The sequence below is a fragment of the Ovis aries genome, chromosome 21 (genome assembly GCF_016772045.2).
Source record: "Ovis aries strain OAR_USU_Benz2616 breed Rambouillet chromosome 21, ARS-UI_Ramb_v3.0, whole genome shotgun sequence".
Taxonomy (NCBI): domain Eukaryota; kingdom Metazoa; phylum Chordata; class Mammalia; order Artiodactyla; family Bovidae; genus Ovis; species Ovis aries.
The window spans coordinates 23,864,263-24,006,610 of NC_056074.1; the positions used below are offsets into that span (position 1 = coordinate 23,864,263).

At 42.1% G+C, this 142,348-nt stretch overlaps 6 protein-coding genes across 22 annotated transcripts in view; 3 read left to right on the plus strand and 3 right to left on the minus strand.

Moving 5' to 3' along the window:
• Positions 1-7,235: 7,235 nt before the first annotated feature.
• GTF2H1 (general transcription factor IIH subunit 1) lies at positions 7,236-36,901 on the minus strand. Of its 2 annotated transcripts, XM_042238001.1 has the most exons (16): positions 36,730-36,901; positions 31,966-32,011; positions 29,389-29,557; positions 26,094-26,286; positions 24,714-24,879; positions 23,668-23,761; positions 22,174-22,323; positions 21,966-22,045; positions 19,300-19,427; positions 19,103-19,190; positions 16,765-16,853; positions 16,279-16,396; positions 12,187-12,277; positions 11,623-11,738; positions 10,525-10,617; positions 7,236-8,247 (listed from the first exon to the last, which is right to left on the minus strand). In XM_042238001.1, exons 3-16 carry the CDS (start codon positions 29,540-29,542, stop codon positions 8,161-8,163), a joined length of 1,647 nt encoding a protein of 548 aa, XP_042093935.1. In that variant the 5' UTR covers positions 29,543-29,557; positions 31,966-32,011; positions 36,730-36,901; the 3' UTR covers positions 7,236-8,160. The 2 variants fall into 2 exon arrangements, with proteins under 2 accessions (XP_042093935.1, XP_004019520.1); XM_004019471.4 differs by lacking the exon at positions 31,966-32,011.
• A 34-nt stretch (positions 36,902-36,935) lies between these two features.
• HPS5 (HPS5 biogenesis of lysosomal organelles complex 2 subunit 2) lies at positions 36,936-82,705 on the plus strand. Of its 15 annotated transcripts, none has more exons than XM_060403992.1 (24): positions 36,936-37,264; positions 45,160-45,291; positions 46,128-46,291; positions 47,967-48,077; positions 48,246-48,310; positions 48,765-48,957; positions 50,068-50,201; positions 54,713-54,925; positions 55,236-55,307; positions 58,977-59,065; positions 60,165-60,343; positions 61,215-61,373; positions 61,957-62,143; positions 62,810-62,933; positions 63,760-63,909; positions 65,770-65,847; positions 66,160-66,740; positions 67,740-67,860; positions 68,063-68,218; positions 69,175-69,294; positions 70,860-70,973; positions 72,725-72,831; positions 79,384-79,654; positions 81,191-82,705. In XM_060403992.1, the coding sequence occupies exons 3-24, from the start codon at positions 46,184-46,186 to the stop codon at positions 81,249-81,251; spliced, it is 3,393 nt and encodes a 1,130-aa protein (XP_060259975.1). In that variant the 5' UTR covers positions 36,936-37,264; positions 45,160-45,291; positions 46,128-46,183; the 3' UTR covers positions 81,252-82,705. The 15 variants fall into 15 exon arrangements, with proteins under 15 accessions (XP_060259975.1, XP_042093932.1, XP_042093933.1 ...); XM_042237998.2 differs by having other exon boundaries at positions 45,160-45,252; XM_042237993.2 differs by having other exon boundaries at positions 37,257-37,308; positions 45,160-45,764.
• Positions 82,706-95,772: 13,067 nt separating this feature from the next.
• LOC105604171 (serum amyloid A-3 protein-like) lies at positions 95,773-97,749 on the minus strand. Its single transcript, XM_027959596.2, has 4 exons — positions 97,688-97,749; positions 97,035-97,126; positions 96,443-96,581; positions 95,773-96,056 (listed from the first exon to the last, which is right to left on the minus strand). Exons 2-4 carry the CDS (start codon positions 97,123-97,125, stop codon positions 95,891-95,893), a joined length of 396 nt encoding a protein of 131 aa, XP_027815397.1. The 5' UTR covers position 97,126; positions 97,688-97,749; the 3' UTR covers positions 95,773-95,890.
• Positions 97,750-111,905: 14,156 nt separating this feature from the next.
• On the minus strand, positions 111,906-115,067 carry LOC101120204 (serum amyloid A protein). Of its 2 annotated transcripts, XM_004019473.5 has the most exons (4): positions 115,035-115,067; positions 114,538-114,629; positions 112,579-112,717; positions 111,906-112,188 (listed from the first exon to the last, which is right to left on the minus strand). In XM_004019473.5, exons 2-4 carry the CDS (start codon positions 114,623-114,625, stop codon positions 112,023-112,025), a joined length of 393 nt encoding a protein of 130 aa, XP_004019522.1. In that variant the 5' UTR covers positions 114,626-114,629; positions 115,035-115,067; the 3' UTR covers positions 111,906-112,022. The 2 variants fall into 2 exon arrangements, with proteins under 2 accessions (XP_004019522.1, XP_060259978.1); XM_060403995.1 differs by having other exon boundaries at positions 114,538-115,067.
• Positions 115,068-124,082: 9,015 nt separating this feature from the next.
• Positions 124,083-128,847, plus strand: LOC105601867 (serum amyloid A protein). The gene is made up of 4 exons (XM_004019477.5): positions 124,083-124,147; positions 124,554-124,645; positions 128,038-128,176; positions 128,565-128,847. Exons 2-4 carry the CDS (start codon positions 124,558-124,560, stop codon positions 128,728-128,730), a joined length of 393 nt encoding a protein of 130 aa, XP_004019526.2. The 5' UTR covers positions 124,083-124,147; positions 124,554-124,557; the 3' UTR covers positions 128,731-128,847.
• A 12,145-nt stretch (positions 128,848-140,992) lies between these two features.
• Positions 140,993-142,348, plus strand: part of LOC101120613 (serum amyloid A-4 protein) — a 9,402-nt gene continuing 8,046 nt past the window's right edge. Inside the window, exons 1-2 of the mRNA XM_027959611.3 lie at positions 140,993-141,043; positions 141,460-141,554. Coding sequence (XP_027815412.2) covers positions 141,464-141,554 — 91 coding nt within the window. The 5' untranslated portion in view covers positions 140,993-141,043; positions 141,460-141,463. The remainder of the gene's footprint in view (positions 141,044-141,459; positions 141,555-142,348) is intronic.

Consider the following 142,348-nt stretch of genomic DNA (forward strand, 5'->3'; position numbering starts at 1 on the left):
TAGGAAGATGTTGCCTTTTACTGTATGGCTCAGTGAAAACCTGTGTCAGCAGACACTCACCTGACACATATCAAGTGTTGGACTCTGTCCCAAGTGCCCTGTATACTCTGTTATCCTTGCGGTAACCCTACCAGCTAAGTGCTACTATCAGTTTAGATCAGCTGCCCAGTCGTGTCCGACTCCTTGTGATCCCATAAATCGCAGTATGCCAGGCCTCCCTGTCCATCACCAACTCCCAGAGTCCACCCAAACTCATGTGCATCGAGTCGGCGATGCCATCCAGCCATCTTATCCTCTGTCGTCCCCTTCTCCTCCTGCCCTCAATCCCTCCCAGCATCAGGGTCTTTTCCAATGAGTCAACTCTTCACATGACGTGGCCAAAGTATTGGAGTTTCAACCTCAGCATCAGTCCTTCCAACGAACACCCAGGACTGATCTCCTTTAGGATGGACTGGTTGGATCTCCTTACAGTCCAAGGGACTCGCAAGAGTCTTCTCCAATACCACAGTTCAAAAGCATCAATTCTTCAGCGCTCAGCTTTCTTCACAGTCCAACTCTCACATCCATACATGACTACTGGGAAAACCATAGCCTTGATTAGATGGACCTCAGTCGGCAAAGGAATGTCTCTGCTTTTGAATATGCTATCTAGGTTGGTCATAACTTTCCTTCCAAGGAGTAAGCATGTTTTAATTTCAAGGCTGCAATCACCATCTGCAGTGATTTTGGAGCCCCCCAAAATAAAGTCTGACACTGTTTCCACTGTTTCCCCATCTATTTCCCATGAAGTGATGGGACCAGATGCCATGATCTTAGTTTTCTGAATGTTGAGCTTTAAGCCACCTTTTTCACTCTCCTCTTTCACTTTCATCAAGAGGCTTTTTAGTTCTTCTTCACTTTCTGAAGAACTATGATGAAATATGATGAACCTGATGAACTATGGATGGAGGTTCGTGACATTGTACAGGAGACAGGGATCAAGATTATTTCCAAGGAAAAGAAATGCAAAAATGCATTGTACAGGCTTTTTAGTTCCTCTTTACTTTCTGATGAACTATGATGAAATATGATGAACTTGATGAACTATGGAGGGAGGTTCGTGACATTGTGCAGGAGACAGGGATCAAGATCGTTTCCATGGAAAAGAAATGCAAAAAAGCAAAATGGCTGTTTAAGGAGGCCTTACAAATAGCTGTAAAAAGAAGAGAAGCAAAAAGCAAAGGAGAAAAGGAAAGATATTCCCATTTGAATGCAGAGTTCCAAAGAATAGCAAGAAGAGATAAGAAAGCCTTCTTCAGCGATCAGTGCAAAGAAATAGAGGAAAAGAACAGAATGGGAAAGACTAGAGATCTCTGCAAGAAAATTAGAGATACCAAGGAAACATTTCATGCCAAGATGGGCTTGATAAAGGACAGAAATGGTATGGACCTAACAGAAGCAGAAGATATTAAGAAGAGGTGGCAAGAATATACAGAAGAGCTGTACAAAAAAAATCTTCACGACCCAGATAATCACAATGATGTGATCACTCACCTAGAGCCAGATATCCTGGAATGTGAAGTCAAGTGGGCCTTAGAAAGCATCACTATGTGGTACGAGTAGGGAGGAAGGAGGAGGGTTCAGGATGGGGAACACATGTATACCTGTGGCGGATTCATGTTGATGTATGGCAAAACCAATACAATATTGTAAAGTAATTAACCTCCAATTAAAATAAATAAATTTATATTAAAAAAAAGCATCACTATGAACAAAGCTAGTGGAGGTGATGGAATTCCAGTTGAGCTGTTTCAAATCCTGAAAGATGATGCTGTGAAAGTGCTGCACTCAATATGCCAGCAAATTTGGAAAACTCAGCAGGGGCCACAGGACTGGAAAACGTCAGTTTTCATTCCAATTCCAAAGAAAGGCAATGCAAAAGAATGCTCAAACTATTGCACAATTACATTCATCTCACATGCTAGTAAAGTAATGTTCAAAATTCTTCAAACCAGGCTTCAGCAATATGTGAACTGTGAACTTCCAGATGTTCTAGCTGGCTTTAGAAAAGGCAGAGGAACCAGAGATCAAATTGCCAACATCCACTGGATTATCAGAAAAGCAAGAAAGTTCCAGAGAAACATCTATTTCTGCTTTATTGACTATGCCAAAGCCTTTGACTGCGTGGATCACAATAAACTGTGGAAAATTCTGAGAGAGATGGGAATACCAGACCACCTGACATGCCTCTTGAGAAACCTATATGCAGGTCAGGAAGCAACAGTTAGAACTGGACATGGAACAACAGACTGGTTCTAAATAGGAAAAGAGGTACGTCAAGGCTGTATATTGTTACCCTGCTTATTTAACTTCTATGCAGAGTACATCATGAGAAATGCTGGGCTGGAAGAAACACAAGCTGGAATCAAGATTGCTGGGAGAAATATCAATAACCTCAGATATGCAGATGATACCATCCTTATGGCAGAAAGTGCTGCTATAACACTCATTCAACAGATGAAGAAGAAACTGGCGCACAGATCAAGTCACATAGCTAGTGAGCTTCGCAGCTGGGACTTGAGTCCAGCAGCGTAGGTTCAAAGCCTGGGCTGCAACGGCTGCTATGCCATGTGTCTGCCACTGCTGAGGCGGCAGTCCATCCTGGAAGGGCCTGATAGAGCACTCCTTTTTTTTTCTGCTTCTTACATCTGCGGGTCTTGGGTGACAATCTGATTGTACAAGTAAAATTCCAAGGAATTTTGGTATTCAGGCCAGACATAGCCTGTTCTTATGGATAACTGGGTACCAGAAGTAGCACACTAATGAGGAAGACCAAGATTCACAAAATTTTGCTTACATGAAGGGGACCATGAGTGGATTGTCTAAGGAGATAAGCCCCCCGGTCAGGGTTTATCTTAAAGGGTATAAATGTGTTCACAGGTGTTTCTTTGCTAGAAAAATCTCTGTAGGCTAGAAAAATAATTTTAAGTGCATGGAAAAAAATATCTTGGAGAAAATGCACTAAGCACTACCTCAAGAGAATGAGACTTGGGGTAAGGATACAGAAACATTTTCTATTTTATATATATCAGTACTATTCAAACCTTAAACCTTAAAAAAATAATACTTTTGTAATCAAAAAATGGACATTAATGGTCAGTGATCTTGTCATTTCCTTTTCACTATTCAGTTCACCACTCAGATACTTGAACCAGAAAGATATACATTTGCGTAAAGGAGGTCTGTGAATTCTAACACCTAGTGAAACTGAATTTGACATGCTGGTGCTGCTGCTGCTGCTAAGTTGCTTCAGTCGTGTCCAACTCTGTGTGACCCTATAGACAGCAGCCCACCAGGCTCCCCCGTCCCTGGGATTCTCCAGGCAAGCACACTGGAGTGGATTGCCATTTCCTTCTCCAATCCATGAAAGTGAAAAGTGAAAGTGAAGTTGCTCAGTCATGTCTAACTCTTTGTGACCCCATGGACTGCAGCCTAGCAGACTCCTCAGTCTATGGAGATTTTCCAGGCAAGAGTACTGGAGTGGGTTGCCATTGCCTTCTCCAGTATTTGACATGAGGGAAGGGCAAATCCAGTGAGGTATAGACATTTCTGTAATTGCAACTAGTGTATAGTTGAGTCTTGTTTTTCAATCCAATCTGACAGTCTTTATCTTTTAGAGTGTTCAGTCTGTTTTAATTGCTAAGGTGCGTGCTGGGCTTTTCAGGTGGCTCAGATGGTAAAAATCTGCCTGCAATTCAGGAGACCTGGGTTCTATCCCTCGGTAGGGAAGATCCACTGCAGAAGGGAATGGCAACCCACTCCAGTATTCTTGCCTGGAGAATTCCATGGACAGAGGATCCGGGCGGGCTACCATCCATGGGGTCACAGAGTCAGACAACATTAGCGACTGAACAAGAGGGTGGGTTTGAGTCTTGCTAAATACCATCTTGCTATTTATTTCTATGACTACAGATGAGTAAAATTTAAAGATTAAGCCAGTTTTACCTCATGCTTCAGCCTACTTTTAAAGATAATTTTTATTTTTTGGTCACACATAGGGCTTATGGGATCTCAGTTCCCTGACCAGCGATCACAACTGGGCCCACAGCAGTGAGTGCCAAGATTTAACCACTAGGCCGCCAGGGAATTCCCTTCAGCCTACTTCTGTTATCCATCCCAAAAAACACAGCAGGTTACTAGGTGGCCAGAGAGGGTATAGGTTTTTCAAGCTGTATTGTTAGGGGAAATGGGAACACCCGGACCTCTGGCTCCACCTCAAGAGGTATAATTAATTCCATGTTTGTCATATTAGGGGTTCTGGGAAAGACTTATGAAAACCGGACTCTGCGGTTAGTTTCCAAAGTCTTCTCTGTGACTTAAATACATACCCAATCGAGGATATGGCCTACAAACCAAGTCTGATCATCTCTGAACCAAGTTCTAGGAACTGCTCCAGCTCTGGATAATTAAAGAGCTGAAAATAACTAAGACTCCCCTGGCCTCAGGAACTGGGAGAACAGCTGAGTCTTGAAGAAGCTAAACTGGGAAAGGGCAGAGGTAATGCGCTGAGGAATCCCATGCAAGTTCTGACACTAGAAACAGCAAACCTAAGTTTAAAACGGGCAGCTTTCCATCCAAGGGCCACTGTGGCTCCAGATGACATATGCACCAATAGGAAATCACTTTCTGGATTAAACCCTCAGCCTGGATGAGTGGGTTACCTTTCTGTTATGGATGTTTAAGCAATCTTGTTTTTTCAGATTGAAGCAGGCAACACAAGGTATCCTACTCATTTTGTAGCTTAAGTCCAAAGTAAACTAGACTATTGATTTTTATGCTTTTTTCCAGGAGAAACTCATTCTTCTGGGGCACGGCATGCTTTCCCTATGCTATGACATTCTGTAGCCTTCCAGGCTAATGGGCCCTGCTAAGCAGACTAATCCCATAATGTGATTTGCCTTAAAAGTAGCACACAGTGGAAAACTGGAGGCAGGAATGACTTACAGGGTAAAGGAAAAACTGGGCAAGAAAAGCCTGGGCTGGGGAATAAAAGCTTTCAATTTCACCAGTATCCTACCTAAGTGGCTACTGGAGTTTAGCAGTCTAGGGTAAGCCTTGCCACTTACTGGAGTAATTTACTTGACATCAAAGCCTTTTCTAAAGGTGCTTGGCACAGTGCTGGTTTATCACGGCTCTCAATTACGAGTAGCTGCTATCATTTTCCACAATGGGAAGGTGGGGACATGGTAGGCCTGAACAGCTGCCAAAGTTCAATTTGAAAGGACTCCAAGGATCAAGTATATCAGATGTTAGCTGGACTTGAAACTGAGAGCTACCTTTGGTGAAATCTCCTGTTAAGTCCTTCATTCCTTGTAAGACTTCATCTCTTATCTTCCTACTTATCAGAATTCCACTTAATTTGGACCTAGTTTTCCAGTCTGGATTGTTCCAAAGTCTTATGAAGGTTTTGGCATTTCTAATTGGCTGGACTTTTTATCTACAAGCCAACCAACTGTAATTCCCTCACAAAAACAATTTATGCTTAAAATTTTCTCCAAGATTCACCCACACCTAATGGTTAAGGTCTGAATTTTAAACAATAGCTCTTCCCCGTGCACCAGCCCCAAGCATGCTGTATCCTGCATCGGACATAGACTGACCCAGAGAGATGTTATGGGGACGGAGGTGGGAGGGGGGTTCATGTTTGGGAACGCAGGTACACCCGTGGTGGATACATGTCAATGTACGGCAAAACCAATACAGTATTGTAAAGTAAAATAAAGTAAAAATAAAAATTAGAAAAAAAATAGCTCTTACTAAAAAAAATCCTTATTTACTTGACTGCACTCGGTCTTTGTTGAAACATTCGGGACTTTTTGTGTGTGTGGCATGCAGGATCTTTAGGTGTGGCCTGGGAACTCTTAGTTGCAGCATGTGGAATCAAGTTCCCTGATCAAGGATGGAACCAGAGTTCCCTGCACTAGGCTTACAGTTTTAGCCACTGGACCACCAGGGAAGTCCCAAGACCTGAATTCCTTACCTTGGCATACAAAGCCATTTGCAACTTGAATTAAACGGATTTTCTTCAGCCTCTTATCACTTTCAACTCTCCAACACTATTGCCCTCAAAAGCCTTTCCTTTCCTTCACACCTTCCCCACACCCTTCCATCTTCAAGGCTGAGCTAAAATGTCACCTCTTCAGTGAAGCCTACCCAATTCCCCCAATGGTTTCTTCCTTCACGTTCCATTATACTTACCACTTAATCTTTAACAGAGAACTTACCCGAGATATACTTTCTTCTATTTCAAACATTTTTTGATCTGCTCCATTGCTATTGCTTAGAGAGTAGTTGTGACAATAATACATTTGAAATGTGCTTTGTAAAACTGTAAGTTATAACACACCATCACTACACTTGTCTGGAAGAGAAACGGCAGGACTGAAGCCGAAGAGTGATGTTGCTTTCCTTTTACTGGCTCGAAGTCTGAACCGGTTTTTGACCTACTGTAGCCACTTTATACCCACTTGTGTTCTTGCCTGGAGAATCCCAGGGACAGGGGAGCCTGGTGGGTTGCTGTCTATGGGGTCAGAGAGTCAGACACGACTGAAGTGACTTAGTAGTAGCAGTAGCAGCAGCAGCAGCCACTTTCTATCGGAGAAGGCAATGGCACCCCACTCCAGTACTCTTGCCTGGAAAATCCCATGGATGGAGAGGCCTGGAAGGCTGCAGTCCATGGGGTCGCTGAGGGACGGACACGACTGAGTGACTTCACTTTCACTTTCACGCATTGAAGAAGGAAATGGCAACCCACTCCACTGTTCTTGCCTGGAGAATCCCAGGGATGGGGTAGCCTGGTGGGCTGCCATCTATGGGGTTGCACAGAGTCGGACACGACTGAAGCAACTTAGCAGCAGCAGCCACTTTATATGGAAAATAACCACTTGTATAATGGCTTAAAAAAGTAATGAGTAGCTCTCGAGCAACCCAACCAAGTAAGCATCACACATAAGGAGAATCCACAAGATGTGTTGCAGTTGAAAGAGTATCTATATAAAGTTTTACTTTGTCCTGTAATTTTAATACAAGGTATCTAAAGTCTTAGATGAACACTGAGTTGATCCTATTAGGAACAAAATATGGCACGGATTCTAAAAACATGAACATTATCTTTTTTTTTTCTTTCCATTTAGGCTTTGTAGTTACTATGTAATGATTATCACTTTGCCAACAGTCAGATATTAGAGAAAGAGAGATATGAGAAACATCTTTTATTTTTTTTCTAAAGAGGTGAAAATAAGTAAGATTTCTTATATTTCTCACTCATAAGATTTTTAAACTCTTAAAAATGCAATTTCCTCTTTTCAAAGCACATGCCATCTTAAAAAAAATCTTAGCAATGTACATTTGCACTCAAAGAAAAACATGCAGCGCCATTGTCCTCTGACAAAATTCTGCATAAAAACCTCACACGACTTTCTGCAAACATGTCCCCTCTTTATCATTTAGGGACTCCAAACCATAAACATTCAGTGCAATATTTATTGTTTCTTATTTCCGTAGGAAACACAGGACCAATGATGTCTTCTGACTACAACTGTTTCTGGATGGCTGAGCAACAGTCTCCCTCTGCTTTGTTTTAAAGTACTCTCTTTAACTTGCTGATGTAAGGTACAACTAGAATTCAGCAAAACTTGAGGATCCAAGTGGAAGATGGAGGAGAAATACTTAAGGTGTACCCTGTGCCATAAACTTAGGAAAAAAATTTACACAGAAAAACAAAACAAAACAAAAACCTCAGATTTATCAATGCACCCTTTTAAAAAGTGTTTGTTTTTTTTTTTAATTTCTGAAAGCAGCTTAATGTGAATCAAAAGCAGTTCCTGAGTAACTGCAGTAAACAGTGTCTTTTTAAAATATATATATATATATATATATTTGCAACTTAGCTCATTTTGGTTCTGCCTTAATTTACTTCCCCAGCTTTTAGTTTAATCACAGTTCCTTTCCTTTCAGTTCTCAATGTGCAAGTACAACAGCATCAGCTCCAAGAGTCGGCGTGCTGCAGATGTTTCTTGTCACTCCTGTGTGATCACCTGCATGTCGTCAGGCCAGGTTTCCAGAGTGACTGCAGGCCACAGTTCTCTCAGTCTCACAAAACCTGTGAGACCTGCAGACACTTCACGTTTTCTTCATCAGACGCCGTGACTGCCACGTGTGGAGCTTGTTGTAGGCTGTCTGCAGCATCTCCTCTATGTGACTTACCAGCTGAAAAACAAACACCACTCTTAAGCAACAAGGGCTAATGGCTGGTGAGGTTAATGCTTCTGACTCAGATCTGGTCCATATTTCAGAGCACAGTTGCAAAGCTCTTTTTTATTTCCCCAATGAGGCAACATGCAGGCCCTCTGTGAAGGTTCTCAGATACATTTCGCCTAGAAAGGTAAGAGGGATGGGGCGGTGTACAGCAGAGGCTGAAGTTCACCTGCTCTGCCTACACTGTATGTCTGCCCTGTCATTAACCAGCCACAGAACAACAGGAAAATCTGTGTTACAGGCCTCAGTTTCTTCTGTCAAATCAGAGAGGTTTCGAGATTTAAACATTAGACTTCTAAGTAAGATCCAGTGGGCATCAACACTATCTGAGAGAAAATATAAAAAATGCCCTACTCCCCTGAAGATTCTGAGGCAGCAGGTCTGAGATGATATCCAGGCATCTTTTCATTCTTACAAGCTTCTGAGCCTGATTCTGCTGAACAAGCTTGAGAAGCACTTTTCTGTGCTCTCTAGGTCTTTTCCAGCTCTCAACACTTCAGGATTTCCACATAATTCAGTAGATTATAGAAAAATGTAATTGGTCTTAAAGCTCCACACAAGTACTATGAAACCCCTTAGGTCAGGACTATGTACTTTGAGTAGAAAAAATTTTTGCCCTCATCATAGACGTAACTAGAAGTCAACAGGACCACACTGATCTAAGCTGATAAAGACTCCTGAAGTAGAATGTCCTTGGATTATCTGTTTCCTTGGAAGTGGACAGTGTAATTTACATGGTTGGAAGTACAATTTTTGTAAAGTCTCCAAGTCAATTTTGGCAGTATGGAGACAGAGAACAGGAAGGCTTAAATCCTTACAGCATGCCAACAATTTGGATTCAATCTGAGGTAGAGTTAGAAACAAACAAAACAAACCTTTATTACCATATCTGTTATCACTAAGTGTGTTTGTGTAGGGGTGTGTTATTTACTTCTGTCTGTAAACTACATAAAAATCATTTATTCTGCTTGACAGGCCACGTTTCCACAGTACCAGTTAGAAGAGATAAACACCACAGCCTCGGGTAAGGCTGCTCAGGGGCTCAGCATTCTTTTTACCAGAGTCCTTTTTACAGTGCTCCAGGCAGTTACAATCAAATGAGAAGGCACAAGAACTGAAATCTGAGATCCTTGCTCTGCTGTGGGAAGACACTTCAAGCTTCTTTTCTGATTATAAATAATATTATTACGTTTTGAGGGAAAAAACCAATGTTTAGGGAATAAAAACTTACTAAAAATATTACTAATGAAGATTTTTCAGCTTTCAACTGTGAAATTTCCTGTTTTGCTTATCCTACTTACACACTGAACATAAATAGTTTTATATGTTATTTTTTTCCTAGTCATCTCTGAGAAGACTTGCATTACCCACAGAGAAACAATCTTGTGTGGCTGCTCTGCGTGTGTGTGGTTTTGTGTGGGGCTGCTCTGCGTGTGTGTGGTTTTGTGTGTGGCTGCTCTGCGTGTGTGTGGTTTTGTGTGGGGCTGCTCTGCGTGTGTGTGGTTTTGTGTGGGGCTGCTCTGCGTGTGTGTGGTTTTGTGTGGGGCTGCTCTGCGTGTGTGTGGTTTTGTGTGGGGCTGCTCTGTGTGTGTGGTTTTGTGTGGGGCTGCTCTGCGTTGTGTGTGGTTTTGTGTGGGGCTGCTCTGTGTGTGTGGTTTTGTGTGCGGCTGCTCTAGCCCTGCATTAAAAACATTAGAAATCCTGGGTGCAGGCGACACTTCTCATGCATCGCCTCACTGCTGCCCTGCTGTCAACAGGGGAGCTGAGGCCATCGCCCAGGAACTTTCCAGCTCACTCTACAGAATGGCAACTCTGCCTTTCTTTGCACTGCTAGAATGTAACTTGTTACTCAGGTTTTCAAAATAAACATTTTTAGGAACATATACATAGGTTGTAAATCTATAAAGAAAATCATGAAGATGATTATTACAGATGCTGGGTTAGTCGTGGCCTTGAGAGAGTGTGAAGGAGGTGTGGGCAACTGGCCAGGGGCACTCAGGCGCTGGTTCTATTTCTTACCACGCGTGGTGAGCACACACTGGCTTTACTGCTTAAAAAAGCAACTGTGTTTTATACACTTATGAATGTATGATACATTTTACAATTAAAAAACAGGATTCCCAGGGACATAAAAACCAACATATATACTCAACTACAGGAAAACGAAGTTAATTTCATCATTTTACTACAGAGAAAAAAAATCAGGCCAAAATTAGACTTTTGCCTTACATTTGTGCTTAAATACTGTCTCCGAATTTTTTCTTGGAATGGGCAGAGCTTTGTAACTTGGAATCGTTCCAAATTACTTTTCATTTTCACTACCTAAAAAAGATGAGAGAAATAATGAATTAGACTCTCAAGAACCTACAGAGATCAAGGGAAAAATACACATAAGGTTACTTTCTTTCTTTAAGATTTACTGGCTCCACCAGGCAGAGAAGCAGTTATCTAATATATTTAGATTTTTTTGGTTCATAATTCCTATCCTTCCAGATATTTTTTTTGTGCATGTGTATAAATGTGTATGTGGAAAACATACGGTATATACTGTTACAAAATTCCACTTGGTTATTGTGAACATCTTTAAGTCATTAAATATTAGGTCATCATTTAAAATGGATATATCTTTAACCAATCCTCTTCTGATAGGTATCAGACCATTTCTAACACAGACAGTGGTAGAGAAACATCTCTATGGCTCAATATTTGCACATACTCATTCTTAATTATTATTTTCTTATATTTCTAAATGTTGAATTTCTGGGTCAAAGCATTTTTTAAAAAGGTAGTACTGGCAGCAGCAGAAAGGACTCTTATCAAACTGGCCAATACCGATTATTTCAAATTTTTTATTCTTTTGCAAATTATACATAAAAAATGCACCTTTTCTGTAGCTTTAAAGATAATCCAGGAAATGAACCCACACTCCCTGCACTGGAAATGTGAACTCTTAACCTCTGGACCACTAGGGAAGACCCTAAAAATTGTCTGTAAGATAGTTTATATAGTAAGACTATTACTATTTTTTTAAAATTGAAGTATAGTTGACTTAACAATGTGGTGTTCGTTTCTGGTGTACAGCAAAATGATAGTTAAGTTTTAAGATGTACAATTAATAGTTATGGAACTGATCTGGATCTCAAGTTTCTTTACAAAATGGGTATCAATACCTACTCCATGAGGATGCTGTGAGGCTTAAATGAAACAATATAGACAAAGTAGTGTTTGGCACATGGTAAATATTCAATACAGTTTTCCAACGTCAGGATAACACCTCACTAATTCACATTATCAACACAGCTGGCTGTGTTTGGGATCAGTTCTAACCTTTTCTTCTAGGAATGGTGTATTAACAGGAAAACAGGACCAGAAGTGCCGTAGAAGTTCCCCAACAGCCACATACAGGTGTTTCAATTCAGACTGAATATCATTTGGCACCATCTCTGCAAAAGAAAAAGAGGTTCACAGAATAAAAGCTATTTTCCCATGTGTGTGCAGTCTCTGAGAGAATGAGAATTTATGCTCACAGTATAAATGTGAATGTGCACTCTGCCAATGTTAAACCTGGATGTGCTATTCTAAGTTAGTGATTTTGTGGCTGACACTGAATTCCCTTGCGGTTTCAGAGGACTTTTCAGGTTTTGCTTTAAGAGGCAGGAGAGGGAAAAAAACTTTTAGTGACATAGCAATGTGCCACTGTTTGTAATATAAAAACAGTACTGAAACATTAAGCTCTTTTCTAGGTATGCTTCAGGATCTAGATGCATAAAAACAAAACACAGATCCTGGAAATGTTCCAAAGGAAAACCAATACAACTTTAGCACTCTTCTCAAATTGCTCTTTAGAGCTGATTTAGGTAAAGGGGTAGCAACAGGAGGCCCAGAGCGTACGGTTTATGGCTTGCTGTGTCCCTCCCTGCATCAGCGCTCCTCCAGGCGACAGGGCTGTGATGGTGCTACTGGCAGCACTACTTGAGAGAACCTGAAAGGAATGAAGGGAACATTTCAGTTTAACAGCGAGTGTCCAGGAACACTCAGTCTATGGCAGCCAGAGTGAGCTACTTCCCATAAGGCTACTAGAATACCTACGGATCTTCCAGAACACCAGGCAAATTCATAGGCACCTCAAAATACACACCCTTTTGTCTAGTCAAGCTTCCCCACCTTCAAGAGTATAGCTGATGGGTAATGCTGTGCTAGTTCCAGGTATACAGCAAACTGATTCAGTTAAACATATATACGTATATAACCATATTCTTTTTTTATTCTTTTATAATTTATCACAAAGTACTGAATACAGTTCTTTGTGCAGTAAATTCTTATTGTTTATTTTCTATGCGGTAGTGTGCATCTGTTGGTCCCATACTCCCAATTTATTCCTGCCTCCCCCACTCCTGCCCCCACTTTCCCCTTTGGTAACCAGAAGTTTGTTTTCTATGTCTGAGTCTGTTTCTGTTTTGTAAATAAGTTCATTTGTACTGTTTTTTAGAGTCCACATATAAGTGATACAGCCAAGCTCTTTCTTAGGTACCAACTTCTTAGCATTGAAGGTAAAACTGAGTTTAAGGAAAGAAAAAATGTCAAAAAAAAAAAAAAAAAAAAGATAAACCCTGGCTGGCAGTTGACAGAAGAAAATCCAGCAAAATAGAAACGTATCACTTGGCATTTTTCAAGGAAGTGGATACACACTGCCAAAAGGGGGAAAAAACCTACATTCCCCACTCTATCCACATGAACATTCAGGGACATAACTGATGTATCTCTTCAATGCGTGCCTAATAAGTGCTAAGGACCAGCCATAGCAAGGAACAAATCATTTGCTGAACAGCTCAAGCACAGGGTTAGTGTGTTTCACAAGTAGAAATCCAGGTATGTACGGGTGGGATGAAAAACAGAACACTTAACTTGGTGTGAAGAGCACATTACAGGTCAACTAAGAGTCAAGGAGACATGAAGGTTCACTTGATTCCTATTTCCCTCTGTGTGTACATACAGAAAGTGTTATAATGCACTGTAAGCAGAAGTTTCACTGATTGCTACACCTGCTGACTAGTCACTGGCTACACTCACGGATACACACCCGATGGCAGATCATCTCTTCACGTGTCTCAGATAATCAAATCACTTTTTGGAGGGAAAAATCTAAACTAACCACAGCTTAAAAAGCTTAGTGTTGACCTATATACAATAAAAAGAACTTGCAAAAAATAAGTGCTCTTTCAACCTTGAACTAACTAACTGAATACATGTACACAAGAAAGTCAGGTGGGACTACTCTGGCCCAAGGGCCAGATCTAGAAGGGAAGATGTATGTAGTCAGACAATCCCATATTTGCTATGTGAGCATAAGTATGTACACACATATTTCTTTGCTTTGTCCACTAACAGGACAAAGAGACCAGTAGCAAATGACATCCCACCTAGTCTTCAGATCTTGGTTTCTAAACCTACTCAACACTTGCCAAGCAGGGAAAGAGTTAGATGAATTTGGAGTATCTATCTCATTGTGCCATAAACTAAAGAGCTGCTCAAAACTGATGAAGATACTGTCAGAAAGATACAGGCGCCAATATAAAGGGCGTGGAAAGGGTATAACTACAAAGGTGCAAGGGCACCTTTTCAGGGGTGACAAAACTTGCCTTTTATTTGTGTTGGTAATTACATGACTATATACACACTGAATTCAAAAGAATATACTGAAAAGGTAAATTTTACTGTAAGATATCTCAGTTAAAAAAAAAAAGGATAGCAACAATTTATAACCCACAGAATATAAGAATCCATGCTTATAAAGTAAATAAATATGAATGAGCCAGGGAGGTTCAGAAGGTCAACTGATGGGAGGACAGAATTAGAAAATCACCATTTAACTACCACTATGGTAATAACTGTTTTCAGCAAGAATCATCAACATATTCTAAAACATTAGTCAGTAAAAGTTTGAGGGTAAACAAAATAGTTACACAGTATCTCCCCACAAGATACTTACTAATTATGAAGGGAAAAACTGGTAAGTTTTCCTCAGAGAAATCAGATAGACAGAGCCTTAACCAAGTGATCAAAGTTAGCACTGCAAGGCAGGACAATAAACATGTGTTTCCTCGTAAGATGCACAAAGGATGACGTATTACTTACACAGCAACCTGGTGGAAATTCTTGCTAAAAATGAAATCCAATCATGAGAAAGTGTTAAGAGAAACTGAAGTTGACGGCATTCTACAAAAAAACTGACCTACTTTTCGAACATCAAGGTCATGAAAGATAAAGACTGAAAGACTACTCCACCATAAAGGAAACTAAAGAGACGTAAGAACCGAATGCAATTCATGAACCTGATTTGGATGCTGGACCAAAAAAAAATTTTTTTTTTTTGCTCCAGGGACATTAATGGTACAATTGGTGAAAATTTTCCAAGAATATAGGTTAGGGACGTCCCTGGTGGTCTAATGGGTAAGACTCCATGCTCCCAATACAGGGGGCCTGGGCGTGATCTAGATCCCATATGCCACAACTAAGATCCTGAGTGCCTCAACTAAGACCATGTGTGTTAGTTGCTCAGTCATGTCTGATTCTTTTCAATTCCATGGACTGTAGCCCGCCAGGATCCTGTCCACGGAATTCTACTGGCAAGAATACTGGAGTGGGTTGCCATTTCCTTATCCAAAGACCATGTACAGCCAAATAAAGAAAAAAAATTTTTTTGAAAAGAATACAGGTTAGATAATAAGACTTAAACAATGTTAGCTTATTGTTTCTGTAACTGTACTGTGTTATTTAGATGTATAGGGATCTGGGGTTTCCTAGGTGGCGCTAGTGGTAAAGAACTCATCTGCCAATGTAGGAGACTAAGAACTACGGTTCAATCCCTGGATCAGGAACATGTCCTGGAGAGCATGGCAAGACACTCCAGTATCCTTGCCTGGAGAATCCCATGGACAGAGGAGCCTACTGGGGTACAGTCCATAGGGTTTCAAAGAGTTGGACAGGACTGAAGCAACTTAGCATGCTCACCAAGGGATCTACCTTCAAAATGGGTCAGAAAACTTTTGCAACTTTTTGTAAATCTAAGATTATTTCAAGATTAAAAGTTAAAAAGTAAGTCCCCATATGTGATAAGCACTACAATTCAGGTTTCAATTCAGTGTCTGAGTGTTTATGAAACTAGAGAAAAGGGAAAAAATAACTCATTCCTGGGCATGCTGAGGACTGCTTTACAAAGGCAATGGAATTTGAACTATTTTGAATTATTACTATTTGTTCCTTGACACAGAAACAGGCAAAGGACACTCTTAAGAGAGAAAGCATGAGAAAAAGCACAGGAAGCACGTAGATGATACGATTAAAAACCTCTGGGTAGTTTACAGTGTGTTACGCTGGAGTACAGGACTCTTTTTAAGTTATGTGGGGAAGGAAATGGTGGACATGGCTGGAGTTGGGACTAGAGATGTGGGTTAGGGTCAGATTGTAGGGTTTGGCGAGTCAGAGAAAGAACATCCAGTTACTACGAGAAGAAAGGGAAGCACTAAAGGTTTTTAAGTTGCAGTGTGATGTGGTTGGAATCATGCTTTTATTAAAATAACTTGCAGTGGCTGTGCTGAAAACCTGACCTGTTTACCTAAGTCAAGGTGACGGAGTGAAGAATTTCTGAACTGACAGAACTTGCTGATCAACTGAAGTATGTCTAAGGGCAGGCAAAAACAAAGAATATCTACAGAATGATGTCCAGAAATTTTTTGGAAGTCTGGGAGATTTTTCCAACAAAACTGTATATATGGAAGAAAAAAAATCACCAACCACAAAACTCATTATTTTATTTTCATTATCATCTGAACTTCAGGTATGCCAAAGATTTTTCTTTACCTTTTTCAATTTATTAAGCAGAAATATGTCTTTACCCCAAGTAAAGTATGAGTTTTATAAATATGAATGTGCTCATAAAAAGTAACTGGGAATTCTGTTTTTCAAACTGTATAAGTCACCTACCTGAGTTAATCTGGGTGTATAAGCTTCCATTTCTTGTCTAATACTTTGAAAAGAATTAATAATGTCCTGACTTGTTGCATACTGCAGCGACTGGATTGGAGTTGGACCATGATAATACCTGAAGATTAGCCAAGAAATTACTAATCACATATAATAAGGGTGCTCAATATTTGTCTGTCAAATATTTTAGCAGTCTCCATACAACATTCCCCCCAAGTAAAGAGTTAAAGATATTTCAATTAAATAACTTAATTCCAATAAGGGTAATAAGAGAACAGTACAGATAGCTAAGTTATTTTCTTCGCTTCAATCATTTAGGATCCTTTCCTGAGATTTACAAAGTAACTTTTTAAGGAAATATAATACTATATTTTATGGCAACAAACTGATAAAAACTTGAATACTACACTTGCAGAATAAATTCTGTACCAACTTGTGTTATAAAACTATTTTGCTTCAAATTAATTTAATAGTCACCAAACTTACCTATCTGACTTCTTGAGGTTTAGTGCAATTGTTTTTATGGAATTATTTTTTCCCAAGTCTTCATATTCAATGGATTCTTGTAACTTCGCCTATAATTATCAACACAACACTTTTTATTGCTGCACTTCCTACATGTGTCCCCTCTATACATAGCTACCACTTAACAAGAGTAACTGTTTTCCTATACTCTGACCATACTATGCATCATCAAACCTTTAATACTTGAAAATCTGATAGATGAAAATGTGTATTTTACTCAAAATAAATTAAAAAAAGTAATTTTATTATCTGTTGCAAATACTTTTTGCCCCCACTTTGGTGTTTTTCAGTTTTAATTATTCCCTTTATACTTATTCTTCTGTGGATTTTTTTTTTTGCTTAAACTTTGATCCAACAGAATTTATTGTAAAATAAAGAATAAGATAGGGAATCAGTTTTTTAAAAAAATATTATTAATTAGTCCCCCAACATCATCTGTAGAATAACATCTTTCCCCACTGATTCTGAAATGCCATGTTTATCATATATGTATTTAATCCCTCCATGTATTTGGGTTTACGTCTGCATTCTTTATCTTGGTTTTACTAATGTGCTTTCTCCTGGACTGTATACGAACAAATCTGACCTTAGCATGCTATTCAGAGTAATGTATCAATCAGTCCCACCTCACATAGACTCAGTGTGTTTTTACTACTTTCTCATTTCTATACCCTTGAGCCAACTGTCATCAGGCATACTGATGTCTTTCACTACCGTTCCCGTATGTCAAGCTCATTTCTACCCCTCCTGCTGCCTGATTTAAGTCATGTCCTGACCCAACCGTTTATATGAATCCAAATCCTAAATCTCTGCCAAGGCCTGGTCATCCACCTAACTTTCACACTTAACTGAAAGCTCCATGAATATGAGGACTCTTATTATTATTCCAGGCTCTCTCATTTTATAAATCCCTTGTAGAACACACAGCAGACAACTACTGATGTGAAAGAACATCTTGAGTCAGTTTATCACTGAATATTGTGAAAATTCACACAGTGATTTTTGACAATTTCATCACTACCAAGAATCAAGGGTACTCAGTGCAATATTGCAAAGCAAAAAATCACTTCCAAGATTTCTTTTTAGCATCTCTAACTTATATTTTAGCTTCACTTTGCTTATTTCAGAAAAGAAATATCTTACTTTGTTAATTTTAAAGGTGTATATCCTGTAGAAATATATTCGGTGACTGAAATACATAAAGGACCCATAATCTCTTAAAGTTCATAAAGTTCACAAACTTAACTATCATATTAGTTTGTTCTACAAACTTTATCTACTTACTCTCTGGTTCCTACTGTAAATAAACAATTACTATACTTTAAATTCTGTTTTACAATTATTCTTTTCATTTTGTCTTACCTATATTCTTACTAAATTCTTTGAGGACAAAAACCCAGTCTTACTCATTTTTGTTTCCTGCCACCTAATATGGCATGTAAGGCAACGAAAAAATGGTTTCTTTTAATTTTAATGAAGTGAACTATTGTCACGGTATATGCGAACTCACTTTAATTCAACGTTATCAATAATCCTTTAAAGCAGTCATTGTTCGCTGCATGCATCACTCTCCACTGTAGGGATGTATCACGACTATCATGTTTGCTATTTTCTCAATTATAATACTGTCAGTGTATCTGTATCTAAATCTTTGCATATATCTTAAAAAACAAAAGTTCCAAGTGGAATACTGTCCAGAAGTGAAATTAAGGGTATAAACCTTTAAAAATTTAATACACTATATTGCCTGATTGCCCTCTAAGAAACCCTTATCAGAATTTTTATAACGAGGGAAGAACTTAAAATTGAGGGTTACAGAAGCTTGGCAAAGTTGCAAAGAGAGAAGCAATAGACAAGTAGGTAACTGTTCATACTCCCTCACAATCCATCTTCAGTATTTAATGGAAGACATTTCTAGTTCTAAAATGCTAGGTTTTACATGAGGGCCAAATCTTATCTTTTAAAGTCAAATACACAAACCTTTAGTTTTTTCTTTCTGTCATATTGCCTTTGTTGGGTACTCTCTTTCAGAAAATGAAACTATGCGTTAACATTTATGTGTGTTTACAGGGGAAGGAGAAAAATAAAACAATAAAACCAGTTAACAGACTAGACTCTATGGAAAGTAGGCTGGTAAGCCAAAACTGAGGAAGTGTTCTTTAAGCCAAATACTTAACAGCTTGGTCAGAAGAATTAAAGCCATCTGAACTTATCAAGGGTCAACATAAGGTACTGGCAGTTACATAACATATATCTGGAGAAATCTGAGCCATAAGCATTCCAGACTTTTTACTCATACCCTTTTGATTGCTGGCTGAAAGCAATCTGTATCTCCGGAATTGCCATCAGTGCTGCTGGGCTCACCATTTTGTTCCTTCTGTGCTTCTCTGAAAACAAAGGGAAAAAAATTAATGTTAAGTACCACAGGAAGAACAACAACAACTATCTGGCCATCACAGAAAGCCCAGTTAGTGCACCTCTGCATGTGTACTTAACTGTTTCCTGAGACCTGCTGCCAGGACCATGGCACTGTGATGGTTAAATCTCTTGATGATGGCAGCGTTGCTGTTCTCTCTGATGGATTTAGAATTAGAAGTAGATGGCACGGAGGAAATGCCATAGCCCTGCAAGGAACAATTTAGTACAGATATGTTGAGTTAAAAAGTTTTCTGGATATAGGACTCAAAATATTTACAGATAAAAATTTAAAAATAAGTAACATTATACACACACACAAAAATGAAAAAATGCTACTAACTGCTTTTAGTATCACAAAAATATCTTAACTGCTAAGTGCTGCATTTTTTTCCCTAAGGAGCAATTTTGGGCTAGTTAGCAAAACATTAAAATATTGGTTAGTTGGGATGCTGGGCTGTAAGCCATTACACTTAAGTTAAAACTTACAGGTGCTACGAAAGAAGTGGTCAATCCCATTAGAGGTGGGGGGCGGGGAGGGTAGGTTCAAAAGAGCTTCGTGGAGCACCGTAAGATGAATAGGTAGGTGCTTGCAAGGCAAACACTGAGACAACATTTCAGGAAGAAGAAACTGCTTAAACAAAAGGTATAGGAGTAATGTAAAACATACTGGGTCATGGGTTTGTGTGCAGTTCAGTATACCTCGAATGAAGGGTGGGACAGGAAACAGCCCCAACTGAGTATGCAGAGGCCAAATTAAGAAGAGACTGGCAGTAGTTCCGATTTTATTCTAAGTTCAATAAGAAATCCCTGAAAAAGTTTTTACATAGGGGAACATTATGATCTGATTTATAACTCTTACTGCTAGGGAAGAATAAACTATAGGGAACAAAAAGAAACAAGAAGATCAATTAGGAGGCTAATGTGTCTGTGCAGACAGTTTTGAGATGTAGCGCACTTGCTGAGCAACTGAATGTTGGAGGTCTACAAAGGGATGGGATCAAGGAGACTACTAGGTTTTGGCTTGAACAAACGAGTCCATGGTAATGTTTTTTTTTTTTTAACTGACACAGGGAAGGGCCAGGAAGAAATAGGTTTTTGACGATGGGAATCGAAAGACTCCATTCTGGACATGTTATGCTGAGGGGTAACAACCTAGATGAAGATGCCAAGTCGGGAGTTGGACATATGATTCTGGACTCTTGGGTTAGCCAGACCAGGACTAACTGGGAGTCATCATCACACAGTTAGTATTGGTACTTTTAGCAATGGAATGGAAAGAATGTAATTACAAGGAGCCCCAAGCCCATATCCTGGGACAGAATTACTAGAGGATGATAGGGAAAGAGGAGGGAAAAATTGAATCAACCAACACTTTTATTAAAAGGCTTGGTTTTATCAATTTTTATATATCCATGCAAGGGAATACAACATGGATAGTTTTAAAAATGTAAATAATAATAAAAATAATAGATCATTGTGTAACTTTAAGGTTTACAATGTGTTGATTTCAGATTGCAAAATGATCACCAGTGTAGCTAATACCCCATCATGTCACATAATTATCATTTCTCTTGCTGAGAACTAAGACCCAGTTTCTGAGCAACCTGAGGCTTCTACTGTCAGCCATGCTGTGCATTAGGTCTACAAAAATGATCTACTAGCTGTAAGTTCGTATACTTAAACAACAACTCTCCAAATTTCCTACCCCTCCTCAAGGTCAGAACTATTAACCTCAGTTTACAAGAAAAGTGATATTAGAAACATTAAAAAAACTACAATTTAAAACCAAGTAGTTTGGTTTTAAAGTCAACGTACTTAACAGCTGTGTGGTTTATTTAGCTTCATTTTCTCAGGGTGATTAAAGAGGTCATGTTTATAATGTGTTGAGATTCACCAAGGAAGTGACTGAGTGCTGGGAATTTTCAAGAAAACAACTGAATTTCATTCGGGAAACAACTAACTGGGGCACCAAGATTATTTTCTGTTAATTTAATAATTTAGACTATAGATGAAATTTTAGCATTGGTTTTCTCACCTGGAGCATGCATACACTAAGAGCAGACAGACAAGAACACGTCAATAAAAAAGGAGCCGAAGGAAAGCAAGAAAATTAACAAGTGAAACGAAGGGCACTAAAAGGTAACAGTGTCCAGAGAGTAACTGAGGAAGGCAAGTTCCTTTCTAGACTAGAAGACAGAGGCAGGGACAGAATTAGCCTTGATCAGAAGGGATCACCTATTTCTCTAGCATTGGATGAATTTCTAAGTCTGGAGTCATGACGTTGAGGTAGGTAGCTCATACTTGATGGTCCAGCTATTGAAACATAATGGGGCTAATGTGGAGTAATGGTCATGACTGTGCTTAACATTTGGTAAACAGTGGGCAACCAATGATGTTTATCATCTTTTCCCTATCTACGAATATTTTTTCACACTTACTTAATGTCAGATATAGCATAAACATTTGTTAAACCTTTATTAATACCTAGACAACTGTTGATAAGGCAGTTAAAAAATTCTTGTAAAAAAGGTTCTACCAACTCACAGAGGAATTTCAGTTCTCCCATGCAATCTTAATAATGAACAGTACTATCAAAAAAGCACTTTTGATAAACCACTCCAAATAACGTTATTCTGTTTTACCTTCTCACAAGTAGAACATCTATACTTCAGGCAATTTTAAAATACAAATGTTGAAGACTAGGAAAAGACTTTTCTCTTGTAAATCCTTTTACTACTACTTACCTCATCTAATGGTTTATCTTCCAAAGCTGTTAAGTCAAGTAGCGGGTTTTTCACTCCTAATGAAACCATTGTTTTTAATCCTAGAGAATCAATGAAATAAAAAATTGATTAAGTTTTACGTTTCCCAGAAAGCAAAAAATGAGTAATGGCACTGATGACTAGAGAGCAGCAGATGAAATGCTAGAGTGTGTCAGGGATAAGCAATTACCTTTTTCATCTATTTTGGCACATTCTGCAAAGAGGTCCTTTGACCCTGTATTCAGCCGGTCCCTGTGAAAATAATGGGACTGAAAGAAACGTGTCCAGAATTCCTTTTCTGTCATGTTGTGGGGAACATTTTCTGCATATTTCATTTTTACTGTGAATAAAAACCACAACAGTTACATACTGAATTTCCAATTCTTAAAACCTCTCAAAATTAGTTTAAAAGTAGTCCAAGAGCAAAACCAAATTATGAAAGATTTCAACTTTACAAACAATACGTAATAATTTAACTGTATCACTTGAGAGATTACGTTAGACATTACCTTTATGAATCTTAAATTACAAACAAAACCTTATTTTGCACCAAGAAAATTATTAAGCTTCAAGTTTCAAAGTTTTATTGGGAACATCAAGATTAAGAGGAAGACCTGAGTTTGCCTGTTTGATCATTTATATATGGACACTTTTAGTCCAAGGCACCATATTGGGTGCTGGGGAAATAAAGATCTCCATAACCCACTGGACTATCAGTTCAGCACTCCAGAAGCCTGTGTTGTCTAATAAGCAAAGAGATTAAGTTAAGAGGTTAAGGTCTCTTAAGCTGGAAAGCCTGAGTTTAAAATTCGAGGTCTACTACTTATTACCCAATGTGATGCTGGACAAATTACTTAATCTTTCTTTATCTTGGTTTCCTCATCTGTAACATGGGGTAATAACAACCTAATTCATAGGTACTATTTGTGACAATTAATGTTAACACACATAAAGGCCTCAGAATGGTGTCTCACAAAGATTAAACACTACATAATTATTATCAGAAAAATAGAAAATAATTACATTACAATGTGGTAAGACACACAGCCCTGTAGATGGAATGGAGAGGGGGATTACATCTGCCTACGGAAGTCAGATTTTACAGAAGTGGCAATGAAGTGATGCTTGAGGTGAATCCTACAGGAGACTGTCTCCTAAGGAGTCAAGGGGCAGAAGCTGAGGAAGCAGGGATAGAGAACAAAACGGCTTGAGAGCTTTATGTGGTTAGAACAATAACTGAAGTAACTGTTCTCAACCTTGGCTGTACATCAACATTACTAGAGCTAGGATCAAACCATTTATACTTTAGGTGATTTCTCTAAGGGAAATGATTTGTGGGTTAGAAGTCATTCTGCAGGCAGCATGAAGGATGATCTGAGTTAGTGCTGTGGACACTCATTTACTGATGCCTCTGGAGTATATCAGCCTACTCAGGTTATGTTAAAAGGTAAATAAAGTTTAAGAACCACCAGTGAAAGAATGAGAAGTCATCATACCCATGGATTGATGTCAGTACATTACACACTAACGTCTTAATATCTACCACGTCAAGCACTGGATACAGTACTTTACATGTTTTATTGCACTTCATCAGGAATAAAAGTAAGCTTTTTGTTTTTCAGATATTTCACTGAATTCATTCAAACAAATATTTTAACTATCTGAAAGAACTGATTCTTCTTACCTGCTGGATAGGTCCTAAAAATGGACTCAATGATATCAGATGTTAAATTATATCTCAAACCATTACATCCATCTGTCTGGGGTCGGACATCAGCCTAAAATAAAGACATTTGTTAAGAGTATTGGGCCAAGATGTCTAAGAACCCAACGGACACTGGAGAAAGGAGGAAAAACAGAGTCTCTGAATGAAATAGAGAGACAGACAAATCCTTTGCCTTTATTTGGCACAGAGACGGGTCAAATCAATCTGACCTGCTTCACATAACTTTAGTGACCAGTAAAATCTATGTTTCTGAAAACACAACATGGTCAAACAGACACATTTAAATGTGGCCAAAGGCAGATACTTAGTGGAAATTTAACATAAAGCTTACAGTTACCAAATATTTAACTATTTGGTTACAACATATTATCTGATTGTTTTAAGACAGGCCTTATTAATTCAATTCATTGCTAAGCACTCAGAAAGATGCCAAACATGTAACTGGTACTGAAATTTTAATGCTTTGGTTTTACCACAGTATAGACTGAAACTCACTTTCTAATTCCATACATATGGTATCCTCAACTTTCCTTTCAAGATACATGTTACAAATCTTCTTTAATTAAAATTTTTTTTTTTTTTTACCTTTTGTTCATGTGACATAGCATGTGTGGTCTTACTTCCCTGACCAGGAACTGAACCAGTGCCCCCTGCATTGTAAGTGCAGAGTCTTAACCACTGGGCTGCCAGAGGAGTTCCCAAATTTTACTTTTTTGTAACATGATGGTCATTTTACATTTAACCTTGCATTATAAGTAAAATATTGAAGTCATTAAAAAAGGAAAAAAAGATATCTGAAAGCCCTTACTTTAAAAGTATTAGGAGAAATAAGCATCAGTCCAACTGCTAGAAGATTCATTTTCAAAAGTCCATTTTAGAAGAGTATCATGGCTACTGAAGTATCTTGTTAATTTAAGGAAATACTAAATTTTCCAGAAAAATGGCATCATTAGCACATATACCAGGGTTTTTTTCCTCTTTAGAAATCTAGAAGGGTCACATACCAGAAATGCTGCAGAAATGCCAACATCCTGCTTATGATTAGACGTGGAAGAACTCTCTGCTGCGTTCACATTTAAACGATTGGCCCAGAATTCCTCAGCACTGATGACCTGACTCACAACAAGGTCTTTATAAAGCTGAAACAAAACAGGATCTTCTTGCAGCATTCTGGTGATAGAATATATCAACATATTGAACTTTTAGAATAAAACACCATTTAGGTAGCATTCTAAAAAGACCTTAGTTACACAAAACACCCAATTTTCATTTTGTGATGACTGAGCGGCAAAGGTCATTTACTTCATTTGTTAGTAACTAAAAGCAAAAACACATTTTTGGAGGAAGAAATCCAGTGCAAATAACTGGAAGGCAGTTGAAGCAGCAAAGGCTCAAGTCTTTGAGGGCCTGGATTTGGTCCTATTCATCCCTATGTTCCAGTGACACAAAGGCTGCATTTGTACAGTACTGTGGTTTCTTTCACGAAAAGCTGAATGGGAAGAGGGATTTTCTATCAACTAAGTTTTTCATGGTGATATACACTTGGAGCTATAAGCATAGAAAGATAATTCATCTTGTCAGAAATTCTCATTATTTTAAATTTATTTATTTGACCATGCCACACTACATGCAGGATCTTAGTTCCTGAGCAGGTATTGCATCTATGCCCCAGCAGTGGAAGCGTAGATTCTTAACCACTGGACTGCCAGGAAGGCCCAGAAATTCTTGTTATTTTAGATGTTTTCTAAACTTATACAGTATGACTTTCAGGTTTCTCATTCACAAACATACTTCTTAGTATCATCTCTGTGACAGAGAATTAAGGGATCTTGGCATCTTTGAATTACACTTTTGTTCCTAATCTGGTATTAGGCTTGAGGCAGTTAGTTTAACTTCTAATTCACTGCATTTGCTGAAAGCCACAGTTAGTTAAGATGCCGAAGTTAAGAACCAAGCATACTGAGCATCAAACTGAGCTTCCTATGTTATACAGCTGCTTCCCACTAGCTGTTTCACACAAGATGCTGTATACATGTTGTCGCTACTTTCTACACTCGTCCTACTCTCTCCTTCCCCTACTGTGTCCACAAGTTCACTCTCTACATCTGCGTCTCCATTCCTTCCCTGCAGATGGATTTAAAAGGGAGGGGATACATGTACTATTATGGCTGATTTGCGTTGCTGTACAGCAAAAAGCAACACAACATTGTAAAGCAGTTTTCCTCCAATTAAAAAAAAAAACCAAACCAAACACAGAGGAAAAGATAACAAAGCCTATATTTTCCAAGACTACACTATCAAAGCACAAAGGGTGAGAAATAAACTATTACTTGACTGGTAAGAACCTAGCATCTCTTTAAAAGGCTGTTCTTTTCCTCCTTCACCTGTTCTTCTCTTCCAGCTCTTTATTTGCTTTCCTCTTGAATTTGGGAAGCAGTTGCTGAAGAAGGTCTTTCACTGCATCTCGCTCTTTGACTGCTGTGCTTTCATTGGAAAAATGGAAGTTAGTTGTGTCCCCTGCATGCAGGACCAGTTGAAGCTGAATTTTCGCTTTTCCTTCTGGACTGATTTTCTGGCCTAAAAAGAAGCACGAGGCTAGTTAGATGAGGACACTCGCACTGTGCACACAGTCACACAGTAAGTTACTTCTCATCCCAAGAAGACTCAGGCTTTCTTTGGGCTTTAGTTGCCCTATTCCAATCTTGATGCTTAAGAAGAAATCCACTCTTTCCAAATAGTTGCATACTACCAGAGCACGGTTCAACAAATTAACTGGTAACACTCAGGTTCCTCTATAGTATTCTTTTTGTGTGGCATGTCTTACCCACTATTCCACCTCTGGATGCTAAAGGGCTTTTGTTTCCACTCAAGTGAGCAGATTTCTTTAAAGCTTTCTGAACAGCCAACTCGGGAGTCCTGAATCCACCAACAGCTGCTTCCACCTGACATTTTCATTAATAAAAGTGATCTGTCACAATTCAAAAAACTCCAAAACATAGCTCATGGCTTATTTACTAGCTGCGAAAGGAAATATGTAATTTTACATTTGGAGATCAGGTGTCAACACTTTAACCAAGTGATCAAACTTAGCCACATTAAAAATGAGCAACCTGACACTGTGGGCTTTCTGAGGTGACAGAACAGGAAGCCAGCACCACCACTTAGGTGCTCTTCTTGCTCAAATGTTTAACTTCAGTATAATCAAGGCTGCAGACCTGACTTTTAGTTTATAAGAAATACAGGAAGTAATTAAATAAAACCTTGATATGACATAATCAGGATGTATGATATTCTACAAATCCATACTCCTAAAGAAGAGACTACAGAGACCACAACTACATACATGAACCTAGACCAGATATTGATTAAAAAAAAAAAACCAAAAAACCCACAGCTATAGAAAACAATGTTTGGACAACTGGAGAAAAAAAAAAAAATCCAACAGTGGTATGGATATTTATTAAAACTTCCTTGGTGTCATAATGTTATGAGCAAAGTGTATGCACATATAATAAAATATGGCAAAATTTAAAGAGAAATGTTTTCAATGAAGATGTTGCTTCCAAACCAACAGTTTAGATAAAATACCTTACAGCTAAAACTAGCAATATGAAGTCATTTACATTGTCAGCCAGCCTCTTCTATTATTCTATTCCTCCAAACAAACTCACTTCTTTCTAGGTATCTTTTCTTAGTCATTGCTTTATTCTTCCTCTATCTTAGCTCGTGCCTCTGAGAGGCCTACTTCTGAAGTTTTTAAACTAATAAAATTGCTGATTTTTACCTTAGAGTTGGACCGTGAAGAAAGTTGAACACCGAAAAACTGATGCTTTTGAACTGTGGTGTTGGAGAAGACTCTTGAGAGTCCCTTGGACTACAAGGAGATCCAACCAGTCCATTCTAAAGGAGATCAGCCCTGGGTGTTCTTTGGAACGAATGATGATAGAGCTGAAACTCCAGTACTCTGGCCACCTCATGCGAAGAGCTGATTCATCGGAAAAGCCTCTAATGCTGGGAGGGATTGGGGGCAGGAGGAGAAGGGGACAACCGAGGATGAGATGGCTGGATGGCATCATGGACTCGATGGACATGAGTCTGAATGAACTCCGGGAGTTGGTGATGGACAGGGAGGCCTGGTGTGCTGCAATTCATAGGGTCGCAGAGTTGCACACGACTGAGTGACTGAACTCAACTGAATGTTATTACTGAAAACTTCCAATGGCTTCTTTCAGAAATGAGCATTCTTTCAAATATTCAACTTAAAATGAAAACTGATTTTGTGCACGTCTAGAGTTTGGTATGTGCTCTCCTTCCGACAGGATAGGCATGTTCTCTACTGCATGCTGTAAGAGTCCCAGACAGTCTATGTTTTGCAAGGTATAGAGCAGGCTTCCCACTTAAGAGAAGTGCTAATACAGACAGTTCCTATTTCGTGAGGCTACAGAAGAACCAATGCTAATTTGCAAGATTATTATTGGTGGGGCATTTCTCCACAGAAAGTTAGTTTTAAAAGGAAGCAGTGTTGGCAGGAGAGTGGACAAAGACCAGAGAGCTCAAGCAGTACTGAATTATTAATATAATGAATTTTAAACAGTATTTCCTTTTGGAAATTAAGACACTAAGTTATTCCAGGGGAGAAAGATGAAGATCTTGGTCATTTTCAGCAGCAAATTAGAGGTAAGCCCTTTGGGGAACTGTTCATATACAAAGGACCTTGTATACTGACCTCTCGCAAGTTTTAAGGTGTCATATTTCTTGAAATCTGCAAAGGATTTTATCTAGAAGAATCTCATATCCAGGAAGATAAATGAATTCATATTAACGGTTACAGTTAAGATACCACAATTTGTCAAGGGCTTTGTTGCCCAGACTCCCCTGGGGTCCCTCCTATTCAAGATCTTTTAGTTAGGTAAACTGCAGAAATCCCTTTCAGAGTAAAGGTTCTAAATCTCAGGATTCACTTAGTGCCTTTAAACTTAATTATTGAGCCACAAAGTGCCACTGGGTAATAAATTCAAAGTTAATGTAGTTGGAAAAGAAAAGGGGTTTTGATGTTAGCTTTCATACTTGAAAATCATAAAAAGGATATAAATATATTATGCTCTGTATTTCTCCCATCTACATTTTATATAAAACTGAGCTTATTTTCTCAATAGATGATGGACACATTACCAAAGATTAGACCACTTTACTTAAATGATACAATTTTATTAAGGGCAACCTGGCATCATCTATCAAGATTTTAAATACATGAGCCATTTGAACCAGTAAGTCCACTGAAGAGGTATATCCCATACACATGACCTACTCAAAAAGATGTTAGTGCACAGGTCAATACTACAACACTGCTTTCAATAACAGAATTCTGGAAACTTCCTAAATGTCCTTCAATAGGTTAAGTAAATGACTAACTCCATTCAGTGGACTATTAGGTAACTCTTAAAAAGAAAGTATGTGTGGAAATCTTTACATGAGATTGATTTACACATGTGAATTGTACATACTCTATTGCTGTAGAAAGGCAGGTGATAGAATATACATTCAGTGACCCCACTTTGTAATTATGTCAATACAATTGATTCTTTGACAATAGAAAATCCACAAAGATTGTATAAGCTGTCTCCTTATAAAATTACTAACAAAAACAATATACATCAGACCTTAGTATAGCTGACTTACATTTGATATCTGCATACATATGGCTGATGGTAAATCTATCTTTGCCTTCAGGTGCCCAAGCAATTCTTTCTGCCATGAGGTACAGAGCTCCATCCTGCTTCTTCTGTCGCACCTTCTTTACAATCAACAAAACTTCTTCAGATGAAGTTGCCATGATGGCTAGAAGGTGCTAAAAAAAAAAAAAAAGATTTCACATCTCAATTAGGGTTGGATTTGTTGGTTTTGAGTCCCTTCTAAAACTAAAATGAGTAATAAAGGGAAAAAAAGTCGTTTCCCTCAAAGTTGAAGTATTGTGCTATTCCTTTAACATTAAATTTCATTTTGTTCATATCACAGGTGTGAATTTATACAATTAAAACTGACGCACCTGCCAGTTTTCAAACCGTGTCTACATACACTGATCCTAGTATTTTTATTTTTTTCAGTTATATTCTTAAATCTTAAATGTATGATTTGACTACAAATATGTGGTTTATAAGGAAAAGGCAATGTCAACTCACTCCAGTACTCTTGCCTGGAAAATCCCATGGGTGGAGGAGCCTGGTAGGCTGCCGTCCATGGGGTCACTAACAGTCGGATATGACTGAGTGACTTCACTTTCACTTTTCCCTTTCATGCATTGGAGAAGGAAATGGCAACCCACTCCAGTGTTCTTGCCTGGAGGATCCCAGGGACAGCGGAGCCTGGTGGGCTGCCGTCTATGGGGTTGCACAGAGTCAGACACGACTGGGGCGACTTAGCAGCAGCAGCATGTGGTTTATAACCTATTCTTGGAACTGTAGAACTTTAGAATTATACTGCTGGATAATTCAGTTCAAATTGTTCCAACTGAAAAAACCAAGAGCTACAGGGTTTGTGCAGCCTTCCTAAAACCACTCCCAGATCTAAAAACTTGGTCTAAGTTTCCTTCTGTGTGCTTAAAAATAAAACTGAAATAATTTAACACTTAATACTTCAGATGCTATTTCCCACACCTTTTAACAATCAAATGTCTTCAACTGTTAGTTTCATTTGTATATGGCTAATCTGTTACCTAGGAAACGTTTGCCTGGAGAGTCCCTCAACTTCTCCCCAATTCTGGGATTCTGAACCACCCAACCCAAAGCCTAGCGCCTTGAGTGTGGCTATCTAGAATGAGTCTGGGTTCAGCAGGAAGGATGCCACAACTGATGAAGTCTGCCATGGGCTGGGATGGGGAAACTGGTAGCACAAAGGGCATATATGCCATTTCTGGTGAAGTTATGACTTTAGTTTTCATTCTCAAAGCAATGACTTAAAATATAGCTTAAAAAGATTTACTGGTTCAGGTATGAGTTATAATTTCAGACAAATTAACATACACAGGTGTCATAAGAATTAAATGTGAGCAAACAAGTGAAGCTTTATTGTAATATTTCTTACTCACTGAGGCAGTGATTTAAATATAAAAAACACAAGTTAAAAAAAGACTAAACTTTTAATTTCTCTGAAGTTTACTACCTGAATTTTGATTAGCCAGATCTTCCCTTTCGTAAGTTTCCTTACAGGTTACTCCATCCCCAAGTGGAAAAGAATCAGTGTGAACACATTTATTCAATAGTTCTGTACTGAGCCAAGGAGTCTAAGGATTATGACAAATGTCTGCCGGTGGCAATTTCTGCTTTCAGAAAGCTTCCAGTCTAGCGAGCAAGATAGGTGTGTGAATCCATGTAAATTAGGATGTGTAAAGTTCAGGGAGATTAAAAAAACATTCTGATTTATGACTCAGGCACTTAACTTCTTCACACAAGAGGCTTTGTCATAGATACCTTAGGGCAACTAAGAAATATGCAGTTATAATTAAGAAAACAACAAAATGCATAGTTCTTAGGTGTTCTGTTTGACGCATTTTGACAACTGTTTATGCCCCTGTACCATTACCCAAAACTAGAGAGAGAACATTTCCATTGCCCTACCAAGTTTTCTCGCATCCCTTTCTAGTCTACTCTCTTCCTCCCACCCTCCAGCAACTGTTCTGATTCCTATCACCACAGGCTAGTTTTTGTCTGTTCCAGGATTTCATTGGAAATGGAATCATGCAGCACGTATGCTTTCATTTTTGGCTTTTTGAAATCCACCATGTTACATGAATCAGTAGTTTTTTTTTTTTTAATGTATGTTATTCATGAATTGGGTCTTAAATGAGGGTTTTGACAGAGAAAAGAGAATAAGCATTGTTATCAAAAGCAATGGCTTGGGGCAAAGGTTTGGAACTCAAGGATTGGGGCTAGGGATGGTTACTAGTTTGCTCTGGATGTAGCACAAAATTCATAATAGGGATCAGTGGGATATGAAATTGAAGAGTTAAGATGGAGGCAGACAATGGAAAATACCCCACTGTGTGGTTGACAATAGAAAACTTCTAAAAGATTAAAATAGGGGACCAATTTGTATTTTAGGAAATTAATCTAAGACAATATGAGAGAGACTGAAGAGAGGGACCAGAAGGGTCTGAAGCAGGCGGCGGGCGGTGAGAACGGAGAGGAAGAGACAAGGAGGAGTACTGAGGAAGCAGAATTAATAGATGTTGTGCTGAAGATGTCAGAGCTGCTTACTCACACCCCACTTCTAAGTGTTGCTGACAGGAGTACAGTGATGCCATTTACTGAAACAGAAGAAAAAACAAGTTTGTAAGTGAAGACAAACAATTCAGCTCTGAAAATGAGTCTGAGGTGCTGCTAAGTCATGCAGGTAAAGAGTCTGTATTATGCAGGCATTTATAAATGCTGGGACTGAGTTTCATTAAGTCCAGTAACAAGGATTTTAAAAAATGCCCCAAGTTAATCATCTTGTTTACTTGTGATTGAAAACATTTTCCCATGTTATTTACAACCTCCAGCTTTAATATACATCATATATGATAAAGGATCAAAATTCTTAATGCCATGTTTTAACTGATTTACTTGATGTCCTCCTGAAATTTTGATTACCGTTGCTTAAAAAGTTTGAAAAACCATGGTTTTAAATAAGTGTTTTTTTATTTTCCCCCTTTTTTGGTTGTGCTGCGGTGTGTGGGATGTAAGTTCCCTGACCAGGGGTCCAACCTCGGCCATCGGCAGTGAAAGCACGCTGTCTTAACCACTGGACTGCCAGGGTAGTCCCTAAAGGACTATTTAAAAAAAAAAATTCCGTTAGGTGCTCAAAACGAGCAAAAAACCCTAGTTTGATTATATACATTTAAATTTTAAAAAAAACCTATCTAAAACTTATTGAATGCTTGTAATACATGCCAGCAATTGGGCTAAATTCTTTATTATCTCATTGAGTCCCCAGTTAACAATCCTGAGGTAGGTTCTATTATTAGTTCCATCCTGCAGATAAAGGAAACTGGGTCTAAGAAATCCAGAGGCTTTCCCAAAGCATCAAGAAGTAGAACTGGGTTTGAATCTGGGTCAGTCTGACCTTGGAGTTCCATTATGCTACTCTGCAAATATATGTGACAGGAGAGACATATACCCAACTGAATAGTGGTTACCTATGGTGACAGGACTACAGATGATTTCAATGTTCTTTTTGTTTTCTTGACTATCTACAACAAACACTGTATTTTGTAATGAGAAAAAGTTATTAAAAAACGTCTTTCCAGGGACTTCCCTGGTGGTCCAGTGGTTAAGACCCTGGGTTCCCAAGGCAGGGGGCCGGGATTTGATCCCTGTTCAGGGAACTAGATCCCACAAGCTGCAACTAAGACCCAGTGCAGTCAAATAACTAAATACCTAAAAAAAAAAAAAAAAAAACAACTTTCCAAGAGTTGATGATCTATCAAACTATATTTATAAGCAACATGGGAAAATGTTACAGGTGGTTACTGTGGGTAAGAATTAAAACAACTGTTATCTTCAAGTTTTGTAATATGCATATTATTTTTATTTAGTATTAAAATTTTAACTTATAGTAATTTTATAACATCTATGGAAACATTAAATATTTTTACATTAATATTGTAGCATAAATTATTACAAAATTTTTAAAAACTTATCTATACTTTGTAAAATTAAACTGCATACCACAGGAACCATGTTTTAGGAAACATGAATTAAAATCTGAGAAAGACAGATGGGGAGGGTGTGTGGAGGGGGATAAGCAAATAATGACAGGATAATTTCAAGTATGTCCATGTATGGAGGAAAAGCAAGGACAGCTGGTAGAGAAAGTCCCCAATTAACTGGGCTTACAGGCACAAATAAAAGTATTAGCTTTGGAAAAGAACAGGAAAACTTTTCTGAGATGGGACGGTAAGGAAGAAAGATGAATGAAGACAGAGGAACCGTAGAGCAGAGGATAAATTAGATTAATAGAACTATTAGTTGGCTACTTTAAATCAATTTGGAAAAACAAAAGGTAAAGCCATTCATATTAAAATCCATTTAGAGAGAACTTTAAAAATGAAGACAAGTTACTGAACACTGGGAATAACTAGCTGACTGTCTTACAGATAACTTGCTTGGCAAATTTCCCTGCTCAACTGCAGCACCTCTGTTAACTACAGAAGGACCAGTTTTAGGAAGTTTAACAGAATCAGTGGTACCATCCTGCAATGGCATCTAAGATTTCTAGATTTTTCTTGAAGGGGGCTCCTTGGGGAAGCAAAAAATTCTTTCTAGCAGAACTCTGTAAGAGCCACAGAATATTTTGTTTAGGAAAAATACTGATGCGGTTACATTTAAATAAAGCGGCTTGATGAAGATCTAGCTTTACTTAAAAGATTACTTTATGAAATAATCTGCCACAAGACTTACTTTAAATAGCAAAATCCTCCAGCAAAGGCATTAATTCACTTGCAGTTAAATATTTACTTGCACTGAGCCTTGACACAGTCTCCTCCCTTTCCATCAACTTGCTTGTACTCATTTTTTGGTCTCCTCCAAGTTTCAAAGTCACCAGGCAAGGTTTCCTGTTCTTCTCTTTACAGCACTTCTCACTACTGTAATTAATTTTTAAAGTAACTCTTTAACGTATGTCTCCTGGCAAGACTGCAAGCTTCACAAAGTAGGGCAGAGGCTGCATATGTTGTTCATGGCAATACAGAGCCCAGCAGCATATTTAAGCCCGAGGGAACAGTCCAATAAGCACCTGTGACATCTATGCAAGATCTCTGCTGTTCAAAGAATACAACCTCGGTTAAGAAACAAGAAACCTTTGTACATACATTCTGGACTAAACTTCAGGAACTCAATTCACAGATCACAGTACCATTCCTCACAGATTCCAATAACTGGCTTATAAGTAAACAGGGCTAAGAATAATTTGAAACTATTTGGCAGAAATCTTTAACTTTCCATTTCCTACATCCTGTATCTCTGCATTTCCATTCCCTTTCCAACGTGAGAGATAAATGGTGCAGGAAAACAAAACAGAAGACACATGAAATAAATTCCGTATCACTCTCTAAAACGAGGATTATTATTAGAGAAAGCGCTTCTGTGTCTGCCAGCATACAAAATGGAGATCTGGAATGCTGCTTGCTGTCAGGCAATCCTAAAAAATGTTAACAATTCAGCACTACAGGGAATAAATCTTGGAAGTATGTACAGAGTGACCAAAATGTACTGTTATAAGGATCGTCACATATGTAAGGAGGGCATTAAATGGATAAACTGAGGTAGCAATTTTAAGACCAAGCACTTTTTCATTTTACAGCAGTGCAGGGAAAGGGAGGAGGAGGAAATGCCACAGATATGCAAGACAGAAGGAAGTGAAGGCTTGTATTCACTGATAAAATTCTGCATGCCAAAAGCAGGATACCAACAGCGAGAGGACAGCAATCAGCTGGTAATCAAAGTGCAGAAAGGAGGAAAGAACTAAAGACACTTCCAGTAGCAGTATCCATGAAGTAGACACAGTGGGCAAAATGCTTGGAAAGCTCAAGGTACACCTGACAACTTCTGACGGTGAGGGGAAAACCAGCAGCACAGAAAAGCAGGGCTAAAAGATGTACAGACAGACCATCAGGAAGAAGATGTAAGCCTTTAGAGCAGGAGGTATAGGAAGCAGCCACAACTGACTGAAGCTGATCGTCTGGTGCACTGTTTTTAACCGATTCCTCTCTTTGCATCAACCTTCCTGGTATTTTTAAGCAGCTCTCTCTGCATTTGTGTGATTTTTTTTTTTTTTCCCACATGAGCACTGCCATATCTATTTATTATTAGTACCACCCAGAAGAGACTCAAATCTTTCAATCTGCTGCACTGCTAAGTGTTGGCTGAGTGAGAGTAGCAGAACAGGTTTAATGGCTCCAAATTACCTCTCCCTTTTTTCCAAACCAGGGATTTTGGTCAGCTAAAAGGCACAAAGTTCCTTCTAGAGCCTAGTCCTTTTGTATGCCAAAACCCTGATACTAGAGGTTACCCTCCCCTCTGCTGTGACCTCTTCATTTCATTTTTCTACCTTTGATTTTTCAAAATCTACCTTAGGGTTGGCAACCTTGCTTTAGTTACCAAAGTCGAGTTCAGTGATTTTCAAACTGTGTTCCAAGAGGGGAGGCTGAGGGCTCCCAAATGCAATTCCACCATGGCATGCTGCTTTATATGTCTGGGGTTTCTGGTAAGAATTCACTAGGAAAAATTGTTCCACTTCCTTATGGAGTCAGTACTTACGGCAAAGTATACTTTAAACCACACAGTTTCGGTATGTTTTTAAAACTGGGTCTGCTAATGGGCAAAAGGTTAAGTTTTTATCTCTTTCCTCCCGTCACACCTCCCCCTCCTGCCGCCTTTTTATAGACCCTAAAACAGGCGTTTAAGAGTCAACCGAAAACACTTCCTTACATAATTTAGCCTTTGAGAATTTCTAAAATAATTATATATTTCCATGTGTTGGTGCTTAAACATGATCAAGTCGGGCAAAGATCAAAACTTGGTGTGTGAGTGGCGGGGGTGGGGTGAACTGGCACACGTGTTAAGTTCGTTTTAAGAGGGACAGGATTGACAAGCGAAGCAAAAGGTGTGTGGAACTAAGATGAAAGCTTTTCCCTTACAGAAACCGAAAGACTCAATAGCACGTTTTCTAACGGGAAGAGCTCCTCAGAGAGAGAGAGGCTTCCACGTCCTTCACCCTCATGAGCCAAGTCTCATCCCAGCTTCGGGTACATCTTTGAGTCCCTGCTTTCAGTGGAGGAGTTGGCTTCCTATAGACAAGCAGATTAGGGGTCGCCTCTTCCTCTCTTCAGAAAAATAAACGGCCAACCGAGACAGCAGAATTGGGAACTGCAGCAACGGCGACAGGGATACAGGAAAAAGGGGCAGATTCCGTGCCGTCCTGCGGCCCCCAGGCCTGTCAGCTCATCACCCACCAGTCCACCCCCATTTTTCGGTCTAAACTTACCAGGTGGGAGACGGCCCTGGGCAGGGACTAAGTTACTGCGCTGTGTCGAGTCGAGTTCCGCTGGGCTTCTCAGAGACGCTGCGGGAAAGAGGCTGAAACCCAGTAGCCGCCGCCACCGCCACCGCCTCTGTTACTAGGGGGTCTCGCCTCCATCGCTGGCTGCGAGAACTCTGAGGGCACGTGACCGGAAGTACGAAGGCGGGCCTGAGGGGCACGTGACCCCAGAGCACGGCCGCCATGACACCTTCCGCTAGTTCCCTCCCTCCTCCGCCGGTGCCCGCCTGTTTCATTTCCTCTCGCCGGCTTTAAGCGGTGAAAGGTCCCAGGAACTTGGCTGTCTCACCCCTTTGGCCTAGAGCTCCTCCGGTCCCGTTCGGCGCTGCGTCTTCGGCCGGCAGCGGGCAGGCCGCAGAGAGCGTAATCGCGACCGCGGCCGAAGGGGGAGGGACCACGCGCAAGCAGGGCGTAACCCGTCACGTGACGAGGAAGTACCGTTAACAGCTTTGTCCCGGCGTCCCCGGCGCTCCGGGATGACGTAAGCCTGGGCGGGGAGGAGTAGGAGGGAAGACTGAAGCTCAGGTGCGGCTCTTAGCGCGCGGTGAGTGTGCGGGCGCCTAGCCGGGAGAGAGGCTGTGACCCACAGAAAGTTGGGGGCTGCCTGCCTAGAGGTGGTAGAGAGGGGCTGAGACTTACAGGCTGTGAGCCTGGCTTTGAAAACTTGATTACCGCCTCTTCTTTCAAGAGATCTGAATGTAGTATTAAAGTTAACTGCTAAGTTAGGAGTTCGCTAGGCAGGGAGCTTGTGGTCAGATGTCTGCAAAGATGCGTGCAAGACGTTGAGTGCATGAGTGAGTGAGTCGCCATTTCTTGGTCTAAGGTAGAGAGGAGTTCTCTATTACTTGAGTAGTAGTTGTTGAGTCACTCAGTCGTGTCCGACTTTGCGACCCCATGGGCTGCAACATGCCAGGCTTCGCTGTCCTCCACTTTGTCCCAGAGTTAGCTCAAATTCATGTCCATGGAGTCGGTGATGCTATCCAACCTTCTCATCCTCTGTCTCCCCCCTTCTCCTGCCCTCAGTCTTTCCCAGTATCAGAGTCCTTTCCAAAGAGTTGGCTCTTTGCATCTTGTGGCCAAAGTATTGGAGCTTCAGCTTCAGCATCACTCCTTCTAATGAATATTCAGGGTTGATTTCCTTTAGGATTGACTGGTTTGATCTGGCTGTCCAGTGGACTCTCAAAGAGTGTTTTCCAGCACCGCAGTTCGAAAGGCATCGATTCTTTGGCGTTCAGCCTTCTTTATAGAAAGATCCCATTATGAGGAAATCCCCAACCTCCCTTTGGCATAATATCTTTAATTTTTCTTCCTTTTCCTTCTCTCTTGCCTTTTCTTCCTTCCTCGCATCTAGTGGGGAAAAGAGAACGCTGTGATTTGCGTTGGGTGTTTGCGCAGCAAACACTGGTTCAGTAAAATGAGTACTAGGCCAAGAGAAAAACCTTTTTTTGATCCTACTGCTTTTTATGTTGCCATCAAGGAATATGGGAAATGGAAAGGTAATTAGATTTGGACTCAAGATTAGTGGATTTTAGTTTCACCTCGGCTTATGAGCTCTGTGACCTTTAGTAAACCAGCTCTTCAAAAGGTTTTTTCATTGACTTTGGTAAGCATTTATGGCCACCCTCTGTTTGCTTAGTGTTTTGCTAGGCTAACTGTGACAGAAGTAATAGTTAAACTCAGTTTTGTGGAGAGACCGGTTTTTCTTATCTGGAGGAAGATTCCAGAAACAGCATATATTAAACCATGGATGCATAGAAGGTTTATATAGAATGAAAGATTTGTACAGAGATTCTTGTTAAATATTTACTTAAAAGTCTTGAATGCATATATGTGTATGACTAAGTCATTTTGCTGTACACTTGAAACTAACACAGCATTGTAATTTAACTATATGTACCTCAATAAAAAATCTTGTTCAGTAAAATTTCAAACACAGACAGACAGAATAGTACAATGAACCCTCATGTATACCTAACCAAACTTTAACAAGTATCAACATTCTACTGTTCTAGTTTGAACAGCTTAAAAATTTCAGGGTACTTTTTATATCCATTGTTGAATTTGATTAATAGCAGCTTTCAATTTGAGCTCATTTCTACTGTATCTAGGTACTAAGTTGTCTCCAACTCTTTCGTGACTCCATGGATTACAGCTCCCCAAGCGCTTCTATTTGTGGGATTTCGCAGGCAAGAATATTGGAGTGGGTTGCCATTTCCTTCTCCAGGAGATCTTCCCAACCCAAGGATCGAATCTGTGTCTCCTGCATTGGCAGGCGTATTCTTTACCACTAAGTCACCAGGGAAGCCCAGGTACTAGCTAGGAAGATTATATTAATTTTTTTTGAAAATTTCTTTGGGTGTTAGTTAGCTTCTTTCTCTGTTGAATCAGAAGTGTGACATGGCTACTTTAAAAACATACCTGGAAAAAAACACACAAAAACTGCCTCTGATACTGATTTAGGACGTAATATAGAAACTTAGTGTCCAGGTCAAGGAAGTTAGTGTTTCTACTCTGTTCTGGTTATTAAGCTACTGAAGAGTTTTATGTTCAGTTCTGGATAGGACATGTTCAGGCAAACTAAAGGCCCTGTGTGGAAGGCTTATCAGAACTGAGAGGAATTTGGAAATTGTCAGGTCAGAATGAGTGAAGAACTGGTGTTGTTAAATTTTTAGAAGACCTCATGACATTTTTCAAATACTGAAGGACTGTTTTGTAAGGCGTAAACATTTCCTTGAGCTTCCCAGGTGGCACTCTTGGTAAAGAACCTGCCTATCAAAATGCAGGAGACACAGGTTTGATCCCTGGGTAAGGAAGATCCCCTGGAGGAGGGCATGCAACACACTCCAGTACTCTTGCCTGGAGAATCCCATGCACAGGAGAGCCTGGCCGGCTACAGTACATAGGGTTGCAATAAGTCAGACACGACTGAAGTGACTTAGCATGCATGCAGACATTTTCTTAAACTGTAGAAGCCACAGTTGGGAATAAAAGTTCAGGTTTCAGGTTTCAGCCCAGTAGTAAGGAAGTACCTTATAATGGTGTGAGCTGTGGAGGAGTGGACTGTGCAGCTTCATGAGAGGGAGCACTTCCTTTCCCTTCCTGAAAATGTTCAGGGATCCAGAACCTTAATTCAGATTAATTTTTGAATTATGTGGATGTGTGCAACGAGTTATCTATGAGTCTTCCACTTTGAGAATTATGAGAAGTGGGACTTATTCTGGACCTGAAAGCCTGGGAAGATTTTGGTAAGTAGGTCTGGGAGGTAAGGAGTCTTCAGAGATAGTAAGCGCAGTTCAGTTCAGTTCAGTCGCTCAGTCGTGTCTGACTCTCTGCGATCCCATGAATCACAGCACGCCAGGCCTCCCTGTCCATCACCAACTCCCGGAGTTCACTCAGACTCATGTCAATTGAGTCAGTGATGCCATCCAGCCATCTCATCCTCTGTCTTCCCCTTCTCCTCCTGCCCCCAATCCCTCCCAGCATCAGAGTCTTTTCCAGTGAGTCAACTCTTCACATGAGGTGGCCAAAGTACTGGAGTTTCAGCTTCAGCATCGTTCCCTCCAAAGAAATCCCAGGGCTAATCTCCTTCAGAATGGACTGGTTGAATCTCCTTGCAGTCCAAGGGACTCTCGAGAGTTCAAAAGCATCAATTCTTTGGTGCTCAGCTTTCTACACAGTCCAACTCTCATATCCATACATGACTACTGGAAAAACCATAGCCTTGACTTAGATGGACCTTTGTTGGCAAAGTAATGTCTCTGCTTTTCAATATGCTATCTAGGTTGCTCATAACTTTTCTTCCAAGGAGTAAGCACCTTTTAATTTCATGGCTGCACTCACCATCTGAAGTGATTTTGGAGCCCCTCAAAATAAAGTCTGATACTGTTTCCACTGTTTCCCCATCTGTTTCCCATGAAGTGATGGGACCAGATGCCATGATCTTCATTTTCTGAATGTTGAGCTTTAAGCCAACTTTTTCACTCTCCACTTTCACTTTCATCAAGAGGCTTTTTAGTTCCTCTTCACTTTGTGCCATAAGGGCGTGTCATCTGCATATCTGAGGTTATTGATATTTCTCCCAGCAATCTTGATTCCAGCTTGTGCTTCTTCCAGCCCAGCGTTTTTCATGATGTACTCTGCATATAAGTTAAATAAAGCAGGGTGACAATATACAGCCTTGACATACTCCTTTTCCTATTTGGAACCAGTCTGTTGTTCCATGTCCAGTTCTAACTGTTGCTTCCTGACCTGCATATAGGTTTCTCAAGAGGCAGGTCAGGTGGTCTGTGATTCCTATCTCTTGAAGAATTTTCCACAGTTTATTGTGATCCACACAGTCAAAGGCTTTGGCATAGTCAATAAAGCAGAAATAGATGTTTTTCTGGAACTCTCTTGCTTCTTCGATGATCCAGCAGATGTTGGCAATTTGATCTCTGGTTCCTCTGCCTTTTCTAAAACCAGCCTGGACATCTGGAATTTCACGGTTCACATACTGCTGAAACCTGGCTTGGAGAATTTTGAGCATCACTTTACTAGCGTGTTGGAGAAGCTGTATACTGTCAACAAAAACAAGACCAGGAACTGACTGTGGCTCATATCATGAACTCCTTATTGCCAAATTCAGACTTAAATTGAAGAAAGTAGGGAAAACCACTAGACCATTCAGGTATGACCTAAGTCAAATCCCTTGTGATTATACAGTGGAAATGAGAAATAGATTTAAGGGACTAGATCTGATAGATAGAGTGCCTGATGAACTATGTAATGAGGTTTGTGACATTGTACAGGAGACAGGGTCAATACCATCCCCATGGAAAAGAAATGCAAAAAAGCAAAATGGCTTTCTGAGGAGGCCTTACAAATAGCTGTGAAAAAAGAAGCAAAAAGCAAAGGAGAAAAGGAAAGATATAAGCATCTGAATGCAGAGTTCAAAGAATAGCAAGCAGAGATAAGAAAGCCTTTCTCAGCTATCAGTGCAAAGAAATAGAGGAAAACAACAGAATGGGAAAGACTAGAGATCTCTTCAAGAAAATCAGAGATACCAAGGGAACATTTCATGCAAAGATGGGCTCGATAAAGGACAGAAATGGTATGGACCTAACAGAAGCAGAAGATATTAAGAAGAGGTGGCAAGAATACACAGAAGAACTATACAAAAAGATCTTCATGACCAAGATAATCACGATGGTGTGATCACTCATCTAGAGCCAGACATCCTGGAATGTGAAGTCAAGTGGGCCTTAGAAAGCATCACTACAAACAAAGCTAGTGGAGATGATGGAATTCCAGTTGAACTGTTTCAAATCCTGAAAGATGATGCTGTGAAAGTGCTGCACTCACTATGCCAGCAAATTTGGAAAACTCAGCAGTGGCCACAGGACTGGAAAAGGTCAGTTTTCATTCCAATCCCAAAGAAAGGCAGTGCCAAAGTAAGCGCAAGGGAAGATATAAATTTGGAATGGTGTAACACTGTCACCCGGAGAAGGCAATGGCACCCCACTCCAGTACTCTTGCCTGGAAAATCCATGGACAGAGGAGCCTGGTAGGCTGCAGTCCATGGGGTCGCTAAGAGTCGGACACAACTGAGCGACTTTACTTTCACTTTTCACTTTCATGCGTTGGAGAAGGAAATGGCAACCCACTCCAGTGTTCTTGCCTGGAGAATCCCAGGGACGGGGGAGCCTGGTGGGCTGCCGTCTATGGGGTCGCACAGAGTCGGACATGACTGAAGTGACTTAGCAGCAACAGCAGCAACACTATCACTGGGCTTCCCTGATAGCTCAAGATGGCAAAGAATCCGTGTGCAATGCAGGAGACTGAGTTTGATCCCTGGGTTGGGAAGATCCTAAAAAGAAGGGAACGGCTACTCACTCCAGTATTCTGGTTTGGAAAATTCCATGGACAGAGGAGCCTGGTGGGCTACAGTCCACAGGGTCTCAAACAGTCAGACACGACTGAGCAACTTTCACTTTCACTAACACTCAGCAACTTCTCTTGCGAACTGAGATTGTATATGCTGTTCCCTTTTTGTTCTCATCTCTATTAAAGTCTTTTTCAGAGAAATAGAAACTAGGTTTTTTACCCGATTAGGTCATAATTTCCAGGTCATTCTCTCTGCACTGAGTCAATGCCAAATGGTCTATCCGGATCAGAATTTAAGTTTGCAGGTGGAAGAGATGGCCACTGTGGTCTTGATGTCATTCCTTTCTGTCTTTCTTAGGACCTTACATGGTGATTCATCTGCTTTTTCTTGTATCTTCAGTCCCTATCATTCTAAATTCTGTTTGAGTCTCCCCTGCTCATAAGGTCAAGAGAGGTTTTCTCCTTCTCCGCAAGATGTCTTGAGAAACTAAAAGACTTTATCTTCAGTTTCTCACTTCTAACCGCTTTTCTCAAGTCCTTGGTTTCTAGTGTCTGCCCACAGCACTTTACAGAAATTATGTTGTCTACCAGTACTAAATCCTTCAATGTCTTTCTGTTGCTTACCAAATTATAATTTGTTCAGGTTCCTTGGTTTGAGATTCATAGTGCTTTGAAACTTGTACCTGAATTAATATCCAGGTTTATCTTTTTTTATTCCATTGCTTGTATCCTGTGTTTCAGCCAAAGACTTATATTCTCCAAATATATCCTCTGACTTGCCAGTGCAGGAGACACAGATTCGATCCCTGAGTTGGGAAGATCCCCTGGAGAAGGAAATGGCAACACACTCCAGTATTGCCTGGGAAATCCCATGGATGGAGGAGCCTGGTGGGCTGCAGTCCATGGGGTCGCAAAGACTAAGACACGACTGAGTGACTGAACAACAGTAAATACTTGGCTTCTTGCTGCCTTGTTACCCTTTCCATTTCCTTAGCTCTAGTGCTGCTTCCGTTAGAAAGGTTTCTGTGGTTACTTTTAACTCAGTGTGATCTCTCTGTCCTCTGTGTTCCGACGTATTACTTTGCTTTTGTTCCCCTTATGAGTTGTGTGTGTGTGTATGAGGTATGAGGTGTGTGTGTGTGTGTATGAGGGGTGTGTGTGTGTGTATGAGGTGTGTGTGTGTATGAGGTGTGTGTGTGTATGAGTGTGTGTGTGTGTATGAGGTGTGTGTGTGTATGAGGTGTGTGTGTGTGATTTGTCTTTCCTCCTTAGTTGATTATAGAGTGCTTTCTGGAATTATTTTGTCTTGTTAGCACCACTGTGCCTCATATTTTACTAGAAGCTTTTGATTTGGAGAAAAACACACCAGAATTATGAGTTTACATTTTACTCAGGGGCTTGCTGAGGACTTTAGCCTGGGCGATAGCTACTCAGTTATCTCTGAGGAAACTGCTCTGAAGAGGTAGGAGAGAAGACAGTTCACATGTGAATTTTAGCTAGGAAATAAGTGCGGGCAAGCCTATATCTTGGTAAAAGACTACTGCTAATCATAAAGAACAGATTTTAGTGCTTTTTTATGTATGGGGATATATAAAAATCTGAGGTGATTAAAATTCTTCCTGGGATATACATCTAACTATGTGAGGGGCCTGTTGTCGGCAGCAGCGGGCCTCATCCTGTTGACTTAATTTCCTCTCAGAGTACCCTGGTGGTCAGCAACTGCAGTGGGTTGGGACTTAACCGTTGTAGAACTGGATGGTGAACAGAGCTGTTTGTCTGGTGATCCTGATTTTTCTGTCGGTAATACTTACTAATGTGAATGGGTGAAAGAATGAGAGAAGATTTTTAAATAATATTTTGAGTATAGGAGAACTCCTAAAGATTTTTTTTTTCCAGAACACCATTCTTGCACAGATCAAGCTGTATTAAAAACAGCATTAATAGCAGCAAATAAAACTATGTTATGTGTATGCAGTAAAAAGTATTGTAGGCTTCAATATGTGTTTTGCCCCTGGAAAGTATGCTTCATGAATGTTAGGACTTGTTTTGTTCTCTGTTGTATCTCTGGGATCTAAAAGGATGCCTGGCACATAGTTGGTGCTAAGTACATATTTGTTGAATAAATGAGTGAGTGAATACATGTGTTTTTGGGGAAAAAACACCAAAACCACAAGGTATAAATAATTAAAAACAAGTATAAACAATTATTTCTGAAATTTTCCGTGGTATTTGCTTTTTATTCTCAACTGGGTAGATAACAAAAGGTTGAGGAAAAGTTAAAATTAATGGGTAGAATTTTCTTAAATTGTGTCTTTTTTTCTGGAAACTCGTATAATTTGACAGAAACATACACTTGGGTGTTGTTGAACAGGTAAGAATGCTTGTGTTAGTTTACAAAGTCTTCACTGGGTGGTTGGCATTCGCTCCCTTGTATTCTTTTGTTTAGTCACTGAGTTGTGTCTGACTTTTGCGATCCCAGGGATGTGAATTCTTACTCCTGTTTTTTCCTTACAGGTCTGATACTGAAGCTCTCATTCCCCTTGGTGTGCTAATTCTCGGCACCCGACTTCCCACAGGCTGGAGGAAGCCATCCAGAGGCCCTTTCCTGTTAAGCACTGTTGAATTGTGGGCTCATAACCATTGAATGTAATGAGAGACTTAAAGACAGATGCGTTACAGCTCAAAGAATTGCAGCTGGAGTTGCTATTTTGCCCCAGAGGAGCTTGACAAAATTTTTCCTTATGTTCTGCAGTGTCTGTTCTAGACTGTTAGATAAATAGAGTAGGACAGGATTATGGGGATTGAGAGTCTGGATTTTTTCTCTGGGAGTTTTGGAGTCAAGGAATGATACAGGACAAGCTGACTGTCACATATAATGTCACTTGTGCATGTTTTCTTTCCACCTAGGTGCCAGGCACCTCCAGAGCAGGGAATCCTTGTCCCTTTCTCATGTGTCCTTGTTTTTTCCACTTGTTCCTGAGTCCAGGCTTGCTCTGCTCACCGCATGACAGGCCAGTAAATCGGAGACAGAAGTGTTGAGGCAAAGAATAACTTCATTTGAAAAGGCAGCTGACCGAGACAATGGCAGACTCGTGTCTCAAAATAACCATCTTATTGGGGTCTGGATACCAGATTGTTTTATAGGGGTGGGGAGGAAGGTGAGGAAGTAAAGTAAAAAGGCTATTAATCCTGCGAATATCTCCTGGAATGGCCAATGTCAGGGAGGAGAGTGTTAATTTCTCCCTTCCTGTAGCCATCCACAGGTGGAGAGGGTCCTGAAGAAAGGCATTTTGGTTTAAGATACAGGCAGAGGTGCAGGGTTCCTTGAGGCAGGCCATTGTGTATGGATCGCAACAGCAATGGGGAGCAAAGGTTAAAAGGAACAGATCCAACATGGAGTCAGATTTTGTTCTTTGCTGTAACACCTGTTCATTTAATGCTTGCTGAAAGAGTGGTGAGCTTCTTAAATTATATTTCTGCAGGTTGTATTCAGGATCACTGTGCCTGTCCCTCAACGTAGTTTCATCTATCTGGGTAAATGACTTTTGTGCCAGTGATACCAGAGTCCTACAGCCATGTTCTTGCAGAATTTGAGTCTCTGGATCCATTACTTTCAGCCCTGAGGCTGGACTCTGCTCGTCTAAAGGTGATTTTCTTGATCCATGTATCAGTTTTATTTTCATATTCATAGTTTGGTTCGTTCTCTGTTACATGTGTACCCCCCCCCCCCAAACATTTTTTATGTTTTATAGACTCCTGGATGTTCTTACCTGTGCTGTAATACTTTGCATAGAAGCAGTATTTTCTTAGCACTTTCTTGATTTATTTTTCAAGCAGTTGATTGAATCCTTCTTTCCCATCCTTAAAGATCATGATATTGATTACTGAATCCACCCCTCCCCCAAATCTTATTGCCTTCTCTCAGAAAGTAATGTATTTGATTGAAAATAACATAGTTTAAATGAGTATACCTCATTGCCTTTTGAACAATAAGAACCATTGCAGTTCTATGAAGTTCATTTCAAAACAACGAATTTGATGTACCCCCTCTGTTAAGGGAACAGAGCTAAAAATTAGCATTACAAAATTAGCCAAAAATTAGTTCTGTGGGAAGGAGTATGTGCTTCTCTCAAACTCTTGAGTTCATTTGATAAACTCAGGAATGACATAGTAAAGAACAGTCTCATAACCAATTCCTCACCCCAGAGCACCCTTCTAGCCTCTGAGCAAAGGAACAGGAAGTAATAGGCAAAGTAGTATGAGCAACAATTATGAGGGTTGATAGCTGACATTTTTTTAGCTGCAAGTTACAGAAAATCTCAGTAATGGCTCAAGCAATAAAGGTGTTTATAACCTGGTTTGAGGTTGCTGTTTCTGGGTTTAGTGTGGTGGCCACTAATATTCCTTAGGACCCAGGCTCTCCATCTTCCCTGTTCTGCTAGCTTCTGTATATTGACCGTTGGTCACATTTGCAAGATAAGCAGGCTGGCTTCAAGTCTTGATTATCTCCAGTAGTAGCTCAAGTGAGGTGGAGCTGCCTGAGACAAGGCTTTCTTCCCCTTCAGATTCTGCCGTTTATCTGAGAGGGCAGAGTTTTCCAGGATGCCCCGACAGGGTTTAGTCTCATTAGCTAGACTTGAGTCCCAGGGCTCCCCCTAGCTGCAAAAGAAACTGGGTAAGTGAAGATTTGGATTTTCCAGCTTCTATGGTAGAAAGAAACAAGGTTGAAGAGGATTGGGAATATGTTTGTTTGCCAGTCAGTAATTTTTACCAAGTGTACTGGGCACAGCATGCCCACTGCTGCTTCGGGATAAGGAGCGGAATGTGTGGGGAGATGTACTAGTACAGCGATTTGTATTTGTGTCGTCTACAGTCTCACTTGCTCTCAGAGCTGTGGGTTTTCTGTGCTCATCATACAGACTAGAAAGGATTTACCTGAACAGATGGCTAAAGTGGTTGCTTTATCCCTTGGGTACTTGATCTTCCATCATTGCGGTCAGCACTGGAATGACCTAGCTGAATTGCCCAGAAGATGAATCGGCTAGTAACTGGCTTCTGCCAAGGGGGAAATTACTCATTTATACAATTGAGCCTATTCAGCCATTTTGAGATTCAGTTAAAAAGTTAAAACCAAAATGTCCTTTCTTCTGTGTCTTTCACTATTCTAGAATAAGAGCTTGAGTCCCGTTGGATGGTATCTAACTGGGCAGTGGGTAGGCTGGTGGGGAGGAGCCTGACACAGATTCTCAGTATCTTATTTCCAGTAGTGTGATTTGCTAAGTGACTGAGAGTCTCTCACTTGTCCGTTTCCATGTTTCTAGTGCACGAGCATAGCCGTGTCTCGAAAATGGTTGGCTTTGGGCAGTTCAGGAGGAGGACTCAACCTCATTCAGAAAGAAGGCTGGAAGCACAGGCTTTTTCTTTCTCACAGGGTAAGATTAAGGGTTGCCCTGTCATGTACCATCTGGAGTATCTGTCATAAATGTGAGTTCTCCATTGTAAATATCATTTGGAATAAAAGAAGAAGGTAAAACTTGAGATTGAGCAGTAAATTACCCAGTTTTGAGGAGCTGCCTAATACTTTTCCTTCTGTGCTCTAGGAAGGTGCAGTTTCTCAGATCGCCTGCTGTTTACATGATGACGACTATGTTGCCGTGGCTACCAGGTGAGAGACTGTTCTGAAGCTACCTGATCTTTCCCAGATGCATCTGAGATTGAAAAATGTGGTTGTGTGTTTATTAGGGTGACCAACCATCCTGGTGTGCCTGGGCCTCACCCTGTTTTAGCACTGAAAGTCCTGTGACCTGGGAAACCATTTAGACCCAAGCAAACCAAGATGGGCAGTTGGCAGTTGATAGGATTTGTGGAAAACACTAATATGAGGCAACATTTCTGAGACCTCAAAGTAGAAAGGTAACATAATTTAGAACCTCAAAGTTCTCCATTTGTATTGGATTAGTGGACTAAAGCAAGGAGATTAATATCTTGACTTTCTACTTCCTCTTTTCTGAAGAATAAGAATATGCTTATATATTTAATATAAGTGATACTGTGATGCAGTGAAATTGTACCTTTTTCACCACTGCCGAAAATTTGCTTCTGTGTCTCCATTCTTGCAGTCAAGGTCTTGTAGTTGTTTGGGAATTAAATCAAGAGCGTCGTGGGAAACCAGAACGAATTTATGTGTCTTCAGAACACAAAGGCCGAAAAGTTACAGCTCTCTGTTGGGATACAGCTATTCTTAGAGTATTTGTAGGTGATCATTTGGGAAAAGTTTCTGCCATCAAACTCAACACTTCTAAGCAAGCAAAGGTGAGAAACAGTTCAGTGCTTTGTGTAAGTGGGTGAATATATAAGGTATTGTCTCACAGAATTTCAATTAAAGAACACAGTTTGTTCTGTATGTCTTTCAGGGTTATCTAGAGCCCAGACTATTAATTTTGAGAAAACTTGTTTGCACGTAGTATGTATGGTACCCTAGTTTATCTTGGTCGTGTTGCAGAATGGCTGTGAGCTAACTTTCATAATTTGCATGTTGTCTATCACATTACTCCATAATTCACCTGGATGGCCCACTTAAATAAACCGTTCTGTAATAGTTGGTTGTCAAGAAAGAACAGATGCCTGTTTATTAGTTATGTGAATAAAATGGCAGACATGGAGGAATGGTACCAGTTGCCCAGGCTCCTAGTCTCCTGGTCCCCATTTTGAAGAAATTCTTGAGTGCAGGTATACTTTCTTTCAGAATGGAGGTAACTTGTGAATGGAATCTTGAAAGCACTCCCGGATTGGGCTTAGCAATGTGGGTCCTGAGGCTTCATGGAATGCTCTAGTTTGTCATTAAGACAGCGGACCTGCTTTTCACTGTCCTCCTTTTCCAAAGCTGTTACATCAGAAGTGGGGAACTTGTCTCTCATTGGCTTATTTCCTTGGAGGATCGTGGCAGATTAGAAGAGATCTAAATACCGTTGCCTAATTATTCTTTTACTTAACACATCAGAGTATTCTTGATGTGTTAATGAAATATTCACGATGACCCATCACAGTTACCGCTTGATTCATAATGTATTTTTCATCCGAAATACATTTGGGATTCTTAGCCCTAGTTTGTCTCTTTTTCCAAGTGGAGAAGTACTGTCTACTGGTGAACAGTTCTCTCACATATTCGAAAACTTATTTTGTCTTTTTCATTCCAACTTCTAAGAATAGATAATCACAAACAGAGACTTAAGAATTCTCCTCTACAGTTACGTAGATCCATTCGTTGAATGGATGAAACTGATAGTCTAACAGGCAAATTAATTTTGGCCCGTTTAAAATTTTTGTTGTGCTCTCTAAGCTGTTTTCATTTAAAAGGTAAAGAGAGGAGGATCATGTGTATACAGAAAGATAAATTTTATTTTCTCATCACATCCCCTTTAGGCAGCCGCTGCCTTTGTGATGTTTCCTGTTCAGACAATCACGACAGTTGATTCCTGTGTCGTCCAGTTAGATTATTTGGATGGAAGACTCCTTGTATCTTCGCTTACTCGATCCTTCTTGTGTGACACTGAGAGGTACATTTACTAACCATGAGTTATTGGGAATACAGAATTTCAGAGCTGGAAGGGACTTAGAAGTCATCTCGCCCAATTTCTTCAATTCAGTTATACAAATATTAATAAGGAACCAGCTCTGTGCAAGTTGATGTTAGAGAGCAGAGAGGATATCGAGGAGAGTGACTGTAGTCCAGTGGGTGACTAAGGCACAAGCTCAATTCTACCAAGAAGCCTGGTCTGAGTGCCATGAAGGAAGGCTGAACAAAGGCCTGCTCCTATATGGGGAATCAGAGTGTCTTCTTTGATTGAGTTTGTTGTTGTTGAAATTGGCTATGTAGTTTCTTTCTTTTTTTTTATTTTCCTTTTGCTGGAAAAGCAAGAGACGTTTTGGGAAAGGTGCCCAGGTGGAGAGCAAGGATAATGGAACCCAGAAGAACTGCTCTCCCACATGGCTCAGAGTCTCAGGTTTTATGGTGATGTGGAATTTTGCTGTGTATTTAATAGAATTTTACTAAAAGGTAAAACTGGGTGAAGACTAAGTAAGAACTTTGTGAAGCTGAGAAATATTTACTGAAATCTCAAGGGTCAAGTCAAGTGGGCTTCCCTGGTGGCTCAGAGGTTAAAGTGTCTGCTTGTGATGCGGGAGACCTGGGTTCGATTCCTGGGTCGGGAAGATCCCCTGGAGAAGGAAATGGTAACCCACTCCAGTATTCTTGCCTGGAGAATCACATGGACGGAGGAGTCTGGTGGGCTACAGTCCATGGGGTTGCAACGAGTCGGATACGACTGAGCGAATTCACTTTCACAAGGGTCAAGCTAAAGGGCCAGTGAATGGCAAAGGAGTGTATTGGTAGTGGCTGTGAAATACTAGAACAGGAAATGGCTTGAAATGAATAAATCTTGTGTATCACTGTGTTTAAGTTCCTCAGCCATTCTCACTGCATAGAAATATTCACTGCCCCCCACCCCGCCTTTTCCCTTCTAGTAGCCTTGGCCAGCTACCATATTCCTCCCAACCCATCCCCTCTTCTAGAAATTTATTATGGAGAATTTTGAGCACACACAAAAGAAGAGAGAATTGCTTAATAAACCCCTGTGAGTCTGCTAGCCAGCTTCAGTAATTTGATGAGGAGGTTCAGTAGGTGAAGTTTGAAGGCAGAAAGGTAGGAGGGGAGAGGCTGTTCTAGTAGGAAGGTACAGCAAGAAAGAATAAAGCATATTCCATGATGTGTCCTTCTGGCGTGAGATGGAAGTTGCTGGGGATCCCGTTGGTAAGTTTGCACCATACTGAGAGTGACAGCTGTAAATGTCACTCTAACTAAGTACATGGGCTCTCAGATCATTTTAAGGAAGTGTGAAAGTGAAAGTGAAGTCGCTCAGTCGTGTCCGACTCTTAGTGACCCCATGGACTGCAGCCTACCAAGCTCATCCATCCATGGGATTTTCCAGGCAAGAGTACTGGAGTGGGGTGCCATTGCCTTCTGCTTAAGGAAGTGTACGTGTGGAAAACCAGGGTTTGGAAGTTGGTCCTCTTAGAACTATCCAGGATTGGAAGCTTTTTATGTCTTTCTAGGGGTTCTTCTGTCTCGTGAGAAGTTGAGGAGAGGTTGCACTTTGTTTTCTTGGGATGAGAAAGACTTGTGGAAAGGAGACCAGTAATAGGAGGTTGCAGGTGTCTGGCATCAGAACCTAGGTATACAGCTGTGGAGCAAGGCTTTGCGACGCAAAGCATCCGTATACCTGGAATTAGTAGGAAGGGGAATGTACTTGGTTCTGACTTATTTCAGACTGTGGGTCAGTGATGAAGTTAGGCTTGCAGAACTGGACATCATCCAATGTCAGCCGTTCACTTTTAGCCTAGACCTAGTGAGTAATAGAGCTTGCTTGACATCATGCAGCTGGAGGAGGCAGACCAGAATCTTTCCGTCTTGATTTTGTGCCTTTTCTGTACCTCAGTCACTTCTAGTATATCCTTTGACATTGGACCTTTTGGCCATTAAATCTACCCTTGAGATTTTGATAAAATATTAGTTAATCTCACAAATTTTGTAACTATTCTTCATTTGTGGTTTTTGCTGTTTACTACACAGTCCAGTTCAGAAATCTGACTGACATTCTGACAAGTGGTCAGACCACTGGATTGAATTAACATCTTACTGGGGTTGTTTTGAGAATCTTGTGAAATGGTGTAAAGAACTACATAAATAAATGGAGGTTTATTTTTATCTCTGTGCAAATGAGAAATGCTGGATTGGATGAAGCACAAGCTGGAATCAAGATTGCCGGGAGAAATATCAGTCACCTCAGATATGCAGATGACACCACCCTTATGTCAGAAAGTGAAGAGGAACTAAAAAGCCTCTTGATGAAAGTGAAAGAGGAGAGTGAAAAAGTTGGCTTAAAGTTCAACATTCAGAAAACTAAGATCATGGCATCTGGCCCCATGACTTCATGGGAAACAGATGGGGAAACAGTGGAAACAGTGTCAGACTTTATTTTTGGGGGCTCCAAAATCACTGCAGTTGGTGACTGCAGCCATGAAATTAAAAGACGCTTACTCCTTGGAAGAAAAGTTATGAGCAATCTAGATAGCATTTTCAAAAGCAGAGACATTACTTTGCCGACTAATGTCCATCTAGTAAAGGCTATGGTTTTTCCAGTAGTCATGTATGGATGTGAGATTTGGACTGTGAAGAAGGCTGAGCGCCGAAGAATTGATGCTTTTGAGCTGTGGTGTTGGAGAAGACTCTTGAGAGTCCCTTGGACTGCAAGGAGACCAAAGCAGTCAGTCCTCAAGGAAATCAGTCTTGGGTGTTCTTTGGAAGGAATGATGCTGAAGCTGAAACTCCAGTACTTTGGCCACCTCATGTGAAGAGTTGACTCATTGCAAAAGACTCTGATGCTAGGAAGGATGGGGGGCAGGAGGAGAAGGGGGCGACAGAGGATGAGATGGCTGGATGGCATCACCAACTCAATGGACATGAGTTTGAGTGAACTCCGGGAGTTGGTGATGAACAGGGAGGCCTGGTGTGCTGCGATTCATGGGGTTGCGAAGAGTTGGACATGACTGAGCAACTGAACTGAATGTAGCTGCTAATTCTCATTTCACAGGATTGTGACTAGAGTTGGTTATAAGGATAGCCAACTGCAAAAATAACATGTTAAAGAAATGCCTTCTTCATTAGCTAGAATTCAGTTTGGGGGATCATGGATAGTACAATAATTAAAATTTTTTATCTATGTTAAAGTTTTGTTTGTTTCAAGCTATATTCCTTTCCAAACAAACACGTTTTTTTGTTCAAACCAAGGCTCCTGTTAACTAACCCAAGTGAGATACGAGGTTGCTTTTCCTGCAGCTTTCTGTCAGTGTTGTTAATGAGCTTTACTAGAAGAATTATGTATGTGAAAGTGCTTTGAAGTGCATACAGAGCAATACAAGAAGTTATGGTTTCATTACTTATGTTCCTTATTTGGGAAATAAAATACATTTCTGGCTTATTTTAGTTAATCCTGAAAACTATTCTTCTAGTAAAGCTGATGTTTTGTTTTAGTGCAGGGTGCATGCACAGGTGCTAAGTCGCTTTAGTTGTGTCTGACTCTTTGCGACCCTATGGACTGTAGCCTGCCAGGCTCCTCCAGCCATGGGGATTCTGTATACAAGAATACTGGCGAGGGTTGCCATGCCCTCCTCCAGGGATCATCCCTGCCTAGGGATCAAAATCCCTTCCCAGGGATGGAACCAGAGTCTCTTGTGTCTCCTACATTGGTAGGTGGGTTCTTTGCCACTAGCACCTACCGTTCAAGCAGACACCACTGCCACATGTAATGCGGTGACTGCTTTGAAAACATGGCGTGGGAAGCCTGAAATTCTGCTTGTAGGAGTCAGAGAGGACTGTCAGAGGAGGAAGGATGGAGTTAGCTCATGAAAAAGAAAGGAGTGTTGGGGAAGAGGCATACTCATTGTCACCCTCCATGTTCTCAGGCAGTTTTGTATGTGCAGTTCTTTTATATATCTAGTTCGTGTAATCCTAAGGGAACCGAATGTTCCAAGGTACAGACTTTCAGAAGGACTTAGCGTTTTGAGGAAAGAGTGAGGCGTTTATTGGGTATTTGTGACAGATGAGTGGACTGGAGACAGAATTGGAGAGTAGATCAGCGGCCTCCACGGGACAGGTGAAAAACAAGATGAGCAATCAGTAGGATTTAACTGATTTAATGTAGGAAATGGTTTGGTAGCACTCATCTTTTAGTTTTGAAAAAGAGCCTTCACATTAACTCTGACTGTGGCTAATAAACTGAGTACTAACCTGAAGTGTTTTGCTTCCTATAACAGAAATAGTTAATGGCAAATGAGAGTTGTAGCCCTGTTGTGATCTTTCCATTCTGTTGTTCGTTCCAGTAAATTGCTAATATGAAGAAAGGGAGGACACTGTGGGTGGGGTTCTTATGGCCATGTGGATTTGCATTGCCAGTGCTTTTGACGTTTCTGTAAGTAAATATGATTTTTCTTTTTTTGTGGGGGGTATTAGAGAAAAATTTTGGAAAATTGGAAACAAGGAAAGAGATGGAGAATATGGAGCTTGTTTCTTCCCGGGAAGGTGTTCTGCAGGCCAGCAGCCCCTAATATACTGTGCTCGCCCCGGCTCCAGGATGTGGGAGGTGAACTTTGATGGAGAAGTTTTAAGCACACATCAGTTTAAGAAACTCCTCTCCTCACCACCTCTTCCTGTGATTAATCTAAGGTAATGACTTATATGTTCAGCAGGAAGTATTTGAGGAACTTACATGGGGTGGGGGTTGGGTTGAAACCTCTGATGTTCTATATGCATCAAAGATTTTATCATACCTTTTAAGAGTGAAGTAGAACTTTTAATAAAAGATTCAGAGAAACCTAAAACTCTTTAATCATTTTTTATATGGTTAAAGCAAATTGAACAAGAGCAAATGCAGTGAACTGGCTCTTGAATTTGTTTTGTAGGCAGAAATTTTCCTGTGTATCGAAAAAGGTGCTTTTATATTGTGATTAAATCATGAATCATGTTTACTTCCTAGATCAGAACCTCAGTATGATCATACGATTGGATCCTCCCAGTCTTTATCTTTCCCCAAACTCTTACATGTTAGGTAAGTTTCTCTCTTTGATCCTTAAAAAAAAACAAAAAAAACCAAACTTCATCTGTTTCTTGTTCAGAGGCAGTTAGCTTCTTAACTTTGTTTTTGTACTAAATCATTTTTAGAAAATCAGGAAATGACTGTAAAGTGCTATATTTAAGAGGAATGGTAAAAAAAAAATCATAGAAATACACTTCCCTTTCTGGTTTGAACTGCCCTAAACCACTTGAACACTTTATAGTTGTTGGATACATCTGACAATTAGAGCTCAGAGCTACAGATACACATTCTTTCATAACCTCCCCTCCCCGGTGGGATACAACAATGAAAGCAAGCCTCAGACTGAAATCTGCTGCATATGTATGTTTCTTAGCAAGCAGGTGCAAAAGTCGTTGTAGAATTTGTTCTTGTAAATGTGAAATTTCAGCTCCCTGTTCTTTAGGTGCTTTGCATGAAAAATCTGCTCAAGTTGGTTCCAGCCAGCCATATTCTAATGTCGGAGTTTAGCTAGCTTTCTATTTGGGTTAGGTATAAAAAAGTCTACTATTAAGCAGTAGCACAGAGTGCTACTTAGAGCTGTTAGCTGCTGGGCTTGCCAGTTCCTACAGCTTGTTCTACAAGCATGAGAGTGAGTGCCCAGTGTATGGTTTCCAGTCAGTCTGTATGTCTTGAACTTCTCTTATTTCAGCAATAGGATATTATTTCTAATATCCCTTAGGCTAATTAACAAGATCGTTAATACAGATTCAGGAAACATTCTGTAGAGCTCTTATAGGGTAGTCTGGAGTTTGGCTTCTGACTGAGTTTTTTCCAAGACTAACTAACCTCTCTTTGAATGTAATTAAAAAAAAACAAAAAATAAAACACTTGAAATGTCAACTAACTGCCCCTAACTAAAGTATGTATATGTTGCACTACCTCCACTGAAATATTTGGAAGTCAATTGTAAAGAGTGTAACTCTTTGATAAATCCATAATTCATCCTGAAAGTTACTGGAGAAAACTATTTATTTGCCCATAGATGAAGCATATTAAAACCTCTTTCTTTATGGCACTTATCACAGTTTATAATTACACATTCAAACATGTATGCCTATCTTATTCCTAGATGGTAAGGTCCACGAGGGCTTGGTGTCTGTTTTATTCACTGTGTTTTTCTCAGTGTTTGGCATAATGCCTGGCCCGTCATAGACACTTAAGCATTTGTTGACTGTGTGTGATGTGTGGGGTGCAGGCAAGTCCCTTACCCCAGAGTATGTTTTTTAATGGTAAGGCTACAGTCTGCTTGGTTCTCCTGGTAGTGTTAGTTTTTTGAGTTAAGCTATTTAAAGCTCCCATTAGAGTTCCTGCCTAGCTAACAAAGCCCTGCGTGATCTGGCTCTGCCTACTCCTCAGCGTAAGTAATAATTAATGCCACTTTGAAGCCTTTCCTGGCTCCCCGGTGGCCAGACACTTGCCTGCTTGCACTGCTGTCGCTTTTGTTCGGCCTCCATCACCATCCTGTCTCACTGTTCTGTGCACATCCATCCCAGCACCACACCGTTAGCTCCTTTACTGCTGGCACAGTGCTCGGCACATAGAAAGTTCTCAAATAATGACTAAATAAAAAATCACTAAGAGGGCTTGTTGTTACTTTTCTTCCCCTATTTGTGTTATGATAACTTTCACTGTTAACACCCACGAATCCCACGAGGAAATGAGGCAAGGAAGCAAATTTGTATACTTAATTTCCTTTTCGGCACACGGATATCACATTCCTGTTTTTAACTTGAAAAAAAGATTATAGTTATTTACTTGGCCGTGCTGGGTCTCAGCTGTGGCACGCAGGATCTTTGATCTGCATTCCAAGCTCTTTCGTTGCACCATGTGAACCCTTAGTTGTACATGTGGAATCTAGCTCCCTGACCAGAGATTGAGCCTGGGGCCCCTGCATCGGGAGCATGGAGTCTAAGCCACAGGACCACCAGGGAAATCCCTCCCTTCTTTAACTTTTTAAACAATGTTGTTAGGCTTGTGTCGCTTTCTGTTTATTATAACGGGATGAAGGCTGTATAAATGACAAAGTCTCAGCTCTTAGGTAAGTCCCCCTGCCCTGCCCCAGCCCCATACCTATTTTTACGGAATTTTTCCAACCTGAGTATGAAGTTCAGTATCAAAACCGTGATCCTGTATCTCTGTATTCAGGGATCTTCTGGTCTGATTTTTTTCCTCTCTGGCTCCTAAAGGCAACCTTCCAATTTTAGTTTTAACTATGGTTCTGATGATTTCTTTCTTCTTTGTGACAAAGGTTACTTTTCTGTAGGGACAGTGATCTGATCTTACATTGGCAAAATGTTTAATATTTGTGTGATGACCCAGTTCCTGTTAAATATCGCTCTTGGTTTTGTAACCACCTGGTACCTACCATTGTAGTACACTTGGAGGCATAAACGAAGTAAAAGTCCCTGTTCTCAAGATCATAATTTTTGGAGAGATATAGTTTATTTCTAGAAAATGTTTAACAGCAATCAAAAGTAAGAGCTGTGAGCGATGGCTGAGGGCCGTCACAGAGGATTTCAAAGGGGAACAAAGCTGCTGCTAATCCTTGAGAGGCGGTTAGAATGAGAATGTCATGTGTGGAGAACGCTCTGACCAGGAACAAGAAGTAGGGATTACCAGTGGTGCATGAAAAAGCGATAGCCTGGAGAGAGTGAACGAGATGCGTGAGCAAAGGAGTATAGAAGGAAATGAGCCAAGAGGGAGCGCCCGAGGACTGGAAAGGAGGTGGACGAAGAGGCAGTGTCCAGAGTCTAGGAAGACTCTCAATTCAGGAAGGAAGGGACGGTATGCAGGGTTGGCCCCTGCTGGGGGCTCAAGAAAGAAAATGAAGAAGGAGGTTATTGGGTTTGGCAGCTAGAAAATCTGTGACCTTTCAAGACTGTAGGTAAGTGGAATGTTCAGAATTCCAGATAACAGTGGGTGGGTCACTGAGGATTGGTGAGGGTAGCAGTAGATTCTATGAGGTGTGGAGAAAAAAGTCCAGATTTTGGACCCAGACTCCTTGGGATGAATTTGGACTCTTGTATATTCATGCTGAATGGCCTTCGACATATTATTTATCTCTCTGGGCTTCAGTTTTTCTTTTTTACAAAATAGGAATAATGCTTCTATCTTAATGAGTTGCTGCAGGGTTAGATAATACAGGTATAGCCTTTAATAAAAACAAACAAAAAAAACCTCCCAGAGTTGACTGGGAATTTTCAACCTTTTATTGCCCACATAAAACTAAGGATATCAAAGTATTTCCCTCCCTAAAAGTAGCTCACCAGAGCAGTGAGGAATGGTAAGATGTTATGTTTAGTCTTTGTTTTAAATGGGCCCTGTCATACCAGATATGGGAGGTTTAGCTATTTTAACAAACATCAGGTAAGACACCAGCGTTTTGTTTTTGTAGAATGTATTTAGTGTATCTGAATTTTTCCCATTTTGGCATCATGTTATGATATCTTTCAGTGGGCTCTTGTCACAGACAAAAAAGAGGTGATAGGACATGATTGGCTGAATTTACTGTTGGGTTTTCTCTGTAGAGGCAGATCTTGCTTTAATAGCTAATGTGAGGGTCTGAATTCAGGGAATTATATCATAAACTTCTGAGTCCGAGCAAACTAGAATTCTCTTGACCACTTCCATGTTTTCTTGCAGTGAGCATTGTGTGCTGACTTGGACAGAAAGAGGAATTTATATTTTCATTCCTCAGAATGTTCAAGTTCTTCTTTGGAGTGAAGTCAAAGGTAATTATGTTTTTTTTTTTTATATAATTTTTAATTGCATGCTTGTGAAAGATTTAATTATTGTAGGAGGATTCTCTTGCAGTGTAAGAAGTAGAAAGTAGAAAGAGGTGACATTTCTCTTAAAGATTAACATCATAGGTGTATTCCATTATAAGGTACTTCTCAAGTGTATATTTGTGAATTTATAGTTAGTTATTTTAAATAAAATTTTCATTTATTCTTAAATATTAGCAACCACTGCTAAAGATTGAATAGGTTAATTTTCCCCTTCTACTTACCCTTAATCTTTATCTCTGTTAGAAAACTTGCTTTAGCTCTTGTTTTGTGGCTTAATAATTTGGGGTTGACATATTGGGGAAGCCCTGAGTTAATAAACACTCTTCGTGTGCAAAGAACAGGGCAGAGGGCAAGGGAGGGGAGAATTTGAAAAGTCCTTGTGGGAACAATAGTTATTTTATGTGGCTGAGGCAAAGACTATCAGTCGCTGTATTCTTCTGGTTTAAACCAGAAATGGAGGAAATAAATTTAAGATTTTTAGTATGATTGCCCAGAGATTGTATCTTGACTTATGAGTCTTTTTGTACTTTGTAAAAACATAAAAAAGATACATGAACCATTATCTCATGATCTGATCAACATTGATTTCTTGTGAATTAAGTTTCCTGAGGGTCTCCTGTGGAAACTGGTGTTTTAGATTCTTTCATGATGTTCTGCCAAGACAGGTATTTTTTTTAGGAACAGCTTGTTGATTAACATATGTGTTAAAGTCTGTTTATTGACATCAAATTTGTTACTCTCAGAAATGTGATAGTGTGGTCTCAAAAGTACCCTCTTTCAAAGTGCCCTTCTTTTCACACAAAAATAGCATTTTAAAATATAGTGTTATAGATCAGACAGGTATTCCTCTTATTCTTGATCTTTTTAGAATAGTGTCTAAAATATGATTTTCTCTTTGAAATGAAAATATAAAAATAGAGGTGAAATTCGATCAAACCAGACTGTATAAAATGAATTTATTAAAGTAAGTTCGTTCAGTCACAAAAATGGAAAAGAAGTATTTGGTTAGCGTCCTGCATGTTCACCCCTGTGGTTTTTGTAGATATTCAGGATGTGGCTGTTTACAAGAATGAGCTGTTCTGTCTACACCTGAATGGGAAGGTCTCACATCTCTCCCTGTTGTCTGTGGAGCGCTGTGTGGAACGTCTGATAAGGAGAGGCCTGTGGAACCTGGCTGCTCGAACTTGCTGTCTTTTCCAAAATTCTGTCATTGTCAGCAGAGTGAGTCAATTAGCTTACATGTTCATCTGGGTTGTTAAAATCAGTCTGGCGTGTGGGATTATGCTACACAGTTGCTTATATTTATTAGTCTGCAGGGGGCTTCACAGGTGGCTGAGGGGTAAAGAATTTGTCTGCCAATGCAGGAGACGTGAGTTTGACCCCTGGGTTGGGAAGAGTCCCTGGAGGAGGGCATGGCAACCTACCCCAGTATTCTTGCCTGGAAAATCCCATGGACAGAGGAGCCTCCTGGGCTACAGTCCATAGGGTTGCAAAGAGCCGGAGACAGCTGAGCAACTGTGAACAGCACATTAGCTTGCAGATTAAGCAGTAATAAATCCCCAAAGGAAGCATGACCTGTAAGTCTGGAGTGGGGAGTTGGGGCAAGAAAAACCGTACGTGTGTGTGTTAGTCACTTAGTCATGTCCTACTCTTTGTGACCCTATGGACTGTAGCTCTCCAGGCTCCTCTGTCCATGTAATTCTCCAGGCAAGGATACTGGAGTGGGTAGTCATTCCCTTCTCTAGGGGATCTTCCCGATCCAGGGATCAAACCTGGGTCTTCTACATTACAGGCAGATTCTTCACTATCTGTGCCACCAGGGAAGCCCCAAAATAAAATTTACCCACAAATTTATTTTAGTTTCAGGCCTTGTTTTAAGTGAAATTATTCTGTGTGCAGTAACTCTTAATTAAATGCTTAATTCCTAAGAAAATTCTCATTAAGTCTTTTACTAGCTTTTAAAGCCCTTTTAAAGCACCTTTGAAGTGCTTTATGTTCTATGTTAGACTTCTGTCAATGTATTAGCAATTTGAATATGGAATTAGTTACAAATGGAAAGCCCTCCTATTGGGTTTCTACTTGTTTTTATTAGGGAAGAAAAACTTTAACTGTAGATAAATTGGAACACTTGAAATCTCAGCTGGACTTAACAACCTGTGGTGATCTAGTTTCCCAACTGGAAGAGTTGATCTTAAAATTGGAACCTTTGGATTCAGCCTGTAGCAGTAGAAGAAGCTCCATTTCATCACACGTAGGTATTCACACTTTTCAAAGGGTTTTGCTCTACAGTGAGATGTTCTCCATGAGGTTGTCCTCATCTACTTCCAGGATCCCAAAACTTGGCTTCTTTCCAGTGTTCATACTGGAGGGGAGGTGGCGGGTGGCAAGAGGGGGCTTTCTTTTCAGCTCTTGGACAGCCCTCTGAAGCACTTCTTTGTGTGTGTCTTAGAACTGTGTTTTGTTTTGTCATTGTTTATTATATCTTGTTTGAAAATGTACATTATGTAGCCTCTGGTACAAGTTAAATTGCCCCTAGTATGTGGGTTCAGATGCTTCATGTTAGCTTGAGTCTCAGGGCAGCTCAGGATTGTCTCGTTTAATCCTCATTCTCACTGCCAGGCTTGGTGGAGACTGGCTGGAGAAATCTGGTCGCATGATGCTGCAGGCACGTCAGAGGGACCGGCTGCCAGGCAGCGAGACCTTGCTCACCGTTTTGTTCTAATAAACCATAATTGTCATTAATGACTTACTGCTTTTAGTGTTGATTTTTTCCTTAAAAGAGCTAAATCCTGTTATAAACATTTTAATTGTTCTTTAATTCTTTTTCTTTTTAGGAAAGTTTCAGCATCTTGGACTCTGGTATTTATCGTATCATTAATAGTAGAAGAGGCAGTCAGTCAGATGAAGACTCTTGTTCCCTTCACAGCCAGACACTCTCAGAAGATGAGAGACTTAAAGAGTTCGCCTCACATCAAGAAGAGGACCAACCAGATCATTGCTGTGGCTCCCAGGGAAGTGAAGGTGAGGAAAGGAAAGTGTTTTTATTGATTGCTGATGTGAAGCAGTTACTTTCTGTGGCTTCTTTATTTTTCCTCTACGAAGTGTTAATAATTTTTATTAAGTTGATAGAGTTTCCATCCAGACTTATTGATCTCTTCACCATTAGAGGAATGGGTTTATGTTTAGTTGGAATTTTTCCCTCTCATGTTTAAGCTAAATTTGGTAAAGTTCCTAATATTGATCTTGTATTAAAGAGCGGGAAAGCTTAAGAGAGGAAGTCATTAACCAAAAGAGTGGAACAATTTTATCCTGACTAACCGAATTATTTTTCATTAGGAATGAAAAATTACTACAGTTTTGGGGGTCCTTGCCTTCACTTTTCGATGTTCAAGTCTTCCTGTGGCTGAACTCTTGAGAAGAGATTAATAGAGACTCTAAACTTCCTTTATGACTATGGGGATTCAGGGTTAGTAGGAAAAACTAAGGTACCTGTCTGAGTGTTTTATATGTGGACCATCTTGAGCATCTTATAAACCTATGTTCCACTCATTTGTATTTGGGTCAGTTGTGATTTTGGTATTGAATCTTTTATTTCCTTTGGTTTATTCATTTCAGAATTTCTTTAAAGATTAAAAAACTCTTCGTGTGATTAGATTTTGTTTCTTTTCCCTGATTCCATTCATCCAGATAACGTTTCTCACGCATCAGTGACGTTTGAGACGGATAAAAGTGAAACTTTTCTCCCCTTCGGCATTCCATTATCATTTCGTTCTCCGTCTCCTCTTGTGTCTCTTCAGGCCGTCAAGGAGAGGTAAGCTCATTAGTCTCGTCATTTAATCCCATTTCCGGTTTTACTTCCGTTGTCATATTAAGCATATCTGTGCTGAGAATAGAAAGACATTTTAAATGACTTAAAAGGAAGTCACTAGGTTATCCGTCATATAGCCTGTTATGTGAAGTTGTTAACTTCTCATTTCAATTTTGGGGAATGTAACTACCCTCAAGATTGTTTGAGTAGCTGGATATTTGAGTTGTTAAAAATGTGCTTCCCACCTCCCCCTTCTCCCCGAGACTGGGCAAAAGTTTAAAAATCTTTTCTTCCCCTCATCCTTGATAGGAAAAGTTTCCACATAGCATTAGTCATTTCTTAATCATTTCTCAGTTTGGGCTCAGCATTGGAGACGCCTCAGAAATCTTTCTAACTACTCTGTGGGCCTGGGATTGACGATGAAAGAGAAGACTTTGTGCCAGGGCTGCTAAACTGAGTTCTACTGGATACATATTTGCTTTCCAAGAAGGATAAATGTGACAAATGAGCAGTTTCATGAAGAAATTCTATGGCTTAGGATGATCACATGCAGAAACATTGCAGGCACAGCTGGAATTAAAGACCTTTTCTTTAGGGCTGAATCAAAGTAGTTTAGCATTTGTCCATCCTTTTTATATTATAACATTTACGTGGGCCTTATGTGAAATACGTAGTTTGGTTTGGGAAGTTGCAATGAACAGAGTCTTGTTAGTAAGTCCCGGTTCCCTTCAGAGACTAACAGGAACATAGAGAACTTGTGTACTGAAATTCTCATTCTTGGCAGTAATGAGACCTTTTTCACGTTAGTTTATTGGTATTTGACCTCCAGTGTTTCCAGCTTTGTGCGTAAAACTACTGAGAAGATTGGCACCCTTCATGCAAGCCCTGATCTGAAAGTGAGACAAGAACCTAGGGGTGATGAGCAGTCCTGTGAAGAGGATGTGAGTCCAGTCATTCGCCCAAAGGAGGAAGACACTGAGTAAGTTGTTGCTGAGAAGTCTGTGTAAATTCTAGAGGGCATAGTTGTCAGTTTGAAGAGAGCCATAAACTACATTTTTTTTTTTAAAGAAGGCACACAGTAACTCTCTTCATTGTAGATTGTGTAGCTTATAAAAATTGTAAATACTGCAGAGTAAGTACTGGAAAATTACATCAACCAATAGCAAGTCTGTTGAGACAGAATTTTTTTGTGTGGCCATGCTGTGCAGCCTGCAGGATCTTAAGTTCCTTGATCAGCTGTCAAGCCCATGTCCCCTACAGTGGCAGCAGAGTCCTGTCCCCTGCAGTGGCAGCAGAATCCTAACCCCTGGACCGCTAGGAAAGACTTCCTGAGACAGAATTTTAATCGAGCGCCTCTTCTGTCTTTCCCCTGAACAACTTCCCCCACCTCCAGATCTCTTCAAACGTCTAGGGTGTTAACAAAGGTATTAGAATAGGATGACCAGGGATCGAGGCCTTGTTCTGATTCTGCTTCTGACTAGCACAGTGATGTTGGTGAGTAATGCTCTCTGGCCGTGAGACAAGAGCTTTGGCATTGATGATGTTGTGTATCTTCCAGTGATATGCTGGTGGCATAGTCCTTGTGTTGTAGAGTTACAGCAGAGCTCTTGGACTGGCACAGTGTATCTTATCTTTTCTCCTCCTTTTCTCATAGTTCAGGTGATCTGGGCATTGGAAGTATACAAGCTCAGCATCATCAGGAACTTGAGATAGACTCATGGCGTGAGTGTGTATTGGACAGACAGATGGGATAAAAGGGCGTTACCTTTAGAGTAGCTTAGTCATGAAACCATATATATAAATGTCAGAAAAAAGTACAGATAGTGCTGTGGCATTTATATTTAAGGCAGCCCTCAGTCTGACCTGAGCCGACCTTTCCAGCCTCATTTCTAGCCACATCCTGCTGCTGCTGCTAAGTCACTTCAGTCGTGTCCGACTCTGTGCGACCCCATAGATGGCAGCCCACCAGGCTCCCCCAACCCTGGGATTCTCCAGGCAAGAACACTGGAGTGGGTTGCCATTTCCTTCTCCAGTGCCTGAAAGTGAAAAGTGAAAAGGGAAGTTGCTTAGTCGTGTCCGACTCTTCACTACCCCATGGACTGCAGCCTACCAGGCTCCTCCGTCCATGGGATTCTCCAGGCAAGAGTACTGGAGTGGGGTGCCATTGCCTTCTCCCCACAACCTTCTAAGCACTTGGAATTCTAGTCCCGTCAGAGAACGGGGCGTGGACACCTCACTGCTTTACTTCACGTCGTTTCTCTCACCTGCAGTGTTTTCTCCCCTTGTTTCCTAAGGCAAATACTACCTCCTTGGGCATCTTGATTGCCTGTGTGCTGTGCTAAGTTGCTCAGTTGTGTTTGACTCTTTGTGACCGCATGGGCTGTACCCTGCCAGGATCCTCCATCCATGGGATTCTCCAGGCAAGAATACTGGAGTGGCTTGCATGCCCTCCTCCAGGGGATCCTCCTGACCCAGGGATTGAACCCGTGTCTCTTATGTCTTCTGCAGGGGCAGGCGGGTTCTTTACCACTAGCCCCACCTGGAAAGCCCTCTTGATTGCCTAGTCAGAGTAATCATTCCTTTTTCTGTGCCCAGAGCACAGTGCTTATTCTGCTTTTTAGCATTTATTTTGTTCTCTCTGGTAATAGAGTTTTTTTTTTTTTCGTGCCTTTCTTTCTGCCTTGAGCTTACTCATCTTGAAGCCATGGACCATTTTTTTTTTATACTTGTCTGTTTGCTTCATATAACATTAAGTACAATAGGTTCCATTTAGTGAGCACTTAAAAGTGTTTACCCAAGGAAGTTCTAATCCCCTGTAACTTTTTTCATACTTTTCTAGAGAAAAAGAAGAAATAACTAGTTGCCCTCCAGAAGAGGACAAGTTCCAAGAGCTCACAGTGGCAACAGCAGAAGCAATGTGAGTATTTGTGAATGAAGTTTTATAGTAAGTAAGAATGACTTTTTGAGATCATAAGTAATGGTCCTGGGACAGTATGGGGCAGAGATAGCTTCACTGGGCATTGGAATTCAAGAAGTAGTACTAAGTTAATGTTCTCTGTGTTGTGATTATACTAACATCATTTTTATTTAAAGAGTTGAAAAAAAATATTGAAAAGTAACATTTATTCAGATAAATAATGTTGTCTGTGTTAGGCTTATTTAACATGAAACAATTTGTTTTTGAAAAGCCACATAAAATGTAAGTTTCATACTTGTCTGTCTTGTATAGGACCAAGCTACAGGACCCACTGGTTTTATTTGAACCGAAGTCCCTGAGAATGGTTTTACAGGAGTGGCTTTCACAGTTAGAAAAGACATTTGCCATGAAGGACTTTTCAGGCATTTCAGATACTGGCAGCTCATCCACGGAATCAAACCAGGATATGCTATTGCTTGATGAGTCAAAAAAGGGAATATTAGATGAAGAATATGAAAAAGAAGAAAGGGACTCTTCAGGCAATGAAGAAACTATTGATCAAATAGCATGTGAATCTGTAAATAGTCTGAGGGAGCCCTTGGATGATGACGTTTTCCAAATATGTTCTCCTTGGAGTATAGCAGACAGTCTTCAGAAGGATCTGGCTGAATTGACAACATTGTGTTTGGAACTGAGTGTATTCAATTCTGAGATCAAAAGTACCAGTGGGCATGGCGACCACACTCTGCAGCAGTGCTCTCTTGAAATGCTGACTTGTCAGTTCCTAAAGAAGTACTTTTTTCTTCTGGATTTGAAAAGAGCAAAGGAGAGCGTCAAGCTGAGTTACCCTAAAAGTCCTTGTGTTTGGGATACTTTTATTGAAGGATTGAAAGGTAACAATCAGATTGCCTTACTAAAGATAAAAATTTGTATAGAGGTCAGTAGCATGTTGACATGCTTAAGTTTAAAGAAAAATATAGAAGTAGAAATCATCTCTGTTCTGGTAACCATCCATTTAGTTTTCTACTCAATTTAATTTTGTTTTCTGTTGAGATTGTTCCCTTTTTTAAGAAATTGATCTACAACTCAATTTAGTTTTAAATAGTTCTTGCAGCTATTATAAGAAATTGGTTTTATTTTTCTCACAGTCATTGAGAAAATAATATAGCAGTGTTGGAAAAGTTGGATTTAAGCAAAATTTCATAAATCCTGATATGTGAAAACCAGAAAATCCCTAACATAACTTACTGATAGAGAGATAGTATGTCTTGTTTATGAAGTACTTACATGTGCTGGTTATTAACACTAAACCCTTTTCTGGCATCGTTTCATTTCTTTCTTCCAACACTTGGAGTGGATGGTGGCATTCTCTTTAGTAGGTGAGGAAAGTCAGGCCCAGAGAGCTCATAATAGCTGAGTAGGCTCAAGTGCTCTGATACTTCATAATAATGCAGATAGAGAGTTTATTTCTTGCTAATATATCCACCCAGGACAGACGTTCCAAAAGGTGGATTAGGGATACCAGTTCTAGAAAAAAAATTAAGGAATTTGACATTAATGGTACATATGTACTAGGTATATATACTATATAGCTTATATATGTAATATGGATAACACATGTAAAAAGGCTTTTTCAATAGTAATAGTCACTTATATATTGGTTATCTGTTCCTTTGTCTTATTGAATATGCTTTGCCTCCCAGTTTGATTTTAAGGTTCTTAAAAGCAGAGATTGTCTCTCTCGTGTTTTTTGTCTTTCCTGTGATGCTTTACAAATGTTGGGACTTGCACACAGTAGGTAGAGGACTAGTGATTGTTGATTAATATGTTCGTGAATTAAGTTTTTTCAGCTGCTATGAGATGAAGGGAAAAGGGTGTGCTTTGTCTTTTAGAAATGGTGAGTTCTAGTCCTACACATATAAAGATGGAAGAAGGAGACCTTCCAACAAGATTAAAGTTATTGGAGGACTCGGTTCCTTTTGACAGTCCTTTGTTGATTGCGTATACTGCCCGGTGAGTGGTCCTATATGTTGTTCATATGCATTAAAGCCCAGGCATTTTCTTGGTCTTAGTCTCTAAAGTTTTCCTCTATCACATGTTGAGCAGCTTCTTGTTAGTATATTTATTTTCATTTCTAATAAATATGTAGATAATGTAACCAAGTTATATTATCTTACTGAAGTTGGAGACGAATGTGTTTTGTTTTTAAATGCAGATTGTATGAGAAATTTGGAGAATCAGCCCTTCGATCCTTAATCAGGTTTTACCCATCCATTTTGCCTTCAGATGTCATGCAACTTTGTCATCATAATCCTGTTCAGTTTTTGGCCTATTTAGACAGTCTGGTGAAATCAAGGCCCGAAGATCAACGGTGAGAAGGAAAGAATATTTGCACTCTCTTTTTTTATAAAGACTTTCCTTTCCTTTGTGGCTCAGCTGGTAAAGAATCCACCTGCAATGTGGGGGACCTGGGTTCGATCCCTGAGTTGGGAAGATCCCCTGGAGAAGGGAACAGCTACCCACTCCAGCATTCTGGCCTGGAGAATTCCATGGACTGTATAGTCCATGGTTTTGCAAAGAGTCGGACAGGCCTGAGTGACTTTCACTTTCCCTTGATAGAGCATTGTTTCTCTCATATAATCAGTTGAAACCTGTTTATTGTTAACTGCCACAGAGTTGAGGTACCTGTTGTAGAAGAGGAGGATTTTGGCAATCATGTACCCTCTTTCACAGATCACAGTACGCATCACACATGTGCCCCTAACCACACTTCTCTGTCCTGCCCCTCTCCCTCTCAGAGAGTCTCAGATCAACAGTGTGAAGTTAAACTTCTGCTTCAGGGCCTAGGCCAAGACTGATAAGCTTCCTTGCTATCCCTGCCAGTGAGTGGATTTTCTGCCACCTTTTTGTGATGATATCCCAGCTTTCTGTGGGTGGCTCTCAGTTCCAGCTCTCTCAGCCTCTTTGGGCTGAGGCCTCTTTTCCTATCTCTCCATGGCAGTAAACACATATGTCCCTAGATTATTGAGAATGGCAGCTTCCCCTCTCCCCTTTTCTGATTGGTTCACATTTGATATACTAGTATTTCTTTCTTTCTTTCTTTCTTTTTTTTGGCTCTTTGGTGTTTTCCTTTTTATCTTGAAGCTCAGCTGTTCACTTAAAAGGCTATTAGACTTTCACCAGCACTTCTATCCGTTTTGTAGCAGGTTTTTCAAGTTGCTTCGTCCACTATATTGATCCCTTAATAACATTCTCGTCACATCTGCACATTTTATCTTTCCTTTCTCCACGTGAATATTGGTAATTTTCCTCTCCACGTTTTCTTAGGCCATCCTTCCTTGAGTCCCTTCTACAACCAGAGTCTCTAAGGTTGGATTGGCTGCTGTTGGCTGTGTCCCATGATGCTCCCCCAAGCACCAGCACTGTGGATGATGACGGAAACCCCAGGTACAAAGGATCATTTCTAAGCTTGGTGTCCTTTGGAATGGCACTAGTTTATTCACGCAGAGCATTCTGGGCTTGCTTTAGGAACAGCTGTGGAAGAGAGGTACCCAGTCATGTTGGTAATCAGACTGAATGTACTGCCTAGTGGCTCTGAACATTTGTTTTGAGTCACAGACCCTTTGAGAATCTGCTGATTCCTGTCGAAAAATATACATTCATGGAGCATTTTGCACATGATTTCAGAGAATTAAGCTTGGCCTCTGAAACTCTTCCATGGACCAACATTAAGAACTTACTTGTGTTAGAGGGAAAAGTGTGCGTGTATTTGTCTGTTTTCTTCCTAGAAATTTGCCAAGGGATTTCTAGACAATACGTAACCTAGGAATTTTTTTTCTTTTTTTTTTTTAAATTGTGAAAGTAAAATAACACCTTTATAGGAGACTTGGAAAATACAGAACAAAGTTACATATAGTTCCACTGTATGTTACAGTTATTTTTTAGTTGGGGTTTCAATATCAAACTCGGAATAATTAATAGAATGAATAGAAAAGTAGAAGGATTTAGTAGACCTAAAAGCACTATGAACCAACTCAACATAGTTAAGATTTATACAATTTTCACACAACAGCAGTGTATAAATTCTGTTCAAATTCCAAAAGATTATAAACCAGGAGACAGTGGAACATATCCAGGGACATAAAACAAGGTGCCAAAATTTCATGGTCTAAAGGTATTGAAATCATAAGAGTCTGTTCTCTTATCACTGTGAAATTATGTTAGAAAGCAATATCAAAAGATATTTGAAAATAACCCATGTATTTTCAAGTGCAATGTCACATTTATTGAGAGAGATTTTTCACTCAGCCATTGAAAGCCTTAATAAAGTTAAAAGATAGAAAAGACATAGATGGTGGTTGCAGAGGAGAAGCACTTAATGAGAAATTAATATAAAAATGAGAAATTAATATCAAGGATACTTTAAAAGCCCCATGTATTTGGAAATTAAATGTCCACTTTGGAATGATGGGTGTATCTAAGAATCTGTAACAAGGAAAATTAAAAAACGTTTGTAACAGAACAAAAATGAAAAGAATTTATCAGAATTTGTTGCATGCAGCTGAAGCTGTTCAGTGCAACCAAATACAATATAGAGTCTTGAATAAGGTATTTAGAAAACCCAGAATTCATAAAAAATACATATTGATGCTTGTAATATATCAGATGTGTTCTTTATGTTTTCTTCCTAAAGAAACTTTTTAAAAGTTCCCAAAATGCCTGTCTTACTTGCCTAGAAAAAAGGTCTGGAAAGATATAAAATGGCTATCTGTGAATGATAGAATTTTGAATTTTCTTTTGATTTCTAAAATGTATAATTAAAAAAAATAAACAGATATTTGTCATAGGAAAGACAGTGATTTTAATGTTTTGAAAGCCAAGTAGAAATGTTTGAAAAATATAATGATGGAAAGAATATAATTAAACTTCTATTCTTACCTGTTAGCTGATGAATAAGCATTTTTGTAGAGTTTATTTCCTATCTAATTTACTGATATTTTTTCAATTCTCAGGCCTCATTCCCACTTGTTTTCCTGGGGTTACAGTCAGCTCATCCTTCATCTGATTAAACTTCCTGCAGATTTTACAATGAAAGAGAAAATGACTGACATCTGTAGGTCTCATGGGTAAGTGAGAATTTTCCTAGAAGCTGAAGTTAAGGTTAGAGTCATTTTAGTTAACAACTTTGTAGTGAAGGGACTGAAGGTATATGCTTTGTCATTTATTTTTTGGCTAAAGTGCTTTTCTGTTTTAAGTGCTAATAAGCATCTTTTTTTTTGTTTTAAATTTTGAGCATATTTTATTTTGTGTGTACATGAGACTGGTCCTTGCTTGTCCCTCTCTCCCCCTTCTGCTTAGCTGGTCACACCAGTTCTCAGGTGTGTTTAGTTAAGTACCAGGCTGTGTGATACAAGTTGTAATTGATACAGTTTCTGGGAAGGGAGAGATCAGAATGGGCTCAGTAGAACTTCTGGTGAAGGACTCAGGGAGGAGGTGAGACATGGAGGTAAGCCCTAAGAATGGGGAGGGTTTGTATTTAAAAATGAGCCAGGTAGAGGGCAGGTCAACTGAGACAAACAGCAAGATCAAGGCCATGAAAACTGACATGGCTTTTTATCCGTGCATAGTTCATAAAGTAGTAGGCACTTGATGCATATTTGTTCATTGGTAATGAGGGATGAGACTGGCCAGGTGGTAGGTCATGAGATCATATAGGACCTTGAAAGGTGGTTAAAAGAATTTATGATCAGCGGAGACCCTTTTAAACTTTTTGGTACAAAAATGCATGACAAATGAAGGCTTCTGGTTCATACGTGAGAAAGATTGGAGACAAGAAATAAAGGCCAGCTAGGAACCTGGTGGAGTAATTCAGGTATGACTGAATTGATTCCAGGGCAACAGAAGGGGCATGTCAAAGGAACACACAGTGGGAGCTGTAGGTACTGGTATAGGAAGTGAGGAAGCGGAGAGTCAAGGAGAGCTGCCAAAGTTTGCATGTTTGCGGAAGAAATATGCTCGTTTTGCATTAAACCTTAAAGTTTATAAAGTATATAAGCTTAAAAGTCTGATAGTTGGGGCTTGGCCTTGAGTGCATGCTTAGTCGCCCAGTTGTGTCTGACTGTGTGTGGCCCCATGGACCATAGCCTGCCAGGCTCCTCTGTCTATGGGATTTCCCAGGCAATAACACTGGAATGGGTTGCCGTTTTCTCCCCTGGGGGTTCTTCCCAACCCAGGGATTAAACACAAGTCTCTTGCATTGCAGGCAGATTCTTTACTGTCTGAGCCACCAGGGAATTAGTATTTATCACTAACTTTAATTTTTGTTTTCTCATAAGTGCTCTAGTTTCTGAGGGAATGAAAGTATTCTAAAAATATTTTATCACGCTGTCCAATATGGTAGCCACTAGTCACATGTGGCCATTAAGTCCTTGAAATACATATTGGTCAACTGAAGAACTGGCTTTTAAATTTACTGAGCGACTTCACTTTCACTTTTCACTTTCTTGCATTGGAGAAGGAAATGGCAACCCACTCCAGTGTTCTTGCCTGGAGAATCCCAGGGACGGGGGAGCCTCATGGGCTGCTGTCTATGGGGTCGCACAGAGGTGGACACGACTGAAGCGACTTAACAGCAGCAGTAGCAGCAGCAGCAGGGACTTCCCTGGCAGTCCAGTGGATGAGACTCTGTGCTTCCAAGGTGCAGGGAGCATGGGAGCCATCACTAGTTGGGAAACTAAGATCCCACATGCCTCAGGGCACAGCCAAAAATAAATAAATGTAAATAGCCACACGTGGCTAATATTACTGTGTTGGACAGCACAATGCCATATAAATTCACTGCCTTTTATTCTTCTCACCAACTTTGGTCTCTTTAAAGTTTCTGGCCTGGATATCTTATTCTCTGTTTGGAGCTGGAGAGAAGAAGAGAGGCCTTCACCAACATTGTGTATCTGAATGATATGAGCCTGATGGAAGGGGACAATGGTATGTAAATTCCAATTGGTTACTCTTGGTTATAGTATTTTAGAAATCACTACAGACTTTGCGGTAAAGAAATGTGGTAAACATTTCAGTGATCATATTCTTTATTCTAGCTACTTGTCAAATTTGTGGAGTTTTTTTGATCTTTACTACTTGGTATATCGTGAAATCCTAACTAGAAATAAACTGCAGGCAACTTTTCTATTTCATGAGTGCCTAATGTGTGAGGCATTCTACTAGATGCTTTTCCATCTAGTTTAAATGAAATAACAAATCTGTGGTATAGTTACTATTACTTCTATTTTACAGAAAGTATAATTGAGGCTCAGAAAAAGGACAGTTAGTTTCCCCACAGTCATACAGTTGGTTACTGCTGGAACTGATGTTCAGGCCAGGTCCAACCATCTCTAAAGCTTGTGCTCAGGTTTTTTTCTCTGCATCGTGTTGCCTTTTTACACAGCCCAAAGTTAGAGATCATTAAGATGAACTTAGAGTAGCAGTCAGATTTTCCTAAGCCTTTACAAGTATTCAGGTACTTTTTTTTTTTTTTTTTAAATTTTCATCAATTCAGTACAGATAAAATGACAGGAGGCCAGGATTTTGACACTTTGAAGTCTGAGAGTTTATCCTACACTCAGAGAGGTGGTCTTGGTCTGATTTGTAGTGTTGCTTTATTCATCTCAATGCAGAGATACCCACAGCATGACATTAGGATCCTTCATGTAGCAACGTGACCTACTGGCTTTTTCATTTCAGCGCTGTTGGTATAGAAGAAGGAAAGTTAGAACCGAGCAAAGAAACCAGGTGACTGGCAAGCGTTAGCTTCAGATGTCCCACTATAGCCATAGTAACTGAAAATATCACCTAAAATTCTTCTACCCAGATAAAAGTACTCTTAATGTTTTGGTAATATAATAATAATAATAGCTATTCTCACCCTTGGTATATTAAATGAGGGTCTTTTCTTGACATTTCTCTCTCCTAACTCATTTAATCACTTTAAAGCTAGTTGATCTTACTGCCCAGTATATATCTCGTAAGTTTTTCCAATTAAAACTTTTTTATTGAGATAACATTGGTTTATTACATTGTATAAGTTTTATGTGTACAACGCTTTTCACTTTTTTGTAGTCTATAGAATGGTCACTGGTAAAAATGCGCTTTCCATCCGTCATCAAGTTTATTCCGTTTGCCCACTTGACCCTGCCCTGGCTCCATCCCCTCTGGTAACCACTGCTCTCTTCTCTGCAGCTGCATGTTTGTTTTTGTTTGGTTTGTTCATTTATTTTGTTGTTTTTTTGTTTTGTTTTGTGTATTCCACCTGTGAGTGAAATCATGTGGTGTTTGTCTTTGTCTGACTTATTTCACTTAGCATAATAGCCTCAAGGTCCATCTATGTTCCACCAGTGGCAAGATTTCTTCTTTTTTTTAATGGCTGAAAAGTATTCCATCGTCTGTGTGTGTGAATCACATCTTCTTTATCCATTCATCTATTGAGGGGCACTTCGGTTGATTCCACATCTTGGCTATTATGAATAGTGCTGCGGTGAGCATAGGGGTGCATGTATCTTTCCCAATTAGTGTTTTCATCTTCTTTGGACAAATATTAGAATAATATTATGGGATTGCTGGATCAGATGGTAGTTCTATTTTCAGGTTTTTGAGAGACCTTCCTGTTTTTGACAGTGGCTGTGTCAGTTTACATTCCCAGCAGTATACAGAGTTCCTTTTTCTCTGCATCCTTGCCAGTATTTGCTATTCGTAGACTTTTTGATGATAGCTATTATGTGTGAAGTGGTATCGCATATGGTTTTGATTTGCATTTCTCTAATAATCAGTGATGTGTAACATCTTTCCACGTGCTTTTCACGTGTATGTCATCTTTGAGGAAACGTCTATTTAGCACCTTTGGCCAGTTTTTCATCTGGTTGTGTATTTTTGGTTATTAATCCCTTACTGTTTTAAATATCTTCTCCCATTTGGTAGATCATCTTTTCATTTTATGTTTGGTTTCTTTTGCTGTGCAGAAGCTTTTTAGTTTGATGTAGTCCTATTTGCTTATTTTTGCTTGTTTCCCTTGCCTGAGGTGTCCTATCTAGAAAGATATTGCTAAGTTGTTGTCAAAGAGAGCTGTGTCTGTGTTTTCTTCTAGTTTAATGGTTTTGAGTCTATTTAAGTCTTTAATCCATTTGGAGTTGGTTCTTGTGTATGGTGTGAGGTAGTGGTCTATTTTTTTTGCCTCATGCAAAAAAATGTCCCCAACAGTGTCCCCAACACCATTTATTTAAGACACTATCCTTTCTCCATTGGATGTTCCTTGTTCCTTTGTTTTGTATTAATTGCCCATACATGTATGGGTTTATTTCTGGACTCTCAGTTTTATCCCATTGATCTATCTATCTGTTTTCTGCCACTACCATGCTGTTTTGATTACTATGGTTTTGTAATATAGTTTGAAATCAAGGCATGTGATATCTCCAGCTTTGTTCTTTTCATTCAGGATTGTTTTGGCTATTTGGTGTCTTTCATGGTTACATATAAATCTTAGAAATTTTTGTCTTACTACTATGAAAAAATGTTTGTGGGATTTCAGTAAAGATTGCATTGAATCTATAGCATGCTTTGGAAGTATGGACATTTTAACAGTATTAATTCTTTCAGTCCCTGAGCAGGCTGGATCTTTCCGTTTATTTGTGCCTTCTTCAGTTTCTTTCAACTTTGTCTTATAGTTTTCAGTGTACAGGTTTTTCACCTCCTTGGTTAAACCTATTCATAAATATTTTATTCTTTTCGTTTTCATTGTAAATTGAGTTGTTTTCTTAATTTCTTTTTCTGCTAGCTCATTGTTAACGTATAGAAATGCAACAGACTTTAAAAAAATTTTTTATTTAGTTACTTTTAGCTGTGCTAGGTCTCCACTGCTGCATGGCTTTCTCTTTGTGGGTTTCTCTTGTTGTGGAGCACAGGCTCTAGGTGCCCAGGCTTCAGTAGTCGGCAGCATGTGGGCTCAGTCGTTGCATCTCTCAGACTCTGGAGCACAGTACAGGCTCAGGAGCTGTGGTGCATAGACTTAGTTGCTCTGTGGCATGTGGGAACTTCCTGACCCAGGAATCGAACCCTCAACTCCGTCATTGACAGAATCCATGGATTCTTTACCACTGAGCCACCAGGGAAGCCCCTGCAACAGATGTTTGAATATTGATTTGTACCCTGCAACTTTATTCATTTTTTATTTCTAATAGTTCTTGTCTTCAGGGTTTTCTGTATATAAAATTACGTCATCCACAAATAGTGAGTTTCACTTCTTCCTTTCCAACTTGGATGCCTTTGATTTCTTTTTCTTGCTCTACTGGAAGAGAATGATAAGAGTGGGCATCCTTAAATATAAGCAAGGTGAAAAGACAGCCTTCTGAATGGGAGAAAATAATAGCAAATGAAGCAACTGACAAACAACTAATCTCAAAAATATACAAGCAACTTCTGCAGCTCAATTCCAGAAAAATAAACGACCCAATCAAAAAATGGGCCAAAGAACTAAATAGACATTTCTCCAAAGAAGACATACGGATGGCTAACAAACACATGAAAAGATGCTCAACATCACTCATTATTAGAGAAATGCAAATCAAAACCACAATGAGGTACCACTTCACACCAGTCAGAATGGCTGCGATCCAAAAATCTGCAAGCAATAAATGCTGGAGAGGGTGTGGAGAAAAGGGAACCCTCCTACACTGTTGGTGGGAATGCAAACTAGTACAGCCACTATGGAGAACAGTGTGGAGATTCCTTAAAAAATTGCAAATAGAACTACCTTATGACCCAGCAATCCCACTGCTGGGCATACACACCAAGGAAACCAGAATTGAAAGAGACACATGTACCCCAATGTTCATCGCAGCACTGTTTATAATAGCCAGGACATGGAAACAACCTAGATGTCCATCAGCAGATGAATGGATAAGAAAGCTGTGGTACATATACACAATGGAGTATTACTCAGCCGTTAAAAAGAATTCATTTGAATCAGTTCTGATGAGATGGATGAAACTGGAGCCGATTATACAGAGTGAAGTAAGCCAGAAAGAAAAACACCAATACAGTATACTAACACATATATATGGAATTTAGGAAGATGGCAATGACGACCCTGTATGCAAGACAGGGAAAGAGACACAGATGTGTATAACGGACTTTTGGACTCAGAGGGAGAGGGAGAGGGTGGGATGATTTGGGAGAATGACATTCTAACATGTATACTATCATGTAAGAATTGAATCGCCAGTCTATGTCTGACGCAGGATGCAGCATGCTTGGGGCTGGTGCATGGGGATGACCCAGAGAGATGTCATGGGGAGGGAGGTGGGAGGGGGGTTCATGTTTGGGAACGCATGCAAGAATTAAAGATATTAAAATTTAAAAAATAAAAAAAAATTAAAAAAAAAAAAGAAAAGAAAAAAAGAGTGGGCATCCTTGTCTTGCTCCTGATTTTAGAGGACTAGCTTTCAGTTTTTCATCATTGAAAATGATATTAGTTGTGGATTTGTCATATATGGCTTTTTTATGTTATGTTCTTTCTATGCTCACTTTATTGAATTTTTTAAATCATAAATGGGCATTGAATCTTGTCACATGCTTTTTCTGCATCTATTGAAATGATCATATGGTTTTCATCCTTGATTTTGTTAATGTGGTGTTCATGTGAATTGATTAGTGGACACAACCCTCCTTGCATCCCTTGACGTGTGGGATCTTAGTTCCCTGACTAGGGAACTAAGCCCGTGCCCCTTGCATTGGAAATGCAGAGTCTTAATCACTGGATCACTGAAGAAGTCCTTCTTTTTTAGAATTTTAAACTCTTTGTAAAGTATTCCTCTGTTCATTCAGTTTTTCCACTCTGTTCACTTTTATTCCTGAGTTCATTGAACTGCCTCTCTGTTTTGCTCTTTTTTTGTAGCTCTTTGACTTTCTTCATGAAGGCTGTTTTGAATTCTCTTATCAGTTAGCTCACAATAATCTGTAACTTTAAGTTAGGTTACTGGATAATTGTCGTTGTCCTTTTGTGATAAAGTGTTTCTATGGTTCTTCATGATGTTTGATGAAATTGTTCCTCTGCTGGCAAGTAACCTCTCTGCTTGATTCTGCTAACACAATAGGTTAGAAACTAGAGGCCTTTCCTTTGTCTTCCAGCAGATGGCGCCTTAGCACACGTTTTGGGTCTCTCTCGCCTCAGCTGCTTCTGTTTATGCTTGAAAGTCCGCACTTGGTGCCCTCCACGTCTGACTGCCCTGTGGCGTTTATTATCACTTGTTCTACCTGTGGGGCCATGGATGCCTTACTTCTGCCAGTGTTGCTGGCATAGCCGCCTGGCGCACCTCCTGCTCAGGGTCCCTTGAGTGGCAGGCTCCACTGCTATTGTGGAGGAGGCGGGGAGTAGAGCGGGGTAGCCGTGTCCAGTGTCCTAAGATTCCTGGGCTCTGAGGCTTCGGGGGTGACTGGAGCGTGTGCGCCGCCTCCCCCGCTCCTCCAACCTCTCTGGGGCTGGAGGTCTGGGCGCTGCGGGCCGCATCTCTATTGTTCCCTCGATTCTGCCGCCTCTCTGTGTTCCCGTTCACCACCTTTAGTTGTGCATTTGTGTGGGAAATTCTCTAGTGTCTCGGTGTGCTGGACACAGGCACCTTTGTGGTGTGAATGTTTATGTAGGATGAATGGGGGAGACAAAGGTAGCTTTTCGCTCCACCATGTTACTGAGGCTCAGAATGGTTCTTTTAAAGAAAAATTGGGTTATGTGGCTCTCCTCCTTCAAACTCCTTACACTTGACTCGAAGTCTAGATTCTTAGGCTGGTCCCTTATGGCCTGGCCCTGTCATCTCATTCTCAATCCTCACCACCACCTTTGAGTTCCTTGAAATCACCTAGTTTCTTCCTGTGTCATCTTCCATGTTTCCTTGATCAGAAACATAAGCTCTTTCGCTCCTCCTTCCCAACACCTTCCCTGCATGTATGTCACATGCATATGGGTCATATGCACACACGTGGTAAACTTGTCTCATTTTTCAGCTCTTTGCTTAAATGTCACTCTCATAGAGCCCTCCTCTGATCCTCAAAAAAAGAAAAAAAAAAAACTGTCCAAAACTTGGTAGTCTCTCAGATGGCTCTTTGATCTTTTCCTTTATAGCAAGCACTGAGCACAATTTATAAGCGTAGATTTGTTTGCATGTTTACTAAGTTCTTTCTCCTTCACTAGACCATGAGCTCCGCAGCAGTGCAGGGCTCATCATGTCTGTTTCACATTCATATTCAGTGCCTAGCATGGAGTGTGCCCTGTGTTATTACTGCATGATCAAATGAAAGAATGTAGAGGCTAATTTCATGGCTTCTCCTTGTCTTGAGCTATTTATTCCACAGATATTCAGAAACCAGCTTTGTGTCGAGATGGTGAGATTATGTTCTTTTAATATTTTTATGTTTTGGTATGAGACATTTTTCCGAATGGTTTCTCCTGTAGGCAGGCAGAGTGCTCAGAGCCCACATTGTGTCTGTGTGTTTGAGTAGGTTGGATCCCAGAAACTGTGGAAGAGTGGAAGCTTCTCCTGCATCTGGTGCAGAACGCAAGCACAAAGCCAGCCCCCCAGCAGTCACCAGATGGGAACTTCAGCGATGGGCCTTCCCCTATCACTGTGGAGAATGTGGCCCTCCTGCTGGCTAAGGCCATGGGCCCAGACCGGGCCTGGTCGCTGCTCCAGGAATGTGGTTTGACCCTGGAGCTGTCAGAGAGGTTTACCAGAACCTGCGATATCCTGAGAATTGCCGAGAAGAGGCAGAGGTAATTAATGTCTGTCTGTCCTGCCCTGTCCACAGGCACTTGGGGAGTGTAGAATCCCACAGATTTTCAGAGGGGACAGGACTATATTGATCACATAGTCCCAACCCCTCACAGATGGGGGGACACAGACTTCTCTGTTGACTTAGGTGATCAAGAGAAGAGGCTAAAGTAATACTTCGTTCATAGTCGTGACAAAGACACTTGTAGGTCAATGTGAATACCCAAATATGATGTATAGTCAGTTCTTGAAGAATATTATTTGTACCGCATGCCTAATACCTGCTGTGCAGGAGACCAGGGTTTGAGCCCTGGGTCGGGAAGATCCCCTGGAGAAGGGAATGGCAGTCCACTCCAGTATTCTTGCCTGGAGAATCCCATGCGTGGAAGAGCCTGGCGGGCTACAGTCCTTGGGGTTGCAAAGAGTCGGACATGACTGAGTCACACACACGCACACACACCTAATCATCTCAGTCAGTTTAAAGAAAGATTTTTTTTAGTTTTAAAAATTGTGGTAAAATACAGATAGCATGAAATTTACTGTCAACCATTTTTAAGTAGTTGGTTCAGTAGTGTTAATATATTCGTGTCATTGTGCAATTAATTTCCAGAACTTTTTCATCTTACAGAACTGAAACTGTCCCCACGATTCCCCCTCCTCCCTCTGCCCGCTCCCTGGCAAGCACTGTTCTTTCTGTCTGGGACCATAGTGTGTGTCTTTTTGTGGCTGGCTTATTTCGCTTAACATAATGTCCTTAACTGTGTTGCAGCATTTGTCAGAGTTTCCTTTTTTCTGGGACTGAGTAATATTTTGTTGTGTGTATATAACCACATTTTGTTTATCCGCTCATCTCTTGATAGACACTTGGGTTGCTTCTGCCTCTTGCTGTTTTGAGTAATGCTGCTGTGAACATGAGGATACAAATCTCTCTTTGAGACCCTGCTTTCAGTTCTTTTGGGTGTATACCCAGGTGTGGAATTGCTGGATCAGATGGTACTTCTGTTTTTAATTTTTTGAGACACTCCTGGACTAATTTCCATGGATCCCGCACCATTCTGCATTTCCACCAGTGACGCACAGGGGTTCCTGTTACTCCACACCCCCAGCAACACTAGTTATTACTATTATTTTTTGATAGTTAGCTATCCTAATGGGCATGAGGTAATACCTCATTATGGTTTTTATTTGCATTTTCCTAGTGATTAGTGGTGTTGAATACTTTTTCATATGCTCGTTGGCCATTTGAATGTCATCTTTGGAAAAGTACCTGTTCAAGTTTTTTGTCCATTTTTAAATTGCATTATTTGTTTTTTGTCATATGATTTCTTTACATGTTGTGGATATTAACCTCTGAGATACATGATTTGCAAATATTTTCCCTTATTGTATAGGACAAGGTGTCATATTCATAGGATGCCTTTTCACTCTGTTTGTTTTGTCTTTTGATGCACAGAGTATCAGCTTTTTGAATCCTTTACTTCTGAAAAGAATGAACAATGACAACTAAATTTGCTTGTTTCTTTTCTTTGGGATTTCAGAGCCTTGATACAAAGCATGCTCGAGAAATGTGATCGGTTTCTCTGGTCTCAGCAGGCCTAGAAGGGCATCACGACATGTTGAGAAAGACTGAGCTGTGCTCCTGAGCCTCCTGAACACACTTGTTCTTGAAGGAAAGGCCCCACCGGGGATCCCAGCACCTTTTGGGGAGCACCTTCATCCCGGTCTGTTACCTCTGCATTTGTGGCTCGATTTGTGACCTCAGTGTTTTTCAACCAAAGTTGGATTTTGAAAGGAATCAGTCCTTGTTTGCTAAAACAAAATGCTCTGGAAGGAAGCAGAATGTGAATATCCCCAGCTATGCAGCCCTTATGCTGGACAATAGAATTATTGGTTCCTTGTTGGTGGACTAGGGTGATTCTTTTCATGTCATGACTGCTATGCAGGGAGCAAAAGTTTCTCAACCTGGTCATATGAAGACATACCATGTAGTTGATAGAAATTGAATTCCTTTCTTTTCTTCTCTGGGATACTTGAGAAATTACCAAAGTAAGACCTGGTAGAATGTAATTAACACATAAAATAAGTGAAACACTGAAGATTCAAATTAAATGTAAAAATGAAAATTAATATTTTAATTGAGCTAATTTAGAATATATTTTTTTCTAGTACTTGATATTTTCTAGTTGAACGTATATAAAACTAATTCATTACTAGAGCTGTTTTACTCCAGTCTTTCCTAAATAAAGTAACCCAAAGGAATCATGCACTTTTAAAATTTGTTTTTTAAGGACCATGATACAGGCAGGCTGAGTATTGATAAAGACTATAGCAAGTGCTTGTGTTATTTAAGCCAAGTACTAGATTACCATTTTCAGGCTTCTGTGTACTTAACACAGCATGTTTTATTAATAATAAATGTAAAATCTGATTTAAAATGTTACTTGATTAGAATGTAGACATGAGGTTCATTGTATGTAATTTTCAGGAGAGTGTGATATAAACTCAGCATGGAATAGGCAAAATGTTGTATACATTGAATGATTCACTTCTTTTTTTTTTTTTCGTTTATAACACAGCCAGAGAACTAGAGACACAAATTGCCGACAGTTTAGAGAGTTAATTCCTTCCTAACTGTTAGGAAATCCTAACAGTTTTGGTCACCGGTGTGTGGCAGGGTGTGTGTGTTGTGTGTTTCCCCACACCAAGGGATTCTCCAGTACCAGCTGAGTGTCCTTTCCACTCATCAGAAAGTCAGTTCAGAAATGGCATTGAATTCTGCAGGTTAAGGGCTCGTTTCCACAAAACTGCCAGCACCTAAATGCCAGTCACAAGTCCAGGTTGTGCACTGTACGAGCGCCCCTCTTTTTATTGCACTTTGTTTTGTTGTTCTTTGCAGATACTGTTTTTGTTTTTTTTTTTTAAAACAAATTGGAGATTTGTGGCAGCCTTCCATTGAGTAAGTCTATCAGTACAGTTTTCCAACAGCATTTCCTCACTTTGTGTCTCTGTCACATTTTTGTGATTCTTACAAAATACAGAGTTTTTCGCTATTACTTGTCATGGTGATCTTTGTCAGTGATCTTCATCATTACTGCTGTAAATGTTTTGTGGCATTACTGCACTCACGTAAGGCAGTGAACTTAATCGAGAAATGTGTGTTCTGACTGTTTCAACCGATTATTCCCCATCCCTTTCCCTTTCTTCAGGCCTTCCCATTGCCTGACACACAGTAATAGGCCAATTAATAACCTTAGAGCGGCCTCTTCAGTATTCAAGTGAAAGGAAGAACTGCTTACACATCTCTCACTTTAAATCAAAAGGTAGAAATGACTAAGCGAAGTGAGGAAGGCATGTTGAAAGCTGGAGTAGGCTGAAAGCTAGGCCTGTTGCATCAAACAGCCAAATTGTGAATGTGAAGGAAAAAGTATGTGATGGAAATTAAAAATGCTACTCTGATGACTAGAAGAATGAGAAAAAAGTGAAACAGCCTTGTTGCTGATACGGAGAAAGTTTTAATAGTCTACATAGAAGCTCAAACGAACCAGAGCATTCTCTTTAGCCAGAGTGTAATCCACAGCAAGGCTGAGAGAGATGAGGAAGCTGCAGAGGTTGGTCCATGAAGGTTAAGGAAAGAAGTTGTCTTCATAACTTTTGTGTAAGGTGAAGCAACAAGTGTTGATGTAGAAGCTGCAACAAGTTGTCCAGAAGATCTAAGATCATTAATGAAGGTGGCTACACTAAATAACAGATTTTCGGTGTTGATGGAAGAGCATTTGAAAAGAATCCCGCCCAGTACTTTTCATCTAGCTAGAGAGGCAAAGTCAATGCCTGGTTTCAAAGTTTCAAAGGACAGGCTTACTCTCCTGTTAGGGGCTAATGCAGATAGTGACTGAATTGAAGCCAATGCTTATTTACCATGGTGAATCATCCTGGGACCTTAAGAGTTAGGCTAAGTCTACTCTGCCTTTGCTCTGTAAGTGGAACCACAAAACCTGGATGAGAGCACACATATTTACAACATGGTTTAATGAATATTTTAAGCTCACTGTTGAGACCTACTGCTCAGAAAAAAAGATTCTTTTCAAGGTGTTACTGCTCACTGACAATGTACTTCATTGCCCAAGATAGAGATACAAAAGACTAACGTTTCTATGCCTGCTAACACATTCATTCTGCAGTCCATGGATGAAGGAATAATTTCAACTTTGGAATATTATTTCTTAAGAAATGCATGTTATAAGATTATAGCTGCCATATATTATGATTCCTTTGATGGATCTGGGCAAAGTAAATTGAAAACCTTCTGGAAAGAATTCACCATTTTAGATGCCATTCAGAACATTCATGATTCATGGGAAGAGGTCAACATACTAACATTAATAGGAATTTGGAAGAAGTTGGTTCCAACCCTCATAGGTGACTTTGAGGGGTTCAAGGCTTCAGTGGAGGAAGTGACTGCACATGTGGTGCAAAGAGCAAGAAAACTAGAATTAAAGGTGGAGCCTGAAGATACGACTGAACTGCTGTAATCACAGGATAAAACTTAATGGATGAAGAGAATATCTTCTTTCGGATGAGCAAAGAAAGTGATTTCTTGAGATGGAATCTACTCCTGGTTAAAATGCTGGGAAAATTGTTGAAATGACAACAAAAGATTTAAGATATTACATAAACTTTGTTGACAAAGCAGTGGCAGGGTTGAGAGAAAATTGATTAATTTTGAAAGAACTCTTACTATGGGTAAAATACTGTAAAGTATTGCATGCTACAGAGAAGTCACTTGTGAAAGGAAGAGAAGCAAGAGTCAATGACGTGGCAAACTCCAGTGTTGTCTTATTTTAAGAAATCACCACAGTAACCCCCAGCTTTAGGAAACACCGCCTTAATCAGTGAGCTACCATCATGGAGGCAAGACCCTCTCCCAGGAAAAAAATTACAACTTGCTGAAGGCTCAGATAATGGTTAGCACTTTTTTTAGCAATAAAGTATTCTTAAATTAAGGCTTATACACTGATTTTCAAGACAGTGTTATTGCATGCTTAATAGACTTGTAGAATATAAACATAAGTTTTATATGCACTGGAAAACTAAAAATTCATGTGACTCGCTTTATTGCTGTGATCTGGGGACTGAACCCACTGTATTGCCTATGTGTGCCTGTGTTTCTGTTCAATTGGCTATAAACCAGAGATTCCCATGACCCACTCCTTGGGTTCAGTTTGCTAGAGCAGCTTGTAGATCTCGGAGACACATTTTACTTACTTAGATTTGTCAGTTTATTATAGAAGCCTATAACTCAGGAAGAGCTGGATGGAGGGGATGGTATGGGCAAGGGGCAAGGAATTTCCATGCCCTCTCCCAGTGCCACTGCAGATGGATGGCTACATGTTCACCAAGCAGAGCAAAAGCAAAGTTGCTCAATCGTGTCCAACTCTGTGACCCTGTGGGCTGTAGCCCACCAGGCTCCTCCGTCCATGGGATTCTCCAGGCAAGAATACTGGAGTGGGTTGCCATTTTCTTCTCCAGGAGATCACAACCCAGGGATTGAACCCAGGTCTCCCGCATTGCAGGCAGATGCTTTTAACCTCTGAGCCACCAGGGAACCCTAGATAAAGCAGCAGCAGTCTTGGGTTACAGGCTGGAGGTTGAGTTCAGTGGCCAATGGCCAGTGTCAGGACTGGAAGTTCCAGCCCTCTAATCACATGATTGGCTGCACTGTCAGCCAGCCCCCATCCTTAGGTGTGGTCGAAAGTCACCTTAAGGTAAGGTGAAGTCGCTCAGTAGTGTCTGACTCCTTGTGACCCCACTGACTGTAGCCTACCAGGCTCTTCCATCCATGGGATTTTCCAGGCAAGGGTACTGGAGTGGGGTGCCATTTCCTTCTCCAGAGGATCTTCCTGACCCAGGGATCGAACCTAGGTCTCCTGCATTGTTGGCATATGGTTTACCGTCTGAGCCACCAGGGAAGTCACCTATTAACATCAAAAAGACACCTATCACTTTGGAAATTCCAAGGGTTTTAGGAACTCTGTGCCCAGGAAAGGGGATGAAGACCAAATATAATAGATTTCTTATCAGTTCAGTTAAGTCACTCAGTCCTATCTGACTCTTTGCGACCCCATGGACTGCAGCATGCCAGGCCTCCCTGTCCATTACCAACTGAATGGTATTTTTGCTTGTTTTCCTTGGAAAATAAATTCAGGTGAAATTTTTTTCCTTTAATGCTAGAAAATTCTCTGTACCCTTTTGATAAATGAGGATAGATGTAACGTGCCCTAGAAAGATGTGTCATAAAAGATTGCACAATTGTGCCAGTTCAGGCAGTTTCCTCCTGGGATTTCCTCTAGACCATCTTTTGCATGGTCACTGTGTAATGACAAAATCTGACAGTAACAGGAGGGCTTTCACCCTTAATGTTAGTACAGACTTACATGTCAAGTAACCCAATACAGCCACGATCAGTTCAGCTGGCAAAAATCCCATTCAGTTAAACATTTATATTTGAACAGTCTACTTGGATATTAGGCAGTGTTTACAAGTACAGCTTGTAATCTTTCACTTACCCTGTGCTTGCCTCACTTTTACTCCTGCACCCAGGCCTGACTGGTGTTTAACAGGGCTTCAGGGTAGCATAGTGGCTGCTAGCCTGGCTTTGTCCATTGCGGAGGGAAAAAAAAAGCACAATGTGACAGCTGTGAGTTGTTTTATTTGAGGCAAAATGAGAACTATTGAGAGAATTCAAAGGGCCTGGACCCCATCTTAGGCCTGTTCATGCTGATCATGCTCGGCCACCTCTCCAAAGGACTCTAAATGTTATGCCCAAGTCACAGAATCTCCCAATGGCCACCAGGGAGCCGATATCTGATGCAAAAACGAGAGTTTTTATTACCAAGCTCAAGCTGGGGCTCCCACCGTTACCGATGCAGCTGCTATAGGGAGGAGTCCTGGGTTTTGGATTACATTGCTTATGTAGGGAGTGTTCATGAAAAAAATTTCTAGGTAGAGGGACGTCTGATTGGTCACTTTCTTTCGAAGGGTTGTGTGTTGGTTTCTGATTGGTCCCTATTACCTAGGTAGACCGCAAGTTTCTGAACGTTAAGTCAGGAGATTCTGGTCTGGGGTCCGATTGGCTGGTGGGTGGTGGGGTGAGGTCGGGATTTCCAAAGGCTCTTTTCCCAGAACCTTACAAAATGGAGTTTTTCTGTTAACAAAATGGAGTAGCTTAGGTTCTTCATGAACTCTGTGTTTAGTGCCTATGGAAACGACAACAGAAGGATAAGACTCCCCCCCCCCCCCCCCCCCCCCGGACAGGCCATAAATTTTTCTGTACCTACCAATAAGCTGGAGGAGTGTAACCTCGGGCTTATTGATTATTGGCCAGTTGTTTAACTGTTTGAGCACATAACACGTGAATGATGGGGTTATTGGGATTGTATTTACCCTTTGTTATGGAAGTCTCAAGGAATTTGGAGTGGTGGGTTCAGACACATGGGGTATAAAAGATTTTCACAAATGCTGGTCGGGGTCGTTGGCTAAGAGGAGACTCTGCCTTGGGCCCTCTGGTGTAATAAACTGCACTTCACTCTCTGCATTGTCCTGAGTTGAGTTTGTTTCCCAGAATGCGTGGCTACAACACTATAATCTGGGAGATGGCATTTCAGATAGCTCTAAGAAACTGTTCCAAAGAGGTAGGGGTGAGGAGTGTTACAAATGACTTTAGAGAAGGAGGGTGCTTGCAGCCAAGCACGCATTTTGGCAGAACCTTGCTACTGGTCAGGAGGAACAGATGTCACCGTTAATGACTTTAGTGTTCTTCTAGAGGAGAGGCAAGGACTGAGCTCTAAAAGTCTTCTGAAAATAGCTATCTGAAGACTTGTTCAGTTTTTCCCAGATCACTGGAGTGTTTTATTCTCGATCTCCACCCTGAATTCTTTTCGGGGCGTGTTGAAGGTCAGCAGTTCATGATTTAATCCTTGTAGAAGCAATTGACAAGTGCCAGTTTGTAGCTGTTTTTGAGACAGACTGGCTTTGAGTGTCTGCTCTTGATCTGATTGGCCTCAGGTAAGTTGCTTTGTTTCTGCAGGTTTCAGTTCCCTCATCTGAGAAATGGGGTTAACAGTAGCCCTGCCTTAGGTAGCGGAGGATTAAATGAGATAATAAGTGTAAAGCAAAACTACCCACAAAATGCAGAACGTAGTGCCTGTGTCTCGGTAATAAATACTAGCTCTTATTTGAAATATTTGGAATATCATTTTACCCAGTAACGATCAGACCTATGTAATTGATTTTCATGAATGGACGAGAACAGGAAGCCCCAAATTGAAATAATTTCCTTGTCTGCATTTAATTTGTCACTGCCCTGATCAAGCCTCAAAATCTTGTTCTCTTGTGTCTTCCCCCTTCCTCAACCCTGACTTTCAGTTACTAGATAAATTCCCTCAATTCAACATTGGTGATTGTTTCCAACAGTTGCTTATTTTTCTATTCTCTATTGCCCACATTGTTGTTACTTCTTCAGTCAGTTCAGTTCAGTTCAGTCACTCAGTCATGTCCGACTCTTTGCGACCCCATGAATCGCAGCACGCCAGGCCTCCCCGTCCATCACCATCTCCCGGAGTTCACTCAGACTCACGTCCATCGAGTCTGTGATGCCATCCAGCCATCTCATCCTCTGTCGTCCCCTTCTCCTCCTGCCCCCAATCCCTCCCAGCATCAGAGTCCTTTCCAATGAGTCAGCTGTTTGCATGAGGTGGCCAAAGTACTGGAGTTTCAGCTTTAGCATCATTCCTTCCAAAGAAATCCCAGGGCTGATCTTCAGAATGGACTGGTTGGATCTCCTTTCAGTCCAAGGGACTCTCAAGAGTCTTCTCCAACTGAGACAATTCCATCAGTCTTTAGGGAACTTCCTTCACTGTTAAAAAACAAAATTGAACAGTGAATTTAATTGCTTTATTCAATGACATGATCAGGCAGCATCCCATCTAATAACTAGAAGAGTGCTCTGAATGGGTATATGAAGGGGAGGGCTTTTATAGAAAGAAGGGTGAGACAAGGGAGTTATTAGCAAAAGAAAAGAAAGAATTATTTGTAGATCAGGTTATCTTTTTGTGGAAAAGGGACAATTAAGACTTATCATGCATATTACCTCTTGGGGGTAGAGGTGGTGAGATGGGATGAATGGAGAAGGCCCACTCGCAGATTACCTCTGACCACAAAATTCCACTGGTTAAGATGACATTTCTGGGGAGGGTTGAAATTGCAAGTTGGTTGATTATCACAGTCTCGGTTCCCTGGGCTTTAGCACCAGTGGCACCATCTTGGTCCTGTGGTTTTCTCTAACGCTTCTAAACACTGCCTTGCCCCCTACCACCACGCGGTCCCAGCACATCACAATGGAACCAACCTTCAGTATCACTCAGGTGATTCACAGACTTGCCACGCATTAGAATCATCGCGGGTCTTGTTACAAATACAAATGTGGTAATACTGCCCCAGGCCTGGACTTGTAGACCTAAGGACTTAACCTCCTTCAGCTTGTCTCCTATCCCCACATTGTTCAGGTTATCCTAGTTGGTAGATAAACCTCAGCCCTTCAGAGTGACTGGTTCATTGGGTCTCATGGGAAGTTCATTGGAGACTGTCAGAATCTTTATCCTCTGAGGCATAGCCTTCAACCCCTTCCCAATTGGAAACTTTGGTAGCTCCTCTCTGCTTTCCAAATCCAAATCCCAAATCCTTGAGCTTGGTATTTAAAACTGATGAAAAAAATTATTTTAAGGCAGGACAAGAAAAAAATTTAACATAAAATTTTCTCTGCCTTTTGAACTACTAACCTGTCCCCTTTAGTGTACACTGTGTGTGTTACATTAACTAGAGTCCCTTAAAAGACAAAGGAATGCCTGCTTGCCAAAAAAGAAAAAAGTAATTTCCTCCTGGCACCAGCAAGGTAACTCCTTAGGAGTTAAGCTTTCCTTCCTTGGTCCTGTAAGGAGTCACAATGACCCATTATTCACTTTGTTGGACTATGTCAACTGTCAGTGTGACACTTTGATGTATAACTCTTTGTTTTAAAAACATATAAGTACTTTGATCTCTAATAGGTGGAATAGTCTTCAGGGCTTTAAAAAAAATTATTTATTTTTGGCCACATCCCAAAGCTTACTGGACTTTAGTTCCTGACCAGGGTTCGAACCTGTGCCCTCAGTGGTGAAAGGGCAGAGTCCTAACCACTGGACCACCAGGGAATTACCCTCAGAACTTTCTGAAAGACTGTTTCCTGAGCTATAATTTTCATGTTGGCTCAAATAAAATTCTCTTTCTTTTAAAAACAATTTTGTTTCATGTGGACCATTTTAAAAAACAATACTTTATTGAATTTCTTACAATATTGCTTCTGTGTCATGTTTTGTTTTTTTGACTGCAAGGCATGTGGAATCTTAGCTCCCTGACCAGGGACTGAACCCATATTCCTGCATTAGAAGGTGAAGTCTTAACCACTCGTCCACCAGGGGAGTCCCCCTCTCTCTTAGATTGAGTATTGATTAAAAGTTGTTGACCAGGCCCTCGATGACTTGTTCCCAGATTCTTGTTCTCTGTTTCAGAGCCCAAGTTTGTCTCTCATCCTGGGCACTGTTCACGGACACACTCTGCGCTTGCCCTCTGGTCGTGCCCCTGCTCATCCCTGACCTGCCCTTTGCCCCAGGGCCCATCTGCTGAAATTCCACCAGGGTTCTGTCCCTTCTGGTTCCACATGGCAAGTTTTTTTTTCTCTTTAATTGTAAAATGCAGATAATATAAAATTTATCATCTTAACTGTTTTGTGGCTCAACAAGGGACTGAAATTGCCCCTTTTGTCGGGAACAGTAACTTTAGGGTAAAATTTAGAGCAAACCTCAGTTTTTCTCACCCTTTCATTTAAAATAAATCTGGGTACCATGAAACTTCCTGAGGAACAGTACAGAATTACAACACAACACTGCTGTGCAGAGATGACTAGCCTGGAGTTTCCAGTCAACCTTGGTCTAGTGGATCAAACACAAACCGCAAGAGAGGCTGGAAAATTCCTGCTTGGTATTTCTTCCCTGAGGACTCAGAAAATACTGCCACTGCTGTGTCCTAAATACAGAGAATGTTTTCTTGGACTGGGGTTTTCCCAGCATGCCCAGGTAATAATACACTATTCCAGATGGACTACTCTGAATCCGTCTGAATATTCAAGATGACATATACTAGTGATTTAGGCATGATTTTATCTGATACTAATAGGCGAAGCCTGGGTTTCATGGCTTTATATCAGTGTTTTGAATTCCTCAGCTTTTCCTAGTTAAACCGCCCGTCTTTGTGGCATGAGGCTGTGCACCCAAGCAGAGCCCCATGCCTAGCACCGCCCTGTGCCTGGTTTAATGCCCCGCTTTCATCATCTTGGAATTTTTAAGAATTCCTGAACATGTTTATTTGGGACTGGTACCGCACATTATGTAACTGGTCCTGCTGTGGTAGATCTGAGGTACAGCTTGAGATTTTGCATTTCTGGCTGAATCCCAGGTGATGACCGTTTTACAGCTTGTTCTGGTCTCAGTTTATTTAGGCTTAAATTAACTTTCTCTGGAGAAAGAACTTTCTGTGAGGGGTGCCTAGGGACTTGACTCCAAATGGATCAAACACAAGCTCAGGCTCTCTGGTTCCTGTCTTCCAGGGACACCGGGTGATGATTGGAATAGCTTTTATTATTGTTTTAGTTGAGATATCATTAGCATATGGCATGACATTAGTTTCAGGTGTACAGTGCAATGATTTGATATTTGTATATATTGTGCAGTGATCATCAAGATAAGTCTAGTTACCACCCATCACCATACACAGTGACAATTTTTTTATGTGTGATGACAACTTTGACGTACTTACATGTGGAATCTAAAAAATAAAATAAACCTGAGTATAACAAAAAAGACTCACAGTTAAAGAGAACAAATTAGTGATTACCAGTAGGGAGAGAGAAGGGAGGAAAGGGCATGATAGCGGTAGAGGATTGAGAGGTACAAACTACTCTGTAGGAAATAAGCTATAAGGATGCACAGGAAATAGAGCCAGTATTTTATAATGACTATAAATGCCATATACTTTTTAAAAATTGTGAATCTCTGTGTTGGACATCTGAAACTTATGAAATATTTTACATCAATTATACCTCAATTTAAAAATATAAAAAGAAAATATCCATTCACCCCTGTGTTAACCGTAGCATATTTGCAACAGCCAAGATATGGACAGCATCTAAAGCACCTTAAAGTCCATCAGTGAGTGAATGGATAAAGATGATGTGGAATAATGGAAATACATTTTGTAATGTATTACCCTAAAAAAATTCCCTTTTTACTAGTTAGTTAAAAAAATTATTTCATTCATTCACTTTTTCAATAAGCACTGAAGTCCTATTACATGCCAGATACCTTGCTTAGTGCTGGATGTTTAAAGTCAAATGAGACAGAAATTGTTACAATCTAGGGTTGAAGACAGACCAAGAAAACCATCAAAACACCCCTCCCCCCAAACCAAATAACAGAAAAAGTAAACCGATAAACGAATTAAATCATCTCATATATTGATGTGAAAGTGAAGTTGCTCAGTCATGTCCGACTCTTTTTGACCCCATGAACTGTAGCCCACCAGGCTCCTCCATCCGTGGAATTTTCTAGGCAAGAGTACTGGAGTGGGGTGCCATTTAGGAAAGAAGTAATAGCCATGGTAGGCCACCCAGAGTAGTCAGAGAAGGCCATCCTGAAGAGGAATTTCAAGTGAGAGGTGCAGGAAAGACGGAAGCAGCATGGGTGGGAAGCATGTTCTGGGCAAAGGCAATACCACATACCTAAAGACTAGAGTTTGACTCATTGGTGGGACTGAGGGAAGACCAATGTGGCTGGAGAGCAGAGAGCTGGGAGGGTGTGGCATGAGATGAGACCAGAACATGACCAGGGACCAGGTCTGCTGAAGAGTTTTAAGTAGAGTGACACATGATCGGATTATGGTTTGCGACCATCAGTCTGTGTGCTAGAGAAACAGGCCTCTTTTGCCTGTGACAGTCCCAGTTGATTCCTGTCATCCTGGCATAATTATTACTAATGCCCCTTTTCCTTCTGGAAAGTGACTTGGATTAGATGATAAGTTATTCAGCCAACTTAAGCAGAAGGGGAAACCATGAAGATGGGGAGACTAGTCAGGCAGCGGCTGCAGGAACCCAGGTGAGAAATGGTGCTGGAGGTGCACATGAGAGCAGACTGATGGATTACGGAGGAAATCTGGAAATAGAATCACAGGACTTGCTAGTGGATCGGATGTGGGGTAAAGGGAAGGGAAGCATCAAGCATATATCTCAATTTCTGGGCTGAGTAACAGAGGGAACAGTGATGTCATCTGCTGAAATGGAGGTGAAAAGTTCTGGAGGCAGATGAGAGTTCCCTTTGGGACATGCTGAGTGTGAGATCTCTGGAAGCCATCCAAGCAGAGGTGTCTAGAGGTCAGTCGGATATTCAAGCACAGAGCTGGGAAACCAGGTTTCTGAGTGGGGGAGGTGTAATTTTCAGAACCATCAGTGTATAGGTGCTATTTCCTGCACTTGGAGAAAATTTAGAGACATAAAAGGTGAGAGTCCTGGGGTGGGAAGGGGTAGGAGGTGGGAGGGAGGTTAAAGAGGGAGGAGACACAAGTATACCTGTGGCTGACTCATGTTGATGAATTGCGGAGGCCAACACAATATTGTGGAGCAATTTTCCTTCAATTAAATAAGTTCGGGGGAAAAAAAGAGAGGGAGGAAAAAAAAAACCTTAAAAAAAATGAGAACCCAGAACCAAGTCTGAGGGACCCTTAGAGTTTAGGGAGATGAAAAGACCCAGCTAAGGGGATAAAGGAAAATTAAAGGGAAAACAAAAGAAGGGTATGGTATTATGAAGCCAAGACAGAACCTTCCAGAAAGGAGGAAGAGGACAACTGTGCTGAGTGTGGCTCAGAGCTTTCCTGATATGAGACAGGAACTTGTCAACTGTCTTGGCACCACGGAGGTCAGCGGTGACCAGAGCTGTTTTGCTGAGTGGTGGGGACAGAGATCAGGCTGGTGTGGGTTCTAGTGTGAGTCAGAAGAGAGGAAGCAGGAAGTGCAGATGGACAGACTCAAGTTTGACGATAAAGAGGAAGAGGAAAAGGTGCCAGAGTGAAGAGTGACATGGACTGAAGTCTGGGTTTTCAATGTGGGAATTTATTAAGGAAGCAGATAGAGAGGGTCTGGACTCAGGTGTGGCATGTATCATGAGGAGCAAGCACATTTTCCTCACTGAGCTGAATGTCCCCAGGTGTCCTGTGCAGGAGAAGAGCACCCAGGAGCTGGGCAGAAGGGAAGCGCTAACCAGGAAGTGCTTTCTCCGGCAACGTCCCTCCAGCACCCCAAACTGCAGAGATTAGCACCGTGGCCAGCTGGCACCAGGGGTGTGTTCATAGTGTCCCGCTCCAGAATGACAAGCCAGGCAAAGAAGGGTAGGTGTGGAGCTCAGAGTAAATGAACACACACTTCTGCTCTGAACGTGGGACTGAGGAGCTCTCCCGAGGGGAGAAGATTAATGAGAAAATGATCTCTAGAGAGGAAAGACATGTTGTATTTCCCTGTCAAGGAGGAAGAAAAAGTGTGGATATAAGGTAGTCACAAGAGCGCTTTCTCATACAGGTCCCATCAGAAGGCCTTGTCAGAGATGTAGGTAGATGAAGTTTAAGGAGGATTATGGCTGTATCTCAGAAAAGTGAGTCTGACTAGACAAAGCAGGCGAAAGTTAACTGGGATTAAGGAGAATGTGGCTGCCCATCAGCTGCTGAGAACAGGCTGAAAGCTCTGCTGAGTTTAGGGTTTCGATGATAAGAGTCTGAATGGACCCCAGGTTGTAAGCAGCCTTTTATGAGATTGTTCAGTTAGATTTCTATCCCAGGTGCTGAAGGTCTAAAATTTTGCAAAATGAGGGGAAAGAAAGGAAACATTAGAGAAAGGATGATTGGCAAGGTTGGATAAACAAGCTCTCCAAATTTTTGTAAAAGGGAAAAATACGTGTATTATTTATTACTTGAGATGAAAGTTGGATACAGAAGTCTATTCACCATTTTTTAAGATTTTAGATCATTTTACTTCTTGGAATCTGAAAAATTCCTAAACATCAAATCTGAAAACAAAACAAACTGAACACCGAAACCAACGTTTTTATCTGAGAAAGAAGTTTCTTGGTTTTGTAGGAATATATGATTTACAGAATCACTCATAATTCCTGTGCTGTAACAGACCCATGCAACCCACTCCAGGATTCTTGCCTAGAGCATCCCATGGACAGAGGAGCCTGGAGGGCTACAGTCCACGGGGCCACAAAGAGTCAGACATGACTTAGCGACGAAACAACAACCACAGACCCAGACCCCTTCCATTAGAGACACTGTTTTCCTCAGTAAGAGGTCACTGCTGCTGGCTTCCCCGGGTTGAGAAAGGACCAGGAGGGAAAATGACTTCCTCTCAAGGACATGAATCATATCCAACGCAAAAGCCGCCTGGCTCTGAATTTTGATGTTGTCACTATTCCTCCACTTCTTGACACGTTTGTTGCTGGGAACGTGTAGAAGGCAAGGAAACAGAGGGAAGGGAGCAGCACTGGAGGCGGTTCTGGAGGCACCGACAGAGAGTGGCTCGTGGCTGGACTTGTAGGTGCTGCTGAGAAATGAACAGGGATCAAGGTGGCAGTCTCTGGAGCAGGATTCCACCCTCCAGTCCTCCTGGGCCGTGTCCACGCCCCGCACAGAGAGCTCTGAGGACAGGCTAGGGGACTAGACCCCGCGACAGCGAGGGGACAGGACACGACTGCAGGGAGTGAGAAGGCCTGACAGCGAAGGGCCTGGAAAGAGCCCCAGGGTCCCCAGAGGGGCCTGGAGAGGGAGCGGGTCTGATTAGGGGAGGCTGGAGAGGGGTCTGTCCTGAATGATGCTGACATTGTGTCCAGAACCAAACACACAGGCACAGGCTCAGCCTTCAAATCAGGGTCCTGCCATCTGTCCTGGAACTAACAGGCTGTCCTTATACCAAGAATGACACACAGTCTCAAGATTGCATCTCTTAAGCATTTATTAGATCTGCTGCCTTCTGAGGACACAGAACTCTCTAGGTCAGTGTCCCTGCCCCTGGAGACTCACAGCCCCGTCTCCTGAGCAGAGAGAGAGGCAGCTCAGTATTTGTTAGGCAGGCCAGCAGGTCTGAAGTGGTTGGGGTCTTTGCCGCTCCGGCCCCATTCGTTGGCAAACTGGTCGGCCTTCGAATCCTTCCGTACCTCGTCCCTGGTCATACCCTTGAGCAGAGGGTCTGTGATTCCTTGAATAGTCTCTCTGGCGTTACTGGAAAGGAAGGCAGGGAGGGGATTAATCCAGGACTATGAGCCACAGCCCCACCCTCCCCAACTTCCCTCTTTCCAAGGGATCAATGACTCTGAGAGGAGCCAAGGAAAGAGGGGCTACAACCCTGAGGCTCCCTGGGCTCTGCCCACCTCATCCCTGTGTTGGGTGAACAGCACCCATAGGGGGAGGGTGGAGAGTCGCCTGTCCCACCAAGTTGCTTTGCTCTTCAGCCACTCAGACCTCACACTGGGCACAGAGCAGGAGGGTGGGTAAGAGGAGGAGGGCCCACAGCCTATAGGAAACTTCTCCAGGGCTTGGCCCCTCCAGGTTGTCCTAGGCAGCCAAGCTCTGCTCACGCATCCCTGCATCCCCAGGGGCCCTGGTACCTGATCACTTTAGCAGCCCAGACACCCCCTGGTCCCCTTTGGGCAGCGTCATAGTTTCCGCGGGCGTGGAAGTATTTGTCTGCACCCTTGTAGTTGGCTTCTTTCATGTCTCTGTAGGCTCTCCACATGTCTTTAGCCCCTGGGAGGAAAAGAAAATGATGAGATGAATGTGATCATGTTTTGGTGAAAGAGAGAAATAAATCATTTCCTCCCACTGATTCTAGGTTTTAGCCTTCGACTAAGCCCTTGGAGATTATTATATTGGCTTGAAATGAATACTTCTTTGCTTCTCACTTCCTTCCCTGATCTGAAGTTGTGAGTATCACACTTGGTGCAAGGTTTATTCTGTTTGATTTCATTCTAAGTCTGTTGGAACTTTGTTTCTGGAGGTGTGTGATGTGTGTGAAGAAGAGGTCAATGCTCTTTCTTTAAAGGATATTTGCTTATACAATGAACCTCCACCTGGAAAGAAACAGGAAAGGCTCGGACCAGAGCTTGAGAAGAAGGTCAATACTGAGAAAGCCTGTGGATATAGAATACTCCCAGCCTGGAAGCAGACACCGCCTCCCCTGGCCCATCCTTTGGTCCTTACCTTGACCAGCTTCCCTGAGGAATGTCCCCAATCCCTGGCTGCTGACGCCCAGGATCAGGAAGCAGAAAATGATGCCCGTGGAAAGGTTCATCCTGCAACAGAGAGATGAGTGGACTCAACCAAGAATGACAGGGCTTGGGGCTGAGTTGTAATGTGGATACACTCTTACATTCCAAACATAAACCCCTCTGAATTTTATCTCGATGGATAGATAGAGGATAGGTTGTAACACAGAGGATCCAGCTCTCATTTCCATTGAATCCTGGGAATCCTAGTTATTTCCTGCATGAAGGATTGCAATGTGATTTTAGCATAAACCACTTTCCAGTCCAGTCATCCTCTATCAGCCAGAAACCCAGCTGCACTGCAAGTTTCCCAAAGGCAAGAGGAGTCTGTTTGTGCCGCCCCTCTGTGATACGAGACGAGGAGAACGAGGCACAGGTGTCTGTGGCCCGCGTGCTCACCCCATCACTGCGTGCGCAGGAGATGCAGACAAGGAGAGCCCTACTCCCTGAAGTGCTCACATCTGGTGGATTCTAATGGTCAGAACAGTAGATTCAGGAAGGAAGCAGAGAGCTGGGCTGCAGCACAAGAATGCTGCTGAAGAGAAAGTCTCCGAAGAGGAAAAGTGTTGGGGAGTTCTAGCTCCTCACCTTTGGCTGTGACCTGCTGCTGAGGCCCCTGGTGAAGCTGAGCTGCCTGTGCTGCCTGCCTGGGAGATGGGGCTGGTGCTTTATATACTGACACTTGGCCAGTGGAGCAAATGAGAAATGGGGTGGAAGCAAAAAAAGAAAGAAGGAAAGAAAATCTGGGAAATCCCTCCTGACCAGAGCCCAGCATTCAAAACAGCAGTGTTATTCTTCACTCACGTCTAATTTTCCTAGATTGTGCAATCTGGCAACTTTCAGAATGTAGCATGTTGGGCTTTTTCCTGCCTGTTTCTAGTCTCGCTTCAGGAGACAAATGTGTTTTTCATCCCCCACCATAATCTACTGACTTTTGCTGTGAAGTGTGTGTGGGCTTAGTTGCTCAGTTTTGTCCACCTCTTTGGGACCCCATGGACTGTAACCCACGAGGCTCCTCTCTCCATGGAATTCTCCAGGCAAGAATACTGGAGTGGCAGGCAAGAATACCCCATTGCCTTCTCCAGCGGAGCCTCCTGACCCAGGGGTTGAATCTGGGTCTCTTGCACGGCAAGTGGATTCTTTACCACCTGAGCCACCTGGGAATTCCAAAGACTAACATCAGAAAAAGAGAGTTGAATAAAGAATGTGAGCAATAGGGCAAATGAAACAGCAGAACGGGTCCCTTATAAGGGACAGCTCAGGATGAAGCTGGGACCTCAGGCTACAGCAGGAGGAAAGGAAGGAGATAAAACTCAGGAAAATCAAACTTCCAGTACACACATGGGGTGGATTCAGCCCTGGAAAAGGGAGTCTTCCAGCTTCAAGTGTATTCATGGTCAGATGCTGTTGATGGTCATAACAGTAGGTCATATTGAGAGGTCATTGCAATTCCAGGAAGGTTGAACTACAGTGAGCAAATTTGCTATGATATCGTGTAGAAATGACACCATAAAAATGAACAGGAAAAGTCCATATGTCTTTTAAATTATCAGGATAAAAGGTTCAGGAAGGATACAGAGAAAGCTGATTTATCACAAGAATGCTGGCGTGTATGATGTCAAAGAAAAGGTGTATCAATCAGAAAAGCAGGACTGGGCTTTATTCTGTGAGTTCAGGAAGATAATCTTGGGAGGAAATTTCATGCAGGTGCTCTCTTGGGGATGGCGTCTCTGATGAACTCCATGCCCCATGTCTGCCTCTTCATCCTAAAGGGAAATTTCAAAGGTCACTGGATTTCCCAGAGGAGGAGGGAAGATGCATGTGTAATATGTCAGAGATGGTGGGGACCCAGAGGACACGGGACTGCTCTTCCTCCCTGGGCTGGAAGCCTGAGGATGGCAGGAGGGCAAGTAAGGCCCAGCCCAGGAGCACCACCTCAGGATTCTTGCCTGGAGTGTTCACAGGAGAGAAGGAACGTGAGCCGTGCATTGGAGACACAGGGACTCCATCTCCAAGACAGATAGATGCAAGCAAATCATGGAGACTTGTGAACTGAGACAAGGGGAGATGGCAAATTAGAGTCTGGAAGGATGTGGGACTTGTGCTCAACTAGTAATCCCGAGAAGGGGGGCGAAGCATTTCCAATTTGTTATAAGACTTGGGGAAATGTGAGCAGGACGTTAGAAAGAAGAGCACTGTCCCGGGAGGAAGCACGTCGGCTGAGGATGACACTGTGGTCTGGGAACCGCGGTCTTGGATTTGTTGTTGTTTAGTCACCAAGTTCGTGTCCGACTCTTCAGTGACTCCATGGGCTGTAGCCCCTCAGGCTCCTCTGTGGGACTCTCCAGGGAACAGTACTGGAGTGCATGGACATTTCCTTCTCCAGGGGATCTTCCTGACCCAGGGATAGAACCCACGCCTCCTGCACTGCAGGCGGATTCTTTACCACGGAGCCACGTGAGAAGCCCTGTCTTAGAGTAGAACCTCTCAGAAATAGGATGATGCCTCTTTCTGGGTTTGGGACATATTCATTTCCTGTAGGTGTAATGAGATGAACACGTAGGGCAGATAACTGTCTAAAGGATTGCTCTGTTTGCTTTTTATCCAAGGCAAAGCTAAGCAATATTTAAATATTCTCAACATTCTCAACTCCTTGGGAAAGTTGGGGTTCCCTGAGGTTGGGGTAGTCCAGGTCCCTGAGCTGGCCTAGCTGACTTGGTCCCGGGAGTAGACATGGTGGGGAGAGGGGATGTTGTCACCATCTAGTCATCGGCCCTGAACATGCCCTGGGGCAGCTCCTCAGAGGAGGGCTGTGATGTCCACATCTCTTCTTCTGCCTTCCTCGGGGCAGAAATCAGGGGCCAGTGATCACATTCTTTTGCAACTCTTTGACTCTGTTTGGAGCCATTCAATACTGGAATTCCACTTCCCACTTTCTTGCATCATTCCAGTCATTTCTTATTTTATAAAATCATTAGAGACAAAGCAAACAATTCTAGACAGCAAGTCAAGCATTGCAAGTTCTCTTCCTTGTTACTTACGGCGCTCTGTCTTACTGGAAGGAACACCCAGTTTTGCAGGGCCATGCTTGGAACAATAGAAGACAGTAGTGGTCAGCTCTTTTTACTTGTTTGTCCTGCAAAAGAAAACTATCCTGTCATGGCAATTTCAGGATCTTCAGGCCTTAAAGGGATTTCCCAGGAGTCTTCCATGAAAAGCTGTGTCCTGGTTTGCAGAGATGGTATCTGTTGGTGCCTCTTGTTTCAGATTAATAGTTAATAGTGAGTGACAATTAGCAAATTGTTTTATTTTTGAAAGAGACCTGGTTTATATATTAGGAGGTACTGTTTCCTTAATAGCCATGTGTGATAAGACTACTGAGAGGTTTAAGAGACTTTCATTTTCTGTTATAATTAAGAGAAGAACACCAAAGCTTTGCAACCAAAAAACAAAACCCCACAGGATACACTCTGACTATTAATAACACTTGGGGCCTAGGTCCCAAAGTGTTTGATACAGAGAAATCTCCTGTATTTTTTGAAGCTGCAGGAGAAGGGGGGATATTCTCTCCTCACACTGACAGCGCTTCTTTCACCAGCAGTTGGGAGGATGTGTAGTTTCTCTAAAGCCAAACCCTGTAATTCTACTACATGGCAGAGAGAGAGAGAGAGACAGACAGACAGGACTGTGAAGTTCACAGTTTACCAAAAGGAAAGGAAACACAGCTTTAGGACCAGAAAGGCTGGCTTCCCTCCTCTTCATCCTTCAGTTCACCAGGGAGATTAAAAGAAAATAGCACTGAAGAAATTATCAATGCCGTGTACATTGTTGATTATTTGGTTGCACTTTTTTTTTTCCTCAAGGGAGAAAAAAAAGACACATGAGGGTTGGAATTGACACATCAGAAAAGGAAACATACTGCACAGCTGCTCTGAGCTTCCTGAGGATCTCTGTTTATCTGGTAGACGGCAGCAGCCCCCTGATTCTGAGGTGACCTGCTAGGAGGGGGTCATCTCTGCTCGAGGGGGCTCCTCACTCTGCCCCTGGTCCAAGAGTGTAGGAAAACAGCCTCCACTGACTGCTGGTGTCATAAGGAAAGACCGACTTCCTAGCATTGCACACAAATCGACGCCAGTCACTCCAAACCTGGAAACAACCATCTAAGAGACCAGATCCACCGCGTTTCTCCTCTCAGCAAACTGCTGGCAACTCACAGGTGAGACAACACCCACACTCATGCGTGTACACCCAGTGACTTCCGGTAGAAGCCACAACAGTCGACGCCAACAACAGCTGCAACACAGCACAACATGACACCCTCTGCAATGACTCTAGCGTCTCTCAGCATAAAAGGTCTTCAGCAGCGCTATTCTGAGCTGGTTAGACCCAGTTCACAGAGGTAGACTCTCCACACAGACCCAAGTGAGTGAGATTAATCTGAATTCCTCTTTCCTGGTTCAAAGTTAAACTTAACATGGAGCCTCAGATCTCCATTTAATCAACTCACGGTGGCACATCATTTGCTAATTTAGATGAAGGAATAGCCTTTTTTTTAGTGCAAAGAGACATAGATGTCTTTAGGAAGTTAGTTAAGTATTAAATAAGCAAAAGTGGCTATCACAGCTTTCTTCTTCCCAGTATCCCCTACTAGGCCAGTGGTTTTCTAGGAGAGTCTGCTAAAATCTCAGGGGATAGTTAACAGTATGTTACACAGGTTGGTGTAGAAAACTAATCAAGAGTAGAGATGTACAGCTCATTTTAAAGAAGCAGAGTAATTGATTCCAAAGTAAGAGATGGGCAATACAAGAAAACAACAGTCCCATTTCACCTCTAAAGGTGCAAACAATTCAAACAGAGCATAGTGTTACCAAACCAAATATGAGCACTAAAAATCCCTCATAAGCGAGTGAGGTTTCCTCTTGGAATGCAAGAATTGGTCAGTATTATGACAATCAATGTAATTCATCACATTATTAGCCTAAAGGAGAAAAATAATATTATCTTAATTGATCAAAAAAAAGTGTGATAAAGCTAAAGTTATGTTTCTTTTTAAAAATCCTTTAAGATAGATTCACAGATGTAGGGAAAAAACCTTGTAGTGTCCAGGGTATTACGCAGGGGGTGACGAGGAATAAATTGGGAGCCTGGGATTGATAAACACATAATACTATACATAAAATAGATAATTAATAAGGACCTACCATATAGCAGAGGGAACTCTTCTTAATACTCTGCAGTGACCTATATGGGGAAAGAATGTAAAAAATAGTGGATCTATATCTTGTCAATACACTTTGCTGTATAGCAGAAACTAACAAGCATTATAAATCAACGATAAGAAGAATTTTTCAAAAGAGAGAGAAAAAATGCTTTAGAAAATTACATTTCAAATGGAACATTCTTAGTTTTATAAAATTAAGATGAAATAAAATTGAAATAAAATTAATTTCATAAAATTAACATATTTTATAATGGAAAAACTTTTAGCCCATCGCTTGAAGGATCAGGAATGAGCAAAGAATGCCCACTGTCACCACTATTGTCTAACACGGTTCTGGGAGCCCTGAGCAATGCCATAGTAAATAGAAAGAAAGAAGAGATATAAGGATTAGAAAAGCAGAGATAAAACTGTCATCACGTGTATTCCTATGGCTGATTCATGTTGAGGTTTGATAGAAAGCAACAAAATTCTATAAAGCAATCATCTTTCAATTAAAAAATAAAATTAAAAAAAAGTAAAAAATATTTTTCATTGGTATAATTATAAACTGCCCAAGCCACAAAATCAACAGATTATTACGATTAATTAGGAAATTTAATAAGATGGCTCACATTTGATCCAAAAACCAACAGGTTTTTCCATAGTAGAAATACCCAAATAGAAAACATGACCAAAACAATAAACTATTCATAGTAACAGCAAAACTAAAATTCCTCGCAATTACTTTCACCAGTAATTCATAGAAGTCCAATGGAAAAGGTGTGTCAGACCTCTAACAAACACCTTAAAGTATGATTCAAACAAGGAGAGAAGTTTCTAGCTCACTGATGGGATGACTTAACATTTAGGATGTTGATTCAACCCCAGATTAATTCAGACATTTAACCCTGAAAATCTCAGCTGAATTTTTCTGGAACATAAGATGATTACTTCAAAATTCATATAGACAAATAAAAGTCCATACACAGAAAAGTCAGCCTCAAAAAAGGAGAGTATTAACAAGAGGGACTTACTTTACCAGGTGTTAAGATAAACAGCAAAATGCAGTAATAAAAATAGTATTTGCTCAGCTACAGACATATTGACCAATGGGACAGAATAGAGGGTGCAGAGCTAGGGTCCCATGTATAGGACGTTAGTATATGATCGAGAAGACATCACAAATCACTGAAGATAGGATGATTTAATAGTTTTGGAAAGAGAAAAATAAAGCTGGGCCCTTACCTAACAGGGCTTTCCTGATGGCTCAGATGGTAAAGATTCTGCTTGTAATGCAGGAGACTCAGGTTCGATCCCTGGCTTGGGAAGATTCTCTGCAGAAGGGAATGGCAACCCACTCCAGAATTCTTGCCTAGAAAATTAGACCCTTACCTAATACACATATATAAGTCAACTCTAGAAGTATTAAATACATAAATGTGAGATAACTATAAAAATTATAATATGAAAATATATTTATGATCTAGAGATGTTACAGAATTTCTTAGATTTCAAAGGCACAAACCCCAAATCAGGAAGTGGTAAATTTGACTACATCAACAATAAGAGTATAGTTGTAGATGAAGAAAGGGAAAAGATATCTAAAATATGGCAAGGGATTAATATTTCAAAAATACAAGGAACTTCTGTGAATCAATAAGGACAAGAAGGCAGCCCCAATAGAAAAATGGGTGAAGTGTTAGGAAAAAAACAGTTTACAGACAACATGCAATAAGAAATAAACTCATAAAGAGATGCACAAATCATTAATAACCAGAAAAATAAACCGACAAGCAGTCATGTTTTAAGTGTCAGATCAATACAAACGATACCTGCACCATGCCTTGTGTATCACAGGAGGGACAGAGCTGGTGTGCATACCCTCAGTTTCACAGTAAAGTGTCACTCTGAAGTCCAGAGGGGCAGCCCAGCTCACACACCCTACAGCAATGGGGAGGATTTCTATGGCTCTGTGCTCTTGCCTTGGAATGAACCAGCTATCCGCTTTTCCAGTCTAACAGCTTCTATCAGAAAAGAATTTTGCTTCAAAGACATAAATTAATATCTAAATTATAAATAAAATATTAGAGGGTTGCTGTCATAGGACATAGTGACTATCTCTGATGTATCTTTTGTTGTTGTCATTAAAAAAAAACTCCTTTGTTAGAAATAACCTTTGTCAATACAGGTTTTATTCTTCTATTTGCTATTCTTGTAGCTGCAGGAGAGATGGAACATTTTCTATTTCTTACAAAAATTCTTTCTCCAGAGATTAGTAGGTTGTATAGTTTACCAGGCCAAGTGCTGGAACCACACTTTAACCCTGAAAGAGATTCAGTCCTGAGAGAAAAAGAAATTATACGGAGAAGAAAAGAACAGGATTAATAATAGAATATGGAATATGAAAATTGCTGATGTCCTTTCCCTATTATTTTCCATTATGAATTTTTACTTTTTTGCTGCAAAACTTACTGTGATAATGTTTGCATGTTATCAATTTTTATCTTATCATAATCTTTATGAATTCATGTGCATTATTTATGTACATATGTGTGTTTGCACGTTTAGTGCTGTTGTGGGGTGTGCGTGTAGAGAGAAAGGAATATACAGGTCAACTACAGTGTAAGTGGACCCTTGCTGTTTTTCCTTATCTCATCCTCATGAGGACAGGAAGTAAGCTGATTTTCTCTACAACCATATTCAGTGCCTAGGAAAACACTCGACACAACCAGGCTTGATTAATCTCACTGAATGAACATCTTCAGCAAGGAAACTTGAACAATATAAAATAAGTATAAAGACAAAAATAAGAGCAATACTAATTTCCTGAGCCTGGATGAGAGGGGGAGGGGCAGGAAGAACCTCTGTAGAAACTTTGTTTCCAGTCTATTATCTAAGTGTATGTAGACATATGAACACGTAAACAAAACAGGGTGGTATATGAGCTATTATTTTATGCTCTGCTTTTTCGCTGCACAACTTACCATGATAATGTTTGCATGTTACTACCCTTCCCTGTCACAGTGGCAAAGCTGAAATTCAGATCTAGTCTGTGAGGATGGAGCCTTGGGATTCTTAGCCTCAGGTCATAGAGCTCACACTGCGTGTTGTGGCACATAAATAAATGAACGATATATTTTAATTCAGTTCTCTTAAATGCTGATTAGCTTAATCATAACTCTCCAGTGGAATGTTCCTCACGTGGGAGCACTGGCCTGGTCTGTCTCAGGTCCCCAGGGCCTGGCCCAGCCCCTGCCGCGTGCCGGGGGAGCATGAAGAGGGAGCTGGAGAGTGAACAGAAGGATGAAGGAGCTCTGGAGGCGTCTTTACTAAAGGGTGGCGTGAGGTTTTGCAGACGCCACGTGAGACTGTTCTGGACGGTCTAAGTCCACTCTGCAGAGAGTAAAGGGAGGTCTCAGTGCACTGGCTCCTCCCAGGTTGGATGGTTCGGGAGCGAGGCACCCTGGCCAGCCTGAGTTCTTGTCCATTTGCCCAATTCTTTCAGGAAACATACGAGTGAGTCACTCACAGGAGATTTTGTAAATATGTTTTACACAGCGTGGTTTGACAGGACTCCATAGGTAATAAATGTGTGTGTAAACCGAACACACCGTTCTTGGAAAGGACCTGGCTCTTCTTTCCCATAATCACAGATTTCAAAAAGTGACCCCGGGAAATTAGAGGATTGTGCAAGAGCTCCCTTGGCAGCCGGGTGTGAAAACAGGCTGCTGAGTGCTGCTGCTTTTCCATTACCCACAGCTGAGGACAGGGCTCCGAGGACCACACCCTTAGAGAGGGCATCCAGCAAGCAGCGCCAGACCTCGTGAGCTCCCAAAGCTGAGGAAGAGGCAGCAGCGCTGGCCTCCACAGTCAACACCGCCCCCTCCACCATCCCACCCCTGGTCCACGGAGGAGATGCCCGAGGAGGGGAGGGGAGACCGCAGGGCGGTCAGTCTCCCGGGGAGTGCAGCATTTGTGGAGGCAGGCGATTTCTGGCAATTGATTCAGGGTGCCAAGAAAAGAACAAAAATGCCTGTTCATCTCTCAGCTGGGTGCACGCTCACTGCGGACACTGCCAGCTCATTCTGATGCCCCTATCCGAGCAGAGGGCAGTGTGGTGAGTTCTTGAGAGAGTTTACATGTGTAGGAGCTGTGAATGGAGCACCCGTGCCAGGAGAGTTGAAAAGGCAGCGGTGGAGTGTGACTAGGAAGGAGATGGGGTGAGCCTTTTCCCATCTGCCATCTCTGCAGGAAGAGAAGAGGCTCCCGGTCATTCTGGGGGGTCCACTGGAACCTGCTGGCAAGACCAGTGAGGTCAGAGAAAAGGCAGTGCTGGGCCAGGTGTGGTGACACCTCAGCTAGGGAGGGGCCTTGGAATATGCAGCGTCATCAGAATCCATTGTGGATAACCTGCTCCTCTCTGGGAAGGTCCTCCATGGCTGAGGGGTGGTGTGAAGGTGGACTTCACCTCAGGAGCACCACCATTGCACTCGGTGATTAATAATAGCTCAATAATTATATATTTATGTATGTATATGTTTACATATATGTGCATATAAATATGTGCGTGCTCAGTCTTGTCTGGCTTTTTGTGACTCCATGGACTATAACCTGCCAGGCTCCTCTGTCCATGGAATTCCCCAGGCAAGAATACTGGAATAGGTTGCTATTTCCTACTTCAGGTGTCTTCTGCATTAGTAGGCAGACTCTTTACCAGTGCATCACCTGGGAAACCCATATATATATATACATACACATGTGCGTGCACACACACACACACACGCACACACACTTTATATATACAGGGCTTCCCTGATGGCTCAGAGGGTAAGGTATCTGCCTGCAATGCAAGAGATACAGGAGACATGAGTTTGATCCCTGGGTCAGGATGATCCCCTGTGTGTATACATATATGTATATATACATAGAGAGAGAGCGAGAGCGAGAATGAGTGCTCCCTTTATCTATCTACCTACCTACTTATATATGTATATATTTATATAAAGAGAGGAGAGAGAGAGATAACTTGCGTAGGTTTACATTTAAATCTCATATTACATCACTTCTAGGATGCACATCTCTTGGTTATATAATTCTGAAATTAGTACATGTCTTACATTCCCTAATAATTAGGAAGCACTCATGAAAAGGTTGTCATTGTACTAGGGTTAATTTTGTGTATACTTTTCTTTTTGTTTACACACAGGAGTGATGTAAGATTAAAATCTATGTCTAAGTTTAAAAGAACTCTCCTAGTAAGTGTAAAATAAACATACAAAGTGATAAGAAAACGTGTGTCTGAACATTATGCCTGAATCTAAATGGTAACATCTTTTTTCTTGGTGGTGTATAAACAGTAATGCATCTTTCAATCCAGAGGTCCTAGACTCAGAGACATGCAGTGTGACCCTTTTCCCTTCCTCTATTCTCACAGAGTAGGAGAAGGCAATGGCACCCCACTCCAGTACTCTGGCCTGGAAAATCCCATGGATAGAGGAGCCTGGTGGGCTGCAGTCAATGGGGTGGCTAAGAGTCGGACACGACTGAGTGACTTCACTTTCACTTTTCACTTTCATGCATTGGAGAAGGAAATGGCAACCCACTCCAGTGCTCTTGCCTGGAGACTCTCAGGGATGAGGGAGCCTGGTGGGCTGCCGTCTATGGGGTTGCACAGAGTCGGACACAACTGAAGCGACTTAGCACTAGCAGCAGCAGTCTCACAGAATATTCTCTGCTAACCTGCCCCTCTGATAGTCAACAAAATACTTTGGAAATTCAAAATATTCTTTCCTTTCTCCCAAGGCTTCTCTTCAGCTACTACAGTGACTAATAGTTTATTTGCATGTGGGGTTTCTAATTTTTATTTCTATGAGTGTGAAAAGCATTGCTAGAGAAAATTAAGTATTTTCCATGATGAAGTAAAATTATATCATTTTGACTGGTATCTTAGTATGATATTGGTACAGGTTTAGCAGTCGCCTCAGTGTGAGCCATCACCACATTTTGCAGATCCAAACCACGGCTATACTTGTGCAACTCCCAAGCCCCCTCACAGTTCTGACCACTTCTGAACGGTACCTCTTTTCAGACTACAGTCATTCATTTCACCAGATATTCAAGAAGCAACTGCTATCTGTGAGGCACTATGACAGGCACTGTGGACACAAGGATGACACACAGGAGGAGAGACATACCTTTGGGTTTCCTACCTGCTTGCTCTAAAGACAGACAAGAAAATGGGCAGACACCCTGGGGTGTAATGAGTCCCAGGGATAGTCGCCTGCAATAACAGCAGCTACAAACGGCTTCTTATAAGTTCCATGTCCTCCTCTCCCATGTGCTGCTTCCCCAACCCCAGTATCTTCACCTTCCTTCCTTCCTCAGAGCCAGAGAGGTTTCTGCTCCCCTGCTGGCCCACCATCCCTTGTGGGCTTGATCCCCTGCCTCCTGCTTTTCCTGACTTTACAGTAACTTCTTTATCTTCAGTGTCTCCCTCTTCCTTAGCTCCTTTCTGTTTCTTAAGCCGGCCCGACCTTCTTTGAAAGGAAACTTTTTATTAATAAACAATACATGAATTCAATTATTTATTTATTAATTTCCAATAAGCACTCATTGAAATTCCATTATGTGCCAGGACTGGGTATTCAGATATAAGCAAGAAAGAAATGGTCACTTCTCTCACTGATTCTATAATAGAAGGGAGGAAGATGCATCAAAACCAAATCAAAAAAAAAATTCAGAGGAATAAACCAAAAATTTAGTACAAGAGTCACATATTGAAATTGGCAAAAAGTACAGAATAACCAGAGTAGGTCAGCCAGGATGACCAGGAAGGCCTCTCTCAGGAAAGGGTGATCTCAGGAGAGCTCTACAGGTGAGAAACACACAGTCATATGGAGAACAAGCAGAAGAGCATTCTGAACAGAGAAAATGTCATATGCAAAGGTCCTGTGCCAAATAAAAGCATGGCTTGTTGATGAGATGAAGGGGCAGGGAGCCTGGGAGGGTGTGGCCTGAGATGATGCTGGAGGGTGGCCAGGGACAGTGCACACTGGATTATATTCTAGGGAAATGGGAACCCATGGAAGAATTTAAGCGTGGAAGAGACATGACCTGAATATAATTTGTACGCTAGACTGAGAGGTGGGGTAAATACATGCTCTCTTTTACCCAGGACAATTTCATTTTATTCCTGCCATCCATGTATAATCATCAATAAGGCACTTTTCCTCAGTGGAAAGTGACTTGGTTTAGATGAAAAATTATACAGTCACCTTAAGCAGAGGGGAAAGCCATGAAGATGGGGAGACTGGTTAGACAGCTGTTGCAAGAACCCAGGTGAGAAATGGTGTGACCAGGAGCATGGAGATGCATATGAGAGCAGGCTGATGGACTAGACATGAATTTTGGAAGTTGAATCACAGGACTTGTTAGTGGACTGGATGTGGGGTAAAGGGAAGGGAAGCCTCAAGGACATGCCTCAATTTCTGGGCTGAGCAACAGAGGGAATAATCGGATCATTTACTTAAATGGAGGGGCCTGAGTATGAATTCCCGTGGGGGAGATGGGAGCTCCCTTTGGGACACATTGAGTGTGAAATCTCTGGAAGTCATCAAATCAGAGATGTCTAGAGGGAAATCAGATATATAAGCATGGAGCTCAGAAATGAGATTCTCAGGAGGAGAGAGAATTTTCAGACCCATCAACATATAGATACTGTTTTCTTCCAAAAAGGAGGGAGAGGACAACTGTGCTGAGTGTGGCTCAGAGTCCTCCTGATACAGGAAGAGAAATATGTCAATTGTCTTGGCACCTGGGAGGTCACTGGTGACCAGAGCTGTTTTGTTGAGTGGTGGGGACAGAGGCTGGTGTGGGTTCTAGTGTGAGTCAGAAGTGAGGAAGCAAAACATGCAGGTGGGCAGACTCTCAGATTTGAAGATAAAGAGGAAGAGGAAAAGGAGCCAGAGTGAAGAGTGACGTGGACTGAAGTGTGGGTTTTCAATGTGGGAATTTATTAAGGAAGCAGATACCGAGGGCAAGGACCCTGCAAGGCACTGTTCACATGAGGAGAACAAGCTGTGGTGTCTGTAACCAGTCAGGCATCTCTTGGGCATAAGGGCTCTCACGCTGGAGATCCGTGGAGGAGAGAGTCCCCGCCTCTGAACCTCTCGGTCTTGACACCACATCCCTGCTCTCCTGGAGTCAGACACACCAGCCTGCAGTCCTGGCTGCTTACCTACTACAGGTGTGACCTGGAGCAAGGTCCAGATCACTTACCTCCAAGCCTCATTTCTTCAACTGAGACCTGCAAAGCCTTTGTGGTAAATCAAATGATGCATGCAGAGTTAAAACATTTACAATGAAAGGAAATGACGGCCTCTATGATGACCATGCCTCAGCTTCCCACGCCCCAGCAGAGTTTGGATCGCCATCGGTCTGTGCTTCTGAGGAGGCTTCTCTTAAAGTGCCCTGGAAGTGTGTATCCACATAGCTGATATTCACTCTAGAAGTGAAAATAGTATTTTGTTTGACCCAAAGATAGTGAGGATGAAGGTAAGGGAAACTCATCTGAGAATGATTTCTTAGGTTAAATGAGCTGAGACCAGTTAACAGTTGAGTCCGGGGTTGGCTCTGGTGTTGATGAGAAACAACTGGGGTCAGAGATTCAGTTTCCAGGACAGGTGTCATGAGACTGGTCTTCCCAAAGCAAATGTGCCTTCTTGGTTTGGGAAGAGATCCCTGGGGATGAGGCCTGGAGTGAGGTGGGTCAGGATGCACCTGGCTGGGCAGTGGAGAGTCGGGACACAGAGAGGCCTGAAGCAGCAACACAGTGACTGGGGAGGGAGAAGTGGGGATGGGGCTGCCCAGGCTTGTGCCAGAGTCAGGCCCCCAGCCACTGAGGAGCCCAGCCTGATGGCCAGTGCTCTCCCAGCTCAGGCTTACTTAGGAGGAGAAACGGGGTCCTGAGAGTCCTGGGGCTCATGTGGGTACAGGGCAGGGTCCAGGTCATCAGGGATTCCTGGGGCCCTGCAGTCACAGGCTCGTCCTCCACAGAGCTTTAACCATCCATATGGTGCCAGCAGGCCTTTCTCCCCAGAGTCTGACTCGAAGACTCCAGCTTCCATCAACACGTTTAGTTCCACAAACATTTATTGGGCATCTCTGGGTACCTGTCTCAGTTCCTGGGAAGGCAGAGTTCTGTCACACTCTTTCCCTGTATGGAGGGAAGTGATGTGCGACTCATAGCTTAGTCCCAGGAGAATTCTACAGTTCTACCTTCTAGGACAGTGTCTCTTGACCCCACACAGAGAGCTCCGAGGACAGGCTAGGGGCCTAGACCCCGAGACAGGACACGACACGACTGCAGGGAGTGAGAAGGCCTGACAGCGAAGGGCCTGGAAAGGGCCCCAGGGTCCGCAGAGGGGCCTGGAGAGGGAGTGGGTCTCATTAGGGGAGGCTGGAGAGGGGTCTGTCCTGAATGATGCTGACATTGTGTCCAGAACCAAACACACAGGCACAGGCTCAGCCTTCACGTCGGTGTCCAGCCATCACTCCTGGGAAGTGACAGGCTGTCTTTATACTAAAGAATGACACACAGTCTCAGGATTCCATCTCTTAAGCATTTATTAGATCTGCTGCCTTCTGAGAATAGAGAACTCTCTAGGTCAGTGTCCCTCACTTGGGGACTCACTTTGCCATCCCCTGAGCAGAGATAGAGGCAGCTCAGTACTTGTCAGGCAGGCCAGGAGGTCTGAAGTGGTTGGGGTCTTTGCCACTCCGGCCCCATTCGTTGGCAAACTGGTCAGCCTTCGTGTCCTCTCGTACCTGGTCCCTGGTCATACCCTTGAACAGAGGGTCTGTGATTCCCTGAAGAGCCTCTCTGCCGTTACTGGAAAGGAGGAGGGCAGGGAGGGGATTAATTCAGAACTATGAGCCATAGCCCCACCCTCCCCATCTCTCGTGTTTCCAAGGGATCAAAGACTCTGAGAGGAGCCAAGGAAAGGGGGGCTACAACCCTGAAGCTTCCTGGACTCAGCCCACCTCAGCCCTGTGTGGGTGAATAGCACCCATAGGGGGAGGGTGGAGAGTCACCTGTCTCACCAGCCTTGCTCTGGTCTTCAGCCACTCAGACCTCACACTGGACACAGAGCAGGAGGGTGCTTAATAGTAGGAGGGCCCACAGCCCTACTGGAAAGTCCTCCAGGGCTTGGCCCCTCCAGGTTGTCCTAGGCAGCCAAGCTCTGCTCACCCATCCCTGCATCCCCAGGGGCCCTGGTACCTGATCACTTCAGCAGCCCAGACACCCCCTGGACCCCTTTGGGCAGCGTCATAGTTTCCGCGGGCGTGGAAGTATTTGTCTGCACCCTTGAAGTTGGCTTCTCTCATGTCAGAGTAGGCTCTCCACATGTCTTTAGCCCCTGGAAAGCAAGGTACATGGAGTAAGGATTATCAGGGGAGAGAAAACTGTGACACAGCTTACAGAAGAATCAAGGAATGAGAAATCTTCCACTGACTCGGTTTCAGCCTGTGGTCATAGCCCCACAGATGCCGTAGGGTGAGAAGAGCACTCCTTATACCCAGTTGCCTGCTCCTGGTACTGGAATGAGAGTCACTGGGGTGGGGTGGGGAGGGGCTACAGCTGTGGGAGCTGTTTGACCCCTGTGATGCTGTCTCTGTGCTGCATCTCAATGAGGGCTCTACCTGATATGTTTAAGGACAGAGGGAGTTATTATAGGACAGGATTCCTCAGCAGCATTCTATTGAAATTTGAGACCAGGTACATTGTCACTGTTCAGGGCCATCCTGGATATTATAACATGTCTAGCAGCATCCTTGACCTCTCAAACTGTTCCCCAGTATGACAACCGAAAATGCCCCCAAACATCACCAAACGTCCCCAGGACACAGTTGCCCTGGGTCCAGAACCGCTGTTGTAGAGGAAGCTGCACATGATAAGCTCCCGGGGAAGTGGGTGAGTGAGGAGGTGACATGCGAGACAGGTTCTGAGAAAGGGGCAGACATACAGCTGCTCTGCTCTGACGCCTAAGAAATGTATCCCTGCCTCATGAAAGGATCACTTGTGACTTGATTCCCCTACCTGTTAGGTGAGTGAACAGAATCCTGAGAACTCTCTAGTGGACGGTACTGATGATGTGGGCTGCTTGAGGCAGTGGGTCTTTTCCTCAGCCCTGGCTGCACTTTCCAATAATCTGGGGAGACACTGAAAGGCCCCTGAGCCCTCACAGCCCAAGCCAATCAGCTCCCCATCTCTGGGCTGGGCTCAGGCAGCAATAGTTTTCATGGCCCCCCAGGTGACTCCAAACTGCAGCCAAGATTGCTCAGCCCCCGGCTTGAGGAAGTGGTGCTGGGAGAAGTCTACTTGGTGAGAGGCTTGGCCTCAAGCTCAGCTGGGTTCCCACCTCGGTCCTGCCACCTGCTGACACGCGCTCAGTCCCTGGGCGACGGACTCGCTGCTCTAAGCCTCGGCTTTCTCCCCTTCAGGTGGAGGAAGATGCCGCCTCACGGAGGATTTCTGCAGGTAGATAGGTGACCAACTGTCCCAGCTTGACCAGAACTGCCCCTGTCTTCGTGGAACTGCCCCAGCTAGTGCTACTAGTGTCCTGGAAAACTCCCCAGCCCTGGGCAGAGAAGGAAAGTTGGTCACTTGATTTGTGTGAAAGGGCTGGCTTCCTGGTGGAGGCTTTCATATGATATTAGGTCCCCCCTCCCACACACATACACACACCTTTATTTTTTGTAAGTTTAACATCTAGGAAAAGATAGGAAACAGACTAAAGCAGGGAGAGCATCACTGAGTACAGGAAGGACCAACAAGGTGCTCTGAAGGTCTCTGAATTATCCAACCAGGAAATGGAAGGAAGGAAGAGAGGAAAGGAGGGAGGGAGGAGCAGGGCTGGAGAGACGGGAGAGGAGAACAGATGGGCCGCTTTCACCCTACTTCATGCAATTGGTCTGAGGGAAAGTTCGTTCCATTTCAGACTTGTTTTCTGTCTTCCGTTCAAACTGCTATTTTAGCTGGGAATGATGCTCATTCTTTCTGTAGTACCTGATGGACATAAATCCTGTGCTTTCCAATCTGTCTGAAAAAGCTCCCCCAACACCTGTCATATTCTACCACTTACAGGAACACCTCCTAGGACGGCAGTTCCAACCCTCAGCGGTGTTTAGGGTGAAGCCTAGAGGCCCAAGGATGCCATCGCCCCTCCAGCGGCCTTACCTTCATACGCCTCCCCAAGGAAGGACAGCCACTGGCTGTGGACTCCCAGCACCAAGGAGCAGAGAATGAGGCCTGTGAAGAGCTTCATTGTGCTGAAAGGAAAGGAGAGGGTCAGGAGACACGGACGAGCCCTGCACCCCTCTCCGCCTGGGGTTTGTATGTTGAGGAGAGCCTGGCTGTTCATCTCCACTAGACTCTCAGTGATCCTGCTAGGACACACTGCAGTTGGACCTTACTCACAGCCTCAAGCCCTCAATTCTGAACCCACCAGCCCTGAACCCAAGACTGTCTAAGCGGTCACCCAGATGGCTTTGATGGAAGAAGAGGACAGTTGGGTCCAAGCTGTGTCTTACTAAAGCAGCCTGTCATTAATCAAAGAGCATTTCCCATGCACCACTCTGTCAGCACTGACCGCATATAGGAGAAAGAGAAATCAGAAGAGTTATGTTTTAAAGCAAATGTTTTCAAAGAAATGGCTCCTTGAAGTGGTTTCTCACCTGATCCCCAGTGGAGGAGAGCTGCTGGCCCCTGCCTGCTGCAGAGAGGTGGCTGTATTTATACTGAGCCATCACTGGGAGGGTCGGGGGTGAGGAGAACAGCTGGACTGGTGCCCGGGGAGAGTCCCTGCAGGTGATTTCTCCTACATATCTGCAAAGGGTGACTTACCGGACAGCAGTGGCTGTCCTCATCCACAGGTCATTTCCCTGGTTGTGCAAGCTTGAGGAAATAGGCAGTTCTGATCTGCCTGGTGTCTGCTGTAGGGGTAGAAGGGCTGAGGCAGGGTCATCAGGAGATGAAGAGTGTGGAGCTCCAGGATGGAGGCCCCCTGGCGGTTGGAAGGTGTCTGATTAGAGGATGCTCTTCCAGCCTCAGTTCAGTTCAGTTCAGTCGCTCAGTCATGTCCGACTCTTTGTGACCCCATGAATCACAGCACACCAGGCCTCCCTGTTCATCACCATCTCCTGGAGTTCACTCAGACCCACGTCCATCGAGTCAATGATGCCATCCAGCCATCTCATCCTCGGTCGTCCCCTTCTCCTCCTGCCCCCAATCCCTCCCAGCATCAGAGTCATTTCCAGTGAGTCAACTCTTCTCATGAGGTGGCCAAAGTACTGGAGTTTCAGCTTTAGCATCATTCCTTCCAAAGAAATCCCAGGGCTGATCTCCTTCAGAATGAACTGGTTGGATCTCCTTGCAGTCCAAAGGACTCTCAAGAGTCTTCTCCAACACCACACTTCAAAAGCATCAATTCTTTGCCCATCAGCCTTCTTCACAGTTCAACTCTCACATCTATACATGACCACAGGAAAAACCATAGCCTTGACTAGACGGACCTTAGTCGGCAAAGTAATGTCTCTGCTTTTGAATATACTATCTAGGTTGGTCATAACTTTTCTTCCAAGGAGTAAGTGTCTTTTAATTTCATGGCTGCAGTCACCATCTGCAGTGATTTTGGAGCCCCCAAAAATAAAGTCTGACACTGTTTCCACTGTTTCCCCATCTATTTCCCATGAAGTGATGGGACCAGATGCCATGATCTTCGTTTTCTGAATGTTGAGCTTTAAGCCAACTTTTTCACTCTCCTCTTTCACTTTCATCAAGAGGCTTTTTAGTTCCTCTTCACTTTCTGCCATAAGGGTGGTATCATCTGCATATCTGAGGTTATTGATATTTCTCCCGGCAATCTTGATTCCAGCTTGTGTTTCTTCCAGTCCAGCATTTCTCATGATGTACTCTGCATAGAAGTTAAATAAGCAGGGTGACAATATACAGCCTTGACGTACTCCTTTTCCTATTTGGAACTAATCTGTTACTCCAAGTCCAGTTCTAACTGTTGCTTCCTGACCTGCATACAGATTTCTCAAGAGGCAGGGTTGGTGGTCTGGTATTCCCATCTCTTTCAGAATTTTCCACAGTTGATTGTGATCCACACAGTCAAAGGCTTTGGCATAGTCAATAAAGCAGAAATAGATGTTTTTCTAGAACTCTCTTGCTTTTTCCATGATCCAGCGGATGTTGGCAATTTGATGTCTGGTTCCTCTGCCTTTTCTAAAAGCAGCTTGAACATCAGGGAGTTCATGGTTCACGTATTGCTGAAGCCTGGCTTGGAGAATTTTGAGCATTACTTTACTAGCATGTGAGATGAGTGCAACTGTGCGGTAGTTTGAGCATACTTTGGCATTGGCTTTCTTTGGAATTGGAATGAAAACTGACGTTTTCCAGTCCTGTGGCCACTGCTGAGTTTTCCAAATTTGCTGGCATATTGAGTGCAGCACTTTCGCAGCATCATCTTTCAGGATTTGAAACAGCTCAACTGGAATTCCATCACGTCCACTAGCTTTGTTCTTAGTGATGCTTTCCAAGGCCCACTTGACTTCACATTCCAAGATGTCTGGCTCTAGATTAGTGATCACATCATCATGATTATCTGGGTCGTGAAGATCTTTTTGTACAGTTCTTCTGTGTATTCTTGCCACCTCTTCTTAATATCTTCTGCTTCTGTTAGGTCCAGACCATTTCTGTCCTTTATCGAGCATGAAATATTCCATTGGTATCTCTAATTTTCTTGAAGAGATCTCTAGTCTTTCCCATTCTGTTGTTTTCCTCTATTTCTTTGCATTGATCACTGAAGAAGGCTTTCTTATCTCTTCTTGCTATTCTTTGGAACTCTGCATTCAGATGCTTATATCTTTCCTTTTCTCCTTTGCTTTTCACCTCTCTTCTTTTCACAGCTATTGGTAAGGCCTCCCCAGACAGCCATTTTGCTTTTTTGCATTTCTTTCCCATGGGGATTGTCTTGATCCCTGTCTCCTGTACAATGTTACAAACCTCATTCCATAGTTCATCAGGCACTCTATCTATCAGATCTAGGCCCTTAAATCTATTTCTCACTTCCACTGTATAATCATAAGGGATTTGATTTAAGTCATACCTGAATGGTCTAGCAGTTTTCCCTACTTTCTTCAATTTAAGTCTGAATTTGGTAACAACCTATATGGGGAAAAAATTTTGTAATGACCTATATGGGGAAAGAATCATTTAAAGAGTGGATGTATGTATAACTGATTCACTTTACTGTACACCTGGAACTAACACAACATTGTAAATCAACTATCCTCCAATAAATTTTTTAAAAAAGAAACAGTCCACTCCCAAACTTCTTTCTATGGAGAAGCTTTAGAGACTATAAATGGCTCACTCAAGTACCAAAACCAAGGACGCACACAATGCCTTGGTCAATGCTCTTTCTTCTCCAGCCTCTTGCCTCCATACCTGAGCAATGCTCTCTTCTGAGAAGTGGTGTACCTCTTAGAAATATGAAGGATAGGCCACAGTAATTCCAGGCTGGATGACTTGGTTTGGGAGAACACTACTGGACACAGCAACCTCAGCTTCAGAGAGCAGAAACCAGAACTTTGCCCCTTCCATTTCCCATGCTTATCGCTGATAGAAAGTCTCATTACAAAACACCAGTATACCTTCCCAGTAGAGATTGTAACACCGAGTTCCCATCACAGACCCTAAAACCCAGCCACCTGAGGTTGGAAGCCGCATTGAGAGCCCAGCCCTGGATTGGGGCACAGCTAGAATGACTTCTACTCTGTCAGATACTCATACTGTGGAAGAGTGTTTACTGACCTGGAGAAGCATAATTAACATCCAAGGGGAAAAAAGTGAAATAGAATATGATTCCATGTTTGTTAAAAGACATTCTCTCAGCGTGAAACAGAAGCTAGGAATTTGCACATCAAACAATATCTGTGCTTCTAGGTAGTGGTAAATGTTTATCTTATTCTGGGTTTTTAGAATTTCTACAATGACGTGTTCATTCTTTTATTCATTCATCCAACCTTCAATGCAACAGCCACTATCCTAGATGTTGGGCACATGTAGCAGGGAGAGGGGACAAGAAACAACCAGATCCAGGCTATGGCTTCATAAAAATGAGACTTGTAATTGGGGGAAATGATTATACATGCATAGAGAGAAAGCTCTTATTTATTTGATGATAAAATCAGTTAGATTCCAATGAATAAAAGGAAAGACTATGTACAAAAAGTATAGTGAAGAAAAGGGAAGGCAAGGTGTCACTAATCCCCATAAGATTATCTCCTCCCAAGGAACAACAGATGCTAACTTCATTACTCATTCCCATCCTGTCCGCCTTAAAATTCATAAAATGAGAAATAGCTCAGCTCTCAGAGGTTTCCTGCCCATTTATTTCCTCCAGTCAGTGGAGAAGATGGGGAAAATTATTTTCTTCCTGTTTCTTCTACTTAGCAAGCTCACCATTACACATGTAAAAAGATCACCGATTTAATTAAGGTTATGAACTCCTAATTCTGTTTGGTGTGCGTCCCTTCTTGCCAAGCCCACAAACTCTCATGAGGACAGTACGCGTTCCTACTAGCATAGAATCTGCTTTTTCTAGGCACCAGGAACTTCCCATTCGAAACTGTCTGTACATAATTCTGAGTCTCTTCCCCCAAAGGCTGCTGCTGGCTGAGGCTATTGCTCTTCTGAAGCCTCCTGGACTCTAACTGATGGAATGGGTCAAGATAAAGGACAAGTATTGAGGAGCATGCTGGGATTATGTCACCAGCCCACCGTCAGCAACAGGCCACGCTGAGAGTCTGCAGCTGGTGCTGTCTCTCAACATACAACGTACAAAAAAGGCTCTGATTGTGTTTTAAGATACTTTATTTTCTTTCCTTTTAAACACTTGCAAAAGGGAGTACTGAGTTACCGACAATTCAAAACCCCAAATCTCTTATGGAATTGTGCAGTATTGGTGAAATGAAGAACTCATCTGAGGAGGGGAAATTTTGTTGTTGTTGTCTTTATTGAAGTAGAGTTGATTTACAACATTGCATTAATTTCTGATATATAGCAATGTGATTCAGTTATATACATATATATATATGTGTGCATATATATATATATACATTCTTTTTTGTATTCTTTTCCATTATGGTTTATTATGGGATATTGAATATGGTTCCCTGTGCTATACAGTAGGACCTTGTTGTTTATTTTATATATAGTAGTTGTTATTGTTGTTTATTCACCAAGTTATGTCCAATTCTGCTACCTCGTGGACTATACACCTCCAGGTTCCTCTGTCCATGGGACTCCCCAAGCAATTATTCTGGAGTGGGTTGCCATTTCCTTCTTCAGGGGATCTTCTTGACCCAGGGATTGAACCCGCGTCTCCTGCATTGGCAGGCAAATTCCTTAACACTGAGCCAACAGGGAAACCCCAAATATAGTTGTGTGTATCTGCTAATCCCAAACTCCTAATTTATCCCTTCCCCCCACCCCTCTTTCTCCTTTGGTAACCAGGTTTCTTTTCTATATCTGTGAATATATTTTGTAAATAAATATATCTGTGAATATATTTTTGTAAATAAATTCATTTGTGTCATTTTAGATTTCACACATACGTGATGAGAGGGGAAATTTTTAAAGTCCCAATAATTCATCTTATTTTTAGTTTAAATTTCAAGTGTTTAACACTAAGTACATCTTATGAATCATACTAAACCTTCTGTACTTGCTAGTCTCTTCAAATATCTAGATTATTAAGCATATTTTTCAATTTTATAAAATAGAAAAGGTTTTAATTCTAGATGAGCAATAAATGTTATTTCAAAAAGAGACTCCTTTCCCTTCTATAGTCATTGGCAGGAAAATCTAATGAGACATATACTGCTTATGATTGAACAAAGTCGAACTTTTACATTTACTGGAAGAATCTGCCTCAATCTGATTAATTAGCAAAACCCTTGTTTAGCTCCCTGTGTCCTAAACATCCTGGAACTCGCTGCTTTCCCTTAGTCTTTCTTCTGAGAAGCGTGACTTACGACACAGTGGTTCAATAAACAAAAAAGTACATCCAGTTCCAAGTGATTGGCCATCCAATTTACTTTGAACCAAGTTGATTCTCAGCCTAAACAGAGACTCACATCTCTCTTGCACAAAGTGTCTTCTTTCCATACCCCTAGTAGTGCATGCTCGGTAGACTTGCTAGATGGGCACACTGCCCAAAGTAGAGCCCCCATTTTTCTGAAGCCCCCAGCCTGATTCAGGAGCTCCAGGCTCCTATGCCAAGAACCAGCCTCTATGCCAAGAGTCAGGTGAAAGTGTTCAAACTAGCCAACAGTTACTCCCAGGAATGGGGAGCTTGCAGCAAGGAGACTCCAGGTCAGAAGAGAAGCTGGGACAGGTGTCACTCAAAGAAAGACTAGGGGTAACGATGACGTGAGCTTCTGCCTCTGTGAGACCCCATGGACGGCAGCCCACCAGGCTCCTCCATCCCTGGGATTCTCCAGGCAAGAACACTGGAGTGGGTTGCCATGTCCTTCTCCAATGCATGAAAGTGAAGAGTGAAAGTGAAGTTGCTCAGTCGTGTCCGACTCTTAGCAACCCCATGGACTGCAGCCTACCAGGCTCCTCTACCCATGGGATTTTCCAGGCAAGAGTACCAGAGTGGGTCGCCATTGCCTTCTCTGCAGTTAAGTACAAGTGCCTCCTTTTTTCTCAACTTTCACACATTTTTGCCCCCAGCCTGCTACTCCACAATCACAACCCAGACAGTACACTCTCTAACTCCACCACCTGCTTGTATCCATCCCAGGGAAACTTTCACTCCCCAGTGTGTTCCATTCACTATTCACACTCCTCTCTCCCTGGCCTGCTCCCCACCTCAAGTAACAAACCTGTTCCTGGACACCACAGAGCGCTGGCCACACTGCTCCCACTGGTGCAGGGAGCATGAAAGAGGATGCCTGCTGGATCCTCACCTTCTCCGTCCCATCTCTTGTGAATCATCCTTGGGTGGCCCAACACCATTTTAACATTCCCCATAGGATGGTGAGGCAGGGGATGGTACACACACTTCTCCACGGGCACCCATTACTTGATGTGAAATTATTTCATCCAGACCCGGAGTGAGAAGGATCTTTAAAGCTGTGAGGATCCCCTTCCCTGATGCCTGTTTTGGATATAACTGGTACTGCAAACAGCTCTCAGTTCTCACGGCCCCAGGGATGCCCTCTGACCTAAAGACACAGACACACCATTCAGAATTGTCTCCCCACTTGGGGTAAATCTCAAGCTCATGCAACTCAGAGACTAGGGCATGTTCCCTCTTGGCTCTTATTTTTTAATTGACATCATTATTCATGGCCCTTCATTCATCCATAAAGAATAAATCTGTTGGGTTCCTAAAAAAAATTCCACTGGGAATTTTTGATTAGCACTGAACTGAATTTATAAATTAATCCAAGGAGAACTGATATCTTTACTAACATCTTCTCCATGAACATGACATTCCCACATCCCCACTTTTTATCCCTTAACAAACTAAAATTGTTCTGTAAATATTCGTGTATTTTTAAAGCTTTTTCCCTAGATAGTTAATGCTCTGATGCTATTTTGTGTTGTATTTTTTAGCTGTTAAAAATTAGTGTAGACAGATGTATAGAACAGTCTTTTGGACTCTGTGGGAGAGGGAGAGGGTGGGATGATTTGGGAGAATGACATTGAAACATGTATAATATCATATAAGAAACAAATCACCAGTCTAGGTTTGATGCAGGATACAGGGTGCTTGGGGCTGGTACACTGAGATGACCCAGAGAGATGGTATGGGGAGGGAGGTGGGAAGGGGGTTCAGGATTGGGAACACGTGTACACCTGTGGCAGATTCATGTTGATGTATGGCAAAACCAGTACAGTATTGTAAAGTAAAATAAAGTAAAATAAAAAAAAATTAGTGTAGAGAAATACAGTTGATTTTTTTAATGTGAAACACTGCAATCTCACTGAATTCTCTGAAAGGCTTTGTTGTGCACACGTGTTCGGTCATGTTCGAGTCTTTGCAACCCTGTGGACTGTAGCCCACCAGCCTCCTCTGTCCACTTTATGCTGATGGATTTTCTATGTAAAAGGTTGTATCATCTTGAAATAATGATGGTTTCATTTCTTCTCTTCCATTTCTTACCCTCCTCCTGTTTCTTGTCTTAGCACTGGGTAGGTCCTCCAGGAGAATGTGAAACTAGTTGATTTGAAGAGGAATCCATGTCTTATCCTTGGCCTTCTTGAGAATGCACCTGAAGTTTTTTTTTTACACATAATTATTGCTGTAGAGCAATGATTCTCAAACTGTTTGGCCTCAGGGTCCCATCATACTCTTAAAAATTATTGAAGACCTCAGAGAACTTTTATTTATGGAGACTCTATCAGGATTTATCACACTAGAATGAAAAATGTTAAAGAATATTGAAACACAATAATATATCATTCATGATATTAAGTTTTATGGTGACTGAGTTAATTTATGAAAAACTATTTTCAGAGTGTCTAATAAATGGTCAAATAAATAAAGATAATAATAAATCCATTATGTTAACATAAATAATATATTTTAATGAAAATAATCTCTTTCCAAAACAAAAAAAATAATAACAAATATAGTAAGTTTACATTGAAAATTTTTAAAAAATATCTGACGTAATCAAAGATAGCTGGGTTCTCACATTTGACCCTGCGCTCGATCTGTCATAATACATTATTTGGGTTGAAGAATGAACCCAAGTAAGGTGAAAAAAATTCAACCTTTCACAGAAACATAGATGGAAAAGGGCAGAGCATTTTAACAGAGTTTTAAGATAATTCAGACTATTCTTTGATATGATACCCAAACTTGACAAATGGTAGTTTCTTAAAGGTCAGTTGAATGCAGAAATCTAAAACTGTATCAATAAAACTTTCATACCCAGTACATTCATGAAAAATGAGAATGAAAAAGGAAAAGAATATTACTGTTGAATATTATTGTGAAAATAGTTCTGATATCATAGACTCCTCCTGAAAGGGTCATAAGAGATCCTCAGGTTTGCAGAGAATACACTGTGACAACTGCTGCTATAGATTATTGACTTAACCTTTACCAAATCGAAAGGTTCTCTTATTTTATTATACTTAAAAAAAAAATCATTAGTAAGTGTTGACCGTTCATGGCTAAGAGGCTGAGAGGGCTTTCTGTGCCCTGGAACTGACAGCTCAGCACTGGCTCAGAGAGCAGTGGAAGGAGCTCAGGGCACCCATGAGGTTCCCTGGGGCTGGTCTGTCGGTTTTGAAGCTCAAGGGCTTTGGACATGAACTCAAAGGATTTAGTTTCTAGCAGGGACCATCCTGTGGAAATGACCAGGAAAACAAGGTCCAGGCTGGAGGCGTCATCCCTAACTACACACCTTCCAACAGCCTGGAGGCCGCCATCTTGGAGCGCCACAGCCCAGGGCCCCGCCTCAGTCCCTCCACTGCTGACAGGACAGCCGTCTTCCCGATAGTGGCCACCAGGCAGATCAGGCCTCCCTCATCTCCTCAGGCTTGCACAACCAGCGAAATGACCTGTGGATGAGGACAGCCATTGCTGTCCGGTAAGTCACCCTTTGCAGATGTAGGAGAAATGACCTGCAGGGACTCTCCCTGGGCACCAGTCCAGCTGTTCTCCTCACCCCTGACCCTCCCAGGGATGGCTCAGTATAAATACAGCCACCTCTCCGCAGCAGGCAGGGAGCAGCCTCTCTCCTCCACTGGGGATTAGGTGAGAAACCACTTCAAGGAGCCATTTCTTTGAAAACATTTGCTTTAAAACATAATTTTTTCTGATTTCTCTTTCTCCTATATGTGGTTAGTGCTGACAGAGTAGTGCATGGGAAATGCTCTTTGATTAATGACAGGCTGCTTTAGTAAGACACAGCTTGGACCCAACTGTCCTCTTCTTCCATCAAAACCATCTGGGTGACTGCTTAGACAGTCTTGGGTTCAGGGCTGGTGGGTTCAGAATTGAGGGCTTGAGGCTGCGAGTAAGGTCCAACTGCAGTGTGTCCTAGCAGGACCACTGAGAGTCTAGTGGAGATGAACAGCCAGGCTCTCCTCGACATACAAACCCCAGGTGGAGAGGGGTGCAGGGCTCGTCCGTGTCTCCTGACCCTCTCCTTTCCTTTCAGCACAATGAAGCTCTTCACAGGCCTCATTCTCTGCTCCTTGGTGCTGGGAGTCCACAGCCAGTGGCTGTCCTTCCTTGGGGAGGCGTATGAAGGTAAGGCCGCTGGAAGGGCGATGGCATCCTTGGGCCTCTAGGCTTCACCCTAAACACCGCTGAGGGTTGGAGCTGCCGTCCTAGGAGGTGTTCCTGTAAGTGGTAGAATATGACAGGTGTTGGGGGAGCTTTTTCCAGACAGTTTGAAAAGCACAGGATTTATGTCCATCAGGTACTAGAGAAAGAACAAGCATCATTCCCAGCTGAAATAGCAGTTTGAATGGAAGACACAGAACAAGTCTGAAATGGAATGAACTTTCCATCAGACCAATTGCATGAAGTAGGGTGAAAGCGGCCCATCTGTTCTCCTCTCCCGTCTTTCCAGCCTTGCTCCTCCCTCCCTCCCTTCCTCTCTTCCTACCTTCCATTTCCTGGTTGGATAATTCAGAGACCTTCAGAGCACCTTGTTGGTCCTTCCTGTACTCAGTGATGCTCTCCCTGCTTTAGTCTGTTTCCTATCTTTTCCTAGCCTTTTTGGTTTGGTTCGGTTCGGTTCAGTCACTTAGTCGTGTCCGACTCTTTGCGACCCCATGAATCGCAACACGCCAGGCCTCCCTGTCCATCATGAACTCCTGGAGTTCACCCAGACTCGCGTCCATCGAGTCAGTGATGCCATCCAGCCATCTCATCTTCGGTCGTCCCCTTCTCCTCCTGCCCCCAATCTCTCCCAGCATCAAAGTCTTTTCCAATGAGTCAACTCTTAGCATGAGGTGGCCAAAGTACTGGAGTTTCAACTTTAGTATCATTCCTTCCAAAGAAATCCCAGGGCTGATCTCCTTCAGAATGGACTGGTTGGATCTCCTTGCAGTCCAAGGGACTCTCAAGAGTCTTCTCCAACACCACAGTTCAAAAGCATCAATTCTTCGGCCCTCAGCCTTCTTCACAGTCCAACTCTCTCATTCATACATGACCACTGGAAAAACCATACCCTTGACTAGATGGACATTAGTCAGCAAAGTAATGTCTCTGCTTTTGAATATACTATCTAGGTTGGTCATAACTTTTCTTCAAAGGAGTAGGTGTCTTTTAATTTCATGGCTGCAATCACCATCTGCAGTGATTTTGGAGCCCCCCAAAATAAAGTCTGACACTGTTTGCACTGTTCCTCCATCTGTTTCCCATGGAGTGATGGGACTGGATGCCATGATCTTCGTTTTTCTGAATGTTGAGCCTTAAGCCAACTTTTTCACTCTCCTCTTTCACTTTCTTCAAGAGGCTTTTTAGTTCCTCTTCACTTTCTGACATAAGGGTGGTGTCATCTGCATATCTGAGGTTATTGATATTTCTCCTGGCAATCTTGATTCCAGCTTGTGTTTCTTCCAGTCCAGCGTTTCTCATGATGTACTCTGCATATAAGTTAAATAAGCAGGGTGACAATATACAGCCTTGATGTACTTTTCCTATTTGGAATCAGTCTGTTGTTCCATGTCCAGTTCTAACTGTTGCTTCCTGACCTGCATACAGATTTCTCAAGAGGCAGGTTAGGTGGTCTGGTATTCCCATCTCTTTCAGAATTTTCCACAGTTGATTGTGATCCACACAGTCAAAGGCTTTGGCATAGTCAATAAAGCAGAAATAGATGTTTTTCTAGAACTCTCTTGCTTTTCCATGATCCAGCAGATGTTGGCAATTTGATGTCTGGTTCCTCTGCCTTTTCTAAAAGCAGCTTGAACATCAGGGAGTTCATGGTTCACGTTTTGCTGAAGCCTGGCTTGGAGAATTTTGAGCATTACTTTACTAGCATGTGAGATGAGTGCAATTGTGCGATAGTTTGAGCATACTTTGGCATTGGCTTTCTTTGGAATTGGAATGAAAACTGACGTTTTCCAGTCTTGTGGCCACTGCTGAGTTTTCCAAATTTGCTGGCATATTGAGTGCAGCACTTTCACAGCATTTTTCAGGATTTGAAACAGCTCAACTGGAATTCCATCACCTCCACTAGCTTTGTTCTTAGTGATGCTTTCTAAGGCCCACTTGACTTCACATTCCAAGATGTCTGGCTCTAGATGAGTGATCACACCATCGTGATTATCCGGGTCGTGAAGATCCTTTTTGTACTAATGAAAAAAAAAAAAAAAAAGGTGTGTGTGTGTGTAAACCTAATAACAAATTTCAAGCCTCCGCAACGAACTCGGCTCTTACGTGCAATTTAGAGGGACCCACTGTCTTGCTCTGCCCAGGGCTGGGGAGTTTTCCAGGATACTAGTAGCACTAGCTGGGGCAGTTCCATGAAGACAGGGGCAGTCTGGTCAAGCTGGGACAGTTGGTCACCTACCTACCTGCAGAAAACCTCTGTGAGGGGGCATGAAGAGGAGAAAACCGAGGCTTAGAGCAGCGAGTCCGTCACTCACGGACTGAGCGCCCGTCCGCAGGTGGCAGGACCGAGGTGGGAACCCAGCTGAGCCTGAGGCCCAGGCTCTCACCGAGTAGACTTCTCCCAGCACCACTTCCTCAAGCAGGGGGCTGAGCAATCTTGGCTGCAGTTTGGAGTCACCTGGGGGGCCATGAAAACTATTGCTGCCTGAGCCCAGCCCAGAGATGGGGAGCTGATTGGCTTGGGTTGTGAGGGCTCAGGGGACTTTCAGTGTCTCCCCAGATTATTGGAAAGTGCAGCCAGGGCTGAGGAAAAGACCAACTGCCTCAAGCAGCCCACATCATCAGTACTGTCGACTAGAGAGTTCGCCGGACTCCATTCACTCACCTAACAGGCAGGGGAATCAAGTCACAAGTGATCCTTTCATGAGGCAGGGATACATTTCTTAGGCGTCATAGCAGAGCAGCTGTATGTCTGCCCCTTTCTCAGAACCTGTCCCACATGTTACCTCCTCACTCACCCACTTCCCCTGGAGCTTATCATGTGCAGCTTCCTCTACAACAGTGGTTCTGGACCCGGGGCAACTGTGTCCTGGGGACGTTTGGTGATGTTTGGGGGCATTTTCGGTTGTCATACTGGGGAACGGTTTGAGAGGTCAAGGATGCTGCTAGACAAGTTATAATATACAGGATGGCCCTGAACAGCGACAATGTACCTGGTCTCAAATTTCAATAGAATGCTGCTGAGGAATCCTGTCCTATAATAACTCCCTCTGTCCTTAAACATATCAGGTAGAGCCCTCATTGAGATGCAGCACAGAGACAGCATCACAGGGGTCAGACGAACAGCTCCCACAGCTGTAGCCCCTCCCCACCCCACCCCAGTGACTCTCATTCCAGTACCAGGAGCAGGCAACTGGGCATAAGGAGTGCTCTTCTCACCCTACAGCATCTGTGGGGCTATGACCACAGGCTGAAACCGAGTCAGTGGAAGATTTCTCATTCCTTGATTCTTCTGTAAGCTGTATCACAGTTTTCTCTCCCCTGATAATCCTTACTCCATGTACCTTGCTTTCCAGGGGCTAAAGACATGTGGAGAGCCTACTCTGACATGAGAGAAGCCAACTACAAGGGTGCAGACAAATACTTCCACGCCCGCGGAAACTATGACGCTGCCCAGAGGGGACCGGGGGGTGTCTGGGCTGCTAAAGTGATCAGGTACCAGGGCCCCTGGGGATGCAGGGATGGGTGAGCAGAGCTTGGCTGCCTAGGACAACCTGGAGGGGCCAAGCCCTGGAGAAGTTTCCTATAGGCTGTGGGCCCTCCTCCTCTTACCCACCCTCCTGCTCTGTGTCCAGTGTGAGGTCTGAGTGGCTGAAGACCAGAGCAAGGCTGGTGAGACAGGTGACTCTCCACCCTCCCCCTATGGGTGCTATTCACCCACACAGGGCTGAGGTGGGCAGAGCCCAGGGAGCCTCAGGGTTGTAGCCCCTCTTTCCTTGGCTCCTCTCAAGTCATTGATCCCTTGGAAAGAGGAGAGATGGGGAGGGTGGGGCTGTCGCTCATAGTTCTGTATTAATCCCCTCCCTGCCCTCCTCCTTTCCAGTGATGCCAGAGAAAATATTCAGAGAATCACAGACCCTCTGCTTAAGGGTACGACCAGTGGCCAGGGTCGGGAGGACTCGAGGGCCGATCAGCTTGCGAACGAATGGGGCCGGAGTGGCAAAGACCCCAACCACTTCAGACCTGCTGGCCTGCCTGACAAGTACTGACCTGCCTCTATCTCTGCTCAGGGGATGGCAAAGTGAGTCCCCAAGTGAGGGACAATGACCTAGAGAGTTCTCTGTCCTCAGAAGGCAGCAGATCTAATAAATGCTTAAGAGATGGAATCCTGAGACTGTGTGTCATTCTTTGGTATAAGGACAGCCTGTTAGTTCCAGGACTGATGGCAGGACACCGATGTGAAGGCTGAGTCTGTGCCTGTGTGTTAGGTTCTGGACACAATCTCAGCATCATTCAGGACAGACCCCTCTCCAGCCTCCCCTAATGAGACCCGCTCCCTCTCCAGGCCCCTCTGGGGACCCTGGGGCCCTTTCCAGGCCGTTTGCTGTCAGGCCTTCTCACTCCCTGCAGTTGTGTCTTGTCCCCCCACTGTCGCGGGGTCTAGTCCCCTAGCCTGTCCTCGGAGCTCTCTGTGTGGGGCGTGGACACGGCCCAGGAGGACTGGAGGGTGGAATCCTGCTCCAGAGACTGCCACCTTGATCCCTGTTCATTACTCAGCAGCTCTTAGAAATCCATCTATGAACCAGTTTCTTTCTGTGCCATCCAGAATTGCCTCCAACACTATTTCCTGATGGTCTATATTTTTTGGTCTTATTTGAAGCCTAAATGTAGACATAGAGCCTCCTCGCTTATGAATGTTTCTTCATAGCCTCTTATTTTAACTAGCTCACTTGCAGAAATATTAGTGGGCAGAGAGCAGGACAGAGAGTCTACTTGTGTATGTGAGTGTTAAGAAAGCAGTTAGTGATTTATAAAGGGAAATTTTCATACGAGGTGTTATTTAACTGGTATTGGGTTAACCACTAAGAGATTAAGAAATATAGAAAGCTGAGGTTTTGATCTTTTGGGGAAGCCTGTAGCCCATGGGAAGGCTGATAAAGATTGCTGGGTGTCCCAGTCCAAACCTGACAAGCAAGACGTCCCCCCTGTACCCATGACGCTTGGTATGGAACCACTCAGGGGTGCAGTTGAACTGACTGGGCATGCAGCTGGGGTTTCCTGCAAACTCACCTGAAGGCAGCGCACATGGGGCAGGGCTAGAAGGCCTCTGAGTTCCCTGGAAGCCAGCCGTGGAATGGCCAGTGCTACGGACTGAATGTGTCCCCCCTCCCCAATTTCTATGCTGAAGCCAACTCCTAATGGAGCTGTTCAGATGAAAGAAGTAAATAAGGTTAAATGAGGTCATAAGTGTGGAAGCCTGGGCTGGAAGGATTAGAGTCCTTATAATGTTACAGACATCAGAGAGCTAGCTTTCTCTTTCTCCTGTAAAGACACAACGAGATGGTGTCCATCCGCTGGCCAAGAAGAGAGCTCCCACCAGGGACCAAGTTGGTTTGCAATTTGGTCCCGGACTTTCCAGCCTGCAGACGTGTGAGGAATGAAGTTCTCTGGTTGAAGCCAGCTAGTCTGTAGTATTCATGTATTGTTAGGGAGACAGAATGTTGCTGAACACCTTGGGAATCCAGCTGTGAGGCCACAGCAATTGCCAGGGAACTTCAGCGGCTGGGAATAACATAAAAACTCCAGAGTGCCAGTGGGTGTCGTGTGCGTGAGAAGAGCATCCCGGGAGCTGGATGGAAGGAAGGACACGGGACCTGGGAGAGATGGCGGTACATCCTGTTGTCCCTCCAGAGCCCTCTACTGACAGCTTAACATCAGGCCCAGTTGGCACGAGAGAAATGCTGCCTCAAACTGGAAACAACCCAAATGCCCATCAGGTGAAGAGTGGGTAAACAAACTGGGACATATTTGGACAACGGACTTCTTTTCAGCAATAAAGGGGATGGAATAAACACGACTGTTTCTCAAATTATTATATTGAGAAGAAGACTTACACAAGAGTATATACTTTATACGAAGTTCATGAACAGGTAAAAAAAACCTAATATTTAATGATAAAGAACAGTAGTTGCCTCTGGAGGCAGAGGGAATGGCCTGGGAGGGGCTGAGAGGGAATTTCCGAAATGATGGAAACCTTCAAAATCTCTTGAGGATGTGGGTTACGTAGGTGTATTGATTTGCTAAACTCATTGACAGGTAAATTAAGATGTGTGAAGTTCATTGTATGGAAGTTATACTTTTCTCTTAGTCCATTCAATCTGCTATAACAAAATATCATTAATGGAGTGCCTTATAATCAACAGAAATTTATTCCTCACAGTTCACGAGGATGTGAAGTCCAAGATCGAGGTGCTAGAAGATTGTGTCTGGTGAGACTCTACTTCCTTGTTGATAGATGGTTGTCTTGTTCCTGTCTTCTCACATGGCAGGAAGGCAAGGGCGCTCTCTAGGGTCTGTGTTATGAGGGCGCTAATCCCACTCATTAGGGCTCCAGTCTGATGACCTAGTTACCTCCTAAAGACTCCACCTTCAAATGCCATCACATTCGGAGTTAGGGTTAAACCTGTGGGTTTTAGGGGGACAGAAACATTCAGTCTATAACAACAACTTAATCATAACAATTATTAAATAGAAAATGCATCCCCAATAAATAAGTATGTCATATATTTTAATAATTAAAAATATGGATGTATAACTAAATTAGTAAAATATATATTTTGAAGCATTTAGGAATATAAATCTTATATGGCCTTGCCCTAAAGGGACATGTTGTCTATCTATAATCAGTGGAAAATTGCAATGAGGGAGGAGAGGGAGCATCCCTTCAAATCAGGTTAAAGGCACAGAGCAGGCAGAAGTCTTGTACTTGTGGCTTTAAGAGGGCAAGGAAAGGAAACTGCACGGAGAACTCTTCCATGAAGCATACATTTTATAGTTGATTTTTCTGATGAAATTGGTAAAGTAATAAACTTAAAGTTAAGTGGTCTAAATCTGTTAAATAGAGATTTATCACAGGCTTGAACTAAAAATTCACTGACTTATTTATTTACTAAATCCTTTATTCAATAATTATTTAACAAATATTTGCTGTGTTTATGACAGGCCCTGGGTGAAGCTAGAATATTTCTTGTCAAAATTAGGGATGACTCCCTTTTTGGGGAGTAGACTGAATTTTAATTCTTTTAGTTGTTTTGAGATGGAAATTGTAGAACATTTAGGGAAAGAGTTGTCAGAAACATTTAACTTGTCCTCTTGGTTGAATGCAGTGACCAAACATATTTATGCTTTCCCTGTACTGCTTTCAACCTTCTGCTTGAAGTGGATTTCTTCAAAAGTGGAAGCAGTCCTGGACCCCAGGATTGGCAAAGTTCCCCTGGGGATGGCGTGAAGTCCCCTGGATAAGGTAATCCTTCAGACACTGCACTTTGTTTAACAGGCATTGTCTCACTTAATCATTATCAGGATGATTGCTGTCTTAAGAAAATTGACCATACCGATAGGGCCAAAACATGTATATACACGTAGGTATACAAAACCACGTCTCTATGACCTCAAAGCAGACGCTGTCCTCTGCTCTGTGATTATATCGCCAAAAGGCCGTGTGAGCAAAAGTCATGGAAGGGGACAACACCCATGTAAGAAGACTGTGATGACCCAGACCATTCCGAAATACAGATTGCAGTTACCCCTGTAGGCAAAGGTGAGGTGCAAAGGTGAGATGGAATAGTTGGTAGGAGAAGGTATATGTTCACAGCAACAGCAGCCATGTGACCAACTGGAAAGGACTGTCTATTGTGAGTATTTCTGTAATGTGAATGTTTATATATATATATATATGTCTCACAAATATTTTTCTTCTTCTCTCCTATTCCTTTATCATCATACAGAATATGTACTAACAGCAGTTAACTGTATAGCTCAGTGTTTAAGTTATAGGATTTAAAAAAGGGAGTATAACTCACTAGAAAAAGAATAAGCTTAATATATTAGAAAAGCAAAAAAAGATTTTATCCTCTTTGTGGAAAAAGGTTGGTATGTTTCAGGTGTATATGGAATAAGTACATTATGCGTGGGAAGCTTGACTTTGCTATTGGCTTTATTCGGAATTAGCTATGGGTGGTTACTGGTGCTAAGTGGAGAAGGCAATGGCACCCCACTCCAGCACTCTTGCCTGGAAAATCCCATGGATGGAGGAGCCTGGTGGGCCACAGTCCATGGGGTCGCTAAGAGTCGGACATGACTGAGCGACTTCACTTCACTTTTCACTTTCATGCATTGGAGAAGGAAATGGCAAACCACTCCAGTGTTCCTGCCTGGAGAATCCCAGGGACAGGGGAGCCTCATGGGCTGCCGTCTATGGGGTCGCACAGAGTTGGACACAACTGAAGCGGCTTAGCAGCAGCAGCAGCAACTGGTGCTAAGTTGACAGGGCGTGGCCTGTGATGGGTCTGAAGTTGACGTGTCAGTTTGGTTAGGCTGAACAGTGTTTCCCATAACTCCTTTCTCTTTATGCTTCTACTTAAAGTGGGCATCAAGAGCCAGTTGGCACAAGATGCGGTGTTTGGAAAGGAAGCCACAGTCCTACTCTGTCTATGTGTGGAAGGTTGGTGCTGGGGGACCAGGACGTTCATGCGTGTGTGGCTTCTCTCTTGGTTCATCTCTTTGGCACAAGGCAGCAGCTGGGCCTACAACTGCTCCACCTTCCCCTGACACTCCTGCGGCTTCTCTGACTCCTGGACCAGGTGTGTGGTTAGCTCCATAGGAAGGGAGCCAAGCTCTGCAGACTTCAGCAAAACCTCAGGTGCTGAGAGAGACTGACATAAGTTCTGGTTGGTTCTCATGGGCTTAATCTCATGCTCCTGAGTCCAAGCTTGTCCTGTGGGCTTCAAGCTCTAGCATCAGACAAGCAGGCAACAGCCTTGCAGAGATAGTCTAACCAGAACCTACAACTGTGCCCGATCAAACATATGAACATATTTACACAGTGATATAGAGAATCTTCTGTAAGTGCTACTTCTCTGACTGAACCCTGGTTAATACAGGGTCACTTCATGAAACTACTGACACCTCCCTGGTTTCCCGAGGAAGGCTTCCTCCGCTTTTCTTCACCTCAGCTGTGTCGTCCAAAGCTCTCAGATGAGCCAAGCTGAGGGCCAGCCGCCCTTGCCTCTGATGCTTAAAGGAGCCAACAAAAAAGCAAATGATGGGGTTGGCACTGCTGTTAACAGGACCACCCCTGTCTTAAAATAATGTAAGGACATGTTGAAATCCTCCTGAAACTGGTACAGCAGAAAATTTTGGATGCCCAAAATGCAGGCTGCCGAGGAGGAAGACCAGCACCGTGAGCAGGATGACCACGCAGAGCCTGGTCAGCTGCACCTGCTGGGACTCACAGAGGATCCTGACCAGCAGGGCCAGCTTGGAGCTAGCAAGAACCACCAATAAGAACATCAGTTACCCAGCAATGATGAAATCAAATACTGGACACCAATCACAGTCAAAATCCCTAAAAGGAAACCATAATATTTCTCTTCCAGAAGATTCAGCAGCAGACACAGGGCCCAGGGCTGGCACATTTGAGAGCTGATGTGTGTCTTGGGCACCAGCAGTGGTACCAGATGGGGCCCAGGATGGATAGGCAGCACTTGGGGCTAATGGTGCTGAGCAAGGTCAGGCCCTCGAGGTAGGCAAAGGTCAGCACAGCGGTGAAGCAGTTGGTGATGGAGCTGGAGACAGAGTGGAAGGAAGTGAGGAGTGCCTCCAGGAAATGTGTAGTCTGGAAGGTGAGGGAGAGGAAACCAGCCCCGCCTGGTTGAGGATGTAGAGGAGAAGGCTTTCCTGTGCACACAGAAGCCCAGGAGCCAGGGCAAATGGTGTTTCAGGCCAGGACCAGGGCAGATATGAGGGCAGCAAGGTCAGTGTTGGGGTCTGCATGTGTAGGGTTTGATGAAGGTCCTGGTCACTTCCATTCGTTGGTGTGGTTTTGGTCCCCTAGGCTGGGATGACTGGATCCAAGCTCAGAAACCCTCCGCTGTGCCCCTGGGAACACAAACAAGATGTGAGCACCTGCTATGTGATCATTTGCTCTCAAGGCCACCCTGCTAGGTGGGATGACCACCCCTGTGTCACAGAGGAGAGAACCAGAGGTTTGCAGAGATTAAGGTACTTACTGAAATCTGGATAACCATGGAAACCTGGGACCTGGATTCAAACCCAGTTCTCTCTGAGTCAAATGCCTGGGCTCTCTCTATTATAACACGAATCCTCTACTGACATGGGGGTGTTATGGAGGCCCACCCCCACCAGAGCTCACTGCCCAGAGGTTATGCCAAGACCCCAGAATTTCCTGAAGAGGAAAAGTAAATGTCTGGGATAGAATCTGAGAGCCCAGGAGAGGGCGCTGGGCCAGATCATTACTTCTGAACTGGGCCAGAAATTTCCTCCCAGGTGCATGAAGTCAGGAGGACATAGAAATGACTGCAGGCCACCATCATGACTAAGAGCAGCCCATCCACTGGGGAGAAAGAAGACTGTGCTTTAGGGACATGAGACGCTTGTGATCTCTTGCTAGGAGAGGTGCGAGGGTGGCCAGGCCAGCTGGGTTAGCAGTGGCTCAGTATGTCAGCTCCATGAAGACAGGAGAGCTTTTTATATCCCCACAGTGTGTTCTCAATAAGTGTTCATTCCATGTGTGAATGAATGAATGAATGGAGCCCAGTGAAGTTGAGGATTTGGAATATAAGTTAGTATAGATGTACAATTAAAGGCCTTAGGACACACATTTGTAACACGATGAAGATCTCATTCTTGTGGAGAGCTGTGTGCGTTTAGAATGACATTCTGCCCAAATAACCTACATGGATCACTGAGGTGCCTTTGAAGTGAGGACTCCACAAGACTTTGCTGAGCACCTAGAATCATTTCAGTGCATAATTTAGGGGTAGGATTTAGGGCTGAGCTGCATACAGTGGAGGAAGAGTAAACGAGGTGAGGTCAGAGGGCCACTGAAAAGAGGAATGTGAAGTGTGGGGATGTCTGGGGGCACTGTGAAGTGGGGTGCAGGGTGTGAGCAGCAGAAACCCACTCCATTTTCTCTCCTGCGGGATCACTGGGAGAGTTTGGTTTGCTGAGTGAGCTTTTGTGCAGGATGAGTCTGTGAGTCTATGAGGGGAAGTAAAAAAGCTGCAGGGCTTGGAATGTAGAGACACTGCTGCAGAATTCACCCCGAGAAAGAGCACTAGCTCACCTCTGGGAGTAGGAGAGCTGATTGAGAGTTTATCAGGTATGGTGTCCTTTACTTCTCTGAAGAGCCTTATTGAGGTAAGAACTAGTATTGCTCCCGTTTTACAGAGGATGGAATGGAGCACAGTAAAGAAGAGTGTTTTGCTCCTGGTCTCACACAGGGTGAATCTGAACCCAATAGGTCTCCTTAGGGTCTACACTTTTGATCAGCCCTCCAGACCCACCACAGCTGTGGTGCTGATTACATGTGGATGTGGGGAAAAGCAGAGAAGTGACTCCCAAAGTAAACCCAAGATGGCACTCAATATTGTGGCCTAAAAAAACCTAAGCCAAAACTAAAAATGACTCATATAAGCAAACTCCAAAACACAGAGGTAGAGAAGCCAGTCAAACAGAGAACACATGTTTATTTAGGAACAGACAGCAGAATGCAGAAGCCCTTTCTTGCTTCACAAAGGCTCTGGAATCCAGAGGACTTACGGGGGCAGGAGACCTCCAAGCAGGAAGAGGACATGTCCTCTGCTATGGCCCAGAGAGAAATCAAGGGCAGAATCATCCGTGTTTCCCTCTCTTAGAGAAGCAAGATCCCACAGCCCTGATTGACCATGGAAGGATGTTGGGGGGAAGCCAGAACCTCTGCCATCCCTGCGTAGGGCACTTAACGGTTTGTGAATCTATTTTCTTTGGTGTGAGATATATATGTGTATAGAGTCCAAACCGGAAGCTCCATAAGGACTAAGTCTCGCCCGTTGTTGTTCAGTATTGTATCCCTGGCATCTAGCATGTTCCTTAAAGATCGTCTGTTGTCATAGGCTCATTTCATAGAGGAAGAAGCTGAGACCTAAGGGGTCAAAGGATGTTCCTGGGATGTCACTGCGAAGAGCAGGCCCACACCACCCCATCTCCTGCTGCCCTGTCCTGGGCTTTCCTACTGTTCCCTGCTCCGTCATTCATTACTTGTGAGGAACGCCCGAGAAAAATCTTCACGTAAGGATTTTCTTCAAATACGCCCTCAATACCTGTTCTCCTCTTTTGTCACACACTCTCTGGCCAACTGCTCCTTCCTTGGTCCCTTTAAACCTCGAGGTGGAAATGTTTCACGACTGCTTGCCTTAGGGGGCTTCTCCATGCATTGTTACTTTCCCTAACCCCTGCCTGTCTCTGCAATTAGCCCCCTCATGCAACACTCCTCAATTATTCCAGTTTGGGCTGTTTCCTCCTGGGACTCTGCCAGATCCACAACCGAAGAAAACTTTGAAAAGCCAAGAAACAACGGAATCTGGGTACCAGCAGCCTGGCACCAGGAAGCAATGCCTGCGTGTGACCTTGTTCCCTAAATTAACATAAGAGGAAGCATTCTCTCCCAGACAGCAGATCTGATGGTTGGAATGAAGGGGAGAGTGGGGAGATGGATCAGAAGGGAGAAAGGTCCTGGTTGACCCCATATGGATCTCCCACTGTGGGAGCTGCCAGCACGTAGAGATGCTAGTAGAAAGCTCCATGTCTCCTGCTTTTAGACGAAGGAAACACCGTGACCCTCAGCAGGTAGCACTGCAATGTGAAACAGACATGGAAACTTAGAGCAAACCCCATGACTGGCTTTGGAAATAAGACAGTTCTTGGGATACATCCTTATCTTTCTTCCATTCTTCTGGCCAGAGGGGGAGAGCTGACTTCCACCTGTGCTGAAGGGGGGAGAGCCTCTCAGGAATTGAGCGATGCCAGAGGACGCATCTTTGTCCTCTAAACTGGAAGATGTGTTCAGGAGCTGGAGTGGAGACCAAGCAAGATTTATCAAGATGCTGGACAGACTTGTGATTTCCTGTAGAGGGCTTGTGAGCCATTCAGAGACCAGAGCTGTTTGAGATGTGATCCCTCATTGAGACATTTCTCCGCATTTGCCCCGCTTCCACTCACCTCATCCTGCCCCACCTGGTCCACTTTCCAGTGAGTCTTTGCTGTTCTGGAACTTGTCATTGACAACTATGAGCCTGGGTAGCAATGTCAGTCAGTGTGAACATGCACGGTGAGGATTTATCACTAGAGGATACAGTCTATCGTAGGATGATTGAAAGTTCCCCATGGCCTGACTCCATTTTTTTGTTTCTTTATCATAGCAGTAATGCATTGTTTCAGAATGATTGAGAAATGTATGCAAAGGGGAGTGTTCCCAAACCCCACTCTCTAGAGGCCGCCATTTGTTATACTTCCCATTCTTCTTACTTCTTTCAAGTATTATTAACTTTGAATGGTAGAATTATATTGCTATTTTTTAAATTTACCAATATTAACAACTGGACAATGAGGCTCCCTTTATGAAATGCGAAGAATGCAGCATACATAACAAGTCTCTTTTCTTCCTCCAATTCACAATATCTTGGAGAAGGCAATGGCAACCCACTCCAGTACTCTTGCCTGGAGAATCTCATGGACGGAGGAGCCTGGTGGGCTGCAGTCCATGAGGTTGCTAAGAGTTGGGCATGACTGAGCGACTTCACTTTCACTTTTTACTTTCATGCATTGGAGAAGGAAATGGCAACCCACTCCAGTGTTCTTGCCTGGAGAATCCCAGGGATGGCGGAGCCTGGTAGGCTGCCGTCCATGGGGTTGCACAGAGTCGGACATGACTGAAGTGACTTAGCAGCAATTCACAATATTTGCTATTTTTTAGACAAGATAGTCTGTGTATCCAATCTTTTCAGTCTTATGTCCCATGACTTCAGTTCATCCTATAGCCGTATTGAACTACTTATCATTTTAAAACATGTGATTTGAATTAGGAACTATTTCAAACATTCAAAAAAGTTTTTCCATGCGTTCATTCAGCAAATATTTAATAAGTACTTGTTGTGACCCAGGCATTGTTTGGAGCAGTGGATTTTTGGTGTGAAGAGCAATCACAGACAAGATCCTGGCCTCTGGGAGCTTACACTCAAAGGTCTGGCTGAGCTCCCTCAGAATGTGAATAAAGGCTGAAAAGAGAAGAGGTGAAGGTCAGCAGAGGGTCTCCATCTGTTAGAAGCCTGGAGGAGGAGGAGCCAACAGAAACATTGAGGAGAAGCAGCTTTTGTGAACAGAAGGAAACCAGGAGAGTGCGGCATTCCCGAATCCCAGCGGACACAATTATTGATCAGCCGTGTCAGATGCTGCCAAGTAGTGGAGAGAATGACCTTTGGATTAGCAGAATGGAATCCTTGCCCATCTCACCAAGGTGGCTGCAGTGAAGAGTGGCCTGAAGGACTAAGTGGAGTGGGTTTAAGAGAGAATACAGCTGTGGAATGGGACTCCTGGACACCCCAAACTCTGGCTGAAACATCGCCACAGTCAAGGAGAGCCCTGGGACAGGTGCGTGAGCCACAGACATTGTTTAATCAATCAGCTGTGCTTCTGGATACAAAAATAAGTTAAAAAAATTATAGAAAGTAAATCCCAACTACTTCCTCTGAAAAGGAAGAATGATGAAGGCATTTAGTGCATTGAATAAAGCCTCAATAAATAGAACGAGATAGTACTGGCCTAAACATAGAAAAATTGATTCTTGCAACTCAGAATTAGACACAAGTGTATATGGTAATTTAGCTTTAAAGGTTGCCTGTCAAACTAATGGGTAAAACAGGGACAAGTCAATGGATGGGATTGAGACAACTGGGTGGCCATCTCAAAATAAAACTGAAAATATACTTTCCAAATGATGTTATGTCAAGTTTCAAATGTACTAAATATTTTTAAATAAATAATAAAATATATAATACATAGAGAACACATGGGAAAATTATTTTATAAATCAAAGCAAGGACAGCCTCTCCAGCTATAGGACAAAATTCAGAAGAGACTAAAAAAAGGACAAGAACATAAAGAACATCTTGGTAAACATGAGCAACCATAATCAAAGGGTAAATAATAAGCTGGGAAAGTGTTTATAACTCATAAGTTCTATTTTTGTCTATATAATAAAGTTCTTACAAATTGATAAAAAATCCAGCAAACCAATACAAATACTAAAATACAAGAAATGAATTCACATTTGCTAAAAAATACAAATGGTTCTTATACAGAGGAAAAACTGTGAAAGCAAACTCATAACAGTAGAAATGCAAATTAAATTACACTGAATTATATTTTATTTACCAAAATTTCAAAGACCAAAAAGTTTGATAGAGGGTTGTTTGGGAGATGGTGTGGGACATTTCTGGTGGGAGTGAAGATTTATAGAGCTTCTGACAGAAGGCAATTTGCAACATATATAAATAAACATAAAGAGCCACACTTTCCCCCATAATTCCTTTCTTAGAAATTTATCATATATACATGTATATATATATATATATATATACACACATATATACACACACACACACAGAGTTAAAAATTCATGGTTATTTGCATTAACAGAAGACTAGAAACATCTGAAATGGCCATCAGTATTGTATAAATTGTGGTCCATCCATACAATGGAATGCTATGTAGCTATATTTTAAAATAAGCAAAAAACCCAGGGAGGACCTCCAATATATATTAAGTTAAAAGAGTACAAAACAACGTTTATTTGTCTGAAAGGGATACACACACACACACACACACATACATACAGATTTTTTTTTTTTTTGGTTTTAATCTGTATCAAGGGTACTGCCTAGAAACCCTACTTCATGCCGTTCCTTCTGTTCTCCCAGAATCATTAATCATTACCTCATATCATTGCTGGTGGGGTTGACAAATCTTGCTCGTCCTGTGTCCTCACGTACCTTAGACAGAAACCCCAAGAGAGAAGTAAACATTTCCTTTGCTAATCATATTGATCACCTCTTAACAGCATGATACCTATGTGTAATCTGGTATTACATAATATCTATGTGTAACCTGGGGAGGGGGGAGATCCCTTTTCCAAACAGGGATGAGAAGGGAGTAGAGTGGAGAAGGACCCGTGTCCTCCCACACTTGATTCTTCAAATACAACTCTCTTCTGTTCAAATACGACTAAGAAGAGAATAAGTCAATTAGGAAAAATTGCTGGAACACAAATATCTTGAATGACTCATTCAAAACAAGCTGCTTGAGAATAAGGAAAATACTATTATTCAATATGCTAACTTGTTTACACAGAAGAATTGAGCAAGACGGACATCACCGATGCCCACTGGATTTAAGACCTCTCTTCCCACTAACACCAAAGCCAGGAGAGATACCAACTACTGAATTTCAGCTGGAGAAAAAGTACAGGTGAGACTCTCTTCTGGGGAGTAATTCTGTTGTTTTTCTCTTTGGAGAGCCTTTTCTCCCATAATTGATAAATTTCAGTTGGGGAGAAGTGTTTTCTACTCATTATTGGGTCTGCTGGGCAGAGCAGGACCTCAGGAAAGGCTATGAATCCACTTTCTTCTTCTTTACTGGATGACAGATTGGTTACGAACAAATAAAACACTGGTGGAACCCTCTTAGTCTTTCTAGAGATCTGGACTGAGAATTAAGGGTTTATGCTTCTTCCTAAAATCCATTTCAAGTTGTCCTATAGTAATAATTCTAAAAAGAGTAAATGGGAATTGGGAACTAAGCTATCTTTGAAATTCAAAATCGCAAAACATCTATCTTATATATCATAGTTGTGCATTTCTGACCTTCTCTTTCTTTCATGTCAGCACAATGAAGCTTTTCATAGGCATTCTTTTCTGTTCCTTGATCATGGGAGTCACCGGCGAAGGCTGGTATTCATTCTTCAAGGAGGCTGTGCAAGGTAAGAGCCCCAGAGGATGAAGGGCACACCCAGCTGACCCTAGGATTTACTCTGAGCAGAGGCCACACACCACACACCTGTCAGTTGTGGATACTCCTTTGAAAAACAAATGGGTGGGAGCTGGAGGGTTTCTGCTTCCATGCTGGTCTGACTCAGCACCCACCATGGGCTTCTCCAGACCCCAGGTCAAAGATGCTTTGAACCTAGCCTATCCTTGCTGGTAGTGGGCAGCGAGTAGGACTTCCAAGGCAGCCAGGACTTCCAAGGGGTGAGCTCCTTGTTGTTGCTGTTTAGTTGCTAAGTCATCTCCAACTCTTTTGCAACCCCATGGACTGCAAGCCTGCCAGGTTCTTCTGTCCATGGGATTTCCTGGGCACGGATACTTGTGAGGGCTCATAACTCAAATTTTTCAGTCTTGAAGTTTACCTGTGAACTTGGTACATCCCCACGGGTGGAATGTCCAGGGAAAGGGTGAGCTGAATAAACGTCATACCCTACTCCGGGGAGAGAGGGTGCCTGGGAAAGAGAAGACCTGGGCTTGGAAGGAAGATCTCATCCTGTACCCAAGCAAACGGCCAATGGTTGCAAGGCAGAGCTCATGGAAATCAAGCCCTAATCCACACAATAAAGAGAGCAAATTCCCACTGATCTGCCACGCTAGTACTGAGATAGAGCCAGGAAACAAACCTAATCTGCCAGTTTTTTAAACTATTATCAAAGATTCATTGATTTACTTATTGTGGTTGTGATGGGTCTTTGTTGCTGTATGGGCTTTCTCTAGCTGTGGTGAGGGG

Excerpts from the sequence above, each read along its gene's own strand:
- LOC101120204 (XM_060403995.1), bottom strand. The coding sequence starts at position 114,721 with ATGAACAGCCAGGCTCTCCTCAACATACAAACCCCAGGCGGAGAGGGG. Across the intron at positions 112,718-114,537 it reads CCTTGGGGAGGCGTATGAAG|GGGCTAAAGACATGTGGAGA; the intron begins GTAAGGCCGCTG and ends CTTGCTTTCCAG. Across the intron at positions 112,189-112,578 it reads TGGGCTGCTGAAGTGATCAG|TAACGGCAGAGAGGCTCTTC; the intron begins GTACCAGGGCCC and ends CCTCCTTTCCAG.
- LOC105604171 (XM_027959596.2), bottom strand. The coding sequence starts at position 97,125 with ATGAACCTTTCCACGGGCATCATTTTCTGCTTCCTGATCCTGGGCGTC. Across the intron at positions 96,582-97,034 it reads CCTCAGGGAAGCTGGTCAAG|GGGCTAAAGACATGTGGAGA; the intron begins GTAAGGACCAAA and ends TTTTCCTCCCAG. Across the intron at positions 96,057-96,442 it reads TGGGCTGCTAAAGTGATCAG|TAACGCCAGAGAGACTATTC; the intron begins GTACCAGGGCCC and ends CTTCCTTTCCAG.
- GTF2H1 (XM_004019471.4), bottom strand. The coding sequence starts at position 29,542 with ATGGCAACTTCATCTGAAGAAGTTTTGTTGATTGTAAAGAAGGTGCGA. Across the intron at positions 22,046-22,173 it reads TGCCAAAATAGATGAAAAAG|GATTAAAAACAATGGTTTCA; the intron begins GTAATTGCTTAT and ends TTGATTCTCTAG. Across the intron at positions 16,854-19,102 it reads TTCAGCCAGCAATCAAAAGG|GCGAAGTTACAAGAATCCAT; the intron begins GTATGAGTAAAA and ends TGATAATTATAG.
- HPS5 (XM_060403992.1), top strand. The coding sequence starts at position 46,184 with ATGACTTTTGTGCCAGTGATACCAGAGTCCTACAGCCATGTTCTTGCA. Across the intron at positions 65,848-66,159 it reads GTGGCAACAGCAGAAGCAAT|GACCAAGCTACAGGACCCAC; the intron begins GTGAGTATTTGT and ends TGTCTTGTATAG. Across the intron at positions 67,861-68,062 it reads TTGATTGCGTATACTGCCCG|ATTGTATGAGAAATTTGGAG; the intron begins GTGAGTGGTCCT and ends TTTTAAATGCAG.
- LOC105601867 (XM_004019477.5), top strand. The coding sequence starts at position 124,558 with ATGAAGCTCTTCACAGGCCTCATTCTCTGCTCCTTGGTGCTGGGAGTC. Across the intron at positions 124,646-128,037 it reads CCTTGGGGAGGCGTATGAAG|GGGCTAAAGACATGTGGAGA; the intron begins GTAAGGCCGCTG and ends CTTGCTTTCCAG. Across the intron at positions 128,177-128,564 it reads TGGGCTGCTAAAGTGATCAG|TGATGCCAGAGAAAATATTC; the intron begins GTACCAGGGCCC and ends CCTCCTTTCCAG.